General features: G+C 57.0%; 3 protein-coding genes across 3 annotated transcripts; all 3 read right to left on the bottom strand.

The window, feature by feature from the left end:
- Window positions 1-31969: 31969 nt before the first annotated feature.
- ELF3 (E74 like ETS transcription factor 3) lies at window positions 31970-36964 on the bottom strand. The gene is made up of 9 exons (XM_066204032.1): window positions 36716-36964; window positions 35814-35982; window positions 34950-35171; window positions 34639-34722; window positions 34435-34545; window positions 34221-34310; window positions 33548-33664; window positions 33192-33387; window positions 31970-33051 (listed from the first exon to the last, which is right to left on the bottom strand). The coding sequence occupies exons 2-9, from the start codon at window positions 35974-35976 to the stop codon at window positions 32931-32933; spliced, it is 1104 nt and encodes a 367-aa protein (XP_066060129.1). The 5' UTR covers window positions 35977-35982; window positions 36716-36964; the 3' UTR covers window positions 31970-32930.
- Window positions 36965-47609: 10645 nt separating this feature from the next.
- KIF21B (kinesin family member 21B) lies at window positions 47610-86677 on the bottom strand. The gene is made up of 35 exons (XM_066203991.1): window positions 86619-86677; window positions 72935-73157; window positions 72423-72605; window positions 70036-70185; window positions 69675-69809; window positions 69157-69324; window positions 68575-68690; window positions 67792-67987; window positions 66678-66867; window positions 66504-66567; window positions 65469-65693; window positions 65116-65197; window positions 64517-64634; window positions 64043-64234; window positions 63252-63451; window positions 63002-63109; window positions 62570-62638; window positions 61510-61739; window positions 60957-61104; window positions 60664-60858; window positions 59782-59883; window positions 59500-59665; window positions 59182-59242; window positions 58818-58875; window positions 58130-58335; window positions 57638-57712; window positions 57377-57490; window positions 56709-56747; window positions 54460-54596; window positions 54004-54184; window positions 52223-52387; window positions 51513-51630; window positions 50648-50818; window positions 50001-50200; window positions 47610-48741 (listed from the first exon to the last, which is right to left on the bottom strand). The coding sequence occupies exons 1-35, from the start codon at window positions 86654-86656 to the stop codon at window positions 48687-48689; spliced, it is 4878 nt and encodes a 1625-aa protein (XP_066060088.1). The 5' UTR covers window positions 86657-86677; the 3' UTR covers window positions 47610-48686.
- A 3198-nt stretch (window positions 86678-89875) lies between these two features.
- CACNA1S (calcium voltage-gated channel subunit alpha1 S) lies at window positions 89876-137852 on the bottom strand. Its single transcript, XM_066203687.1, has 44 exons — window positions 137574-137852; window positions 133842-133947; window positions 124810-124949; window positions 124167-124300; window positions 123415-123567; window positions 122567-122772; window positions 121455-121558; window positions 119127-119275; window positions 118095-118176; window positions 117424-117584; window positions 116363-116588; window positions 115615-115822; window positions 115201-115321; window positions 114081-114195; window positions 113861-113954; window positions 113067-113136; window positions 112711-112843; window positions 112295-112424; window positions 111513-111572; window positions 110768-110874; window positions 110277-110364; window positions 109950-110057; window positions 109061-109113; window positions 108649-108795; window positions 108189-108390; window positions 106803-106961; window positions 106385-106495; window positions 105839-105922; window positions 102545-102601; window positions 101337-101465; window positions 100674-100739; window positions 100052-100143; window positions 99420-99579; window positions 98845-98972; window positions 97937-98033; window positions 96089-96191; window positions 95169-95270; window positions 94925-95049; window positions 93103-93231; window positions 92239-92438; window positions 91721-91785; window positions 91217-91311; window positions 90580-90696; window positions 89876-90346 (listed from the first exon to the last, which is right to left on the bottom strand). Exons 1-44 carry the CDS (start codon window positions 137732-137734, stop codon window positions 90086-90088), a joined length of 5538 nt encoding a protein of 1845 aa, XP_066059784.1. The 5' UTR covers window positions 137735-137852; the 3' UTR covers window positions 89876-90085.
- Between the last annotated feature and the right edge of the window lie 1475 nt (window positions 137853-139327).

The raw sequence follows: 139327 nt of genomic DNA, 5'->3' as shown, positions 1-139327 counted from the left end.
CCAAAACTGGGCTGTGCACCAGGAAAGCCCTCCAAGGCAGTCCCAATGGGGTGCATGCTGGGGCTTGTACTTCCTCTGGGCCAGGCACATTACAGGATGTAAATTCCTTGGAGAAGGGGATGTTTATTAAAATAAACTGCTTAAGTCACTCACACAGTGTATCTCTCAGTTTCACTCATCCTCACACGCACCTGCACAGGGTCTGACCAGGTGAGCAGGGCAGCACTGGGATGAGGGGTGGTGGTAGGTGAGTCCTTACTGTGGCTCATGGATTCCTCTCTACTGGCTACAGCAAACAGCTCTTTTCACACCCTTTAGGAATTGACCATTTTCACGGAGCCCCTGATCCACCTTCCAAGAGCCTCAGGCTGCATTATTGCCTCTGTCTGGGTTTCCTTGCTGTGGTGCCTTTACAGGTGCTATGATGGTGTCAGGGGAGGAGGATGATGTGAAGAACATGTTTGCATCTTGTTGCCATCCTTCCACTATCAAAGCACGGGTCTCCTGCTGGTGTTACCTACACCCCAGCCCTAATCAAAGTCCAGCCAGCTGGGCTGATGCAAACAACAGGTTGCTCAGCATCTTCCTGCTCTTGACTGTGCCCTGTACAAGCCATGCTCAGAATTTTTCCTTTTAGGGTTCCTTCTGGTACTTTCAAACCCAGCCAGTCACACAGACACTTCCTTCATCCCAGTCTCAGTGTACGTGTTAACATGACTTTACCTGCAGGACAACAAACCCAGGGCAAAATGTTTTACTACTGATGACCACAGAAGATCTCTAGGACAGGAAAACCAGCAGCAGAAAACCAGCAGCAATAGTTATGTGCAAAAAGAAGGACACTACTAAAATTAGAAACTGAAAAAAAAAAAAAGAAGGAAAATAAGAAATTAAAATTAGCAACCAGAAGAGTTCCTGAGCTGGAAGCAGCCTTTGAGTCCAACCACTGGTCCTGCAGAGGAGACCCCAACAATCCCACCCTGTCCCTGAGAGCTGGGACAAAATCCTCCTGGAGCTCTGGCAGCCTTGGGGGGCTGTGACCTGAGGAGCCTGGTCAGTGCCCAATCACCCTCAGGTGGGAAGAACCTTTTCCTAATATCCAATTTAACCCTCCCCTGGCACAGCCCCAGCCCTTCCCTCAGGTCCTGTCACTGTCACAGAGGGCAGAGATGAGAGCTGCCCCTCCTGAGGAGCTGCAGCCCCCAGGGGGGTCTGACCTCAGGCTCCAGGGTGAACAAACCAAGTGCCCTCAGCCACTCCTCGTGTGGCCCCTCCAGACCTTTCACCATCCTCACAGCCCTCCTTTGGCTATCCTCTAACAGCTTTATCTCTTGTCTTTATAACATGCTGGATGTTGTGTAAATATGATCCTGGAGGCTGAAAGCAAATGTGTGTGTGTGTGTGTGTGTGTTCATAGAGGCTGTAGCAGTGTTACAGCGAATGTTTGTGAAAAGCAAGCGTGGGAGTCGGTTGGAAGTAAAGTGATATCTTTGAATAAGCCATAACCGTGTCCAAACACCAAGGAGGGTAAACCTGGGCAGGTGAAATGTGAAACCATGGTCAGGCAAGCCCAAATAGCATAACTTCCAAGTGTTTTTGTGAGTAGACAAAAGGTGGTTGCCTGCCAAAGAGGTTGAAGTCAACAAACAACAGAGTACAACAGGACCACTCATGAAAATGACCTGTAAGGAGAAGTGAGATGAATCCCTCGCATTGCTGTCCCTGCTGAGGCGCTCAGGGGCTTCCCAGGCTGTGCTCATCCTGCACACTAAAGAAGTTCGAGGAGGTCCCTCGGAACACATTCGTTTACATGAATGGAGAGAAAAATGTCAGGATCTTCACATGGAGAAATGTCTCCACGCAGAGATTTGGGAACTCACACGTGGGGCTGCTGCCTAGCAGGGGATCCATGCCATGTGGCCTCGCAGTAAGTTGTGGTTAAGAGTCAGAGTGATTTTGGCAGGGAAGTGCTCCACAAAGACTGAGGTCTCCAGCTGGGTGTCTCGGGAATCCTTTCTGGAGCGGCTGGTGGCATTAAAAGCCCCAGAAGCCCTTATGGTGACACAGGATCAGCAGTTAGGTTGGTGCCTCAGCCAGAGCTCCTCAGGACACCCTGTGTGTGTGATGGAGCAGGAAAGGACTGTTCTGGTGCCACCAAGGGAGGTTCAGGCGCAAGGGGGAAAGAACACGAGCGGTGCCTCACACCCATCTCCCCTGACTTTTCCCGGTGCCTCTGCCTGCCCCATGGATGGAGATGGAGTCCCTCCCTTGCACTATACTCGGAGGGAACTCCAGATATTGTTCAAAGCCCTCAGACTGCAGCCAGGAATCATTTTCCACCTGTAATGTTTTGCTTTCTCAGCCTCTGGGGCTTGTCCCGAGACCACAGACTGGAGCAAGAAAGACTGGGGAAGTGACGCTTAAACCCTGGCCCAGGCCCTTGGTGGCCACCGGTGGCCATTCCCAGCTCTGCCCCTGCAGGTGGGATGTGAGGGCCATGGCTGGGCTCCAGCAGAGCGCGCACTGCTGGGATGAGCCGCGGGAAGGCTCTGCCCCATGGGAGACCCCCAGGGGAGAGGGGACGGGGACGGGGACGGGGACGGGGACGGGGACGGGGACGGGGACGGGGACGGGGACGGGGACGGGGACGGGGACGGGGACGGGGACGGGGACGGGGACGGGGACCACCCTTCTCCCTCACACCGCTGAGCACCAGGGATTGCCCCAGCCACCACTGCAGCGCCCGAGAAGGAGCCAATGAGCCTCCACCCCCGACCCACGCAGCCAATCAGCGCCCGGCGTCCACCAAAAAACCGCTCAGGAGAGGCCCGGTAGCCAATCAGAGCCCTCCTGTCGCTGCCACTGTTGAGGGAGCGGCAGCTGTGCTCTGATTGGCTCTGTGAGCCACCTTGTTCTGCGCTGCAGCCAATCAGGAGCGGCGGCGCTGAGGGGTTACTCGGGGTCAGGATTTCCTGCGCCGCACCAGCCGTGACGTCACCACACCTGAGGCGTCCCCGAGGCCGGAGGGGTCGGGCCGCTCCTCCGCAGCCCCAGCTGGGCCTGGGCACTCTGCGGCCCTGGACACGAGGGGCAGGGGGACACCTGCCCAGAGGATGAGGCTGGAGGAACCTCTCGAGATCAGCTAGTCCGGCAGCCGTGCTCCGAGCAGGGTCAGCCGGAGGAGGCTGCCCAGGGCCACGCCCAGATGGTGCCTCCACAGCTTCCCTGGGTGACCTCTTCCACGGTTCCCTCCGGCTGTGGGCATGGAGGGCTCTGTGACATGCAGTGCCGTGAGCCGCCTCGGAGCAGAGAATCCCTCCCTGCCCCAGGGGTGGGTGATAAGCCCCTGTGCACCCCCGTGCTGAGTTGGCCCACGTAGGTGTGAGGCAGAGCAGCACTGGCTGCCTTCTCCCCGAAGTCATGGGCTCCAGGCAGGAATAGCTCTGTCATGGGTGACAGGGTGAGCAGGGTGCCATCACCTGTCATGGGTGACAGGGTGAGCAGGGTGCCATCACACACCATCGTAGCTTGGAGAAGCACAGGATGGGGCAGAGGCTCTCCCAGTCCAGAGTGGGATTGCCACTGAGAACTAGTGCCACGGCCAGTGGGACTGCCAGTGAGAAGCGCTTACCTGCAGCAAAGAGCTGCTGGGGTGCAGGCTGGGCTGAATGAGGCCACGTCCCTGTCCTGCTCCCCCAGCTGTGAAACTTCAGAATCCCTCTTGGCTTTGTTTTTTTGCAGAGCAGGACAGTATAGCAAAGGCAGAGAAAGCCAGGAAAGAGTGGACTCTGTAGCTGAGGGACCTTGCTTTAATTGTCATGGGGCTCTTCAGGAGGCCATGCTGGCCCCTGTATCCATGAACTGATGTATCACCAGGGTCTGCGATGGAAACTGGCAGAGACAGCACTGTCTCCAAGGAGGTTATTCCTGGTTGCCATAGAAACCAGGGGGTTTTGGTGCCCCCTCTGTCTCTCACTGTTGTAAAGATACAATAATTGGAATGCAACTTTATTTCAGACCCTGAAGATTGCTGGAGGGATCGCAGGAGTGCCATCTCCCAGAGACCACCAAGGGGCTACATAAGTTCCTGTCACATCCACACAGGTGATGAGAGGTGGTCAGGGAAGAGCTGGTCCCAAATGAGGGGCACGGCTAAACAAGGACTAAGAGAAGAAGAGGCTCAGGTGTGTGTCCCAGGGCTGAGGCCCCAACCCCGGCTGCCTGCTCCACAGCACCAGGAGCACAGGGAAGAGGAGCTGTGCCCTCCCCTGCATGCCCTGTGCGTGTCCCAGCCCCGGCACTGCAGGGCAGTGGGGCTGGTGTGTGTGGCAGTCGATGGCCACAGCACTGGACAGCCACACCAGTGCCTGTTCCCGCCCGCCAGCCAAGGGAGAGGCTGCAGACTGCAGTCACATGAGGAGCTGTCGCTTTGTTCCTGATTTACTGCAGGGGTGGCTCCCGAGTGTGCTGAGCAGCACCTTCCCCACCTCCCTGGATACCCTCTGAACCCGGGAATGGGGGCAGGAGTCTGATGTCTGCCAGGCACTGCTGCAGCATGGAAGCTGCAGGTCAGACCCAGAGAGGAAGGGGCTGGGCTGAATGCCCATTTGGGGACCCATTAGAGAATGAGCTGAGGCAAAACGTGCCATGCCCATGAGTGCACATGGCCTGCAGGCAGATATTCCTGGCATTGGGTGGGTGAAGACATTTCTCTTTCATGTGTAGGCCCTGCCCTCTCTGATGTTCCTGCTGTGGAGCTGGGGCAGCAAAGCAGTCAGGGTGAATGCTGGGGCACTGTCAGGGTGGAGCTAGTGCCTGGCAGGAGCCTGGAGGGTAGCGAGGATGGCTGAGGCCTCCCCAGGCAGCCAGAGAGCTGCCAGGCCAAGCCGTGGCACTGCACAGCTGCCTCTCACCATCCATCCCCGCACAGCATGGCAATGCTGCAGGGGCCAGGTCAGCTGCCCACCTTGACCCAGCCACAGCTCCTGCCAAGCTGGGGACACCAGTTTTTGCCTGCGGTGCCAGGCCCTGCCAGCCTGAACCTTGATCAGTAAGCAGGCAGTAAATATCCCAGGGACAATGCAATGACACAGGTTCCTCAGCCGTTGGCACGGGGAACTGCCGTGAATCATGCCATGGAAACGGGCCAGCAGAGAGGCCAGCAGGAGACAAGCCCACACGTGGTTTTCTCTAGAGGGCCCAGCCTTGCCCAGAGCCAAACTAGGTTAACTGGGAATGGTGTTTTGAGGTTAACTGCTGCACACAGGTCATGTGCTCAGCATGACGAAGGGTCCGGGCTGGCCATGTGCCAGCAGGATGCAGCAGGCAATGGCATCACTCTGCAGTGCCCTGTGTCCAGTGTGGCAGGGATCAACATGGGCCTGCTGGAAAGCACCTGAGTTCTCCACTGAAGGCTCCAGGACCTCTTGTCTGGAGTCTTCATGTGCCAGGCGCTCCTGCCCATGACACAGCAGTTGTTTCCAGTTGCAGCAGGAGCACTGATGACCATCGTGCTGAGTGTCCATCCCTGGCAGTGCTGCGACTGCAAAAACCAAGTTAACCTAGAGCAGAAAGCAGGGACATGGGCCTTAAATCCTCCTTCCCAGCCCCCTGTGGAAGGAAATGTCAGTGTTTCTGCTTCTGACCAGCATTTCCCATCTCCAGCTCCACAAGAAGCTAAATTGAAACAAAACACTTTTTGCATCTCTTACCCTTGACTTTCCTCTAGGGAAGTTTCTCAAAACAGCATGTTTAGCTCTAAAACTATCCACATAAAGGGACTTTCCCCTGACTCTCTGTCCTGCCCACACAGGACACGTATCCTGGCAGCTGGCAGAAGGTGGGCAGGTGGCTGGGGTGGCAGTCAGCAAACAGTGTAAGGAATGCAGGGGAATTTCTGTCCCTCTCCCTGGACTGACATCATGTGGATATAACTGTTGTGAAGTGCCACCACCTTCCCATGGTTTGGAACTGTGTTTTTTAGTGCACCCAGCAGTTTTTGGCTGCCCTGGGAGGACACTCAATGACCTCAGTTTGGGTCACTGCTGTCCCCTGGGCAGGGCCAGCAGGCCAGCAGCACTGCTGGAGCAGAGGGCTGGCCAGAGGCTCCCTGCCCAGCTCCCCACCATGAGCCAGGTAGACAGGGGTGGGAACAGGTCACTCCCCAGCTGTGCTGAGCCTGGCAAGCAGGTTCGGGGCTGAGGAGGATGGGCTGCATGTCCTGGAAGGCAGCAGCCACCCAGGTGCTGGTAAACACATTACGAAAGGCTGGGCTGAGCCGCACCCCCCACACATCACAGCTGAGTCATCCAACACTCTGGGCTGCTCCTCTTGCCACCATCCTGCCCTCTCCTCTCCACTGTGCCACCAGTGCGGGTCCCCTCTCCTGCAAGGGGCTGAGGCCCAGATCCTCCTCAGCATGCCTGAAAATGGGAGTAAGTTACAACTTCTGCCTGCTTCAGTTTTCCCACCTGTGGCAGAAAGGCTCCCAGGTGGGAGGCATGGGACTCAGTTTACCAGCAAGAGGCCTGACCCATCAGACCCATCCTCCACAGGGCCAAGCACATCACGCTCTATCCCCACGTGGGGAGGACAGCATGACCAGGACCCCTCGGCTTTCCAAGAGTAGTCTCAGAGCTGGGGGCAATTTCTGCACCCTGCAAAGGTTTGGCAGGGCACCCCTTCCAAGTTCCATCAGGACGTGCAACCACAGCCAGCCACTGCTGCTGGGAGAGGGAAATGACTCGTACTCCGGCACGCTGCAAATGCAGCTTGGAAAAAAAAATGCAGGCGCTCTGCTTGCATGGAGAATTTGATTCTACGTCTCTGAGCCGGCAGGAATCTTCTCTTGGCAGCAGTGCTCAGCTGGTCCCCCACTCCTTCATCACTGGGGCTCAGGCAGGACTGGTGCTGGGAAACTCTCAAGGCGATCTCTGCACCTTGCAGGGCCCCTGAGAAGAGCCACCTGTGCCAATGTTCCATGAGGGAGGACTTCAGCTCCCTTCCACTTGTTTTGAAATAATGAAGTACCCTGGCACAGAAACAAGTCCTTATGGCAGCATGGCAGGATGGTTCTGGCACCCACCTGCTGCAGGGTGACCCAAGAACCTGTGGTACAGGGCACTGGGCTGGGAGTTCCCCAAAACTCCCAGCCTGGGCTGCTCCAGGAGCCCAGCTGTGGCTGTGCTCCCAGCACCCATGGGCGAAAGGAGAGGCACAGGCTGGGGGTTCTGGACTGGTCCCTACTGGGCTGGTGGCTGCAGAGCCTGTGCTGGGGTTCAGCCCTGCCCATGGGCCCTCAGCCCTGGTGCTGCACTGTGCAGGCTGCCCCTGCCAGCTTCACGGGGAAGGTGTGAGCAACCCTCTAAGGTAGTGTTGAGTCTCAGCTCTTGGCTCACCCCAGCACCTGGCAGGGCCAGGGGGACTTGTGCCACGTTAGGGGAGCAGGCTGGTGTGAGTCACCAGCTCATTCCTGTGTTCCTGGAGCTGGTGCAGGCACAGCCCACCAGCTTGGAGGGGTGGAGGTAGTGGGCAGGCTCAGCTCAGCTCCTGGGGCTGCCGGGCATTTCTGTCCCAGGTAGGTGAGCCCCACAGTCACGTGCTCCTCTGCTTTACTGGTTTGCATACCGTAGGGATCTCCCCATCCTTTGGCTCTGCGCATGCTGCTGTGTATCACCTTGGGCACTTCCACCCACTGCTTCCTCCAGCGTGGGGCTGCCCTGTGGCTGTGAGCAGCTTTGCTGAGCATGAGCCATACCACCTAGGACTGAAGACAGTGCCCATCAGCTTGGAAACCTGCTCCAGACTGGCTGCTGGAAGATGCCCTGGAGCAGACTTCCTTCCTTAGCCACAAGATCCAAATCTGCCTCATCACCAAGCTGGGGTTTCCCTGAACTCCTTTCACTCCAGAGCTGGCAATACTGGAACAGCTGTAACACCTGAGGAGATGGAAATGCAGTATATGTGCCAGACCTGTCTGCTCCAAGTGCTCTGAACTCCTTGCTAGGCTTTCCCTGCTCACCTCCATGCCATGTCCCCAGCATTCAGCACTGTAGCCGAGCTCTGTCCCTCAGACCTGCATCCCCTGCTCAGGTCAACTCAGCTTGCCCTCAGGGGCCAGTCACCTGGGTGCTTGCCGTTAGGCACCTGTGAAATACCCACCAGTGACAGCTGTGCTCAGGCTGGCACAGCCTGGACCAGCCACCACCTGGCAGAGCCTCTTGGACTAAGGGCCAGTGGGCAGAACTCACAGCTGAGGAGAGTCCGGGCTAGCAGTCCCACCAGTCTCCTGGGATCCACCTCTCCAGGAAAGAAACAGAAATCTCCTGGCACCCCTGGGCAGCCCAGACTCCATCCTGCCTTTCTAGCTGGCAAAGGACCTGGAGCACGGTGTGTGCTGGGTGCTGCCTGGGTGCAGCCCACCTTTAGTGTGCTCCAGAGGCACCTGCATGATCTCCTGTGATGGTTCATGGTTGGTCTGCCCCTTTCCTTCTTTATGCCCCTTGCAGAGGCTTCAAAATAATGCTGCTTGTGCTGTGGGTGTGACACCCAGCACCCCTGAGAGCCATGCCTTTCCTGGTGTTGGAGCTTTCTCTTCCAAACACAAGCTTTTCCATTCTGAGGCACATCCCACCCGTGGTGTTGCCCTGTCCTGTTTACCTCCTGCTCCACTGCAGTCTGTGCGGGTTTGTGATGAGCTGGAGCTGCAGCAGAGAGACTGAGGGTGTCCAGACCACCCCCACACCCTGTGATGTCAGGGCTTTGGCTAGAGGGCTCTTGGGAGGATGGACCTGGACGGGGTGAGCCTCTGGGTACTGTCAGGATAGGCAGGCTGACTCAGGGGGAAGAATCACTTCAGGCAGTCCCGGATTGTCAGACTGCAGCATGGGCTGCCTGAAGCCAGGCAGACAGCAGGCTGGAGGATGCAGGAGAAGCTTGTAGTGTGGGTGTCTCAGTTTTGAGACAAATTTAAGAGGAGACACTCTGCAGTGAGTAGTCTCCTCTAAAGGGTGTCAACAATCCCCCTCAGTCAAAAAATAAATGCTAATAGAGGAAAGTGGAAAAAAAAAAAAAAACCAACAGTTTATTAACAACAGTGCCCACAAGGCAAGGAAGAAGAGGAAACAACTGCTAAACACTGAACTATCAGAACTTATGCCCTTCTCCCCCTCATCCCCCAACAGGAACAAAGACCTAAAAATGCCACGAGAATGGGGCAAACAGTGAAGAAATAAATACCCCTTCCCAACACCTGATATGAGATGGTGCTGGCTTTTATGCCAAGGGAAATGGAGATTCCACAGAGGAGTTCGAGCAGGAGGCAAAACCCTGGTGCCTCTCTGGTGTCAGCCTCCTCTCCAGGGCAGACAGAGCAGCTGGGCTGGATTCTCTCGTGTGCATTCTCTACCCAGCTCAGCTCCCCAAGGCTTGGAACTGGAACAGGGTGGCCCACTTCTACCAGTCCCACTTCTCCAGCCCCCCAACCAGCAGCTGTTCAGTTCACATCAAGGCAGCTGAAAGATTGCTGCTGCAGCTTCTCCAAGCCAGGAAAGGGAAAAAAGCTTTTTGCCTGGGCCAGAAAAAACCCAAGCAAGTCAAGCAAAACCAAACCACATAGTGCCACGGAAGTGCACCTGGGCAGTGAGGCTTCAAAAATGCCACCAAAAAACCCAAAGCTCCCCCCGCTTTCCCAGCCCTGCACACATCCAGGCCTGAGCCTGAGAGATACAGCAACCGGTTTTGGGCATAAAGCAGAGATTCATGGAATAGACTATTATCATAAATCAGTCCAAGACAGTGGGTCAAGCAAGACCCACTGGCAGAGAGATGAGTGGGATGATCTTGTGGAGTTCTTGCAATGAGAACTGATGGTGGAAGAGTAGATCTTGAACCCCCTGGACAGGCATAATGTGACTCTCTTCTCTGTGCACCCACCCTACAGAGAGCATCCAGAACCAGGAGAACACACAAACACCTGAAAGCAGCCTGGGGACCCAGCTATGTGCAGACTCTCACCTGCTGAGGCATCTACAACAAAGGCACACACATCCACATGCACACTAAAATGGAAACACAGCACTTGCATCACCAGACGTGCATGACGAGCTTCCAGTCTGCTCTGACATGGGCTCAGCTGAATCTCAGATTCCAGCAGAAAAGACACTTTCCTCCTCCAAGGATGTGAAATGTGGGCTGGGAGGTTTGCAGTAAAGCAGAAGAGCCACACAGTTGGGGTTCAGGTTGATTTTTCCCCAGGCTTCCTTCGTGCATGTTCCAGGTTGGGGTGCAGGACGTGTCAGATCACCATGGCCTGAGCATGGGGTGAGTGCTTGCTGGGAGCAGCCAGTGGATAGCTGGCCAGGCTGCATGTGGGAGTGGGAGATGCTGCAGGGAACGTGGTGGACATTTCAGCATCCTGGAGATAAGCAGGCATCCAGTCTGGTCTCCCTGAACATTGTTTAGGGCAGACAAAGAGCTTCTGGGAAGCCCCCACCTGCAGTGAAGTCTATACATCACAACTTGCATCGTGACTTAGGACACAGGAGAAGGAGGAATGGTTCAAACCCTGAGGGCAGAGTTGCATTAGAGATCAGGAAGAAATTCTGCCCTGTGAGCATGGTGAGGGCCTGGCACAGGGTGCCCAGAGAAGCTGTGGCTGCCCCATCCCTGGGAGTGTCCAAGGCCAGGTTGGCCAGGGCTTGGAGCTACCAGGGATAGTAGAAGGCGTCCCTGCCCATGGCAGGGAGGGTGGAATGAGATGATTTGTAAGGTCCCTTCCAACCCAAACCATTCTATGACTTCTGTTCCTCTAAGGCAGCTGGGAGCATCTTTGTCTGAGAGGATGATGAAGGGAGGTGCACAGTTCCAGAGGGGTAGTAGCAGAATACAGGTGACAGTTCAAGGAGGGTGAGCTGCACTTCAGTTTGCTTATGGCTGGAAGGACACATGCAGAGGCAGCAAAGCCAAGTTTTGGCACCATGGAGGCTATTGGCTCCTTGCCTAGGTGGGTGCCAGCACTGCCTACACCATGCTGGATCCTCAGGGCACTGGATCTGGGTTTGGAGGCCAGTGGCACCCTTGGGAGATCAGCACTCAGCCGGCCTTGCTGCCCAGAGAATAGGAAAGGGTTAGCAATGCTGGTGCCTGGTGATGCCTGCATCCAGGTATGTGAGGTATGTGTGGCACCAGCACACCTCGGCAGGGGAGAGACTCTCCTTGCCCTGGCTGGGTTGCCTGGAGACAGCTCTGCTCGAGCATGGTGGGGAGAGGGAGCAGGATGGGGGGTCTGTGCCCCCACATCCCATACCACACTGACAGAGAGGCTGACTGCTGGCTCCAGCTCGGGTCCCTGGGGAATTCATCTGTCAGAAAAGCAGATGTCCACACTCCATTGCTCCTGCACAGCCAGGATTTGCTTTGCAAAACCAGGAGGTGACATGCAGTGCACGGAGAGCACCCAGAGAAACTGCACACTGCTGGCCGTGATCCATGAATCGATCAGCCAGGCTGTTATCATCACCACCACGGATATCCACACCAGCTGCTGCCCCGGATCTGTGCTCTGGCTTCAGAGCCCATCCCACAGTGCCCACCAAGCCTCTGTGGGTACAGGAGAGGGCTGGGCTGGTCTCTGGCACTGGAGCCAGTTGCAGCGGGAACACGGCAGTGGCTAACACTGCTGGCCTCCACATGGACAACTCATTTCATTCCCCAGGCTGGGAACAGCCATGCTCCAACAAGTGCAGAGGGATGAAATAATCACCCAAGCACAGCCCACGGGGGTCAGCCTGGATCCAGTGGGTGCCCCCAGTGCATGTTCCCAGAGGATCCGTGGGGACACCCTGTTCCCCAGCCTTTGGAGCTTATCCAGACAAAATTTTACCTTGTACCCCAGCAAAAACTGTCCCAACCAAGGGAACTGGCAGGACCGGTCCCCACGCCTGCAGCTGCTGCCAAACAGTGCATTGTTTTGACAAAGGAAAAGCAAACCACAGCCTCCAGCAGCCCCAACCAAGCTGGGACCAGAAGAGGATGGGTACAGACTCCCAGGGAGCCTGACAGGAGAGGGAAGGGAGAGGAAGGTGTCACTGCAGATTCCCAGGCTGAGGAAGGCTGTGGAGCTGGATAAGACCCAGGCAGACCACATCATCCAGAAAAATTCTGGGTTTTTTCACATGCTGCTTTTTCAATTCAGACAAAATCCCAAAGTGGGACAAGGGGGTGTTGAGGGGTTTCTCCTCTCCAAGTGCTTCTCTGTCCTTGCCTTATCCCCAGGTGACCTGACCAGCTTCCAGGCTCTGCAGCACGGCTCTCCCCAGCTAAGTCCATGCTGCCCTGAGAAATCCAGGCTTAGAGTTTTCTACTGCTGCCTGGGCACCAGCAGAGCACAGGGCCTGAGTGTGGGGCACTGAGGAGAGCCAGGACAGTGCCTGGGGACCTGCTGTTTTGGGGGCTATGCCAGGAGCCCTCCAAACAGCACACAGGGGAGGTGCCCACCCTGCAGTGCCCTGGCCTGGGGACTGCTCAGGAGCCCTGACATTTCCTGCTCCCTGCCCTGAGGTGTTGGGTCCACTGCACTGGGAGGCACAGCAATGCCCCCCTGCACAAATTCCCTGTGTGACCCATCCCAGAGGCTGGGCTTTGGGTTTGGGGCTGGGGATGTGCAGGACTTTTCCCCAGGGGAGCAGGAAGATTTTGGGTACATCCTGGGGACTAAAGGCTCTCTCACAGGACTGTGCATTGGGTAAATTTAACCTCCTGGCACTAAGAGCCTCCCATTTCTCATTGGTAATGAGGATACTGAGCTGGCTGGGCTCTCCTGCTGCTGCCCCTCACCCACCCAGAGAAGGAGTCGAGGCCAACAGGGCTTGTGCAACAGCACATCCTCCTGCACACCAGCTCATTCCACACAGGGATAGAGCAGCACACAGGGCAGCATAAAGACTTCTTTGTTCCCAGATGGAAATGATCATCCTGGTGACCTGGAAATACAGAGAAGCTCTGTCAGCAAAGCTATAGGGTTTCAAAAGCTGAGATCAAAGGGCCCTCCGGGTCAGACTCTGCAGGCCCTCACAGACACCTGTAATAAAGGCACCCCCTTCTAATTATTCTCATTTTGCCTGCCAGTGTCACCAGGGCCGTGGGGCTCGTCCCTCACTCGTGGAGCAGCAGGGGGGACAGGGACATGACAGGAACAAAGGATTCTTGTGTGGGGATGGGCGGGTGCAGGGAGCTTTGGCGGAGCAGCATTTGCTCCCCTCTGCCTGCTGTGAGCCCCAGCCATGCCTCTTGCCCTCTCCCACCTCACACCACCTTGGCTGGGCAGTTCCTGCTGCTCCAGCACATGCCAGTGATGTCCCCCTGCCCCTCTGCACAGCTGGGCGTACAGGAGGCAGCCAGCCCTGCTCTGGACCGGTGCCACTGGGGACCTGACCTTTCCCAGCACAGCCTGGCAGCACCAGCACTGTGCAGTGGGAACCTGTTCCACACCCTCTGCCAGACCCTGGAATCTCTCCCACAGCAGCTCTGCAGAGTGCTTTCCCCAGCTCCTTATCTCCTGGACTTCAGACCCCACCGTGGGACAGATAATGTATCTGCAGACACACCTCAAGCACACAACGATCAGCCTGTGAATGCTGGATTTCTCTCTCTGCTTTGAACTGGCAGAGGTGGTCCTGGAAATGCCAGGGCATTTTTTTATGCAGTCCTGGCCACATCCCTTTGGCCCAGGTCAGGGTGGCTCCTGGCACAGCAGGAACACTGTGGCCCCTCTGCCAGTATGTGTGGGGTAGATGGGGGAGGTGAGAAGTTATTTTGGGTACCCTTTTTAGAGGTGTAGAAATGGCCCCCAAAGTGCAGGGGCAGGGACCCTCCGGTGCAGGCCCAGAGAGAGCAAAGCCTGCTGTGGCACGTGGGATGAGCGGGCTCTGTTCTCAGCAGGTCAGGCTCAGCAGGTGTTAGGAGGAAAACTAGGACTGTCCCTGACCTCAGATGTCATAGGAGAAAATTAGCACAGCAAATGGCTATGCTAATTAGAGGAGGAGGAGGAGGAGGTGACATACTGTTCAGAGTCTCCTAAGGCCAAGGGTCAGCCAGGTCCTGGCCTGGCATGGGGTCAGCTCTGGCCATGAGCTCCCAAGAAGCCAGATGTGCAAGGTCTCACCATGTCTCTTTTTGGCTCAGATGGGCCCCTTGTCTGCCCCAGGTGCTGCTGGTTTGAACTTGGCTTGTCCTTCCTCAGCGGCACTGGGAAGATGCTTCACCTCCTCCCTTCCCTGCCCTCCACCGGGGCAGCCAAAGGGAGCTGAGAGTGGAGGGGGAAAGGGCTGCAGAAGTGACAGCAGCAGAGGACATGCCTGGGGCTTAGAGAGGAGCAACAGGCGCTGCGTGTGGGGTGGGGGTCACTGCTGATGGTGCACAGGGTCACCAACCAGTCCAGGCTCTGCTTCTCAGGATGGCAACACAACGATGGCAAATTTAGTGTGATGGCATTAACCACCCTCCTGCTGGGCACTGTCTGTCCCCAGGAACCACCGAGCTCTCTGTTCTGGGCAGTTTGGTCTGCCTAGTTCTCGTGGCACAGTTTAAATTTGCACATTGTGAAAGCAGTTTGGGGGGACAGGGGGACAGTGTTGGGGCTGTGGCAGCCAGAACCTCCGGGCAGAGTGTCCCACACCACTGACAGAGGTGAGAGGCTGTTGGGGCCCTGGGGTGCCATCTGGGGCTGTGCCCTGGAAGCCCCCAAACACCCCCCACCGTGGCCAGTGGCTGCAGCCACTCTGTTTGCCTTCGTTTCTGCTCCTCCCAGCACAGCCGTGTTTGCCTTCGCACGGTACCCAGTGCTGAGCAAACAGCACACAGGGACAGCCAGCAGCTGGCAGGGAGGGACAGCCCTGGCTGTGTCCCCAGGCCTGCCTCCCCTGCTCCCCCCACAGCAGGCTTTGCAATAAAAACACAGATCCAGTTTGCGCTGGGGAGCTGCAGGGTGGGGAATACTGGCAAGCCACAACTGCCGGAGCAGAAAGGTTGTTGCAGGCTACAGGAGGGATTCACCAGCTTAAGGGGCGAACAGGCCTGTGTTGTCCTGCAGATGCTGTCATCCCCATACAATGGTCGAAGGGATGACACAGGAATTTCTGCATGGGAAAGACAACTTGCCCTGACTGGGTGGGTGCTGCAGGCAAGGGTAAACCCTGTGTCTGAACAAGTCTAGCCATGACACCTGAACCTGACCCTCCTCTGTGCCATCACTGTCCCATGGTCTCAGCCACGACAGGGCACTGAACTCTGCTTTTTGCTCTTAGGGTTTGTTATCTCATGTTTGGTGGCTGCAGACTCATGGAGCTAATGAGTGGGGAGAGCTCAAGCACCCCAGTGACTTGTCAGGCTTTTCCCAGGCAAGTGGCCACTGGGAAACTGCACTGATTAATCAGATGGGCTGGTTTAAACTGATTTCTCCTTGTTCAGAAGGAGAACACGGAGACATCTACAGACCAGTCTGCTGACAGAGCAAAACCCCTCCAGACTCAGACTGCGATGAATTCAAAGCAGGAAAGTTATACACTGGTTGGTGCAGGTGTCCTTTTTCAGCAGAAATGGAACAGTTGATGTGCTCATTTCTGTCCCTTGTGAGCTCTGATGCCAAACTGGAAGAAAGCCCGTGCTATACAAGCAAAAGAGCAAACAGCCGAGCTCTGTGCTTGGAGAGTGGCCCACAGTGTTATGTGGGCTCACCAGCTCCATGTGGGACAGGTCTCAACTGACAGAGTTTGTTACAAGCACTGTCCAGGTGTCCTGTGTGGTCATTGCCCTCCTGTGGCCATTCCCAGGCCAGCGAAGTGCACCTCTGTGTGTGTGGTGATGGATGGAGGTGGTCCAGGCTGGTCTGGCCGGCCACCCCATCACCAGCATCAGCAGCTGTGCTCAGAGAAGCAGCTGCAATAGGTCATGGTGCTCCGACATCTCCACTCACCCCCAGATTTGCTGGACCTCATCCTAAAGCTGTGCTGGCTTCTCCTGTTGATGAGCTAAAATCCCACCTGCTCCCACTGAACCTGCCCCAGCCTTGCTAGACCTGAGGGCCATGATGGGTCTGCTCTTGGGAGACCACCAGCCAAGCTGCAGCAGGACTGATGGGCATGACCCAGGCACTCACACCATCACTGCTGGTCACCATCCCACAGGATACCGAAGGCTGGAGAGTTGGGTGTCCCCAGAAGTGCACATTCCCCTCTACAAGTCCCCAGCACTGAAGAATGAGCACATGCTGCTAGAACACCTCAGGCTTCCTGAGGTCCTGACCCAGAATTACCATTCCTCCTGGATGGAGTCATCCCTGTGGCCGCAATCACCATGGGGCCAAGGGGGTGAGACTCCAGCAGGAACTGCCCCAAGGATCTGATGATGCTCCTTGATGGAGGAGAGGCAGGACCACTGTGCCATCTCCTCCGATAGGGAAGAGGATGCCCAGGTGTTCCATGGTGGCCAAGGTGGCACTGTGGTTAGTGAGATAACACTGATGGAGGATAAATAGGAACATTTCAGCAGCTTCCCTCCAGCACAGCCCAAGGCTGCCAAGTTCCCTTCAGCACACCTACCCAGCTTCTCACCTGGCCTGCCCCCCAAAACACACAGACACTCCTCTGTGCAGGCAAGTCAGCTGCACCTTGGGAGGGGTTTGGTCAGCTGAGCTCATGGAGAACTCTGCTCTGCCAGGCTGTGGGAGTGAAGCCTCATGGCAGCCACGACCTGCAGTTTGGGTAGACACGAACCTCCTCTGCCCACAAGACAGCCCAAAATTGATCAAGACCGTTCCTTTTCCTAACTGCAACCTCACTAAGTTTGGGCCCTGATCATCCCTGCCCCCCAGTCCCAGGAGCAGAGGGGTTCTGGAGGACACGGTGTCACAGCAGCCATTCTGCAGCAGCCTGGTGGCATCTTCACTATGGTTGTAAGCCAAAGGCAGGGAGGAGCTGCCGCTGTGGGTGCAGCACTCCATGGGCTGCTGCAGGTGTGGGATGAGCTTGTGTCAGGGCTGGAGCAGATCCAGACTAGCCCTGAAGGGCTGGATGTGGTGTTTGCCTCAAGTCCTAGTAACAGCGCAGCGCTGGAAGGATCCTGGAGAAGGCCTTTTGCTGTCCTTTCCTTCCTGCCTCAGTGTCCCCTTTCCCCAAAAGCCTGCAGCAGGGCCGGGGTGGGCTCTGCACTGGCAGAGTGGTACCTGGGTGCTCTGGGCTTTTCCCACCCTCCAGGACACGTGCCCAGCTCTGGGTGCTGGGGCTTGACCGTGGGGAGGCACCTCTGCCTGCACCCCGAGGTGCCGTGTTTTCCTTCCCAACAAGCCGTAAGCATCCACCTCCATAAATAAATAAATCAGTCCCAGGAGCACGGCAGCCGCCTGCTCCCGGCCATGACAAAGAGGCCACTGTGTGCAGGCAGCTCTGCCTGCGGCGCTGTCAGGGCTTGCTCAGCAGGGCTTCTGCAGAGTCAGGCCACGGGCTGCTCTGCAGGCAGCGGCAGGGGGACAGCCCTGGGGCTCTCGGGGCGCTGGGGAGGAGCAGCTCCTGCGCTGCGACGGAGGTGGGGAATTTCCACCGCAGCTGAGCCCAGCCCAGCCCTCGGCAAATCCAGTGACACGGGAGCCACCGTGCCAGCCCGAGGTCGGGCAGCGGGGCAGCGGTGCCCTGGGGACAGCCTGCCCTGGGGACAGCCTGCCCTGGGGACAGCCGTACCCTGGGGACAGCCTCCAGACCCCACGGCGTGTGGGGCAGCACCAGGCAATGCCCCATATGAACTGCCCGGGTACCAGGCAGACAGGAGCGAAGTTCAGAGGGTCCTACAGCCCTTCCCCTCCCTGACAGCTCTTCCTTTCTCCGGGAAAGGGGGACAAAGTGCTGTCTTTATCCCTTTATCCAGGGACTGCAGAGCTTTGTGTCAGAGGGCAGGGACAGAGCAGGACCGCAGGCTGGTGGACAGGAGAGCTTTGAAATTGGGCCTTGCTTTGGGGTCTGCACTGGCACTTTCAATATTGTGTTTTTTTCTGTGAAGATAAGGTTTGAAGGCAAATTAGTTTCAGGACCAGCACATGTCTGAAAAGAGACAGAACTCCCCAGAGTCTGCAGCCCCACAGAGTTCCACCCCTGGGGCACAGAGCCACCCCTGCACCCTAAATGCCATCTGCAGCTGAAGAGACCCACCCGAGGGGCTGAAGAAGCAGAGCTGTGTCAAGGCTTCTGCATCCCTCTCCCGGGAAACCACCAGTTCAGGCTGCTGAGGTGTCCTTGGGTCTCCCCGGGCTGCGCCCTGCTGTCCCTGCCTGCAGGGTGTCTGGGATGGAAGGTGGAATAGCAGCCACCATGGGACTGCAGTGAGAGCAGGGAGGGCGGGGGCAGGAGCACCAGAACATCCAGCCCTGGCTTTGGCCTCTGCACCGAGGAACAGGTAAATGGTGTTGGAGTCACCATGGCTAAACTGAACTAAAAGCCTGGCCACCCTCAGCAGCACTGGGAGACCCAGCAGGATTGCAAGATCCCCAGCTGCCCTGGAGATCTGGGTGGGTGCCAGGACCCGCCCTGGCTTCCCACATCTCCACCGGGAGTCCAGCCAGCTGGTCATGAACCCAGATCCTTGTGCCCAGTGCTGGGGGAGGGGCACAGGAATGCAGCTCCAGCTGTTACAGGCCCACCAGGCACTTGGCCGGGTGAATCCTCAGTCCCTCACCTTGGCTTTGCATGAGTTGGTGCTGTGCTTTATTTGTCCAATAAAGGGCAAAGAGTTTCCTCGCGTCCTTCCATCCACTCCCTGAGCCCCGCTGCACCTCTGCTCTCCCGGGGTGACCTAGATGAGGAGGCACGGCTCAGCATGGGCGCTGGCACTACCTGCACTTGCCCTCGGTGTTGCTCATGACCCCAGGAGTGTTTGCAGGATGAATGTCAGGGTGGTGCCGCACCCCGTCTGCCGTGGCATTCAGGGAGCTCCATGCGCGGGGGCCCTGCCCACACATACACACCTCCCACAACGCAAACACCCCCGGGTTCCACCACACCGGGGGGGGGCCTGCAGGGAGCTTCCCCCACCCACCAGGTCAGGGAGGGACCCAGGGACCCGCTCTGGGGCTGTGTGCACTGGGCACCGTGCAGTTCAGCCGTGCCCCAGGTCTGCAGGTGTCCCAAACCCTCTCTGCTTTGCAGTGCTGACGTGCCCCCTGCATTGCGCTGGTGCCTGGGAGCTCCCTGTATGGGATCATCCCTCCTCAGGGCATCCTTCTGCCTCCATACAGGGCAGGTGTCCTCAGCTCTGCCCTTCCCTCCATCCCCAAATCTTGGGGTGTGCGTGCAGCCCAGCCTGATGGCCTCCAACAAGCCATCAGGAGTGGGGGACAGCTCTTCTGGCCACGCACAAAGGTCACAGAAAGAGAAGTGACTGCACAACAGTGTCTCTTGTCATACCGCAACGCGAAAAAAATCCCAACCATCATCAGGGCAGGGAGGAGCTGCAACCATTTCCCAGGCCAGTGTCTGGAGCAAGGACCAGAGGCACTGCTGGGGCAATGCTTGACCTGTCCCAAGAAGGGGGATTCTGTCCCCAGCCCTTGGGAGCAGAGGTCCCTGCTGGCCCTTGCCCTGGGCTAGGAGTGGAGCCCCACCAGTCTCTTGCCAGTGTCCAGCTGTGTGCTTGGCAGGGGTGGGAGCATCCTCACCTCTCACAGTGCTCCCCCGGCCCCCCCTCTGTTTTCTGGAGACCTTGGCAGCAGCCAGATCTTTGTACAGACCACATGTGGCACCACGTTTACAGCCCTGAGCTTTAAGACAGCCCTCTGTGTCAGCAGCCATGACCCCCTCCAAAACCCCAACCTTCAGTCCAAGGGGTAGAGCAGGGAGAGACATGGATGGGGGAAAGATGGGGCCAAGGATGGTGAGTGTGTGTGTGTGTGCAGGGTTGGGATGTACGTGAGAGGGCGGTCTGTGTGTGTAAGGGGGGGGATATGGTGCAGGGGAAGGGGGCACAGCACTCCAGCCTCCCTAAAGGCATGGGGGATGAGCACATGGGGCTCAGGGGCTCTGGCTGTGGCATCTGCTAGCAGGAAAAGCAGTGGTTGGAGCAGAAGAGAAGGAATAGTGATCTGTGAAACATCACCAGGTCTCCAAGGTGCCCAGAGGGTCCAGTGCCCTGGGATGGCAGAGCAGAAGGGCTGCTTTGCCCGGTCCCTGTGCCTTGCAGGGCTGTGGACTCTCCAAAAGGAGAGTTTTTTTGCCCATTTTGGTGGACAGGTGGCAAAGAAGAGCCTGGAGAGGGCAGAAGGGTGCTCCAGGGCTGTGGAATTGTTCTGGTCCATCTGCGCACACTGAAGCTGCTGGTTCTCAGGCTGGGAATGTGACAGTGGGGGACACACTGACTGTTGAGGAGCCCCAGGCATGGAAGGAGGCTGTCACGCTGGAAAACCCATCACAGGGGCGTTCTGTTGATCCCATGCAGGTCAGATCTCCTGACCTGACCCAAATATGACCCCTCCTGATCCCAACCCACCTGTTCCGGCTTTGATGATAATTATGCCCTGCAGACTGTTCGGTCTCTGTGCCACACCTTGTAGGCGGGGGCAAAGTCTGCTTGCTCCCTCCAGTCGTGCCCTGTGGCTGTGCCGCGGTGCCTGGCGCTGGCTCCCTCCTGAGCCCCCCTTTCCTGGAGCTCCTGTGGAGAGGGGAGGGGGCTGCACCCTGCCTGCCAGCCCAGCTCTCCGACCCCAACCCCTGCCCTCGCCCTGTGCGTGCCCTGAGCCCTGCAGACCTTGAATAACCTGTTCCCCCTCCTCCTCTTGCCTCATGACAAAGCACCTGGCATGCAGTTCGGAGGGTAACCACAGCAGAGTGAGCTCATCGCTGCCCCGGGGGCACTGTGGGACAGTCACAAGGTCATCGGAACTGCAGCCCATGGCCCTTTCCCCATCCAGCTTTCCCTGTGGCACACCCCATGCTAGGTGCCTGTTTCCTCGGGATAAATGGGAATTGCTCACTGTTTGGGGACAAGGTGGGGGGAACCAAGCTAAAGACTGCTGTAGGCTCTGCACTGAGATTCCCAACACACTATTGTAGGGCCAAGAGGAAGAACTGGTCCCCCCAGAGCGCTGTGCACCAGGAGTTCTGCACAGTGCCAAGCCACCCCTTGCTGTGCTGCACCCTGAGCCCTCCTCGCCTCCCTCAGCTGGCAGAAGTTTGCTTTGAACCCTGGCCAGCGTGTCTGCCTCATGGAAAGCCGATTGCTGCTTTCATCCCAGTGAGCTCCATCACCCTACCCCTGTGTTCTGGGAGTCGTGTCATCCACACCCCACGGCCCCAGGGACACTGGGTGGCTTTTTCCTGGGCGAACTGAGATAGATACCAGTCAGCTGGGCAGGTGTGTGTGACCCACTGTGGTTGGCTTGCCAGGGCCCACCTACCTCTGCACCTGGACAGCTGCATGGCACTCTCACCCCTGCCTGAAGGAGAGAGGCACAGCCCAGACCTCAGCTTGGTGTGTGAGGGGGTTGAGATGTCTGCAGCGCCTTTGCAAGACCTCGAGCTGTTTGGCTTGTTTGGAAGTGGCTGGGCAAGATGCTGCTGGTTGTCACTCGGGGCTGGAGTGGCCCAGCCAGATCCAGGAGGATTTGTGTTTGTGACTCTCAGTTAATGCTGGAGGTCTCTGACCCCAGGTGAGCCTGTCCCTGCAGCTCTGAGGCCATCAATCTGTGGGACTGACACTAGGAAAATACACAGGGGGGGGATGTCACACAGCCCTTGGACACTGCCCAGCCGTGCCCCAAAGGGGCCCTCACAGCCCCAGCTGGGGACACACTTGGGAGGGTGGGTGCCAGAGCAGGCGGGGTGCTGGCCGGCAGGTACAAGCCTGTCTTTGCCATCTCCTGATAAAATAACAGGGATGGGCAAGAGTCCACCTGTGATCTGCTTGCACCTTCACCAGGCAAGGCTGGGGGTCAGCTCCGGACACCTGGGGGTTCTGCTGCCACAGAACAGGGAGCACTTACCCTGTGTCATCAGGTGCCCTTCCCTGTTGCCTCCAGCTGGGCTGGATCAGGGCATGACACACCACCATGATTCCTTGGTCCCATCAGCACCCCTCAGGGATTTCTGCCCATCCCAAAGCCCTTCTCCATCCAGGGAACTGGGAGCAAAGAGACAGGCTGGGGTGTGTATGACTGCCTGAGGGTGAGGGGACACCTGGGCATCTTCTGTGGGTGATGGAGATGGGATGTGTGTGTGGCTTGGGCCACCCCCATGTTGGGTGCAGCCTGCCTGAGGGAGCCTGTATGGCGATGGGTGAGTAACTGCGCGTGAGTAACCCTGTGTGTAACTGCTGACACCCCTGAGTACTGCAGTGTGCATCTGTGTGTGTCTGTGAGCACACCTGCACACCCTGCATGTACCCATGTGCGTGGTGTCCGTGTGTGACGTGTCTGTAACTCTCCTGTTCTGCCTGGGTCAGTTGTGTCCCTGTGTTTGGGAGTGTTCCCAGTGTCACACTCTCTGGATGTGCCCATAACTGGGTGTCTGCAGTGTCTGACCCTCCGTAGCTCCCTGTGTGTGGTCACAGTGGGGTGTGTGTGGGCAACAGGACATGGTGCAGGATCACAGAGCAGGCACAGATCGTGGGAAGGCCTGGGCTGGAAAGGGCCTTGAGGGTCATCCTGTCCCACCCCCTGCCATGGCCAGGAACACCTTCCACTATCCCAGGTTGCTTCAAGCCCCGTCCAACCTGGCCTTGGACACTTCCAGGGATGGGGCAGCCACAGCTGCTCTGGGCACCTTGTGCCAGGGCTTCAGCACCCTCACAGGGAAGAATTTCTTCCTGATAGCTAATCTAAGTCTCTCCTTTTTCAGTTTAAAACTCTTCCCCCTTGTCCTGTCACTATCTTCCTGTGTAAAAAATGATCACCCTCTTTGTTTATAAGCCTCTTTTCGGCACTGGAAGGGGCTCTAAGTTCTCCCTGGAGCTTTCTCTTTTCCAGCATGAACAACCTCAACTCTCTTTCTCAGGATACCCTCACCCAGCAGCGCATCACCTCCTGGTTTCCCTCTGTGGTGGGGGCAGAGCTGTCCCTGCAGGGTGGCACTGGGGCTGGGGGCACCACTCCTCCTGCTCCTGCAGCAGGTGATTCCTGGCAGGACCCCGGCAGGCTGGGACAGGCAGCGGGTGCCAGCCACTGCCCCCACCCTTGCTCTACCTGTCAGACAGGTGGAGCTGGCCACCTGCCACCGCCTGCCACCGTCACTTCTGGGAAGGGAGGATGCGGGAGGGATGGGTCTGCACAAAGGCTGAGGAGCTGCCCTCGGATAAAGTGACCCTTGGGACCTGCTCCCTGGGAGGGCTTGGGAAGGGCTCCCAGTACCAGAGGCGGCCTCAGGGCTTCCCTGCATGTGCCCAGGGACAGGGGACAGACAGTCAGCTCCTCCATGTGCCTGTCTCCTCTCCTGCTGTGCTCAAAGAACCCTTGAGGCACATGCCAGGGCACCCTCCCTCTTAGTCCTGTTGTTGGAGAAGGGTTTCCTGCACATGGACTCCACCAGCCTGTTGGGGTGGAGGAGGTGAAGGGCTTCACCTTGGGTAAACCCCGAGGGACTCAGTGTCCATCTGCCCCTGTGCACCCTACACAGGACATCCTGGCTACTGCCAGAAGCAGACCTGGGGCCAGACGCTTTCTGTGCATCCTGGTGGACCTGCTGCCTGCTCTGGCCTCACTCCTGTCAAGGCCAGCGCCTCAGATGCCACCAGCTGGAGCCCAGTGTCAGACAGAGCCAGGTCTTGCTCAGCTGGGTACACTGGGAATGTGCAAGGAAGAAAACTGGGCTAGGCAGCTCCACACCTGGGAGCCTGTGCAGACCTCCCAATGGCACAAGCCACGCTGTGCCCAGTGTGTCAGAAAGAGCCAAGGCTCTCATCCTCCTGGTGCTGGAATAATGCAGATCCCACGGGGAAAACACAACTGTCTCGTCCCTCGGGACCTGGCCCCAAAGTCCCTGGGTTTTGCACCACCCCTGTGGCCCAGGAACTGGGCTTCTTCTCAGTTCACCCTGCTGTGCACCCCCAAGCACGCCTTATGTAATGACACTGGTGTTTGTGGCTCCCACAGAGAGTGCTCTGAAACTCGGCTCGTTTTAGAAAGGCCTGGAGCGATGAGATCTTGTCAGACCCACCCTTTGCCCAAGAGCAGGCTCAGGCCTGGACTTGCTCACCTGCAGTCCTGAAGGCAAAGGCTGGAGGAGCGCCAGCTCTCCAAGGAGCCTGAGGATCACACAGGAACTGCCACACAATGGATCACACCTGGCAGCCACACAATTGCAGCCCCCTCAGCCAGCTGCATACACCCCAGCTGAGGCTGGCATCCATGGCCTGGCCACTGTGGCCACAGGCTCTTTGCCCTGGGGTTTGAGCAGCAGAGACCCCACCACCCCGGAGGTGAGTTGCCTGGATGAGGAAAGCCCAGGCAGGGGGATCTGCCCCCAGCCAGAGCAGTGCGAAGTGATCTCTTCCGAGGTTTTGTGTTGGGATGACCAGGACTAGATGCTCAGCTCTTCACCTCCCTGGCTCACACCGTCCTTTAGAGATGGAGGGGGCTCTGACAGCTCAGCCCCAGGCAGACCTTTGCCCCGGGGCTCTGGCAGGGAGCAGGGCTGACGCAAGAGACACGCAAACCTGTCTTGTGCTCAGCGGGTGTGCCCGCAGCTCTCAGGGCAGCCCTGTCCTGCCCAACGGGCACGCTGGGCAGGATGGAAACCTCTGGTGTTTGTGGAGGGTGACAGGAAAGGCTAAGGGACATGGGATTGCTCAGCCTGGAGAAGAGAAGGCTCTAGGGAGACCTTAAAGCCCCTTCCAGTGCTTAAAGGGGATCCAAGAGAGCTGGAGAGGGATTTTGGACAGGAGCCTGAAGTGCCAGTACAAGGAGAAATGGCTTCCCACTGGCAAAAGGCAGGGATAGATGGGATGTTGGGAAGGAATTCTTGGCTGTGAGGGTGGGGAGGCCCTGGCACAGGTTGCCCAGAGCAGCTGTGGCTGCCCCATCCGTGGAAATGTTCAGTGCCAGGTTGGATGGATCTTTGAGCAACGTGGGATAGTGGAAGGTGCCCCTGCCCATGCCAGGGGGTGGAACAAGATGGTCTCTAAGTTCCCTTCCAACCCAACAGTTCTGTGATTCAGGGGCAGGCAAGCAGGCAGGGAAATACAGCAAACACCACAGCACAACACGGTGCATGGCACAGCAGACCAGATATTTTATTACACCTGTCTCCTATATCCGCTCACTGACCCTTGGAATCCTGCCAGGAGGACACACAGGAGGGCTGTGATGCTCCTGTCCGTGGCCATGGTTGTGCTGAGCCCCCCTGGCCTGCCACAGGGTGGGTGTCACACTGACTGTGTGGTTGTTTCCATTTCCTCCCTGCGTGCCCTTGTAACGTGTCTGGCCATCGGCAGCCTTCATGACATACCCAGTGCTGCAGGTCAGGAACCCCCAAATCCTCTGTGGAGCACCCAGAAGGAGACATTTCCCTTTGTGTTCAGGCTCAGTGGACACAATGAAATGCTCAGCAAGGGGTTCCCCATGTCTCCGGCATTGCTGGCATCACTGCAAAGCAGCAGGGTGGTAGCCCCTGTGTTCCCTCACCATCCTCACCATCTCCTCTCAGCCATTTCAGACACCACTGCTCCTCATCTTCCTTCTCCTCCACCACAGCATTCCACTCTCCTTCCTCTCTGACTGCTCCTGTGCTGGGGAAGCTGTGCAGGTGGGACAGCCTCGCTCACACACCTGAAGCCCAGGCTTCAACATTGTGGCTTTTGAAGAGTAACTCCTGCTACTTAGTGCCCTGCTGAACTGGGGCCAGAATGTACCCAAAATGGTTCAGTGGGCTCAAACACCTTGATTTGCTGTGTAGGTTCTCAGTGAAAACTTACAGATGAGCATGTTGCCACGACTGGGTTGGAAGGTGAGCAGCGAGTGAAGGAGATTGGGGCACCTGGTGACCTCACTCTGAAATGAATCTGCACAGACTGGAGGAAAGAAAACAGCAGCTGGGAGCTGCAGCCCGTGAGTTCACACAGCTCTGTCCCACATCACACAGCCACAGCATCTGCAACTGCCCCCATCGCCATGGGCTCTCATCACCAAGCCCCAGTCCCAAGCCTCTCCAGAACACAGGGCTTTGAGGACCACACATCATGATGGCTTGGCAAAGGCTTCTGGGCTTGTTTGCATGCAGCCTGCTCAGGAGAAATCAGAGAGAAGAGCTGGTGGTGCCTGATTGCCTGTGGGAAGGTAGGAGCTCTCAGGAGGCCCTGGTCAGTTGAAGTGAAATGTCTGTGTGGTGGAAGCTGCAGCAGCCCTTGACAGCCTCTTTGGCATCTGCCAGCCCACCAGGGATGCCACGAGCTGGGCCCTCCAGTTTGTGCTTTCCCATTCCTGGACTCCCCAGCTCATGCTCTGCCCAGTGACTCCATTTCAAGCTGGTGGAGTGCCAGGCTCCGTATCACATTTGGTGGATAACAAAGGGCAGGGCTGGCCAGGAAACAAGAATGCAATGAACATTTCTTTTTCTTCCACAGTGAAACAAGCCTGAGATTCTTGGTGGCAATGAAGGAGAGAGGGGAATGAAGGAAGCTGGGAGACATCCACCCAAGAAGACCCTTTCCAGGATGCCAGAAACCAAGGGCTGAACATGTATCCCAACCTGGGCTGTCTGAGATGTGGTATTTTCTGCAGGAGGGGAAGCTTCTGAGCAGGAACAGGAGATGGGGAGCATGCAGACATGCAGCTTTGTCAAACTTGTGTGAGAATAAACACAGTTTATGGAGTTTGGGCTGGAATCAGGTCATGTAATCAGAGTCCTAGAATGGTTTGTGTTGGAAAGGATCTTAAAGACCATCCAGTTCCAACCCCCTGCCATGGCCAGGGACACCTTCTACTAGACCAGGTTGCTCCAAGCCTCATCCAGCCTGGCCTTGGACACTTCCAGGGATGGGCCAGCCACATTTTTGGGCAAACTTTTCATGAAATCTGTCCCTGAGGAGCAGGATCAGCCGCCATGGTCAGCAGCAGCTGGAGTGCAAGCAGAGCTCTGGTCCCAGAGCGGCATCAAGCACAGCACTGGGCCATGAGGCTGGGACAGTCCCTCCCCATGGTGATAGGGCAGCTTCTGCTTTACTCTCAGGCTGCAGGGAAAATGCCTGGTGCTGAATCACCAAGTGGGAATCCAGGAGCCAAGCATTTGGGAGCTTGGACCCTCCAGTCCCATCCTGCATGTACAAGCAGAGGATATCCTGGTGCAGCCCTGGGAGCTCTGGATGGAAGCAAGGGATGGGTGGGATGCACAAGCTGAAATGCAGTGCTGAGCACAGGGAGAGGAGAAGATGGGCGTGAAGAGGCATGTAGTGTGTCCCAGGGGGGAACCCTCATGCTCTGGGGGTGCTTCCCAATGTCACTGGCTACCTGCTGCCTCTGGTTCCAGGCAACTGCACCAGCTTCCCCATTCCTCCAGTGGGAACAGCCATTCTCTTGTTAAACAACCAAACAGCCCGGGGTTGCCAGACGAGCTCCTGTCAGCAGGCAGCTGCCCTGGCCAAGGAGGCACCTCTGGCAGCTGCTGCTGGAAGTGATTATCAGAGAAACCGTCAGGTGGTGAGGCAGGGGGAGGGTGTTGTGGGGGCCCAGGTAACTGCCCCCAGGTAACTGCCCCTACCCCGGGGAGCAGGGGGCAGCCCAGGGGGCCTGCCCAGCCCTGCCCATGCCAGCCCAGCCCTGAAAGCAGGCTGGGTCGGAGCCTGCCACAGCAGCACCCTGCTGCAAACCCCTGGCAGTGCTGTCCTGCCCAGCTCCTGTGTGATGTGGGTCCCCTGGGTGACAGCTCTGCCCTCCACATCTGATCTGAGCAACAGCCCTCCCCTCTGCAATTCCACTTTGGGAAGTGCAGGTATGTAACAGCCCCATCCCTCACAGCATGACCCACCAAACATTCACCTTCCTGCTCCCAGCACAGCCCCTAACACTCCATCCACAGACCCCTCAGCAGTGGTTCCACCTGCTCCACACCCTTTTCTCCCATGCTGTGCAGCAATTCCCCTCCACGGTCCCCCAAGTGTGCATGGCTCCCATCGTGGCTTCCCTGCTCTGCCATCCCTGAACTCTGCCCTCGGCTGCAAAGGCAGAAGGGTAAGGAAAGCTGAAAGCCAGCAGGGACTGCAGGGAGCTTGAAGGCAGTGGGAGCAGTGGGAACCAGAAAGATGGTCACTGGCTGTCCCCATCCCCACTGCATTCCCATCTACTCTGATCTGCTCAATGGTGGCCACAGTCTGGCTTGGCTGGAAAATCAGGTCATGCTGTTGTGCTCAGGGGCAGTTCATGGTCTGGCATGTGGGATATTGGACACCTTCTTGCTGGTTCAGATGAAACCTCTCCCCTCACCCAATCTCTCTGCTCCCACTCAGCACACAGCCACAGCTCCCAGGAAAGCAGTGGCCAGGGCAAACTGTCCTCTTCCCTAAGTGGCACCAGGGCTGAGCAATGGCCCTTGCGTCCCTTTGGGAAGTCTTGAGGAAGACAAAACACACTGTAATGCTGAGACTTGAAAGGTGCCCAAGATACTTCCATGAGAAGTGTGTGCCAGAAGCATGTTCAGCTTGGGACCACCTGATTGGAAAAGTCTCCCAACAGACCCCAGAGTAAAAGGGTGAAGGGAGGTTGTCTTGGAGGAAAATCCTCTTTTTCTTCAGTTCTTGTCATGGCTTGCCACAGCCATAAAATCCAGGCACCTCCAAAGAGAATAAAAAAATAAACAAATCATCTGTTTTTCCTGCCTGCCAGTGTGCTGGGAGGCTCTGCCAGGGTGGCTCAGTATGGGCTTGGAGGTTGCTGTAGGGGTTACCCCAAGTGTGTGCTGGTTGTGCACATATGTTGGGGGGTGTGTGTGTGTTTCTCTAGCCTTGCGCTTTCTCCTGTCCTTCTTGGCTCTTCATCCCACTGACCCAGACAGATTTCATGAGAGGCTGCAGGATCTGGTCCCCCCATCTGTGCCCACACTCCCCTGCCTCCTCCTTCTCTCTCACAAGGCACCCACACAGCTGGGGGACCTCAAGGGACAAGGGGGAACTGCTTCACACTGACAGGGGGTAGGGTTAGATTATATTTTAGTAGCGCATTCTTCCCTGTGAGGGAGGTGAGCTCCTGGCACAGGTTGCTCAGAGCAGCAGGGCAGCACAGGCTGCCCCATCCCTGGAAATGTTCAGGGCCAGATTGGACAGGGCTTGGAGCAACCTGGGGTAGTGGAAGGTGTCCCTGCCCATGGTAGAGGGGGTGGATTATGGTGGTCTATAAATTCCTTTCCAAACCACTTTCAGACTGTATGACCCACAGACCCTGCCTCTGCCCCAAGCCTCCTGCCTGGTGTGCCACCCGCTCAGCGATGGCAGCGGGGTGGCAGCGGTGGCCGCTGGGGACACCGGGGGCACAGGAGGAGAGGCAGACGGGTTCCCTGCTGCTGTTGGAGCTGGTTAAACATTGTCCCAGGCCAGTTAGGTAACGCAAACTGCAGCGGGAAAGAAATGAAACTGCTTGAGCAAACAAGGCGCACTTGGCAGGGCACCAGCCTGCGTGACAAAGTGCTCCCCTCTCACTGCCAGCCTGCTGGGGTTATCTATTTACGGAGAATAAACACCTCGCCCACAACCCCAAACTTGAGGGACAGCAGCCAGGAGCACAGCCAGCTCCTGTGAGACCCAGCCTGGAGCTGGGCTTGCCCCGCTCCCCGTGTCTGCTCACAAACACCCTGGTGGCCACCGTGCCCTGGCCTGGCCCCCTCCCACCTGTGCCTCTGCCCCTCCTGCCACCCCTCCAGCCTGCTCTCTGTAGGAGCTCCAGGAGGTCAGGGATGGACCTGGAGCACCCTCCACTCACTGAAGCCAGCAGACACCAGCCAGGAAAACCTGTTCCCTGGGGAGGGTTACGCAAGGAACGTGACGGAGGTCTGGCTGCAGCCCAGACCATGGACTGGCTCCAGGTTCACACCCAGGGACTGGGACCTCTTCTTGCACTACAGGGTAGCCCTGATCTCCTCATCCCAGCGTGTATCTGGGAGCAATACAACTTCAGCCCAGCATACTGCAAGGCAAGGAAAAGAGGTTTTCCATATGAGACCAGGCAGCCCAGGTGGACCAGCAGGGCAACTCCAAGTATAAACAGGAGTTGAACCCACAAAAAAGAAGATGGGTCTGGCCCATGCGCATCTTCTGCGCCTGCAAAGCAGGCGGGTCATGCCCTTGATGTTGCTGCAGCATCTCTAGGAGGATGCTCAAGCCACCAACCTCACACCCAAGCTGAGGCCAGGCAGACTGGGAGCAATTCCAGCTGCTTCAGCCAGCACAACTCACGGGGAACAGCCCGGATGGTCTGTTTGAGACCTTACTTTGAAGGGTTTACTGCTCCCTTTTGCAATGTGTCCCACTCCTGCAAGTGCTGGATGGGGGATGTTGAACTGCCATGTCATTGGCAGTAATGAAGGGCAGTAGGGAAACCTGAGCAGATAGGACAGCGAGAAGGGTTTTAAATTAAGAGGAGAGATTTAGATTAGATATTAGGAAAAAAATTTTCCCTGTGGAAGTGGTGAGGCCCTGGCACAGGTTGCCCAGAGAAGCTGTGGCTGCCCCATCTCTGGAAGTGTCCAAGAACAGGCTGGACAGCAGCCTGGCCTAGTGGAACGTGTCCCTGCCCATGGCAGGGGTGTGGAATGAGGTGAGCTTTATGTCCCCTACCAACCCAAACTGTTCTAGGATTCTGTGATTCTATGATAAATGGCTGGATCCCCCTGCCAAAAATGCATCTCAGGCTTTGCAAAGCACCTTTACTGTCTAGGCAGCAAAACCTGCCCTCACCCTCCTGCTGGTGGTCTGGCCTCTTTTCTTAGTCCCTGGCTGAAACCACTCAGAAGGATGTGGAATAGTTTTTGCCTGGGCATCCCAGACCTGGTCCAGCTCCAAGCTCAGAGGACAGGTCCCAGGGCTTTTCCCTTTGGGGATGAGCGGGAACTGAGCAGTGCCCAGTGCCCTTTGTGCCCCTGTTCAGCAGGTCCTGGGCACCAGGAGAAGGTCAGGGTGGCACCAAGACCCTCTGGTGCCCAGCAGTGTTCAGAGAAACTCACTGTGAAATGCAGTGTGTGCCAGCCTGGAGCCACTGCTGCTTGCTGTGTTCATGGCAGAAACATACTGGAGAGCCTGCTTGGCCTCCAACACCCTGAATTCCTTCTTGCCACCCCAAAGACAGATCCTGTGGGTTGGAGAGATCATCTCAACACCCCTGAGACAACCTCCAGGCCTCCTCACAGCTGGGCTGGATGGGGGAGGCAAGACAGCAACTAGGCAAGAAGGGGAACATGATGTGTTTGGGCTGCTCACACTGCCAGGTCACTGCAGTCCCCCCTCCTGAGATGTGGTCCTCGTGGCAGCCAGGTCTTGGAAGAGGTCAGAAAGCAGCCAGGCTGGAGGATGAGCAAGCATTAATCATACTGTGGTGCCTGTGCTGCTGCTTGCTATCCCTTGGTCTCCCTGGGCAGAGAGAGGCTAAAGGTCCTCTCACAGGCTGTGACTGGATATTAATGTGGAGGGTGTTGAGAGATACCCCTCCCCAAATCACCCAGGACTTTGCTTCCCCTCAGCCTGCAGCTGGTGAACTTCGGCTTGGAGCCAGTTCTCCAGGAAAGGTGAGTGCCAGGGCTGGAATTCCAGAGGGTTCTCAGAAGGGCCAAGGTTTGGGAGTGGGTGGAAGATGCCCCTCCATGGGTGGCTTTGAGCCCACCTCACCCTGAGAAGACCCCATGACTCTGTGCCAGGATGACCAGGCAGGACATGGTGGCAGACAAGGTTCATGCCATGGGACATCCCAAGTAACACGTGCCTGGTCCTCAACATGTGCGTAAGAAAAACAAGAAAAATTACAGGTAGGTATAAAAACCCAACAAACCAACAATTTATTCATCTTATATTCCCACTTGAAAAGGAGGAAACCACATGCACCTGGTGGGTGCCTGGCTGGGTTGGCGTCCCCTTCTGTGGCTGGCACAGCACCAGTCTGTGCCCTGTGACATCACTTCAGTCCAGCTGAGCATCACCACCTGCCACCACACACCTGTGTGCCCCACAGCACACACTCTCACACAGGAACATCTTACTCATGAAAAAATATATCTGTACATTCACTCTGTGCTTTTTCTGGGTCTTACATAAATTAGAAGCTACTTTTGGGGAAAAGGCCTGTCTTTTAGACAGAGCCCAGGCTGGAAATGCAGCAAGGCCCTGCTGTCCCACGTCCTCTTCTCACTGAGGGCTTTCTGGGGCCGGGTGAAGCTCCACAGTGTTCCCATCTTCTCTCAGCAGGTGCCACACTGAGAAGCTGCTACACAAAGGGGGTCTCACCCAACCCACACGCAGTGAACAGACAGGGGGCACCTTCAGCACGGTGCAAACGGCGAGAGGGAAGAGCCCCCAGCTGGGACAAGCTCTGCTCAGTCACAGGTGACACAGATGTGCTGCTCCTCTGCCCAGGCAGGAGGTGGCTGACAGCAGCAGACCTGCTGGGCTCTCACAGTGGGGCTTGAACTTCTCTTCCCTTTTGCATCTGTTCAGGCTTCAAAACAGCCACAGTTCCCGCGGCTCCAACTGGAGGTACAAATCCAGCGAGGGAAGTCACAGTTTGCAATAACCTACTGGAGCCAAAATATTGACTCTGAACACCTCAGTGCTGGAAGTCACCCGCACACACGAGCATGCCCATGCGAGGGTTGGAATTCCACACGCTGCATGGGGCAGCAGCTTCCAGATACAACTGCAGGCAAAGTTTCCTGTCAAGAAGCCCAGCACAGGGCTGGCCCTGAGGGTCTTATGAGACCATAGTTCATCCAGGACTCCTACAGCTCCTTGTTCCTGTTGAGCACCTCCTCTTCCTTCCAGCCGCTAGAGTTCTTCCCAAACTTGTACACCAGGCGTCGGCCATCGACTCTCTCCAAGATCTCTCGTTTGTAGTAATATCTGTGGGAGACAGAGGTGGGATCAGGGCTCTGGATGTAGCCCCACACACTGAGGAGCTGCTGGAGGGCTCAGCCTGAGTCCCAGTGGGGCTGAGCCAGCTGTGTGGGGCAGGACTCCCCAGGACAGGGCAGGGCACTTACCGCATGGCTCTGCTCAGCTTCTCGTAGGTCATGCTGCTGTTCTTCTTTTTCTGGCCCCAGAGCTGAGCCACCGCTTCCGAGCGCAGGAACTTGAAGACGCCCTCCCGCCGGTCCTCCCACTTCATCAGCCCCTCGTTCAGCTCAGGGTGGATCAGGATGTCCCGGATGAACTCCCACAGGTGGGTACCTCTTGGGGCTGAAAGAGGAGATGGAGCTTCTTTAGGAGGGAAGCTCCTGCAGGTCCTTGAACCTTTGGATCACCCCAATCCCCCCTGCCAAGGCCCTTCCTCCCATCATTCCCCGTGAAGCCAAGAGGGGGAGGCAGTCCAGGCTGCTGGGCTGAAGGGTTCACCTACAGTGCTTGCTCTTGCGGTTCTCCAGGCAGTCTCTGCTCTCCTTGCTGAGTTTTCGGGGCCGTCCCCGTTTCCGCTTGCCATGTTTGCTCTCCCCTTTTTTGCTGCCTGAAAAGTGGTCTGTGCACACAGAAAGGGACACACGTCAGGCTGGGCAGCACATGCTGGGGCTGCAGCCCGCTCCCTGTCCTCCTGGGGACCAGAAGCCTTTTCAGGCCCTGGTACCAGGGAAATATCCCGAGAACAAGGTCACGCCATTCCCTCCAGCCTCATTCCACCCTCATCCCCGACATTATGCTTAGGGCAGCATGCTGCTCCTGCCCCAGACCCTACTGCTTCCTTGCATTCCTGGTGTTCCCAATATCGTCACCAGCTGGGATCAATACCAAACACTGATTTCTGTGCCCAGGATCCCTGGCTGCAGTCTTCACCCATCTGCCACCACCCACCCCTTCCCACCAGGATCACCACTGCCCAGTTATCCCAGCCCTGCCCATCACCCTGCGCAATGGAGAGAAACAGAAGCAGAGCACTCAGGGAAACAGACCTTTCCCTCCTTCTCAGTGTGAGGATGGGCGTTCAGATGTTGTCCCTAATCATTGTCAGGTTGGAAGTGCAGAACTGCCTGGGAGCCAGCCCTCCCCTCCCAGCTCCTGTCTGGAAGCAAACAACTCACCATCAGGGAAGAGCTTTGATTCTGCAGGGTCGAGGTCGAGGTCACTTCCACCGGAGTCCTGAGAGTTGGGGCTGTGGGACATCACAGGCCCTGAGAGGCAAAGGATCAGGGCTCAGACTACTGAGCATCTGGAGGCTTTCCCCCCTCATTTCCACTGCTTCCCCCACCACCAGACTGCTGCAAGACCCAAACCCATCCGTGTCAAAACACTGACCTGAGACATCAGAGCTGTCTGGGGACATGGCACCTGGCAAGGTGAAGTCTGTGAAAGGATTTGTGGGCTTTAAGTCCTCCAGGGAGTCCTTGGCACAGGGATTTCCCAGCTCTGGAAGAGGCAGAGAAGGGAAGAAGGGGTTAGCCTTGCTGCCATCAGTATGCGATCCCTGGGGAAAAGGCTTGGCCAGGGCCCCTCTCTTACCCAGGTGGCCAGTGTTCAGGAAGGTCTGGGAAGTCGCATCCTCTTTTTCCAGCAAATCTATGATCCAGTTCAGCTCATCAGAGGCTACAGAGGTGAAGGACTGAAATTAGAATGCCTGTTCCATATGAAGGGGAATAGTGCATATTGGGAGCCGAGCCCAGCCATGCTTGGACTCTGGTCTGTGCCCCCACACCCTCCCACACAGCCTCTGCAGTGCCCGGGAAGCAGGGGATCCTGGGCTGGTGGAGGGCTCCCAAAATCATTCCTCAAGCTGCCAGGCCTGCAGGTGAAGGAGACCTTGCTACACTCACTGATCTCGTGCAGGCGGTCGTAGAGCTCATCCCCCAGGGGCCCAAAGATGAGGCGCATCTGGTCCCTGCTGCAGTGGCACAGCGTGTGCCCGTCCATGTTGCAGCAGGAGAAGTCGATGGAGCTGGCATCGTACTTGTTCTTCTCCACGTGGTAGCTGATCCACTCCAGCACCTGCACCTTGGTCCAGAAGTATGGGAGCTCACTGAACCACTCCGGCTTGTCTGCAAGGGATGGAGAGCGGGGCTCAGAGCAGGGCTCAGGGCAGGGTGGCCATGCCAGCACCATGTGCCTCGTGTGGGCTGCTGGTGGCCACTGGAAACCTGGTCTGGCCCAGTGGTGATCCTGCGGGACACAGCAGGCCCTGCACTTGAAGAGCTATGGGACTGAAGTGTCCTTAGCGCCCTGCCCTGCAGACAGCAATGACCCCACACTCCCCCCACTGCTGGTGTTGGTGCCATTTGTCCTGTTTGTGCTGCCATCCACCCTGCTCTGCTGGTGGGTTTCTCACGCCTCCCTGAGCACCATCACACGACAGTCCTTCATCACCAGGACTGTACTTCCAAACTGCTCCTGGTGAGCCCTGGCAGCCTGTCCCCTGTGCTGTGGGAGGAGGACAATGATTTCCCCATCTCCTGTATAGATCAGATGTGTTCCCAGCAGCCATACCTTGTGCTACCCAGGGTGCCCTCCCACGGCCTTCTGGCCTTCCCAAAAAGGGAAACTGTGGCACGGTGGAAGCTGCTCACACGTCCCAGTGGGACAAGGACCTTGCAGTGAGTGCTCTTCCCAGACAGTGGCACTGCCTTACAACACCGCCATGTGCCGGCTCCCCAGTGCCACCACTGCCACTCCCCTGGTCCTACCTGTGCTCTGTGCTGGGGGCTGGCTGGCGGGGAGGCTCAGCCCCAGGTTGCTGTCGTCCCCAAGGTGTCCCAGCATGTCCAAGGTTGGCTGCCCCTCATCCGCCTGGTACATGGCGCTGATGTAGTTCGAGAAGATGTTGCTGATCTCACAAGATCCTGCCATCGAGCTCTGTGCCGAGAGAGGACAGTGAGCCCCGGCCCCGTGGCACCCACAGCACCCCAGAGTCAGGCTGGGTGGGGTCGGGCTGTCCCTCCCTCCCTCCCTCCACCCACTGTCACCTCTCAGGTCACTTCTGCAGAAATATGCACCCAGCACCTGCTGGCTGGGGCTGGGCCTGACTCACCACCTCCTCAGGGGCCAGCAGAGAGGGAGGCTGAGCCGGAGCGAACTGGGGACGTGGCGTCACCCTGCTTGTGAGGAGCCTGTCCCCACCCTGCCGCCAGCCAGCAAGAGGTGACAGCAAGAAGGTGGCTGGCAGAGAACAGTGACCCACAGCCCCGGCGTGGGTGGGGGGCCCGGGCGCTCGGCCGCTCCTGTGCCCCATGGCCGAGTCGAACAGAAGCAGAGCACTCAGGGTCTTACACAGCCTGACAGCCCCACTGCCGTGCCAGCAACTCCAGTCCTCTCAAGCGGTGGCAAAAAGCGCATCCCGATGGGTGCAGCCAGAGGGGCCCACGGCCCTGCCGGGCCCTCGCGAAAGGCCACACGGAGCTGCTGCCCCGCTGGCCCCACAGCGCCGGCCGCTGCGGCCGGACGGCAACGGTGGAGCCAGGAGAGGCCAAAGCGCATCCCCCGGTGAGAGCCAAGGTGCACGGGGAGGACAGCAAAGCAGCTGTCCTGGGCTTGGGGACGTCAGCAGGCCTCGGCAAAAAAAAAACCAAAAAAAAAAAAGCTTTGGTACCTTCTGTGGTGGCAACTCCAGGAGCGGCGGGTAATCCAGAGAGGAGCACGGGGAGACGGAGCCCGGCCTGGCCACTAGGCACAGCTCATGGGCCCCGGGAGGCTGGTGCCGATGGGCAAAGCCCTGCCCGTGTCTCTGCTTTTATAGCTTGGGCGGCGTAACAATCTGGCAGCCCGAGGGGAATTCCAGCCCCAAACGTTCATGCTCCCAGATCCAGGTGATTTGCATAATATGAACCACCGGGTCCCAGCCCTGCGCTGCCTTGCCGGGAAATCTGGGTTGGCCAGTTTAATCATTGTCAGAGCCCGTGCCCCGCCGGTGCCCAGAGTTTCACCCACACCGGCTTCACGGGCTGTTCTCTTGCCAGGCTCATGTTTGTTTGCTCGCAGCAGCAGGTTCACTCAGCTCCTGTAGCCAAAAACACCCATGGGGTCGGGTCGGGCCCCGGGGCCTCTAGATCCCTGCCTGGGGTTTGCTGGGGCAGCGCAGGCAGGACACTGCCCCGGGCACCCACCTGGCCAGGTGGGCAGCCCAGCCCTGGGCTGCGTGTGGGTGCCCCGGCCACGCCTGCAGCACCGGCACGGACAGCACCGGCACGGATTTCCCAGAGCAGGAAGAGGGTCTCAGTGACCAAGCAGGACAAATGCTAGGGACAGGGCACAGGTGGGGACAGGGCACAGGTGAGGACAGGTGGTCTTTGTGGGGGTAGAGCAGAGACCAGGCCAAGTGCCTGAGAATTGCTGCTCTGTCTGGCAGACTGGGTCGATTTCTTGCCTGGGGGACGTCTGGGACAGGCTGCAGAGCTGTGACAGCCCATGCCCTGCCATGTCACACACGCCTGGCACCGGCAGGCATGCACAGTCACTAGGAACATGTGCCGAGGGACGACACAGGGTTGTGGGATGCATCTGGGGAAGTACCTTTGGTGGCTCTGGCCTTAGACAGGGGTACCTGGGGACCCTTTTGAAGCATATTCCTGCTGAGTTTAGCCCCGTGTTGGCAAGGGAGGCCCAGGCCAGTCCCAGCCAAAGCTGGGGCACCCTTTGCCTGGTTCTGGTTCTTTGCCAAGCCAGCCACCTCCATGCCACATGCAGACTGAGGCAATCCCGGGCACCTGGGAGCAGAGCAGACCCTGCCCTCACACAGCTGCCTTCTTGTCACTTCAGGGTCCTTATCACTTCAAAGCTGGCAGTTAACCATCTCCTGTGACACTGTGGTGACAGACTGTTGCAAACATGGATACTCCAGCTTGTTACATGGACCAGCAAGGACACGGTGGCTCGTGTCCTGTCCCCCATGTCACATCCCCCAGGCCCAGGGGCAGGCAGGGCCAGCGTGGCAGCCAGGAGGCACCGGGTCCCACCAGCTGATCACCTACCCCAGCTTCATTCCTCCGCAGCACAGTCACGAGTGCTGGGTGCTGCCAGGCCCTCCTGTTTCCTGGACACAGCATCCCACAGGGACATCCCCATGCCAGGGAGCAGCCACTCCGTCACTGCCACAGGGCAGGCCAGGGCCACCAGGGAAAGCAGACACAGAGCCTGACCATGCATCCAGCCAGGGATGGAGCCCAGTGCCTGGGGACCTGGCTGCCCACTGGGCTGCCAGGGCGTGTGGTTGGAAAGCTGCCCCTGGGGAAGGTTTTTCCATCACCACTACATTGCAGGTGTCCCTGGAGCAGGGTGGGACATGCCAACATTGTGCCATCCCCTGGGCCACCAGCCATGGGGTGATGAGGTGGCCGTGTGGCATTTGGGAGTCTCCTGCCTGAGCCATGTGCAGCCCACCCACAGCTCTTCCCATGGCAGGGAATCTGGTGGCGGCCTGGCAGGGCGGTGTGGCACAGACCACCCTGGGCACCCCCTTTCCAAGTCTCCCTTCCTGCAGACTGACCTCAGAGAGGCACCACAGGCACTCCCTGCACCCAGGCAATGCCACCATGGGAGAAGGGCTCCCGGTGGGTGACACCCTCAGCCTCCAATGGCATAACAGCAGCCCTCCAGGTCCTCCTCTGACTCAGCCTGCCCCTTCCTTCCCCCTGGGTTTGGGTATCAGGAGGCCAGTGGATCTGAACTATCCTCCCCAAGCCCCTGCAGGTACCCTCCAGCTTTCCTGCCTGCAGGAATGCCCTTCCTGCCCCTTTGTCCACTGATGTGCCACAGCCTGGGCCCTGTACTGGGCCCTGGGGAGATCACCATGGGCAACACTCCCTGGAGATGCTGAAACACTGTGCTGGGAGCTTGGGAGGGCATAAGCCTCTTCTCAGGTGTCCCCGTGGCCTCCCTAAAGCCATGGGGCACAGCAAGGTGCAGAATGGTGCCCATGGGACCCTCCCCTGCCCAGAAGGAGCCACAGCCCTGATGGGCTCAGAGCAGCTCCTCGAGCCTGAGGATGGGTGGCACAGGGCTGCCAGCATCTCATCACCAGAGCTGTGTCCCTAGAGTCCCCTTGCCACTAGCCCAGTGCACCTTTAGGCATGCAGGGTGCATGGCACATGGTGCTGCCAGCCCAGGCCTGGCATCTTGCCGCAGCAAGAAAGAGGTGGCCGTGAGTGTGGCATGACATGGTGACATGATGACTGGCAAGAAAAAGTGTCTGTGGTGCCACAAATGGCTGAGGCACCAGGTGGGAGCAGATGCTGTGATGTCACCTGCCCTGCCAGGGGGAGTCGGGCCCATGAGATCCCCACGTTTGTAACCCAAGGCTGCCACTTGCCCTGGCAGCACCACGGTGGCTGTTGGTAGGAGGCTCACGCCAAGGTGACAGCCATGTCACAGGCTGAGGGTGATGCAGGGCATAGTGCTGGGCGCTGGGACACCTCTGGGCACTGCCAGCCCCCAGAGACATCTCAGAGCTGGCCTCGCATTGCCCAGGACCAGCACTACAGGTGTGTTTGGAACCCGGGCTGCAGCCCCAGCTTCTCAGGGCAGGGGGTGGCCGGGCAGGGGGCAGGGACCGTGTCCGGGGGTCGGTGTGGCACAGCCCGAGGCTGGCAGCTCCCGCTGCGCTGCTCTGTCTGACCAGTTCTACCAGTGCTGCCTGGCTGGAAAAGAAAAAATGGGAGCTGCGGGAGCTCAGCCCGGCACTGAGGGGTTGCAGGTCCAGGTCGCTGTCCTCCTCCCCACCCTGGAGGAGGCTGGCTGCCCAGCGCCTTTGGGTTCCAGCATCGGTCACCTCGGGGGGCTCAGCAGGCACCACCCCCTGCCACCGTGTCACACATCCCCCACCGCAACAACCCGCACCGGCAAGGCCCCTGCCGGCCCCACTTCCCAGCATCTCCCCCAAAATCCCCCCCCAGCAGGACCCTGTACTCTCCCAACATCCCCCCATCTCGCGGGACCCCGCACTGCACCCCAGCATCTCCCCCGCCCCGGGCAGGACCCCGGATCCCCCCAGCACCTCCCTTCACCCCCGGCAGGACCCCGGATCCCCCCAGCACCTCCGTTCACCCCGGCAGGACCCCGCAGCCCCCGGGGACCCTCGCCCCGTGTCCCCTCGCCGCGCTCCGGGCGCCGCGGTCCCGCGGCCAGCGCTGCCCCCTGCCGGCGGCCCCGCGCCACTGCCGCCTCCCCTCCCCCAGTTCCCGGGTTCTGCCCGCTCGGGGACCTGCGGACCCCTCGGTGGGGGAACTGATGCCGTGCTGCAGGCTCAGGGATGCTCTGACTCCCGCAGGTTTTGGCATTGCTTGGTGGGAACCCTCCTCCTCCTCCTCCTCGTCAGGACTCAGCCGGGCTGAGGCTGGGCTTCCACCACCTCAGCACCTGAATCTTCCCCCACCAAGATCAGTTCTGCCCCATCTGCCTGAGGACCTGCTGCCTACAGGGGTCCAAGTCATCTTAGAATCATGGAAATGTTAGTTTGGAAAAGGCCTCTAAGATCATCGAGTCCAACAACTCCCCCAGCACTGCCACGTTCACCATGTCCTCAAGTGCCACATCCACATACCTTTTGAACACTTCCAGGGATAGTGACTCCACCACTGCCCTGGACAATCTGTGCCCAGGCCTGACCACCCTTTTGGTGCAGAAATTTCCCCCAATACCCAACCTGAACCTCCCCTGGAACAACTTGAGACTGTTTCCTCTTGCCCAATCTTCTCCCAACCAACAGCAGGGATATATAACAGGATTATAGAATCAGAGAATGGTTTGGGGTGTAAGAGACCTTTAAGGGCCACCACGTCTAATAATCCCGTCATGGGGAGGGACACTTTCCACTCCATCGGGCAGGGACAGAAGGGCTGCAGCCACAGTCCCCCCTCCCCATCTCTCCCCCAGCCCCTGGGCCAGGCACATGGGAACAGGAGGGGATGGGAGGTTCCTCGCTGTGCCCTTCCCCTCCGCAAAGCCACCTCTGTGCTCCATCCCTTCATGTCAAGAACATTTTATTTGCAAAGACAAAAAGGCAAGAAACAAACACAGCCATTGAAAAACGTACAGCAGGAGACCACAGTAACTTACACTATTTACAGGAACACACCAAGGTATAAAACACACGCACACACCTCGTGCTCTGACAAACCCAGACCGGGGCCGGGCTGCACAACCCCCACAGAGACAACAGCAGCCTTCAGAGCAGCTGGCCTCTGGAAAAAGCTCCGAGTGTGAAAAGGCATCTGCTATTGTGCTCCTTGTGCGGAAAGGAGTGATGGAGCAGGTGACACAGTGCTGCAGCTGCCCCAGCCTTGTGTGGGGCTGGACCTGGGGATCCCAGGCCAGGAGGAGCAATTGGTAGGAACCAGGACAGAGCTGTGATGGATGAGGGGACAAGCCCTGGGGCAGGAGGAAGGTGCAGGGCTGTACTTTTCTGGGAGTTGGGTCTGTGCTGGCCTCTGTCCCAGTTACAGCGGGAGCACCTGGGTGGGCTGGGGGTCCTCGTCCCTTCCCAGAAGGGTGAGGGGGGCTCAGGACATGCAGCCTGCAGGAGACAGTGAAGCTCCAGGGAGCCTGTGGAAAGCAAGTTGGAACCCTGGGCTTGGCAGGGATCGTACCTGGACTCTCTTCAGTGTGGGCAGGGGAAGGACTGGTGTGGGGCACTGGGAGAGCACCATGGGAAGCAGGCACTGGTTTTGCAGCACCAAGGCAGGAGGCAGCAACTGAGACCCCAAAAGAGCTGTGCTCAGAGGTGGTGGGGAGGAACACACCTTGGGGGGACAGGATGGGACCCCAGAGCTCCCATTCCTTGCAGTTGGCCAGCCCATCCTGTGTCATTAGAGCTGTAGGTGACAGGGAGGGGACACTGCTCAGGAGGGCTCACAGTGGTTTGGGGATCCAGTGCTTTTAGGCTCTTGACTCTTGTCCACCCCTATTGTGCAAAGCTCAGCTCTGGGGCAGCCCTGCACCCTCTGCACAGGTTGGAGCATGTACACCCCCTGTGTGCTGGGGGTGAGGAGACCTCCAGAGCAAGAGTTAGGCCCTGGGAAAACAAGCATAACTCAGCAGCTTGAGGAAGGACTGCAGGTATGATCACACCCTTGTCACAAATCAAGGCGCCCAAGGGTGAAGAAAAACGAGGTGCATGGTACAAAGGCAACTCCAAATTGTCCCCGCCCTGGAGGGGCTCTCAGAGAGGCTCTGAGACCACCAGAGGGGACTTGGGTTGTGCAGCCAGGCCCCTGAGCTCCAGGCAGCAGCAGTGCAAAGGGATGGAACAGCTCACCCACAGCTACCAGCAGGCAAAGTGCCTTCATCCCAGTCCACCTCCTCCTCGGCTGGCTCAGCTCATGGTCCCATCGGAGCTCTGAAGGGCCAAGGGGCCACCCATCCTAGAGCCACCTGCATGTGGGACCTTGTGCTTTACTGTTTGGGAGGACCTGCACCCCAAACTGACCGTGTGCTCAGAGCTCCCCAAGCTCCCCCTGCCAGGGCAGCTCCCAGCCTCAAGCAGGGGAAGGCTGGGGGCTCCAGGGCTACTCCTGTTTGTGTTCAGTGCCTGCCACTGAATCTAGACACAACTACGGGTTTGGGGAGTGAAAAATCAAACATCACACACCAGAATCAGCTTCTCACAGACCATCCCCAGCTTGAGCAGAGGCTTTTACAGCACCAAGTCTCTGCTGCCCTGCAGCTGCAGCAAAATGGGGGCTAGAACCAGCCCATTCCAGCAATGTGCTTTGCACAGACATTTCCCAGTCGAGAACTTCATCGCATCCACAGAGAGTATCTGTGAGAGCAGAGGAAGAAATACGGGCTGAGCTGGGCCCTTCAGAGTTCCCTTTCCACCCTTCCATGGGAGCCACATCCAGGCTGCCAATCAACCAAATAACCAACGGCAACACCACAGATCCTCAGACCAAGAATCCTACAAGAAATAGGAGCAAACTCTCGGTGCTGCAACTGCACTGGGGGATCCCACTGCAAAGGTGGGAGCTGGCAGTGCAGGGGACTCCAGCCCTGCTGCCCTGCCCAGGAGGAGGCAGGGAGGGGAATGTAGGGGCTGGCTCAGACATGCCGCAAGGCAAGGCGGGAGTGAGGCCACCTGTCCCCAGGACGAATTCAAGTGTCAAAACCGTAACAATAACAATAATTAAGAGAAAAAAAATAAAAGTCTTACACCACAAACTCCCCACCCCATCCCCAATACGAAACCCAATGACGACAGCACCCAGCTTGCACCGTGAGGTAGCTAAACCAGATCAACACCCAAGAAATGCTCTTTTGCATGAGACACATCAACCCACACAGGTACTAAGACCTACACACACACACACACACACACACACACACACACACACACAGAGAGAGAGAGAGAACTATGGGATCACAGTTACCCGTGCCTTGGTTCCAGCCAGGACAGAGTAAATTTTTGCAGTAGCCAGGAGAGGATGTGGCCAGAACCCAGAAGTTCTTCTAAACCACCTCACATCACTGCTGGGCCAGAGGGAAGGGAGTCTTTTCCAGGGAGAAGGGATCTCTTCCAATCAGGGTGGTGTGCACTGCAGTGAGCATTTTGCATGTGATTTGCTCTCTTTTGTACACTTTTGTTATTAATACTGTTGCTGTTGATTTTTCTTATCTCATTGCTGTTTCCAGTCAATTGTTCCTGTCTCAACCTGTGATTTTTTTACCTTTTGTGCCTTCAATTCTCCCCTCCATTCCACCACGGGGAAGGAAGGAGGGGCTGTGGCAGTGCACGGCTGTAGTGGGAACACTAAATTGGGTAATACCATTCCTAAACCACAACAGCTTTTTTTTGGCATTCAAGGTAGGGCTGGAACGGTTGAGATAACAACAGACCTGCCCAGAGTGGGTTGGAAACAAATTTGATCTAAACATTTTCTGTATTAGATACTGTTAGATACTGAGCCACTGGTCAAAACGTTGCTTGGTCTGCTCATGGGTACCTAACCCTGTACTTATTTCTGTATGTTCCCATCACAGTGCTCTTTCCCAGAGCAGGGAGAGGGATCAGGATTGCTCTGTTGATGTACTGTGGGATATCAGTTATGATAGCATCAAGGGCAGTGAGGGTCATTTGGGATGTGTTGCTCTTGTACCCTTACCTCGGGCACTACCTTTAGGACTCCATAAATAACAATCATGACCAACCCATGGGGGGAACAGGGGAGGATGATTTTCCCCAGTCTCTCACCCACTTTTCCCCCTTGAGGCCTGTTAAAACAGCTTCTGAAGTTCTGAATTCCCTTCAGATGTTAAGGAAATCACATTTTTGCCAGGTGGCCTTAGTGCAGTCCATATAATCTTTGGAGTCAAGAAAAGGATTTCTAGGGAGGTTATTCAGAAATCTACCCTGATGGGGAATAGTCATGATTGGCATGGAACATGGGAAAAAATGGGTCACTTTTGGAAGAAATTCTCTCCTGCAATGGTTTGGAAGTGTTCCCCTGAACAAGTACAAGGCGCTGTAAAAGTGACAGAGCATTTGCAAGGAGAATGCTGGGGCAGTTCCAGCGAGGAGAGACACATTGCAGTGTGCTGGGCCCTGGTTAGTACTTTTCAGACACTGCTTTTCACTAGACAGCATCCTCAGGAGAAGGAAAGCAGAGCAACAGGCACTGTGGCCACCCAAACTGCAGCTGAAACACAGGAACAACCCGTGCTGGCAGCAGTTGCCCCTATATAGAAATCCAAGACCAAATCAGTTTGCATAGAGAGGAATAAAGACAAAGCAGGGCTCTCACAACAGGAGCAAGAGGCAGAGCTGGAGATAATCACCCAACCCCGATCCCCAGGTGAGCTGAGATGTGAAGAGTTCAGCTGCCAGTTGGGTTGAGCCCCTGGTGACCCAACTGCTCCAGTGCTGAGAGACTGCAGCCCATGCTATGGAACTGGATGGAAGTGAAGCCAAGCAACTGGGATCCCTGTCCTGGGATGTGGGAATTAACAAGGGGACTGGGAAGAGGACAGAAACTCTCAGCCTCTGGAGGCAATTCCTGTCAAGTGTGAGGGAAAGGTGTTCCCTCAAGGATGATGGAGTAGTGCACCCAAGCAGATGGAACACTATGGAGAAGGCAGCCAGAACCTGAGGGAATTTGCCGTGTTAGAGGGAGTCCCTAGGGATTCAAATAACCAGCAGTCCCCTGTAGAGGCAGATGAGGTCCAGTGTGCACCATCCATGTGGCAGAAGGTTGTACAGAGCACAGACTCATTGGCACTGATGCCAACAGAAGGAGAACAAACTGTTAAAGCTGGCTCCCCAACTCTGATCATAAAGATCATCTTTCTTCCTTCCTACCAACCTGCATCTCAACTGTGTAAAAAGACTAAGACCATGGCCCAGCCCATGGTCTGTGGACTGAGGAAATGTCCCATGTCACACCAGTACAGACCAGAGTCTGCTGTTGGGAGCAACTGCCCCCCTCGAGAGAGAGGGGACACACCACAAGGCAACCTGTGGTTTTACCTGCATGACCACGGCGAGGACAAGAGAAGGTGGGATGGAAAACCCCCCTCTGCCGAGGCAGCACGGGGGTGTGGGTTGAGAGGAAAAAAAACAGCAGCGGGAAATTCTTCAAGGATAAATGCCACTCCAGTTTCCAGTGGGCACGTGCTCAGACAGAATAAAAGGACTAATGAATGTCGCTTCTGATCCTTCTGAACGCACCTTCAGCTCACATCTGCAAGAAGTGAGCAGTGAGTGCCATGACAAGCACTAGAGGGGCCCTGCCTCCAGCCAGGTGGGGAGAGCAGCAAAGGGCTCTGCTGGACTGTGTGGATCCAAGGCTGGCACAGCAGATCCACAAGAGTATAAGGTTTTACACACCATGTACCCTGATGCCCCGAGACACACAGGGGCAGAATCCATTTCTTCTCTTCTGCAGAGGTCTACTCTGGTCAGTAAAACATGGCTGTGGTCAGGTCATGGGCTCCAGGGTGAACATCCTGCATGTGAATTATTCTCTCTTTTGTATACTTTTGCTATTGATATTGTTTTACTGCTGTTTCCAGTAAATTGCTCTAATCTCAACCCGTGATCTTCATCTTTTGTGCCTCCAATTCCCCTCTCCACCCTGCTGGGGATGGAGGTGTGAGTGGCACACAGTTTTAGCGGGAGCACTAAATTGGAAAATACTGTTCCTAAATCAGGACAGCTCTCACTTCAACCCCCCTGCCTCAGGACACCAATGCCCCAGCATCAGCTCCCTCCCTCCACGGGCTGTGAGAGCCTTGAAGCCCCTCAACACACTGCTGGACACAGCAGCAAGAGAGGCTCAGCATCATCCAGGACTGGTCACTCAGCCCTGGAATACTAAACAGGCACTTCTAGCCTGCACACAGGAAGGTAGTGGTGGCAAAAGGCAAGGCAGGTCTGACCCTAGGTGCCCCAGAGCCCCCCTCACCATGGCAGCAGGGAGCAGTGAAGGCTCCAGGGCAGGCACTGGAGATCTCAGAGCAGACAGAGATTCACATGTGACACCAGGCCACAGCCAAACACTCTATCAGAGACACCTCCCCCCAAACACACACACACAGCCCCTCCAGCCAAGCAAAGGATAAACCAGTTGAGGAATGAGTGCAGAAACCCTCTCCAAGACAGGCTTGGGGGGGCAGACACCTCCCCCAGACCCCCATGTCTGTGTGTTGCTGTGATGAGGTCTCTGTGCGTTTTTGGCTGCACCCTCAGGTCCACAGGTCACACAGGATGGATGGGTGCCTCTCCTCAACACAGTCATCAGTCCTGGCTGTGCAGAGCTCAGCCAAATTCAGAGGGGACCAGGGAGTGTCCTGGGCAGGGTTACACACACACACACACACACACACACCCCATTTACCCTCCAACAAGGCAAGCCAGCAGGATGGAATTTTCCCAAAAAAGGCAACCCCCCCCCTCCCCCAACAAATCAATAGAGATACTCCTGTCTTTCAGGATGCAGAGGAATCCCCTCACTCCAGCCAGAATACTTAGAACAAGGGCTGGTGGCACATGACCTGGGGCTGGTCAAGGTATCACCATGGTTGGAGAGAGCAGCGGGGAAATGGTCTGTGCTTTACGGGGCAGGTCCTGGAGCCCCTGGCCTCCAAGATCCCAGTTCAGTGCTGGTGGGATCACACAGAGAAATCCTTAAATTTGAGTTCAAGTGCTGCTTCTTCTGTGACAAAGGGGAAAGGAGAGCGTGTGAGGCAAGAACACCCATCCTGGGGTCTCCTCGGCATCCCACAAGAGCCCTGGGCGGCCCAGGGCAGGACAGAGCAGGGGATGGTCCAATGGGCCACAGGAGAGATGGAGAGAAGCTCCAGTGTGAGAGCAGGGCCTTTACCAGCCCCCCTTGAACAGGAGAGACAGAGCAAAGAGCCTGCAGATTGTGCATCCTTGGGGAAACACTCTTGGGCGGAGCCCCCAGACCCTCAAGGAGATGAGATTGTGCAAGATGATCCACTGCAGGATTGTCCTTGGAGCACAGGAGGAATCAGGGGACTTGTGCGAGATCCATGTGTGCAACCCCCTCCCCTCTGCTCCTGTCAGAGGACTCTGGCTGCTCCGTGCCTGGCTGGGTCCTCTCCATCCTTGGATCCTTGGGCCAGCACGCCCAACCTAAGCAAGCTCCAGTCCAGGCAGAGGTCTGAGGGCAGAACCCAAGGGAAGGACGGACAGAGCCACAGCAGTGGAGTGACAAATCCAGCCTTGGCTTTTTTGCCCTGTAACCTCCACTCTTGCTTCATTTCTCCATCTCAAGGGGGTTAAGTCGCTGCAGGAACCCACCACAAACCCTTGATGGGGGTCACGATGTCCAGAGCAGGGCTGAGCAGCCCTTCTCACTGCAGAGCAGGCTGGGCATGTGGGGAAGAGCCCAGAGCCATGGGGCAGTTGAGTTTACAGCCTGGGTTTGGGGAATGTCAAAGGGAACTGCAGCAGGTCTGTCTGGAAGCTGCCCAGTGGAGATCCTCCCAGGCTTGCTGTGCCCCACGAGATGGGACACGGCAAAGGAGCTTGGAGGTGCACCCCTCTAGCCACTGGAGACAGGTCCACAGAGGATGGGAAAGGCTAGGAGTACCAGGAAATCCTTCTGTAGTTCCCACAGCAGAGGTGTAGCACAAGTAATGGCTCCAGAGAAGCACCCTCTGGGTTGTGGTCCTGGCCAGCAGACACCAAATGTCCTCGTGGAGTGGAGAAAGACTCCTGCAGGAACCAGCCCAGGAGCAGCACAGCACGGCAGAGCCCACAGTGGCAGGGGGGACCTGGGTGTCTCAGGAGGAGTCAGGGATCTCTGACCCCCAGAAGTCCTTACAGCAGGATGGGTGAGAGGAGAGGTGAAACATTTCCTCTTCACTGGAGAACCATCGAGAAGCCTCAGCAGGAGGGCAGGTGGAGCTGCTGGTGCCCCACAGAGCTGCTTCTTCACGGGAGCTGACAGTGCTCAAAGTACCAGATGCAGCATTGTCCACCTCGTTGGGTCAGGCACAAAGAAATCCCTGTCCTGGGCTGAGCTCCTGTAGATGACTGAGTCCTGAGAGCAGGGGGAGGCACCCTGACCTTCACCCTGCCCCCACGCCTTCCAGTCTTTCTGCAGTTCCTAGTTTGACCCCGCAGGCAACCTCCTCCCACTCCAGAGCTTCACTGTCAAGTCGCTGAGGAGCAAAGGTGAGAGGGACAGCATGACCCAGGGGTTGGGGCGGGAGCCCCACAGACCCTGCCCCAGAGGCACCTCCAGGGTGCTCACTCCCTGTCCCCCACCACGGCAGCATGCAGCCCCCCAGACTTCCAGGCCCTTTTCCCTTGGCAGGAGGTTGTCTGATGCACTTTGGGGAGAAGGCAAACCCAATGGGGCTCAGCCTCCAACTCACCCCACTGGCAGCAGTTGGGGACAAAGGGAAACGGTGACCTCCAGGGCTGACCCCACACCAGGACTCCTACCCGCCTTGCATGAGCTCGGCTAGGTCCCAGCAGTGATACCCAGGGAGCTGCTCTGCTCCTGGGGCACGGGCTGATTTGGGGGTGGCTGCTGACTCCCAACCCACTATCCATGCAAAGGCACAGGCAGGCCATGGCTTCCCACAGAGTTGCCAAAGTAGATGTGGGCACTCGGTGAGGAAAAAAACCAAAAAGCACGTGAAACCAAGGCAGGGGTATGACTGGGACAAGGGGGTGAGTCCATTCTAACAAAGACTTATCAAGTGGGGAAAAACGCAGAATAGTTTCATACCGTGAAGAAGCAGCTCAGACCAGAGAAAAAGGGGTGGGGGGGGAAAGAGGGAGAGGAGCAAAAGCAACAGTGAGAGGGACAGAGGGAGGGAGAGATGGAGAGAAGAGGGAAGGAGAGACGGAAGAAGAGCATATGAGCAAGAGAGTCAAAGAGCAGGAGGGTCAAGGCAGACTAGTAGCACGGCCCTTTATGGCAAGGACGCGTCGTGGAAGGCAAGGGGTGAGCCCAGGCACGTAATTCCATAACTTTACCCGGCAGTCGCTGTGGCACAGATGGGAGGTGGGGAGAAGGAGAGGCAGAGAGAGACAGAGAAAAAGGAAGGGAGAAAAGGGACAGGGTCGAAAAGAGGATATCAGAGTCTTGCTGCTGAAGAGCTCCCCGAGAGCAGCAGACAATGCCCAGCCCCGAGGGAGAGGGGTCCCTGCGTGGGGAGTAACCCAGGGCATCACCAGAGCGTGGGCAGGGGACGGCCGGGGACAGCTCTTGGCACTGTGGTGGGCAGGCCCTGCCATGGGCAGGCTACAGTGGGCAAAAGGAGATGAAGGAGTAGAGGGACCAAAAAGCTGCGATTCCCTCCCCGCTCCCTGCTCACCCAGCACACACCCACCCAGGCCCAGGGGGGACGGCTCAAACCCAGGGTCTCCCCCTTCCCACGGCCATGGGGGCAGAACGTCCAAGGCTCACCTGGAGGCAGTGAAGATGTGCTTGGAGTTGGTGCAGATGGCGTTGATGGGGCTGTCGTGCCCCTTGATCTCCCCGACTGGGGTGAAGTTGTCCACGTTCCAGACTTTGATGACGCCTCCTCGGCAGGCGCTCAGCACCATGGGGCGCCCGGGGATGAAGGCCAGGGCACAGACCCAGTCTTTGTGGGCATTGGGGATTTGCTGTAGGCACAGGGCAGAGGTCATGACCAACCTCATCTGCAGCACCACGGGCGGCCTCATGCACCCACCCTGGGTCCTCACTGTCTCAGCGAGCTCAGGTCCTCACTGATGCCCTGGGACTGACTGGGACCATGGAACTGGTGATGCCCAGTTAGGAGCCAAGGCCATGGGCTCAACAGTCATGGCTTGGTTTCTCCCTTGGGCAGGAGACAACAAGCCAGAATTCAGGGTGGAACACAAGCTCCCACACTGCAACTGATGCCACAGCCTGTCTGAAGGAGAGCCAGTGATCCCAAGCACCCTGCTGGACAAATTATGGGGGCACAGCACACCCTCACCCACACACAGCCCAGGACTGGGAGTGCCCCCCTGCTGAGCTCCAGGCAGGACACTGGCACTAGCAGCATCCCCGTCTGCCCTGTGTCACCACAGGACCTGTGCTCTGACCTGGATAAGTTCCTGCTGCTCCAGATCCCACTTCTTTATGCCGTTGTCCCTGGAGCCGCTGAACAGGACATCTCCCTGGATGGCCAGGCACTCAATGCCGTCGTAGTGAGGGGGCTCGAAGTTGTGAGTGGGGCCAATATTGCCTGCCATGCCCTCCGTGATCTCAAACACCTGGGGAAGAGCAGCAGGTGACAGACCACAGATGGCACTGGGGACACAGCTGGCCCTCTCCTGGGGAGTTTGGCCACCACCCTCTGTGTCCTAGGCTCCGGGCACCTAGAGTGATGCTGCAAACAGGCTGAGCGTTGACTGCTGCAGGCTTTTTGAGGGTCCTGCCACAAGCAGAGCAGATGTGCCACCAGGAACAGCCCCACTGCTGCATTTTACTCATGGTGAGCCTTCACACTCCTCAGGAGGCAAGCTGACAGCTGAGTGGGATCCTGTCTCACTCACCATCTCACCACCCCTCCTCACCTCCCTGGTGACAGCTCTAATTCAATCTGCTAAAACCTGAAAGGAAGGGACAGGCTCCTGCTGTGCTGGAGCTGGGACCAAGCAAGCACAAGGTATCTTTATCAGGAGGGGATTATTGAGCAGAACAGGATGAGCTGCTCATCTGGGTCAGCCCTCACATGCAAATCCCACCTGGAGAGTCTGATGCGTGAGAGAAACGCAACTTCTCCAAAGGTGCATTGTGGACCAAGCAAAAGGCAAGGTTTGGGAAGAGGAAATAAGTGAAAACCTCACATACAGAGGTGAAAACAGAATCTGGGCTCAGTTTTCAGGAGGAGAGAAGAGTGAGGAGTTGCCAACATCTGGGCTTCCCTACAGGACTCGGGGTGCTGCTCCCCAAGGAGGAGAGTACCTTGACGTAGTGATCTTTGGAGCCTGTGACCACCAGGTCGTGGTTGCTCGCCGTCTGGTTCACTGTGAGACACATCACAGGCCCGATGTGGCCACTCAGCTTCCCCACGGGCTGCAGCCTGGGTGCAAGGGCACAGGTCAGCCCCTCCTGCGTGCTGGAGCTCATCCAAAGCTCATCCCCCCATGCAGAGCCTCCCCCAGCCCTGGAGTGCCCCAGCAGGGGTTGTTCCCTTTGGGGGAGAGTGGGCAGGAGAACCCCATTCCCTGTGATTCCAAGAGAGGAAAGCAGCCTTGGAGTGTGCCAACATCTGGCTGCACAGCCTGAGTGTGCCAACATCTGGCTGCACAGCCTGAGTGTGCCAACATCTGGCTGCAGAGTCCAGGCCGCAGCACAGGGTTCACAGCCCAGTGCCCACAGGGCAGGCAGGAGGACAAGGGAAAAACAGGGCCCTGCTGCTCATCCCACTTGTCTTTTTCCTTCTGCTAAGCTCTGCCCAGTGCACAGACAAACCCCCCACCCCACACAGCTCCAATGCCGCTCATCACCCCTTGGGTCCCATAGGAAAGAATCCCAAAAATCCTTATTGCATGCAACTTCCATTGCGAAAAAGGCTTTCATTTTCCCCAGGGGGATCATTTCAGGCCGCTCTGAGCTGCCAGTGCCCACCTGGCACCCCCGGGGTGTCCTGGCCAGGCCGGCAGTGCCCTCACCTGCTGAGCTCCCAGACGCGCACGGCGTTGCCGGCAGCAGCGTAGAGCGTGGTGCCCGTGGGGTTCAGAGCAATCTGGTTGATCTGGTGCTCGCCCTGCACGCTGGTGACGGTGCGCGTGGTGGTCCCGGCACACGCGTCCCCAGAGATCACCTGCCCAGAAGACCTAAAGGAAGGAGAGTTCAGAGGAGGAAGATGAGACCAGAGCCACTGAGGAAGCACGGGAGGCTGTTGGCTCCAGGCTGGCACGGCTGGGTCCCACACTGAGGAAAGGCCCTGGAAGTGTCCCTGTCCTTCTGGCCACAATGGGACCAACAAGAGCTTTGTCCTAAAGGCCTGTGCCCAGCCTGCAAAGGCAGCCAAGGGTGCAGGGTGTGTGCATGACTCAGAGCATCCTGCCTCGGTTTCCAGCTGAGGGCCCCTCTGCTCTCCTCCTGTGCCTCTCTGCTTCCCACAGGAAGAGCTGGTGAGTGCTGGCATGCAGCCCAGGGAAGCAGAGGTCTTGGCCTCCATACCAAGGGAGAAGCACCTTTGGGCCAAGGCAGATGAGCTGAGGCTGGAGGGAGGAAGGAGATCTGTGGCAGAACAAGTGGGTAACTCTGACCTACCACACTGTCCTAACCTTTGAGCCCTACTCCAACCTGGCAGCCACAGCTACAGTCTGTTCCACGCTCCTTTCTGGTCCTAAAATTCCTCACAGAGACCCAAGTTTCCCACTGAAGAGCCTGTGATTTACCCAGCCACTGTGCTGTTTGGGGCTGTGCCCCTCTGCTGGAGCTGCCAGCTCTCCTGGCCACCCCCAGAACAGCTGCAAAATCTCTGCAAAGCTCCTGACCCTTAACAAGGGCAAGTGCTGGATTCTGCACCTGGGACACAGCAACCCTGTGTGTATACAGCAGGGAACAGAGGCTGGAGAGCAGCTGTGGGAAGGGACCTGGGGATCCTGGTCAATGGAAAGTTGAATATGAGTCAGCGGCAGCCAGAAGGGACATCCTTGTCCAGGGACATGCCAGGCACAGCACTGCCAGCTGGTCACAGGAAGGGACTGTCCTGCCCTGCTTTGCACTGGGGTAGCCTCACCTCAAGTCCTTGGTGCAGTTTTGAGCACCACAATATAAAAAAAGACATTAAGCCATTGGAGAGCATCCTGAGGAGATGGTGAAGGGTCTGGAGGGGAAGCCTCATGAGGGGCAGCTGGGGTCACTTGGTTTGTTCAGCCTTGAGGAGACTGAGGGGAGACCTCTCTGGGGTCTTCAACATCCTCATGAGGGGCAGCAGAGGGACAGGCACTGATCTGTTCCCTCTCATGACAAGTGACAGGACTCATGGGAATGGCTGGAGCTGAGCTGGGAGACGGTTAGGTTGGGTATCAGGAAAAGGTTCTTCCCCCAGAGAGTGCTGGGGCACTGAACAGGCTCCCCAGGACATGGTCACAGCTCCGAGCCTGTCTGAGTTCAAGAAGTGTTTGAACAACGCTCCCAGGCACAGGGCAGGATTGTTGGTGTGCCCTGTGCGAGGCCAGGAGGTGGGCTTGATGATCCTGATGGGTCCCTTCCAACTCAGCACATTCTATGATTTTATGACCCTGAGCCTTTGCTGCAGGAGGTCCCCATGAGTTCCCTCACCCCAAGCTCTCCCAACCTCCCTGTTCCCTAAGCACCGCAAACTGGCACTAAAGGAGCTGGTATCTGGCCATGTCCCCAGCCCCTGCAGGTTCTGCAAATGGCTCCTGCAAACCCAGAGATGCCCACAGTGTCCCGGGTGCCCCAGAGCTGCACGTACGTGAGGGTGCGGATGCAGCGGGCCGAGTCGCGGATGTCCCACACTTTGATGTACGACGTGGACACGGTGAACACCAGCCCCGTGTGGCTGCAGTACTTGATGGAAACCACGTTGTTTGGGTGACCCTTGAGAGAAGCGATCTCCTGGCCTGTCACCAGGTTCCACATTTTGCAGCTCCGATCTGTGGGAGGAAGAACATGCCCAAGAGTGTTGGGGGTGTCTCCTCCAAGGGCACGGTGGCCTGGGGACAATTATGCCTTCTGAGCATCTCTCCCCACCCACAGGGCCAGAGGAAAGGAGGCAGCCAGCCCCAGCACAGGGCCAGGACTGGGCAGGGCAGGGCTCAACACTGAAGACAGGGGCCATCCCTGTAATGTCCAACACTTCCCACGTTCCCAATGCCAACCTGCTCCCACAGCATCTGCATCCTCCCTGCCCCCTCTGGCCATCACCCACCTTTGGAGCCAGTGAAGAGCAGCTCATCGGTGGCATCCAGGCAGAGCACAGGCTTGGTGTGTCCCTCTGCCACCGAGACACACTGCAGCGGGGCTGTCCGGGCATTCTTGGTGCCACCCACTGGGTTAATGATGCCCCTTCACAGGAGAGAGAGAACAGCTGCACTGCAGGGGTGGAGGGGCACTGTGCCCACAGTCCCAGGGCATGGAAGAACATGAGCTGCCTCACACCGAGCATCTTCCACTGCCCAGCAGCGCGACAGGCTCCTCCACCTGAACGTGGCATGTCTGAGCCGAGGTCTCTGTGGTAACCCCAGGAATCTCCCCATGGGCAGCCCCTGCCTACCTCTGCCCCAGCAACAAGACAGGGAAGGGGGGAGGCTGCCCAGTGATCCCTGCTCTCCCCAAAAGCCTCTCGTGCCTAACCAGCACAGACCCAGGGCCGTTCAGCAGACTCAGCTCATTGGCCCTGAGGTCCATTTTGGGGCAAACTGCCCTCTCCAGCCTGAAGCTGAGGCTCTGCTGGGATAACGTTTCAGAGTACCAGTATCAGTACCCCTGTCCCTTGGAGGCTGTCACCCTTTGGTTGGTGACATCTGGAGACAGGGCCTCGCTCCTTTACACAGATTACAAGGGTGACAAAGTGCAGCACCAGCATCTGCACCCCACATCCCTGTTGCAATGGCTGTTCCTGCACCCACTGCTGGCTCTGGGCAGGAGAGCACCTGCCCCTGCCAAATCTGCTTCCAAGGGACACTTCTTTCTGTCCTGGGGGACACATCATCTGCCAATCCCCTCCACTTCAGACATGCTCAGGGTGCTGAGGACCACCAGCCTGACCCTGCTATGTGTGACCCCGGTGGGCCCCCATGTGCCTGGTCACCAAGCACAGCCACAAGACCCTGAGTTGTGGTAGCTGCTTCTTACAGGCAGGGAAACTGATGCATGGGGCTAGAGAAGGGCAAGGTTTGCATTAGTTGTGAGGACAAGCACAGGCTCATTAATTTGGGTTTGGAAATCACATGAATGTGATGTTCCTCAGCTCTGCACTCACCAATGCCAAGCCAACAGCCTCCCCCTCACCCCCAGTGCTTCCACCAGTCTCAAAGCAACACTGAATCCCAGGGGAAATCCCTGGACTGCAGGGTGAGGCATCTTCCATGGACTTTGAGTGGCTGCCTGACTTCAAACTGCCCAGGGTGACCCAGCTCAGACTGGTCTGGTGTCACTTCCCCAGTGACAGGGGGCCTGCAGGAGCTCAGGGCCCAGGCAGAGCCAGGGGACACCTGGGTGCTGGACGGCTGATCACGGAATCATGGAATGGTTTGGGTTGGAAGGGACTTTAGACACCAACTCATTCCATGCCTGTGCCATGAGCAGGGACACCTTCCACTATCCTAGGTTGCTTCAAGCCCCATCGAACCTGGCGTTGGACATTCCAGGGATGGGGCAACCACAGCTTCTCTGGAAAACCTGTGCCAGGGCCTCACCATTCTCATAGAAGATTTTTTTCCTAACATCTAGTCCAAATCTCTCCTCTTTCAGTTTTAAACTGTTCCCCCTTGTCCTGTCACTATTTGCCCATGTAAAAAGTTGCTCTCCCTCTTTGTTATAAGCCCCTTTAGGCACTGGAAGGCTGCAGTGTTCCTAAAGGATGGGGAAAATGTGGCCCTTGTTTTGGGAAAACTCTGTAGTCAGGTGGATGCAGGGGGAGAAGCCCAGGAGAACCTTAACTGCAAGGCTGAGCTCTGCACCACAATCTGACTTGATTTCTTTAGGGAAGAGACCGACTTTTTCCAACTCAGCACCAGGGAAGCACAACCAGGCATGGAGTGAACCTGAGGTAACTGCCTGGAAGAAGCTTGCACAAAGGATGTACTGCAAGCACCCTTCCCCATCATCTCCCCATCCTGCTGGACAGCTAGGGAAGGGGTGGGACATGGTGGCCTCATGCTGGCAAGAAACCATCAGAGATGGAGGAGAGCATGCTGCCAACCCAAAGCGGCCAGCACCCATTAGTGAGCCCAGCACCATGTACCAAGGGCTAATCCAAGCAGGAACAGGTTGAACTTGCAGTTGAGGGACAGCATCAGGCACCAGAGGTGGCATGCCAGGAGGGGACAGACACACAAGCTGGGAGGGGGTAGAGCAGCAAGCTGCAGGCAGACCATGTGGGGACAGGGAGAGCAGGCATCTGACAGAGAGAAGGAGGAGCGGAGGAAGGGATAATAAATAGAAAGTTGTCTATACCTCAGCACCTCCGAGACAGAGGAATCGCTGTCATCAGACCTAGGGGCAGAAAATTAGCAGGATTACGGGAGAGAAAACCCAGACTAGAGAAGGCAGCGGTGGAGTCAGAGGTGGAAGACTGTTATTGCATCCAAGCCAGTGTAGGACAGAGAGAAGGAGTGGAGGGAGGGAGAAGGAGAAGCACACATGGAGAACCAGGGCAGAGCAGAAGAGCAGGAGGGCATGTGAGGATCAGACAGCAGGTCTCCATCAGGGAACACCAGCACAGCTAGCAAGAGCTGAGCCCAGAGCAGCACCTGACCTGCTGCCGGGAGAGGCTGGAGCAGCATTTGTGGGCGGATCCCAGTCCATCAGCTTCCTTTGAGCCCTCACCTCCTCACCCCATCCTGCTCCCTTGCCTTTCCAGGGGTCCAAGTCTGGCACCACCCTGTCTCCAGGCAGAGGCCAGGACTGTGAGCTCAAAGGGGCCACAGTGGGCAGGAGCACAGCACTGGCACGGCAGCTACTCCAACACAGGGAGAAGCAGCGAGGTAAAGTGGTGACAGGACACTGGCTGGAGCCAGTCCAAGCCCTGGTGCTCCTATATCCCCACAGGACTTGGTATGTGCCATGTGCTACCACAGTCTGGGTCCCCCTCACTCAGACACTGTCACCCCAGCAGGACTTACTTGTCCAAGGCAGATCCCTGGCTCTGGGTGCTCGTGAGACGGGAGAAGACGTTGCGGTCGTTGCGGGGCCGGGTGGGTGGGGATGAGGGTGGTGTGAAGCCAATGTCTGCAGGCCTGAGCCAAAAGGATCAGAGGGACACACAACTTGGGAACGGCTCGCCTGGCACCTGACTGGCACATCAGGGCCCAGAAAGAATCCTTCCACACTGCTCTGGGCCACACAGGCTCCCCTGCCCGTGTCACCATCTCTCCCAAGCTCACCTGGCAGGTTGCCCACGGTCGTAGGATTTTCTCCTTGTCAGGGGTGAAGTGTCCGAGCCCCGGGACTGCCTGGGACTGAAGCAAGAGAACAAAGCAGAGTGGGTGCCTGCCCCTGCACTGGGATCCCTCCACAATGAACATCTGTGTCCTCCCCCAGAAGAGCAAACAAGAGACTGGGCTGGAGTCACAATCTCGAGGCAGCAGAGGCTTCTGGCAACCCAAAGCATCTTCAAAAAGGCCGATAACCCAAAGCAGGGAGCTGGGGACCCTCGCACCCCCCTTCTTTCCCTGCTCTTGAAGTATCCTCCTCTCCATCTGCAAAGAATGCCAACATACTCCTACACACTTTCCAAGCCCCGCTGAGGAAATTCACCACTGCATGCTGTAGGCATGCAGGACTGGGCTCCCCTTCACCCCTCTGCACCTCCACAGGCCAGGCACAGCCTCCCCCAGGCCCAGGCCTCCACGAGCCTCCCAGTGCCCCAAGCTCACAAGGTGCTTCCTCGCGTGGGCAGGCTGATGGTGCGTGACACCTTCTCCTTGTAATAGGGGTCTCGGATGGAGAAGCCAATCCGGTCCTCTTTGATCTCCATGAGGGATGCCAAGGACTTGGTGATGTTCTTGGTGGAGACATCCAGCGTGGGTCCCAGACACTCAGCTGACACTGCCTTCATCTGCCCCGAAAGCTTGGGTTCTCCCTAGAGCAGGGCAGAGGGCTCAGGGGCGGGCAGCACGGGGGCAGTGGGAGCAGCACGGGGGCAGTGGGAGCAGCCACCACCGTGGGCTGGAAGAGTTTGTGCTCTCTGGCCACAAACCAGCTCCCCCACGTCCCAGTGGGATGCCCCCCACAGCCAGCTCTCCACGCAAACGTGACAGCCTGTACAGAACAACGGCTGCTTCCCTCCACCTCTGCCCTGCCCGGGGACATCCTCGGTGCCACTCAGATTTGGGAGGTACTGGCCGGTGTGGTGGGTGTTTCCCAAGTCTCTGGTGCTTCAGGACAGGACTGCTGTACCAGGAGACCTTGGTTCTGCCCATCCAGAGAGCAGCCATACTGCCTTATGCCAAGCCTGGTTCCCCAAGGTCCAGACTGCAGAGCGGAGTCCTGAAGCATCCCTGAATATCCCTCCATCCCTCCTCCCAGTCTCTGTGACCAGGCCACACAAAAAGACCAACTAACCTTGAACTTGAAGTCATCCTGGCTTGCCGAGCCCTTCATGGTGAAAGACTGGGAGATGCTGCAAGAAGAAAGGAGCAAAGATGGATCTTCAGTGCCAAACTCTCTCCAGAAAGCTGGTACCACTGGTCCACCAGACTCCTTGAGTCACCCTCTGCTCCCCAGCACCCTTTCTCCATGGAATGACCAAGCCTTCACTCCCTGCTCATGACCAAGAGACGTCCTGCTCCCCCCAAGTGGTGGGCACCACAGAAAAGCTCAGGTGGGGCTTTGCTCATCCACGCCCCTCTATGAGGTCCCATGAATGACAATCAGGCATTGTGCCCCAGCCACCACCACCTCAGGCAGCGCCAGGCTGGGTGCTCACCTCCCATCTGAGGCCAGGCTGAACTCGGAAACTTCCTCGTCCGTGCTGGTGTAGCCGTTCTCTGTGAGAGGAGACAATGCATCAGCAGAGGGGACCCCACTGTCACCAGCCCCACCCAAACCCTGCAGCAGAGGGGGTGGCCCAGAAAGGTGTGGGGGGTGACCTTGTCCCTGTTAACCCTGGCCAGGACACATGCTCCCATCCAACACGGCTCTTGGGGCAGGGTCCCAGCCACAGCACCTCCAGGTGTTTTCGGGTACAGCATCCACCCCACAGGCAGCACACCTGGCCTGAAGATGCACCTGCCTCAGGCCCCACCTTGCTGGACGTTGTGGATCAGTGCCTGCAGCTCAGGGTGGGACTCTGCCTTCTCCCTCAGGGCGTCCAGCAGGGCGTGGTTCTGCGAGGAGCTGGCCACGTCTGTCTGCCGCAGGCGCCCCTCCAGCAGCCGGATCTGGGCCTCCTTCTGGGCCACCTGCAGCCCCTGGGGAAGGAATGCTGGCACTCAGGCAGGTGCCACAGGTCCTTGCCATCAGGTCCCCACCCTGGCACCCACAAAGAAACCCTGTCACACACCCACACCCCAGCCCAGCTCCACACCTTGTCGATGGAGGCTTTCAGGAAGTTGTCCAGCAGCAGCCGGGCCTCGGCCAGGGAGCAGGAGCTGATCACCACCGAGGTGTCCGTGGAGTCCAGCTCCTCCTGAAACGTGCAGAGACAAGTGCTGGATGCAGCAGGGTAGCTTTGCTGCTGGATGTGGGACGGGTGGAAGGGCCTCCACGGCAAGCGCAGCACTCCCAACGCCCTGCAAGCACTGCCCAGTCCAGTCCTCACCCTCCCCAGTCTGCCCAGTGGCTACTGGGGAGATCCGGCCATGGGACTGTCCAGCATGAAGGGCTCATGCACTGCCACAGAAATTCTGGTTCCAGCACAAAACTAGACACTGAAAAAACACCAGGCTCACCCAAATCCACAGCACAAAGCCTAGTGTGAATTAACAGCAGCCCTTTCTCCCTGCTAATCAAGGTGACAGCTGGGGACAAGCCAGGGACAGCACACAGCCTCCATTTCAGGCTGCAGGCATTGAGAGGAGTTGGGAGCTGCCCAGTATCACAACTGGACACAAAACCTGGATGGTTTCTGCTGGGAAAAAGCCAGTCCTCCTGGGATGTTTCCAGAGCAAGAAGCAAACATGGGGACAGGTGACCACCAGCCCCATGGGCAAATAGGGGCTACAGCTTCCCTACAATTCCAGGGCCACAAGCAGCCTGTCCATGGACATGCAAGGACCTGCCAGAACTCCTCTCTGTAATTAATCACCTAATGAGAAGTGACTGTGGGTGAAGCCCCACCGAGAGCGACAGCTCAGAGGACTCTGGGTCCTCTGACCAGAGCCCAGCCCCAGCTGACTGTGCCCAAGGATGCTCTTTCCTTAGAGCTCTCACTTTCTCGCTGCCAATCAGACCCAGTCCTACTGCCCACCTTGGTCTCCTCAATCTGCATGATGGTGGCCTGGCAGTCTGAAATGCTGTCGTTGATGTAGTCAATGTTGGCCCCCAGCACCTCAATCTCCTCGTTCAGCTCTTGCAGACCCTTCTGCTCCTTGGGGCTCTCTGCCTGCAGCTTTGCCCGCTTGCCCAGCAACGCCTCCTGCAGCAGTGACAGCTCCTCACGTTTCTGGGGGAAAAGGGAAGGGGGATTAGCAGTGTCCACATGGCCATCTCCCTGTCCTGCACCCGCCACCCAGCCCTCTCTGTCCCCAGCGCCACAGCCACCTTGATGAGCCTCTCCATGTCTGCCTCTAGGTTGACAATGGTCATTCTCTGCATGACAATGTCAAAGATGCGCCGCTCCAGTGACTGCCACTTGAGGCGGGCAGCTTTGCTGAAGGTCTGGCTCGTCCCCTTCTTGGGGAACTTCTTCCTACAGCCAAAGGGAAGAAGAGGCATATGGGCAGACGGCCACACCGTGCTGGACAGCCAGGCTTGCCCCCCAGGAAGATATCTGGGATCTGGCCGGCCGGAAACAGAGGATGCATCTGTGCTGTTTCTGCATTGCCCAACTCTTCCATTTCCTCCTAGCAAAGTGGGACAAAAGATGAGTCCAGTAGGGTTTGTGCCACAGCATTTAACCCTCATGGAAGGTAGCTTTGGGCTCAAGACCAGGTGACAGTCACACTCTGCCAGCACAGCTTATCACAGGGTCACTGATTTAATATGGGTCAACTGGACACTAAGAAGCCACCCTTCAACCTCTGCCACCAACCAAAAGCCAGGCAGGGGGGTCCCGGGGATGTCCCACCCCCTACCACCCAGCCCCTGACCTGACCTGGCAGGCCGAGCCCCATTAATGGGGGACGAGGGGTCTCCCAGGAAGTTGTTGATTTTCCTGTTCCACTGGCGCACAATGCTGGAGACGGAGCGAGCGCCGGACTCGGGCTCGGAGGAGGTGGTGCTGGCCGAGACCTCCGCGCCCGAGTCCAGCATGGCCGGCTTCTGGCCCGCCCTGCCGGCCACCCGGTCTGACATGGGCTTGGCCAGGCGGCGCAGTGCTGACACCTGCCCCGAGGAAGGACAGAGACAGGGTGTCAGCTGGGCAGCCCCACGCAGCCTAAACCCATTGGCATCACCCCCAGGTCCCCACGGGTGTGAGAGTGGCAGCTCTGTGGACCAAAGCCCTGGGACATTTGTGCCTCATGGGATTCCCTCTCCTCCCTCATAGCCCACCCCTGCTGATGCCTGAAGTTTTAGCTTTCATGTTTTTCAGACTCTGTGCTGCCTAGGGGTGGAGTTCTGAGCCTCACATTAAGTGTTAGTAAGCTCCCTCCACAGAGTAGGTAGACAAAACAAATCCTTTTCCTGCTGAAGACCAAGGACAACTTTCAGGCCCAAAAGCAAAAACAGTGGAGTGAAGGGAGAAACAAGATGGATAAGACCTCATAATCTGAAGCTGTAATTAGACAATTAGACCCCAACATGCAAATGGACCAAAACATAAAAATGTGAGACCTTGTGACCAGTCATCCATTTTTGTGACCATTTTAAGTCTACCTTGGGTGTAGCCCTGATCAGGCCCTGTCCTATCCAAGGCGTACCCTAAAGGCCTTTCAATAAATACCTTCTTTATTCTCTAGCTCTGTCCAGTCTCTGTTTCAGGTCAGCCTTCCTAAGGCATCAGTTTCTGGCAACTCTGGTTCTGCTGCTTGGGATGGGGAACTCTGCTGCTGCCTACAACCATTTCCCACCCGGTTCCTGCCCTCCCTCCCTTTTTGGGAACCCCACTCCCAAAGCCAGCCCTGTCTGAAGGATGGGATTTCTTTGAGCCAAGCACTGGGGCCCAGACCTCCACGGGAGCTGGGGACTATGAGGAGGAAACCCCCTTTGCTCACCTCCTGTGTTTTCCTCCGCAGCACTATTTCCTGCTGTCGCTTCTGAGACTCCAGAGCCCTGATCTGGAACTGCACAAGTGAGAAAGAAAAAGACACCCCTGAGGTGCAGCCCACACAGCCCAGTGGTGGTCACAGCCCTCTGGCACAGTCTTACTCCCGATTCTAACAACGAGCGGGCTCCCAGCCTTGAGCTGGCTCTGGTTACACGTTCCCCCCTCCCACAGCATCCCCCACAACTACAACAGGAGCTGTGGGAAGCCTTTGGGAGCCGTTCACCCAGCTGTGCTCTGCTAGGACTGCGCGGGCTCCAGTCAGACTTCACTCAGCTTCACTGACTCCAGGCGTCTGTGAGCACCTGGAGTGCCAGAGCAGGACAAACACCACCTCCCCTGCACGGGGCCACTGGCAGCGTGTGGCCAGCCAGGCTCTCACCTCCTGCCGGCGCTGCTCCTTCTTGAGCTGTGCGATCTCCCGGTTCCTCTTGGTCTCCGCCAGCCGCCGCCGCTGCTGCTCCTCCCGCATCTGCTTCATCAGCGCCACCTGCAACGAGGGCCCAAGCGTGGGCACCCACCCACCCAGCACGCAGCTGCTCTGCACTCGCCACCACAGTGGAAAACATTGCTCCAGGCAGGGAGCCAGGCTTGTCCAGGTGATTCCTCCCCACCCCGGCACATCCCGGTACCTTTGCCTTCTTCATCTCGGCCACTTCAGCCTGCAGCTTCCGCAGCTCCCGCTCGTAGCGGGACTGGTTCTTGAGCAGGCGGGCGTGCTCCTTCTGGGCTGCCTGGAGCTTCTGCAGGTCCCGGTTCATCTCCTTCAGCCTCTTCTCATAGTCTGCTTTGATCTTGTTGGCTTTCTCCTCTGTGTAGCACTCCATCGTGCCTGGTGGGTGGAGAGAGGGCTCACAACTGCTGTGCACCTCAGGATCCTCCCGTACCCACACACCCTGCCTGGAGGCACCAAGCACTGTGTCCCTCCCCGTCCCATCAGAGCCCCCCTCACCCCGTAGTGAACTGGATTCTGTCTGGGAATACCTGCTGGAAGAGCTCAGCACAGAGATACAGTGGCTGGACTGAGCAGCGCTGCAGACTCAGACCCACAGCCACACAGACGGGTGACCCTGCCCTATTTAAGCCTAGAAATCAGCCACACCACTGGGTCTTTTGCCCCTCAGCCCTCAGTTTCCCCAGGAGTCCCCACAGCTCATCAAGTGGTGCTCAAGGCTGGAAGAGGCTCTGCCTCGCCATCCTTCTCCAGTGCCAGCAGGTTCAGAGCTGTGCAGCTGACTGATGCTGCTCCCATGGCAAGAGAAGCAGGGCCTTGGGGCTGCCAGGGATGTAGGTAGAGGCAGGGGCATGACAAAGCTCTACCAGAGCAAGGGGTGGATGCTTTGACTTAGAGTTAGCTGGGATTGCATTGAAACTGGGGTCTGAGGCTGTCAGAATGGGATCCCATGGGTGAGGCAGTTCTCACTGAGGTTTTGCAGGACCCGGTCCCGCTCCAACTGCGTGTCCCGAATCTTGTTCTGCAGTAGGATCAGCTTCTCCTCATATTGGTGCTTGAGGGTCTGCAAACGCCGCTGGCTGTTCTCCAGCTCATCAATCAGCTTCTGCTTGATCTCAATCTCACAGGTCAGATCCGCCAGGTCGGCCTGGAAATTCACGGCTGGAGACAGAGGAGAAAGTCAGGCTGGGAGGCATGGGAAGCATCACTTCCATGGCCCCACTGAGTCACAGCACACGGAGAGGACAGAGGACCTGATGGGAACCCACAATGCTGGGAAGCAGCAGCACCCCAAAAAACACTGCAGCAACCCTGGGGCTCTTCCAAGCCCCGCAGAGTGGACATGGTTGGGGTGTCCTGGTGAATTCTGCCTCACCAAGAGCAGAGCTCATTGCCAGCAAGTGCCCCTCCATGCTCATGGCTGCACACAGAACTCCACTTTACCCTTCTCCTCTGCATCCGAGTCTGAGTCCACCAGGCTCTCTTCACTGCCCGAGTCCTCATCTTCATCCTCACGCCCATCCTCTTCCTCACAGCCACTCTCATCCTGTTCTTCCTCCTCCTAAGAGATGAGTGTCTAATCTCAGCCAGCAGGATGGTCTGTCCTTCTCCCCACAGCTTCGCCCTCCTTCAAACCTGAGCTCACCCTACAGCAACGGGCCACAGCCCCCCAAGTGGGACTCAGCCTCCCACACAGGATGCCCACGGGCTGCAGCACCATTTCTGGACCCCCAGCACATACTGTTGAGAGGAACAGCAATTTGACCCATCCATTCTTGCATCCATCCCTTCCCAGCTGAGCAGCCTGACCCCTCTTCATCTATGCTGATTGAAATCAAGCCCCCAAAACTGTGGACTCCTCATTCTGCTGAGGCTGACTGGGGACTATCCAGCTTCCCCCCAGCCCCAGCATGGAGTCCTCAGGAAAACCACCCTTCCAGACTGCTTCAGAGCCAGGCTGAGCTTGGTCCCTGTCTCACGAGTGGCAATTGCAGTGCTCCACACCCAGACACCTCTGCAACGTGAGCACAATGTCCACTCACCTCTTCCACCTCGTTCTCATCCGTCTCCTCCCCATTGTCCTGCTGCATTTTCTGCCGCTTCTTAAACGCCTCCTTCTCCGGGCTGGGGGAACAGAGCGGGGCTGGTGAGTCCCAGCACGAGAGAGGCCAGGAGCAGGTTCTGCTGAGCCCACCCTCCCTCCTGCTTTTGGACTCTTTGGGGAAAACACCCTCCGGAATTACGCGATGGGTGAAAAGAAGACCAAGGGCAGGGCAGGGCTGGGAGGGGAACCCAGGCATGCGGGCTCTGGCTGCAGCAGAGACGGGGGAGGCAGGACAACCAACCCCACAGGGACGGACGCAGCCTCCCCCTTCCCAACAGCAGCTCCCTTCACCTCTTCCTCTGCTGCCGCCGCTCCTTCTTTTTCAGGCGCTCCAGGTCCTGCTTGGCCCGGCGGAGGACGTCGGAGGCCTCCGTGTCCAGCGGCGCCGCGGGGCTGCAGAGCCCGGCCAGCCCCGCGCCCGGCGAGGAGCCCAGCGCGTACGGGGCCCGCGCAGAGGCGCGCGACAGGCTGCGGCGCAGGGACTCGTTCATGGACTCGCTCTCCAGGAGCTTGGTCCTAGGGAGAGGAAACGGGGCACAGTCCGTCCCAGCAGCCCCACGCGGGGGTTTAGAATCACAGAATGGTTTGGGCTGGAAGAGACCTTAAAGCTCATCTCGTTCCACATTCCTGCCGTGGGCAGGGACACCTTCCACCACACCAGGTTGCTCCAAGCTCCGTACACTTGCAGATGTGGGATAACCACAGATGCTTTGGGCAAACTGTGCCACTGCCTCACCACCTTCACAGGGAAGAATTTCTTCCTAACTTCTAATTAAAATATCTCCACTTTTAGTTTAAAGCTATTTTCCCTTGTTCTATCACTATCTGTCCACGTAAAAAAAAAAAATAAAATCCAGCACTCTCCCTCTTTCTTATAAGCCTCCTTTAGGCAGTGGAAGGGGCTCTAAGGCCTCCTCAGAGTCTTCTGCAGTCTGAACTTGAGGTGCTTGGATGAGGTAAGCCAGGGACAGAGTCACTACTAAGCTATGGTGGGTCAGAAAACCACGATGCTGCCAGAGAGCGTACCAGGATCGAGCAAGAAACTGGGATGGACCCACCTTTGGGAGGCAGCAGTCCCTGGAAGACCCCAGGCACTCCAAACAGGACCTCCCCCTCCATCAATGCTACACCAAGGACAACAATAGCCAAAGCACTGCCTGGCACCAAGGCTGGGCCTCCTTCAACCCTGTGTCGCAGCAGTGCCACCAGCTGCTGCTCCACAAGGCTTACAGTTCACCCCAGCAATGCTGGAGGCACTGAGCTGTGTGAGCCACCCAGAGCCTGGCCCTAGGACCCCAGTGCTTCCCCAGCTGTGTGCCCACTCACCTCAGCTCCTCAATCTCCCGGATGTAGTTCTGGATCAGGGTGCCGATGGCTTCGTTACCATCACCTGCAGAGCAGAGGCACAGGTGGAGAGAGGCAGACGCTGGCTCTATCACAGCCCCCGGCCCAGTTGCTGCCTGGGCTGCCCCACCATGCCACCTACCAGCCCAGCCTCACCTGCTTTGGCCAGCATCAGGTTGGCCTCCTGGCTCATGAGGTAGGTGACCCTGCTGTTGATGGCATCGATGGCCTCCTGCATGGCCTTCACCCTCATGCGCAGGGCGCTGTTCTCCTTCTGCAGCATGGCGTTCTCACGGAACAGGTCACTGTAGCCCTCCGCACCATCCTCCCCGATCACACGCTTGCCCTGTGGCACAGGAGGGAAACCCCTGAGTGCACGGCAAGCTGGGACGTGGAGAGACTACTGCACCCCCGGGGGAAACCCCAGACATGAGAGCAGGGATAAACCTAGGGACCAGGAAAGTCTGAGCTGAACATGCAGAGAGATGCTTCAGGGATTCTCTCTGTCTTACTACCCCCAAAACCTGGCCAAGGTCCTGCCTTGACAGGCAGGAGCTGAGACATCATTCCCGAAGCCTCCTGACTCCTCCTAGCAGTTACCCCTATCCACAGGGGCAAGGGATGGGAGGCAGGAGGGTCTGTCCCGTCCCACTAACCCTGCCCCAATTCAAACACAAGGAGGGGGCTTTCTGCATCTGTCCCTGCCTTCTTCACCAGGGTCACTCCAGCAGCTGGGTTTGCCTTTGGTTAAGTTCATTTTCCTCACAGTAGCTTTGTGTGGTGCTGTGTTTGGAACCTGTGCTGAAAACAGCACTGATCCCACAGGGATGATTTAGCTCCTGCTGAGTCAGGAGCTGTTCTGCCCCTCACTCTGACCCACCAGTGTTGGGGCAGGGGTGCACAAGGAGCTGGGGAGGACACATCCAGGACAGCTGTCTCCCACTCACCACAGGGATATCCCAAACCACCTGATGTCATGCTCAGCATATAAAGCTGGGGGAAGGAAGAAGAAACAGGGGATGCCTGGAGTGCTGTCCCAAGTGACTGTTACACTTGACAGAGCCCTGCTGGGCTGGGGATGGCTGAACACCTCCCACGGGGAGTGAGTTCCTTGGTTTGCTTTACTTCCTAAACTGTATCTAAACCACGGAGTTTTCTCACTGTTACTCTTCCAGTTCTCTCCCCCATCCCACTGGGGGGCAGTGAACAACTGGCTGCGTGTGGTTCCCTTGGTGGCCAGGGTCAGAGCAGGACACAGTGGGACACTCACTGCCTTGTACTCCATCAGCTCCATCTGCAGGCGGGCGATCTCCGCCCGCAGGGCGCTGATCTGCTGGCTCGTCTTGTCCTGGTTCACCACCACCTTGTTCTTGATGTTGCGAGCCCGGTTGGCGTACTTGAGCGTGTTCAGGGTCTCCATGAAATCCCGGTCAGAGGGGCTCACACAGGCAATCATGATGGTTTGACTAGGGGATGCAAGGGCAGGGTTAAAGACAGCTCCTGCACAGTTCAGCAACCCAGCAGGTGGAAAGCCAGGACTCAGCACAGACCATGTGCCCCCAGACACCCATCCTGGACAGAAGCCCACCCTGGGCCCTTCTGGGTATTAAAACAAGGTGTGAACTGGGTTCATCCCTCCCAGAGCCAGGGCATCCCTCCCAGAGCACTCACAAGACCCCTCAGGCACATCACACAGCATCGAGCAAAGGCAGCCCTTCCTCAATGCCTCCCTCCCTGGGGAAGAGGCAGGGAATTCAATCCCACGCTGGGCCCCATCACTTGCCAGGTCCCAGACCTGTGCAGACTCAGGAAGGTTTTGCACCAGCTGATTCCGCCAAAGCCGCTAATTGCACCTGAGGCTGATGAGAAGCCACAGTCTTTACAACTGCAAAGTCATGCTGTGCCTGGAAGAAGGCATCTCTTCCTCACCAGGCAGCCACTGGAGTCCTGAGATGGCTCCTACTAAGCCCCAGAGCCCCCTCAGCCCCATCTGCAGGGGGACAGCCCTGGCAGCCCTCACCCCAAGCTCAGCCCCCACCTGGAACCCCCTTACCTGTTGCCCCCGAGGGAATCCTGCAGCAGGCGGGTGAGCTTGGAGTCACGGTAGGGCACATGCACGACCTTCTTGCTCTGGTCTCCAAGGGCACTGATGACATTCCCCAAAGCCAGCTACCAACACAAAGGGAAGACCCCCCGAATTAAGCTTTGGCTGAGGATACAGCTGCCACGTGGCCAGCACGTCAGGCCTGGAGCATGCACTGTAGCACAGCTTAGGGCTGCACAAGAGGCAGGCATGGGGCTTCCCTTAGCCTGGGCTGTGCCTCTCTCCCATGCTACACTGAGAAGCAGCATCAAGCTCCAGAGTGGATTTTTTAGCTCTGATTAGCAGATCCCACCCTTTTGGGACCTACACCCCTCCCCACAGCACAAGCCTCCTTTGGCAGCAGGAGTGCTCTCACCACTGGCACTGTGCATGTTCTTGCCATCAGGCACGGGCAGCACAAACCCCAGCCAAGACAGCAGAACCCCAATAGCTCAGGGTAGCTCCAAGCCAAGACCCAGAAGTGTCACAGGCCTCCCCTGGCAGTCTTTGCCTTGCCACTCCCCCTGCCCAGCAGCCAGCCCATTGCTGTACCAGCCCACAGTTGATGGAGATCCCTTCCTTCGCTCTCTCGCCAGTGGCACCCGTCCGCTTCAGCCGCTCCGAGCCAGCCAGGTCCACAAAGTGAAACTTGGCTGTCAAGGTCTCGTACTCAGCAGCGGGTTGGGATCCATCCAGAAGGCTGCTCACCTCCTCATTCACCTGCAGCCAGGGACACAGGAGGGGTCACCACTCCAGGCTGGAGCAGGCAGAGGCTCCCCTGCCTTCACTCAGACTTCAGCGAGAGTCTGAGCATTCACACTCCATGCCCAGCCCCTCAGAGATGGGGACAGGATCCCAAGAGCAGCTTGCTCTGAGCCATCCTGCCTTGGATCAGCTCACCCTCAGTTCCCATTAAATCCTAATGCTGGCTATGACTGGAAAGAAGCCAGAAAAATCCCTGCTTCTCTCTGCCAGACTTCAAACCCTCTCCCCTTCCCAAGTGAACTTCATGCATCACCTGGGTATGGAACCCAGGAAGAGCCTGGCCATGAGGCAGGACCACATCTCACCAGCTCTGGGCGGGCACACACTCGTGTCTGGCACAGGTGAATGGTGAAGATGGCATGGGACCGGGAACTCTGCACGTTCATCTGGGTGCTGGCGGTGGTGCGGGAAAGAGCTCCTTGTTTTAGGCACTGGATCAGCTACAACGACACCAGGCAGGAAAGAAAACCTTAAAGCACCCTTCTAGGGAGTCAGGACAGGCCCTGTGCAGCTCAGTGGACATACTGACCTTTTCCAGAACACCCCCAGGACTGCACTCCCATCCTGGGCGAGATCCTCCCCCTCCAAGCTGCCCCATGTCCCCACCCCTGACCAGTGGCATCCAGCTGCCACCCCTGCTCTATGTGTGCCCCATCCTGCACCCACCTCATCCTGGGAGCTGATGAGGCGTGATGTGACCCCCGTGGTGTAGATGCTCCCACTGGCATCCTCGTGGATTTTGATGTTGGATTTGCGGTGGCGTGAGTCGGGGTCGCGGGTGCTGTCGAACAGGTCCAGGATCTCCTCGTTGTAGAGCTGTGGGGCAGCAGTGGGCACAGTGGGGAGAGCAGAGGAAGCACGAGGCTGCCCAAGCCTGGCACTGCAGGACTGGCAGGAGCTGCCCTCTGGCACCCTGCTGCCACTCCCCCATAGCTGTGTGTGCTCACACGTGTCTGCGAGGCTGAGCAGGGAGCCGGGGTGTGTGCATGTGCAGGAGAGGAGGCACAGGCATGTGCACGTGGAGAGATGATGCACAGGATCAGGGAATCCTCTAAGATAAACAAGTCCAACCATTTACCCCAGCGCTGCCATGTTCACCACTCAACCATGTCCCCAAATGCACATCCTCCAGCCATGGTGACTCCACTGCTGCCCTGGGCAGCCTGCACCAATGCCAGACCACAACTTCAGGGAAGAAATTTTTTCCTAATATCCGATCTAAACCTCAACTGGCATAAATTGAGGCTGTTTCCTCTTGTCCTGTTCTTGTCCCTGGGAGCAGAGCTTGACCACCATCTGGCCCCACCCTCCCGTCAGGAAGTTGTAGAAAGAAAGGAGGTCCCCCTGAGCCTCCTCTTCTCCAGACTGAGTCCCCCAGTTCCCTCAGCCACTCCTCATCAGACTGGTGCTCCAGAACTTGCCATGCAAAGCTCTGAGCTGCAGTCTGGGTTGATTTCTGCTGCCCAAACCTGTCCAGTTTCTGGCGCACACAAGCAGCTCCACTGAGCAGATGCCCAGGAGCTACACACCCCCCTGACCTTCCCGGCTCACCTGGCCACATGAACCAGGGAAAACCCGCTCTCAACACAGCTCAAGGTCATCTCTGTCAAGTGGAAAGGGGATAAGGGGGACCAGAGAGTGCTGAACAAGCAGGAAAACCCTGCTGCCCCAGAGCTGACTCCATCCATATCTTAACTCTGCAGAGTTCCCTCTCAGCCTGGGGTGGAGGGACAACCCTGCCCATCTGTGCCCCTGCTACCACCATTCAATGTCACCTCTTGCACCCACATCCCAGTGCAGAGTGCTGGGTCACCCAAGGATTGCAGGTTCCTGGCCAGCAGAAGGGATCAGGCTAATCCATCCCTGGCTGCCCCTGGTGCCACCAGGCTCCTCAAAGGTTTAAACCTGCTCCTAGATCCTGCTCCCAGGAGCAAAGTCACAAGACAGGGATCAGCCAGAACAAGTCCTGTGCCCCTGCCAGGATAGCAGGGTTGGTGACCAGTGCCTGATGTGACCATATGCTGCTTTAGCCAGGCAGGACTTCAGGACAGGCAGGAAATTGTCCCCAATTCCATCCCAGCACAAAGGATCCCTAAAGAGAAGCTCCACAAACTGAGCACAACTGGGCAGGCAACCTGGAGCTTGGACAGGCCAAGTGATGGGAATGGGAGGACACAACAGCACCAAAGGAGTTAACAGAGACTCTGCAGATGGAGATGTAAGTGGGAAGGATTTCTCCAGCAAGGGGGTGACTTTGGGCCCTCTCCAAGCCGTCAGCATCTGAAGGCACCCAGATGTGATGGCCAACAAAGCCACCCCGAGGCAAGATCACGGCACAGGGCCCCTCCCTGCCCGTCTCCTCTGGGTGCATCCCTGGTCACAACCTCAACCAGATGAAGCTTGCCTGGGAGCTCAGCTTTGCTCAACACCACCCTGTGCTTTCTCACTGGGCCTTAAAACAGTTCCCAGTTTCAGCCCAGGAGCAACCCCCAGGAAAAACGGTGCCAACACACGAGGTCCATGGGCTTCCCAGGACAAACTTCTCCAGGGAATGAAGCAGTTGAGAGAAGAGGCTTTTGAATAGGAGAAGCCAGGACAGAGAGAGGAGAGGATGCACTCTCAAGGTCAGAGATGCAACAAAGGACATGGAGAATAGCACAGTCCTCCCTCAGCTCCCCCCAAAGAGTGGCACTTTCTTCTCCTGTTTCACTGGGAACTCTGGGCCAAGGCAGCAGGCTATCCCTGACCTCAAACAGGGGTAGGACAGCCCAGAGCCCTGAGCTGCAGGACTGGATCCCCAGGGGGCCAAGCCATAAGACCCTTCCCCATGGTGGGAGCTCCCTCCACCCGGTTTGTAGCCATCATGAGGTCAACAACACGTAGGTGCTTCGAGTCCCCTCTGCACCAGCACACATCCCCAGTGCCAGGCTTGTCACAGGGCCCAGCTCTGCCAGGAGCCAGTCAGCACACAGAGACCTCGAGGAGCCCAAGGCAGGGGAGGGGAGCAAGGACAGGGCAGGGCCATGGTGTCCCCCAGAGCTGCCAGCACCCACCTCCAGGAACTGGGCGCTGACTTTGAACTCGGGCGCTGCCACTCCCTGGCTCTGGGCCGCCCGCTTGCGCTCCTCGATGCCGCTGAACAGGTGGGTGATGGCCCGTGGGATGATGCCCTGCTCCTCCTCTGAGATGCTCATGTCGAAGCCAGTGCCCATGGTGTAGGTCTTCCCTGCTCCAGTCTGTGCAGAGACAGGCATGGGGAGCTGGCTGGGCTCTCCCAGGCTCAGCTCTGCCCAGTGCACCCCACATTTTCCCCCTGCTGCTTTAGAATCCCCAAACACCCTTGCTGAGCCACTGTGACCCCCAGCAACACATCAGCTCCCACACTCCCGGCCCTGCCACCCCCTCTTCCCAGCCAAGGCCACCCCTGCCCCCAGCTCTCACCCAACCAGGGACCAGAGAGAACTCTGTCCTCTCCACACTCAGGATCTCACACACCCTCCACCTGCCTTAACCTCTGCAGGAGCCCTCCCGGTGTCCCCAGCGCTGCTGGAGGCAGAGCCCGTACCTGCCCATAGGCCAGCACGGTGGCATTGTAGCCCTCGAAGCAGCCCTCGATGAGCTTCCCCATGCACGTTGTGTAGATGCGCTCCTGCCACGTGTCCAGGTCAAAGACAAAGTCGTAGGTGAAGGCCTTGTCCTTCCCCAGCAGCACCTGGGGCTCGCCAGGTGTCACCGAGGTACAGATGTGACATCCCTCTATCTTCTCCTTGGGCAGCTGTGGACGGATCCTGTGGGAAGAGAAGCAGGCTGAGGGCAGCCCAGTCTTGGGGGACACCAGTCTGGTCCTGAGGATGCGAGCACAGCCCATCCTGTGATCCACGCCCTAGAGTGTGTCTAGTCCAGCACAGCCAGAGGGAAAAGGCTGTTCCTCACTGCTCTGCACTGGTGCAGCCTCGCCTTGAGTGCTGTGTGCAGTTTTGGGCACAGTGTCAGAAGGACATAAAAGTATTAGGGAGTGTCCAAAGCAGGAACATAAGAATGGTGAAGGGCCTTGGGGACTCAAGGTCACTTGGCTTGCTCAGACTGGACAAAAGCAGCCTGAGGTCAGACCTTACTGAGGTCTGCAGCTTCCCCACAAGCAGCAGCTCTGATCTCTGCCCTCTGTGACCAGTGACAGGACCCAGTGGAACAGCTGGAAGCTGTGCCAGGGGAGGGTCAGGCTGGATATTAGAAAAAGATTCTTCCCCCAGAGGGTGCCGGGCACTGCCCAGGCTCCCCGGGGAATGGTCCCGGCCCCACGGCTGCCAGAGCTTCAGGAGTGTGTTTGGACAACGCTCTCAGGCACAGAACAGGATTGCTGGGGTGTCCTGCACGGGACCAGGAGTTGGAGTCAGTGAACCTTGTGGGTCCCTTCCAGCTCAGGACATTCTACAACCCCTGCTGGAAATGTGGCTCAGGCAGGCCAGGGACGGGCAGCACCTCTGCCTGTAGCACAGAGCATACAGGGCAGGGGATGCTTCAGCTCCTGCAGCCAGCCATAACCCTGACCTGTTTGTAGCTGAGAACAGAGGTTGACACATCCCAGAAATACCACCAGGCACCTCCATGAATGAGGTGACAGGCAGGGCTGGGCACAGAGCTGGTATCAACACACAGCTTGCCCCTAGAACTGCCCCCAGACCACCACCCCGGGCCAGGTAGCCCTCACACTTGGCTCACTCACCCCGACGGCCCTGGCAGGGCTGGGCACACACAGGGGCCGTGGCACCCAAGCAGCCCCAGCAGGGTCTGGGGCAGAGTCAGGCAGCCAGGCCACAGCACAGCCCCGCTCGCTCCCGACGCAGACACATCAAACCACAGCTACAAAGGCTGGAAATGCAAAATGCAAAACCACGACAAGACAGTCCTCACCGTTGGAACCAAAGCACCACCCAGCCCCAAAGCTGTCCCCAGCCTTGGACTCGGCCATGGGACCGGGACAGGCGAGACTGTGCTGGCTCCTGGCTTGGGCAGAGTGTGACCCACCCATCACATCCCACCCACTGCACTCGGTCCCTGCCTGAGGAACGTGGGAGCAGAGCAGCTGGACCTGCTCAGACACTGCTCCTCTGCAGGGCTGCACAGCTCGGGCTGCGGTGGATGCACCGGCTGCAGGAAGCTGGGGGCTCCCAGGGGACTCATGGAGAAAGGAGTTTGGAGCCAAGCGCCATGCAAATAGCTCTCATTAGTGCTAATGACTGCACAGCTCCCGTCCCTGGGTGCTCCATAAACGCAGCTATTAATTCCTTCTAACCACATCCCTGGCAAGCCACAAGACCTGAGCAACCGCTGTGTGTACAGGGACTCAGAACCAGGGAATGTCCCGAGCTGGAAGGGACCCACCAGGATCATCCAGTGCAGCTCCTGGCCCTGCACAGACACCCCAACCATCCCACCCTGTGCATCCCTGAGAGCGCTGTCCAAACACCCCTGGAGCTCTGGCAGCCTCGGGGTCCTGCCCATTCCCTGGGGAGCCTGGGCAGTGCCCAGCACCCTCTGGGGGAAGAAGCTCTCCCTGATATCCAGTAACCCTCCCCTGGCTCAGCTTCATGCATGAGTCTGCTCCTCACCCACCCACCCAGGAGCAAAGCCCGGCAGGGCCAAACCCCTGGGCTGTGCTGGGGGGCACAGGGTGTCCCTGGCAGGGCAGGCAGTGCACAAGCACCCCTGCACCCCTCACCCTGTGCAGCAGACGCATGGGAACCACTCTGTGCCTCCGTGGATATATTTAACTCAGCAGCCACAATAAAAAACAGCTTCTGATGTGCTCAGTCCCAGACTCATTCCTGTCGCCTTCCCAGGGTTCCACCCTCCTCCAGAAAAATTATCCCTGACTTTAATTACTTTTGGAGCAAGATGATGTGCTTCCCCTGTCCCCACCCTAGACAAGAACAGCAACTGCAGCCCCAGGGAATGGGCAGAGGAACCAACAGGAGCCACAATACGTTTGGGATTTTTTTTTTTTCCCTCTCAGGAAAAACCAGAGCAGGTTTTCAACAAAATATTTCCTTGTCTCTGCACCCTCCCCAGGGGGTTAAATACCTGCAAGGGGGGGTTGCAATAGCATGAGCAGCGGCGCTAGAGGGGTGTGCACACATGAATTCTCCACAGGGCATTTAGGAACCCACTTTGAGCCTGGCCATGCTGGGATGTTCCAGTGTCCATACACCAATATCTGCCCCACTCCCCAAACCTCGCAAGCTCCAAGCACCCAAGAGACCCATCCCTCACCCTGGCCCTCCCAGCCAGGGGACCTGTGGGGTTGGGGAGGACCCAGGTGCCAGTCCCCAGTGTGCTCCCCCATGCCATCCTGTCCCATCTCCCCAGGGCAAGAGAGACACAGGAGATGCAGGAATCCCCCAGGAAGGTCCTGCCCTTCAAGCAGTAGGCCAGGTATCACTCAGGGATGTCCCTGGAACCTCCTGCCAGCTGGTGAACAAACACTACAGACCCCACTGTGAGAGTGGGATGAGTGGAGCAAGAGGGCAAGGAGGGACACCAGCTGCCAAAAGTCAGGTGGGAAAGCACAGAGACATCACAAAGTATCATGGGGGTCTTATGTAGCCACCAGGAGACATCTCGGAGGGTTTCTCAGAGGGTCGGCGCAGCTGCTCCTCCTGCTCCCCAGTCCAACTGCCCCGGCTCTCCTGCACCAGTGTAGCACCCCTGCCCTCTCAGGAATCCCACCAGGCTGGGAACTGGCCAACGTGAGACCCCAGATGGGTTAGGGAGGTGTTCACCTGTAGTTCCAAGTCATGCCCAGGTATCATGACACCTCCTCCAAACACAGAATCATTGAATTGTTTAGGTTGAAAACACCCTCTAAGATCACCAAGTCCAACCATTCCCCCAGCCCTGCCATGCTCACCACTAAACCACGTCCCCAAGTGCCACACCCACACATATTCTGAACACTCTCAGGGATCTACCACTGCCCTGGGCAGCCTCTGCCTGACCACCAAGGAGGAAATCTTTCCTAATATCCAACCTAAACCTCCCCCAGACAACTTGAGGCCACTTCCTCTTGTCCTGTCACTTTACCTGCCAGCAGAGCTCAACCCCCCCAGCTCCCCCCTCCTGTCAGGGAGCTGTGCAGAGTCACAAGGTCCCCCCTGAGCCTCCTTTTCTCCAGGCTCAGCCCCTTCCCCAGCTCCCTCAGCCCCTCCGGGTGCTCCAGACTCTTCCCAGCTCCATTCCCTTCTCTGGACACATTCCACAATGTCTTTCTTGTGGGGGTTCCCCAGGACTGGAGGCGCTGTGGTTATGTCACAGTCAGCAACCATGTGACAGCCAAAATTACCCAGCAGCTCACCAGCAGGGTGCTGCCTTCCACCCTCCAGCTCGGGGGAAGTCTGTGCCCAGCCAGCCCCACACTGGCACTGGTGACCACCTCTGCCCAAAGCCAGCCAGGGGAGGACACAGCCTGGCCTGAGGCCAGCAGCTCACCCAGTGCTCACCTTCCTCCCTCCATATGAACACAGCAGCCTCAGCACAGGCAGCCCCCCAGGAAAGGCAGCAGGACCCCACCAAGCACCACCCCCTCAGCTCCCTGCAAAGGGACAGTGACAAGGGACACAGAGCCAGGACAGCCTGCACGGTCCCAGCCAAACCCTCCTGCCAAGAAAACCTTCCCAGGCAGCCAGGACAGCAGGCAGGAGGTGGATGGATGAACACACAGAGGAGCGGGCAGGGGTGCAGAACATCCCTCCCCAGCCGGCAGCTCCCGCTGGGGTGTCCCAGCAGGAGCCTGATCCACCATCAGCATCCAAAGCCACCAGCACGAGCCCGGCGTGCCAGGAGAGCCGCAGCCACGCAGGGACACGGGACACACACAAAGGGGACCTCGGCTGGAGCGTCTCCATCGCTCCCCTTCCCATCCCTGCCGGGCTGGCAGGCTCTGAAAGCTCCGTCTCCATGGCGGAGCTGCCGGGGAGCCCGAGCATCTGGGAAGAGGGCGGGGAGCGGGTCCTGCAGCGAGGGGCAGGAGCTGAGGCGCAGGAGCTCGGGCAGGCACAAAGGGTGAGCTGTTCTGCACTGCTGCCCTATGCCAGGCCTGGGGGAGTGCAGGAGGGGCTGGCAGCCAAGAGCCAGGTGGGCACTGTGCGGCAGCTCCACAGGCAGGGTCAGCCCGGGGGTCCCTGATCCCGGCAGGCACAGCCTCCCGGAGAGGGATCTCCCCATCCCAGCACCTCAAGCCCTACAAGAGGCAAGGGGGTGGGCTGGGCTGGGCACAGCCAGTCAGGGCTGCACACACCCCTGACACGAAGGGAGGCTGTCTCCTTGCACAGGAAGGCACAGCTTGGCTGACACGTGCTGTGTTCACGTCCTCCTCACCCAACTGTCTCCGCTTCCTGCCTCCCAGCCCAGCACCACGGCAGCCCCAAGGGGCTCAGAGCATCCTCCGTCCCCCAGCACTTTGCCAAAGCCACGGCAGCACACTCCCACAGCCGGAGGGCACAGAGCCAGAGCCGGGAGAGCCCCACCCCACCGAACTGCCTGTGGGCACACACCAGGCCACACCACCCTGCTGCACACTGCTGCCCTGGTGCAGGGCAGAGGGACCCAGATCCATCACCCAGCATCACCCATGTCACACAGGGGCTGCTCCACCTCCCAGGGAGCCTGAGCACACGCACCCTCCAACATTCCAACACTTCCCAGCCCTGTCAGGGAGCTGCAGGGCAGCTGCTCACAGACTGGGCAGGGTCACAAAGAGCTCCTGTCCCTCCAAGACCTCTCTGCAAGCTGCCTGCAGACCCTACAAAGAGCTGTTCCTCTTCCCTCCCAAGAAGGCTGCCCAGCCAGGAAGGGCTGGCTGCCCAGGGAGCAGAGCCAGAGGGCTGGAGAGTGATGGGTGGAAGAGCTCCGTGGGATTTTCCACCTCTGTGCCAGGCCCCAGACTCTCACAGCCACTACCTCTTGTCCACCTTGTCTGCAGAGGGGCAAGGCTGCCCGCTGCAATGCTGCTGAGGCGCTGCCCCTCACCCAACCACAGGCATCAGCCACTGTGGGCTGGCAGACCCCAGCAGGGGCACAGCCCAGCTCTGTGAGCCTGTCAGGACAGGTGGGCTGGGCAAGCCCAGGCAGCACCTGCCTCTTCTCCCCACACTGCCTGCACTCATTCTGCTCCTGTCTCTGTTCCCACATCACCTGTGCTCACCCTGCTCCCCACATCATCTGCATTCACCCCATTTCCCCTCCCCACATGGCCTTGCATTCACCCCACTCCCATCCCCATATCCCCTGTGCTTGCCCTGCTGCCATCCCCACTCCTGCCATGGCCCCAGCTCTGCTCCGTGTCACCAGCCGCCTCCAGCCTCCCCTGGAGCACCTGCCCAGAGGCCAGGCGTGCACACACCCCCCTGCCAGCCTCGCTGTCCTCCCTGCTTCGCTCTCCTCTGCCCCAAGCCTGCTGCCCACGCTTTGCTGCTGCCCTGTAATCCCACCCAGCAGCCCAGGCCAGCCAGGAGGAGCAGCTCTCACATCTCCAATGCTCTCCCAGGACATCTCACGGGTCAAGGCCAGCCCGGGCATCACAGACCCAGCAGGCGAGGTGGCAGGATCAGAACAGCTGCTCCCCAGGGTAGGATCAGAACAAAGTGCTCCAGGTTTTCCCACATCTCCAGGCCAACACCTCAAGAGCATGGACGGGGCTGCCCGCCCTCCCCAGGGCTCAGATCCCAGAGGAGAATCTGCCCCCTTGCCTGGGAAAGGATCTCCCAGCTCCATTCTCCCTGAGCATGGGGACCTGGGAGAGGGCTGGCTGCCAAGGGCTTCCTCTCTGCACACAGGTTATATTGGACACAAACCAAGACAAAGTTCAGCATTTAATTACCGCGGCAGGGAAGTGGCTCAGCAATCAGAGACAATTGAATCAGGCTCCCCGGAGACTGCCAGGTCTGCTCAGCTAACAGTCCAATTAAGAGATATAGCCGGGCACCTCCAGCACCTCCAGCAGAAGCGAGCACAGCACAGAGCCCCCCAAGCCACTGTGCCCCTGTCACACCCTGCCAAGGCACCGGGTGCCACAGCCAGCACCACTGGATCAGCACTGAGGCAAGACAGAGCTCCTGGGGACGCCCCACAGAGCTGGGGAGAACCCAGAGGCCCCCTGAGCACAGCCCAAAGGGGAGACATGCCTCTACATCCATGCCCCAAGGAAACCCACCCCAATACCACCCAGCCTGCTCCTCTGCAGGGCAGGCCCCGCTGCCTTGCACCCCACAGCCCCCTGGGCTCCCCCTAATCCCAGCACTCCAGACTTTCCCAGGCTTAGGGAAACCTTTAAATCAGGCCGTGGCAGGCACCATGTGCTGCTCATTAGCTCTGGCAGGAGCACGAGGCTGTGAGCTGCACCATCTGCTCCGTGCTGGGACCATGGCGGGGCAGGGATCCAGGGACACCCAGCCCGCGGCAGCAGCAGAGAGCAGCAGGGCCCAGGGGATGCAGGGGACCCTGCTCTCCTCAGCCTAGAGGGGAGCAGGAGCCAATCCAGTTTGGGAGCTCCCTGGACTCCACCTTCACCCCGTAAGTGACTGGCCCAAGGGGAACACCACGAGGATGTCTGCAAACAACAGACCCAGGACAGTCACCTGCCAAGGCGTGCAAGTGTCACAAAACCCCAGGTGGGGTGGGAAACACACGGGTGACAGCACACACGATGTGACACATGCCCCAGCAGGGCCCCAACTCCCCTCCAGCCGTGCAGGAACAGCCCCAAAAACACTGGCTCAGCAGCAGTATTGGCAATTAATAGGGAGATTAGTAGGGAGTTAGAGGAAACCATCATTCACCAACAGACCCTGGCCCTGACAGGCCATCAGCCTGACCCTGAGAAGCACAGGACTCCCACAGGTTTGATGGAGACAGATGGACACACTTCCCCACCCAACTCTGCAGCATTTCCTCCCAGCTCAGGGAATCACAGCCCCGGGATCTCTCCCTTTCCCAGGTGCCCCTGCAAGGTCCCCATGTCCCACTTCCACCCCAGCACCACTGTGGAGTGCCCATACTGGAAATAAGGCTTCCCTAGGGCCAGCGTGCTGGCAGCCTCCCAGTGCGCTCCAATTGCCACCGGGGAAACAACCACCTGACCCTGGCAGAAGATTCTGCAGCCCCAGAGCCCACCAGGAGCACCAGAGCAAACCTGCCCACAAGACAGGTGGCACAAAAGAGGTCCTCTCCTCAAAATACAAATAAATGCCAAGCCCTTGGCCAGCAGGACAGGGGATGCTGTGAAGCACCCAGGAGCAAACCCAGTCCCTCACCTGGGCAAGGAAGAGGGAACATTTTCACCTAATGTCTCTCAGGCAGGTGCAGACTGGGCTGAGACCCTCCCTCTCCCCCACCTGGAGGGGCTGGGCTGTGCTTTCCAGCCATGCAACACTGGGCCAGGGAAATCAGTGCTTGGAGGCTGGGGGAGCAGGAGGAGGAGCAGGAGTTCAGCTCCCTGCCAGCATCAGCCAGCATCCCAGAGCAGAGCAGGGATGGAGATATCTCACTCTGCCAAAGTCGGGCACGGGCAGGGGGCAGGGAGGTGTCCACAGCCCCACAAAGCCCCACACAGCCCCACAGGGCAGGTGGACCACAGGACAGGGGAGCTTGGCACCAGGCTCCACTAGAGCAAGCTGTGACAAGAAATCTTTACCAGCCATGCCAGGCTCCAAGGAGCTGCAGAGCAGGGAAGGGGATTGCACGGGGATCCCCAAGTCCTCGGGCTCAGCTCTGAACGCCCCCCGGAAATGGGGTAATGACTGTGTGACATCCACGTGGAGAGGGCAGAGGGGCAGACTGTGAGCAGGATGAGGCAGCCTCCACCCCCCAGCAGCGCAGTGCCAAGGGGACACAAGCACCTAGCAGGGCAGCACTGGACTGGCTCCTGCCCTGCCCAGAGAGGGAAGGGGTGTCGGGCAGGGGCCAGTCACTGTCCTTTCCACCAAGCCAAAGTAAAACCCATCAGCACCTGAGCAGGGTGCAGAGGCAGCCCTTACAGACTGATCTCCTGCAGCAGACCCCAGCGGCAGCTGCCCTCACAATCCACCACATCCCAAACCTGCCGGCTGTTTAACCAGCGGCACGGAGTGTTTTGACAGCCTCCAGCAGGAAATGGCCCTGTGGGACCACCGGGGCCAGCCCCCCACCCCCAGCAGGAACAGCAGGACAGCCACCGGCCAGGGCTGGCTCTGCGATTCACACCGGGCTCACAGAGGGTATCACCTTCCCTCCCCTGGGGCCAGGAGCCATGTTTCTGACAGCTTTGTTTGGGCCTTCATCTGCAATTTTCTCCTGCCTCCGATTTCACTGCTGAGGCAGCAGGCTGGCTCCGTCCTCTGGCCGATCCTTGGGAGGCCCTGGCCAGGCTCCCGAGGCTCCGGGGTATTCAGCGAAACCCCCTGCGGTGGGTGCCGTGAACACCAGAGCCCCGCTCAGGCTGCTTCGCTGCGGGCGCTGGCGCATCCGGCGGGGCACAGCCCCGCTCCCCCCTCGCACCGGCTCCATCCATCCCCCTCCCAACATTTCCGCTGTAAAAGCCGACGGAGAGGCTGACTGCAGGCAGGCACAGAGCCCCCCGCACCCACACACCTGGGCTCAGCACCGCGCCGGAGCCCGCCCCGGTCCCCAGCACGTCCCTCCAGGCCGGGGAGCGCTCTCTCCCTGCTCTCTGGAGCAGTCACGGCAGGCTGCGGAGCCCCAAAGCGAAAGCAGAGCAGCGGCGTGTCCGGGTGGGCTCAGCCCAGCAGCAGAACAGTCACAGGACAGGGCAGGGGCCCTCCGCCACGGCTGAGTAGGTGCAGAGGGTGGAGAGAAAGGGGCTGGGGTGCCCACAGCGGTGGTTTGCCAGCCCAGCACCCTGAGGATACACCCGGAGATCTTGCCTTCCGGGGATCAGGGCTGCCCCCTGACCCTGCAGATGGGAGATAGAGCACCCCAGGGCTGTGCCCAACACCAGGATGGGCTGCTCCCCTCCCCCCTTCCCCTCCCCCTCCAGGAGACAGTCACATCCCATGCCTTGGGGTGGAATTGATTGCCTTATCTCCCTCTGCCTGGCCCTGTAACAGCTGAGCAAAGCCAGGCCAATACCAGCCAAAGCTGGCAGGAGACAGTGCCCCCCCCAGAACCACACCGAAGGGCCTCCAAACCACAGCAGCAGCAGCAGGGGAGGGTGGGCAGCAGGTAGCAGGGCTGCACCCTCCCTCTCCCCACTGGAGCCCTCGGGCAGCACAGACAGGGACACAGACTGGGTTCACAGCACCTTTCCAGATGGCGTGGAAGGGCTACACCTTCACTTCCCTGTGACTGACCCCAGCTGGTTCCAGACACTTTGGATTCACAGAAAGCACCCCAGCAGGCAGAGAGCCCCAGCCTGTGGCAGGAGAGATGCCAGGGCCCTGGCAGGGCTGCAGCACAGCTGATCCCACCACCAGGCCTTTGCCAGCTCGGCCACTTGGCCCGAGCGGCCCCAAGGGTGCAGGTGATGAAGGGAGGGAGGAGTTGGGAGTCACTCCCCGAGGCACCGGCCAGCACGGGGCCACTGCTGTGGAGCACAGAGCATCGCAGCAGGAGCGTCCGCGGGAGCAGCAGAGCACTGGAGGTTGCAGAGTTTAAATAAACTTGAAATACGACTCAACTTCCTTCCCCAATTTCACAAGCTCCGTTTCCTGCATCTCCTCAGCAGGCCAGGCATGCTCAGTGCCATGGGCAGCTCTGGCACGGGGGATGCCACTCACTCTCAGACGAGCCAGCCAGTTTGGAGGTGCCCTCAGGGAGCAGCTCTGCAGCCAGCCAGGCTACTCAGGCCTCCAGCCAAGGAGTTTAATGGCTTCGGGGGTCAATACATGCCATCAGCCCTTCCTGACACTGCAGATCTGCTGGGCTGAGCTCTGCTTCCTGCAGCCAGCACAGCGAGTCCCACTCCCGGGCTCACTGTGGCTGCAGGAGCTGGCAGCACCCGTCTGCGATCCTGGAGGGGGCTGTGGGGAGAGGGACTGCTGAGCCGCAAGGCTCAAGCCTCACATTTCTGTCCCAAGGCTCAAATCAAGGCCGTGCTCCTAGACAGAGGGCAGGAGTGGGGAGCTGCTGCGCTGTCTGCACTGCAGCCACCCGTTTGAAGGTCACCTACAAGAAGGAAGCAGCGGCTGCTGTCTGAGGAGGACTGGCCCCCTCAGCAGCGGCAGGAGGCAGCTTCCTGCTGAGACCGCTACCCAGGCACAGCCTGACCCGGCCCTGCCAGTTCCTCCCTGCCCCAGCAAACACAAGTCACACTCGAGGCTAAGGGGCAAGCAAAGGCAGACCCTGCTGGCAGGGAGGATGAGGATCCAGCCCTGCAGACACTGCAGGTCTGAGCTGCAGGTACAAGGTACAGGAACAAATCAGGGCCAGGAGGAGCTGCTGGGCCTGCATTTCCTTCTGCTGACAGCAGCGCTGCCGCAGGTACCAGCCATTTCCCTCCCAGCACGTGGAAAGCCTAAATAATGTCCCCACAGCACAACTGCTGGCTCAGCACCCGGGTTCTTTGGAGGCCAGTGCAAATGGGGCTGATGAGGGTCTCGAGAAGACGGGAGCCTGTGGATCTGACAGTGGAACACCACAGCATCTCTCCTGCCTTCTCCTGCCAGACCAAGACAATCAGCAGGGACTGGGATGCACAGATCCAGCACCTCTGTTCAACTGTCCCTACTCCTCCCATCCCAAGGGCTCTGTGGGACCACAGAGATGGGTCCTGATGGCTGTGGCACCTCTTGACATCAGCTGGATCATCCCCAGCTGTTTGACCCCAGTGCATTCCACCAATACCACCATCACTTCCCAGTATCCTTGGCCCTTCCCCAGGTCCCACCTCCCTCCCACCAGCAGCACAGACACAGAGACCCCAAAGAAAGAAACAGAGACCCCAAAGAAACAGCACAGCTGGCCCATTCATGTTATTATCAAGGGACAAAAAGAGAGCTTTGATCCGTGTCCTGCTGCATCCCAGAAACATTCAATCCCCTCAGTGCTCTGATGAAGGAGAGAGGTGGGATCTGGGGCAGGTTTACTTCAACGGTCTTAAAGAATCCTGCAGCCTGGCTGCTCCACCAGCAGGGAGTCACCAGCACTGACAAAGGAAAACCTCACTCTGCTCCAAGTCCAGGACAGGAGGGGACCCAGCCCCAGCACCCCGGGGCTGCTGTGGCAGAAAAGGTGGGTGGTCTGCAGGGAGAGCAGTTCAGCCCTTGCACACTCAGCTCAGCATCAGAGCCACCTTCCTGCACGGCGCCTCGACCTGACGGCTTTGTTTGGCAGCCTCCTTGCTCCCAGCCCTGCTCCTTTGTCCTCCCGACTCACCTTCAGCACCACATCCCCCCATCTGCCCCGCTCTCACCAGCCGCGCTGAGTGGGATGTCGGCTCACTCCCTCAAGGAAGGGGTGCAGGAGGGTTGGACCTCTCCCCCCTCCCTGGCTCCTCACCATGACCGCTCCAGCCCCCCTGCAATGCTGCACACCCCAGTCACTCCCCGCTGCGATCCCGTACACAGGCACCAGCCAGCCCAGGACCCCGCTGCTGGAAGGGACCCGAGGGATGGATTAGGAGAGCCCAGCAGGAACGCCTCCACAGCCGCCATGCCGCGGGGCACCCACCCCATCGCCAGGATGATGTTAAAAGGCAGCATCTCGAGAGAAATGCAGGATGGAGACGGGAAGAGTCTGGCCAGGAGGAAATCTCCACCCCCGTGGTCGGCATTAACTCGGTTCCCGGGTCAGTGTCCTGGCACAGACGCTGTCTTGGCACAGCCCTCCCTGCCCCTGTGCAGCCACCCCAGCAGCAACCGCAGCAGGGGCTGCCGTCGCTCCTGCAGCTCCCCCATCCTTCACAGCCAAAGCCCGGCCTCGACCCTCGGCCTCTCGAGAGAAGAATGGCAAAAAAACCCCTCCGGCTGCTGCCAGGGCGAGCAGGATGGAGGGGCAGGGGGAGCTGGGAGGTGTCGCGGTGCACACACACGCGTGCACACGCACACAGCCCTGCACATCCGCGTGCACACGCACACACAGCCCCACACCCACCCGCTCTCCCTCCATCACTGCCGCTGCACCAGCAGCATCTTTTGTGCTCCCGCTCCGACCAGGCAGGGCGCGGGCAGTGCCCTCCGAGCCCCGGCACCGTCCCCGCAGCCACCAGCCCGTGCCGGCGGGGGGACAGGGGACAGAGCGGGGGGAGGCACGGCGTGTCCGGCCGGGCGGGACGGGCTGCGGGGCCGGGCTCCCACGGGGTCCGATCCGCTCGCACACCACGGGCCCGGCAGATGCGATCGCCCCGGCACAGGCACGGGGTGAGCGGAGACCGGCCGGTCCCTTCCCCGCGTGACGGCGGCTCCGGCCGCGACACGGCCCCGGGCTGGGCAGGGTCCCGCGTTGCCGCTCCGTGGGATGCAAATCCCCTCTCTCCGCGGGGACTCCTTCCTCCCGAGGGGCAGGGAGCGGCAGAGCCCCGCCGCCGCGCACCGGCCCGGGCACGGCGCTCACAAAGACCAGGGTGACACGGGGGGGGGGGTGTCACCCGTTCCCGCGGGGCTCGGCCTCGCCCGGCCCACGCCCCCCGAGCTCCCGCAGCCCTCCGAGCCCCGGCGGGCTGCGAGCAGCCAGCAGCTCCTGTGTGAGGTGCGGGTCTGCAGGCGCATTGTTCCCAGCACAAAGGACACCGAGATACCGCATCGTTTCCCACCACCCAGCGGGGGGGGCGGGCAGGGAGCCCTCACAATCCCCGGCATCCTGGTGACACTTCGGACGGCCAAACCCACCCGCGCTGCAGCCGCGAACTGCCCGGGCTGGGCGCCCGCCGGCTCTGCAGGTGGAGGAGCCGGGGGTCCCGGCCTCGCCCTCCGCCGGCCACGGGGGGATGGCGGGCGGTGGGGGCGGGTGGAGGGAAGGCAGTGCCGGGCTGCGCGGCGCGGGAGCCGGTAGGGAGAGGAGGGAGACATCCCGAAACGGTGGCGAGCGGGGGGCGGGGAGGAGAGAGGCGGCGGCGTGAGGGGCGCGGCAGAGACCGGCCCGGCGGGATCCCACTGCCCCGGGGGGGGGCCAGAGCCGAGAAGGCACCCACCGACCCCCGCCTCGCACCGGCAGCTGCAGCGCCCGCCCCGCCTTTCGGCATCGGTCCCGGGTGCGGCGAGGCTCCGTGCGGCCCCCGGGACGCAGAGCCCTCCCCCGCGGGCAGCACCGATCCCCGCGCTCACCTCACGGCCACCTTCACGCAGCTGTCCGGGGCCGCCATGGCCCCGCGCGGCACCGCGGCCGCCGCTGCCCCGGAGCATCCGCGGGGCGGGAGGGGCGGGGCCGCGGCCGGGGCGGGGCCGGGCCAGGTGCGGGGCGGGGCCGGGCCGGGCCACGCCCCCAGGGCCGGACCGCGAGCACGCGGCGGAGGGCGCGGGATCCCGCTCGGAGCCGGGCGGCGCGCACACGTACGGACGGACACACGGACACACGGACACACGGGTACACGGAGACATGGATAGGGACACATGGGTACAAGGATACGGACAGGGACACGGACACACGGATACACGGACAGAGACACGCGGACACGCGGGGGCACGGACACACGGACATGGACACACGGGCACACGGACACGGGCACACGGATACATGGACACTGATACACAGGCACGCGGACAAACGAACAGGGACATGGACACTCGGGTACACGGGCACGGACGCACGGACCGGGACACACGGACATGGACAGAGACAGACGGGCGCACTGACACACGGACATGCGGATGCAGACACGCAGACACACGGACAGGAACGCACGGACACACGGACACACTCACTCCCGTTCACACTCACACTCGGCTGCCCCTGCTGCCCCCTGCCGGGTCCGCGGCCCCGCTGCCGCCTGCGCCGCTCCGCGCTGCTCTGGGATTTACCGGGGCCTCTCCGGGCTGTACCGAGGCTGTTCCCGCCTGTACCGCATGGCGTGTTTCCATGGGGTTGGCATTACCCCGACACCTCCTTGGCTCCACTGGATCCCGTCCGCTCTGTGGTGTTGGGGGTGACACCATGGAGCAGCAGGATACAGAGCAGGGCAAGGGCTGCTCCCGACAGAGCCACTGGGACTGGGGTCTGGCAAGCCTTTGGTCTGCCCAGGCTGTGGTGAGAGCCTATCCTAAGAGGACATGGCATGACAGGCTGGTGTCCAGGTGCCAGTACAGCTCCCCAGTGTGCACAGTCCATACTGCAGGGCTGGGGTCTGCACAGCGAGCTGGGCACCCACACATGCAGAGGGCAGTGCCCACACAGCTGTGCCCACAGGGCCACTGGCTCCATCCTAGGAGCTGGTCTTGGGAGCCTGGTGAGGGAGACACACCCAGAGGCCATCAGAGAGCAGGACTGGAGACAGACAGACAAGTGCTGGGGAGCTGAAGGAGCCCCTGCCATGGCTTTCCTGAGTTGCAGTCACGGTGCTGGGGCTGATGGCAGCTGGACACAGACAGGCCCTGGCTCTGCAGAAGAAAGCATCTTCCAGCAGGTGTGGCACCTACAGGAGGCTCCCAGCTCTGCAGGTTGGTGTCAATGTCAGGGCAAATAGCAATGGAGCATGAGGGTGAACTGAGGCACTCGGAGGTTTCTTTTGAGGAGTCCAGGCTGTATCCTGGGAGAAGGATAGCCAGGACAGCACTGGTGGCTAACAGCTGGTGGCTGATAGCCAGTGAGGCAGTAGTGTGCCCAGCACAGAGTCCAGCACCTGTCCTTCACCTCAACAGCACTGTTCCTTCACCCCATCTGCTCGTGTTTGCTCCTCCCAAGGTGCCAGAACCACGGGCCGTGCACACACAGGACTCTGCACCCTGTGGGAGCTCCTCAGCTCTGCTGGGATGGGAAACCCAGGACACCGTATGCTGGTACAAAATCATGGGGATGAGCAGGACACGGCCTATCTTCCTGCAAGGATGTGAGGAGCTGGTATTCCTCTTTCTTTGTCCTGTGTTTGCAAGGACACCTGGTGCATGGTGCAGTTCCCACCTTGAGCTGCTGGTTTTTCTGAGGCTGGACTCTTCCCCACTGAAGCTCCAGGCAGAGGGGCAGGGGCTGTGCCACGATGTTTCTTTCTTCCTACTCCCACCCACATGCCAGATATACCACAAATCACATCTGTCCCCTAGTTCAGCTAGAATCAGCTTCAGAAAGACACATTACACACACCTCAGATGGAGCAAATCATCCCCTGAGCAGCCCCAGAGCACAGGAGAGGGTGCAGAGGCCCCACCATAGTGGTATTGTCCTCACCATAGTGTCATCCTTTATGTTTAGAGTCTCCATGTGTCTTGGCAAGTGATGCATGCAGTCCTGCATCTCCCTAAACCCACCAGAAGACCACGACCACTCACCCCATAACATTTCCTTGACATCCCCTGGCAGGGCAGCTGCCAGAGCTTAGCTGCCAACCCCCGTGCACCTCCATCAACAGCGTGTGTGTGAGGGTGTGAGTGTGAAGGGGTGTAGGTCCTGCCCCAGGGCAAAGAAGCCAGAGGAAGGGATGCAGCAGTTTTCCCCACACCATCCATCTCCGCTGGCTGCACCCTGTGGGGGAAGCTGCACTGCCATGGGCAGGCACCAGACTGGCTCTGGTGCTCAAGCTGCAGCTAGAACTCAGGCAGTTCCCTTGCCTGAGTTAATAAAAGCCATGCTGGGGAGCAGGCTGGCTCATTGATCTGCTCCTCCCCTGGGACCCATCCACTCTCTGCATTTTAATATACATTAGGTGATCAAGAGCCCCCCAGTTCCCAGTTAGGCTGGGCTGGGGCCCTCGGGAGCCAGATCCCAGGGAGGAGCTGGGCTGGGAGATGGAGCTGCCCCAGTGCTCAGCACCCAGATCCCATGGGGGGCTCTGGGCAGCCCAGAGAGGAACAACCTCAGCTGCTGCTCAGCACCAGTGCAGGCAGTGCTGGGACTGCTGCAGGAACAGCTCCACGCTCTCCTGGCCCGTGCCCCACTGATCTGTGGGATGGATGTCATGGGCTGAACAGGACTGGGATGGGTGCCTGACCCCGAGAGCACAGTGTGGAGCTAGTGGAAGGGGCAGAAATGGCATCACAGTGCCCAACTCTCCTCTTGGCCAGCCCCAGGGCTGCTGCCCTGGCCTGAACATGCTTTCACACTTCTGCCCCATCCCCATCGTGGGACAGGGAGCCAAGAAGGCCCCAGGCCCCATTTAGCTGCCCAGCCCCTGGCACATCTCCTCCTCACAGGCCAGACTTGGCTGCAGGCAGGAGGCTGCAGGCTCCAGCAGAGACATGAGGATGCAGGGTCCAGCTGCTGGAATATCAGGAGATCGATCCCCAGAGCTTGACAACCTCAAAATGACTGGACTGGAGGCTGCCACTGGAATCACTGCCAGCTCTGGTTACATGTGGTCTAGCATTCCCAAGCCCCTCCGCTGACTGTGCAGGCAGGGCAGCAGAGGAAGGAGGGGAGGGGCATTCAGAGTCACACAGCAGGAACACTTTAATGACCTGTCCAGCTCTTGCAAGACTCCACTGGAACAGCATCGTCCTGTTCTGCACCAGCATCCCAGAGCCCTGTCCTAAAAGTAATACCACAGCTGGCCAGAGCACCTCAGGACCACAGGCAGAAGCAGGAACAGTGTGGCTGTGATCCAGCACCCCCTGTGACAAGACCCTGGGCTACTGCAGAGGGCAGCTCACAGGCGAGTGGCAGTGATGGTCTCTTGGGAGGGAGCTGCACCGAGCCCTGGGGATCTGCCTGGTGGCACAGCTGAGGTGTCCAGTGGGACAGAGCCAGTTTTTGTGCCCTGTAGTGCTTCTCTTCCCTTTAGCAACTCCACGGCTGCTTTCTCCACTTCATCCATCTCCAGCTGGCTGCTGGCTGCCATCTCATCCCTGGTCACTGCTAGGAATGATGAGTCACGGGCCAGAGCCCCGACGCCTCCAGAGATCAGAGCCTGTGCAGAGGATGAGAGCACAGCCTGGGTGCTCAGCCTGGGGAGCTGCCCTGGCTGCAGGCACGCACCCACCCTCTTCTCCTCCCTCCTGCCCTCTGTGCAGGCACACAGCTGCTGCTTGCCCTTGCAGCTAAGCTTTTCCCCCTAATCTCCCATCATGGCATAAGCATGGTGTCCCTGGAATTTCCTGCCACGGCTGCTGTTCCCTCTGCCAGGCTGCGCCCTTGCCTTACCTCCTGAATGAGGAAGGTGATGGCCGGGGTGGAGGATGTTCCTGGCTCACCAGTCTCTCTCAGCTGGAACCTTGAGCTGGATACTGCTCCTGTCACAGTGCCATCCTCTGTGGGCAGCTGGGTGAGAGTAGCACAGAGCTGCAACATGTGCTGGGACAGTGCCCAGGGAAGACCTCTCCCATGTTAGTGTGGGGGCTGCAGGGTCTGTCCCCTGTCCCTGTCCAGTGCTTGGACAGGCAATGCCAACCTGCTGGAGCTCCTGGGTCCAGGGCACCCCCAAAATGGGACCAGCAGGGCCATGTGAACAGAGAGCTGGGAGCCAGCCCTGGCCCCCTGCCCTGGCACTGTGCCCAGCAAAGGGAGCATGGGGGCAAATCTGACGGCCCCCTTCTGCCTGCCCTGGCTCTGGAGGCAGATGGGGAGCCGGAGGAATGTGCTTCCAGCTGTTCCAGCCTCGAGGAGCTCCCCATGACTGCTGCAGCAGCAGGGTGGGAGCCCAGCTCCATCTCCAGGCTGATCGCACAATGAGCCCTGGAGAGTGGCTCCTTCCCAGCACAGCCTTTCCCAGGATGGGAGGGAGGTTCACCTGTGTCCCCCACATTACATGGCCCCTCTGTACAGGCACTGCCCCTTTTACCTGCTGGGGGAGGAGTGGCTCTGGTGATGAGAGACCCCCAGAGGCGGCCCCTCGCCTCCTGCTCAGCCTCTCCATGGGTATGGGGCGGGCGTGCTCTGTGGGAGGGAAAGGCAGGGACATCAGAGGGGTGCAAGAGCAAGGACACCACTGCCAAACAGGGATAGGAACGGGCTCGCTAGACCGGGGGAAACAAAGGATTTAGGAGTTCAGCTGCACCCAAAGTGCCTGCTTCAGGAAATGGACATGGCCTTGTGGCCCTGCTGCCCTGGGATGGCCAATGCTCCCCCAGCCTGAGGCATGGTCTATGTGTTTCATAACCTCAAAATGTAGAAGGAGGGAGAATGGTCTCCAGAGAGATCCTGCTATTCTCAGTGCTCTCAGCAAGCCTCCAACTTATTGGGGTCTGCATCTCCTCCTTCCACCCACCAACAGCAGACCCTTCCCCCTGCCCTGGCCCCTGGGCTGGTCTCAGTCCCCCAGAAGAACAACAAAGCCCAGACTCACCCCACGCTGGGCGCCTGTGTGCTGCTGGTACCGTCCTCCTCAGCACCTCATCCTCATACTGCACCCTGGCAAAGGCAGGTGGGTCAGCCTGGCTGGGGACCACTCACTGAGCCCAGCCCCACCTGGGGGTGCAGCCCTCCCCACTTTCCCTAGCCCAGGGACACACCTGCAGGGACAACTGGAATGGGTAGACAGGATGGAGACCCCACGGAGCAGTACTGCGTAATTACCTCTTACACCGGTAATTTTGTCACTTCTATCTGTGCCCAGGCACGTGCTGGAGGCCCTAGCCTGGGCCTTGGCCCCCAGAGATTGGCAGGTGAGGGGGAGGGAAGACTCCTGCAACCCCTGGAGCCCTGCTGCCCACCTCCATCCTCATGGCACCGAGCTGAAGGAGTGATGGGATGGGAGCCCAGGGTAGGCCAGGGTGCGGCCAGCTGCCAGGACAGCTCCAGGGCAGACAGTGCCATGGCCAGCACTGCCCTCCTCGCCTGCACACCCAGGCTGGCAGCCCTTACCCCTCCAGCCAGCCGCTGCTGTTGGCGTTGTTGATGTTGGTGTTGCCTTCCTGGGGGAAGTCATCAAGGAACACTGGAGAGTCGAGGTCCTCGCTGCCCACCTCAGTGAACTGCAGGGGCCTCTGGCTGGCCACCTGGGGCTGCAGTGGGCTGCTGGGCTCCATGAAGCTGTCCACCTGGCCAAACAAGCCACCTGTTCTCTGCAAGCAACAGGGAGGGCATCAGGGGAGGCCTGGAGCTCCAGGCTGCTCTGGGGCCACTCCCATGTGGAAAGAGGGATTGCTCTGCTCAGGCCTTGCAGACCACATGGTCCCAAAAGCCTCACTGCCCAGGTGGGGAAACTGAGGCACTGAGGGTTGATGGCCATGCAGCAGCACTGGGATAAGCTAGTTCATGACAAATGCTGTCACCTCTGTGGGACAGCCTGAGGTGGTGGCACTTCTGGACACAGAAGGAGGTGCAACTCTGCAACCCCACAGCTGCCTAGGCTGTCTCTGAGGCTCCCAGGGAGTGGGAAGTGAATCAGTTCCTGTGACACCAGAGCTGTCCTGCCTTAGCCTGACAGAAGGTGTGAGTGGGAACCTCCAAACCAGCAGGTGAATATCCAGCACAGCCCTGCCAGGCACATGGGCTGGGTCCTTTCACAAAGGGGAAACTGAGGCAGAGAGCAGCTTGCCCAAGGTGGCACAACCAGGATGTCCTGATGCTCAAAGAAAGGAAAGAAGTGCTGATCATCCTTGTGGCCCACACCCCGCAGACTGTCCCCCAGTGCCAGCAGCCAAGCTGACCCACCACCACCACCACTCTGAAATCAGGGCTGGGTGGGACCACCAAACCGAGCTGTGCCCTGAGGGCTGAACTCACCCTGTATATCCCTTCCTCCATGGCAGCCTCCACCATGGCTCTTTCCAGCTCCTCCTCTGCAGTCAAGTCCCCAGAAATGGCCCGATGGATTTCAGGACCAGCTTCTTCTTCGATGCTCCTCAGCCCAGCCTGGAGGGGACAGGAAGGCAGGGCTGATGTGGCCGTGCCCCACCACCCCTCACCTTGGTCTTTGGAGAGGGAAACATGATGAGGCACATTCACCCTGCCAGGTGTCCTGCCAAGGACAGGCCACGGGTCACACCCTGCGGCTGGCTGGCTTTGTGACTGGTGACACTGCTCCTGAGCTCCTGCTGTCCCACAGTGTCCCACGGTTTCTGGGCTCATGCTGTGCCACAAAAGGGAATGCCAGGGGCAGCCTGATGGGGGTTTGGGCCGGTGACAGCCAAGGGCAGGCTGGGCCTCTGTCCCTGATCTGGGACATGGCTCTTTACCTTGTTTTGCACCTTTGGGGCCCGGTCTTTTATCTCTACAGGTGATTTCCTCCCTACAGAGTCAGGAGGAGCTAGGGACATCCCAGCCTTCTGGCCAGGCACAGAAATCCTCTGCCAGCACCCCTCGGGCCTGCTGTGCTGGCTTTTCTGACTGCAGTGGCCCCACTCAAAGTCAGCCACATGGATCCCTGTCACGGGTTGCAATGCAAGATGTAACCAGCAGTGTGTATTCTATTGCCATCTATTAAAACCAGCTGGGGAGGTGTTTTTCTTTATCTCTTCCAGGACCCATCCTTCCTCAGGACGATCTCTTCTGTTAATGGGCCATCGAGGCTCACTGCATGGCTGATAAAATTACATCATTCCATTGGGAGATGCTCCACCCAGGGGGAGGAGCCCAGCATTCCTGCCTGGATAAAACCTGAGATCCAGAACACCAGGGCAGCCTGTTTGCGCTGGATTCCCTGAGGAAGAACTGACCCATCTCAGCACCACTAGACCCTTCTACAGGATCATCTCTGCTCCAACAGAACCACATCTGTCACTGCAGGAGGACTTGACTGGACTGCTCCCAACATCCTGCCCAACAGGGTGTCAGGCTGTATTCTGACTCTGTCAGTGGTTTTTTTTGTTTTGTTTTGGTTTGGGTTTTTTTGTTAATTTGCTTTTTCCTACTACTACATTTTAATTTTTAATATTCCTAGTAAAGAACTGTTATCCCTGTTCCCGTATCTTTGCCTGAAAGCCCCTTAATTTCAAAATTATAATAATTCAGAGCAGAGAGAGGGGGTTTACATTCTCCATTCCAAGGGAGGCTCCGGCTCTCCCTGGCAGACACCTATCTTTCCAAACCAAGACAATCCCCCCCTCCACCTGATGCTCTGAAAGGCTGAGAGAACAGAGAGAGCACCAGGCACATGGAGCTATCCAGACACTGCTAAGGGGAGAAGAGGGAGAAGGCCCTGGGGTTAGAGCAGAGCAGGTGGGTAAGGGCTTGGATGAGCAGCATTTGGCACAGACAGTGGTCTGTGGTGGGAGTTTCCAGGTCCTAAAACTACTTGGTGAGGCACCAGATCCTGCCAAGCCCTCTCTACAACTGGAGCCAGTGGAGCAGAGAGTCAAAAGCCTCCTTTGCTTTCTGAGTCACCTGCACCCTGGACACCAAGGTCACACTCAGAGCTGGGGACTCATGGCCAGTTCAGTGCTGGTTTACTTGGGGCACCTCACTTCCAGAGGCCTGAGGCACAGGGGTCCCTGCAGTTCTCTGAGTCACCCTGGACTTCCCCAGGCTGGGGGAATCCTCTTCCCTGACCTGCAGAACCCCCTGTCTGCCTCCAGAATCTCCCCTCCAGCAGCCCCCACACACCAACCTGGATCTCCACAGTGTTTTTCTTGGGCCGGTACCCGTAATATTCCTCCTGGCGCTTCATGAACTTCCTGAAATGTTCTTGGATCAGGAAAGTAGCATAGAATTTGCCCACCGTCACTTCATCATCTGGAGGGAGGAAACCAACATGATGATTCTGCCTGTTACAAGATCCCAAGTGGCTGGAGCAGTGAGACCCTGACCAGGAGTTGCTCTGTCCCTCTGGGAAGTGCCACCTGGTGCCATACCTCCAATAGGTGGGATCACCTGGTCCAAAAGCTTCATACTAGTTCGCTTCCAGATTTTTTTGATAATAGCTCTGAGCTCCTCATTGGCCTGTTCAAAATTACCTGTGAGAAAAGTGAGCAGGACAGAGCAGTTCATTCCCAGGGATGTGAACAGGAGTGAAGATAAAGCATGTCAACACCTGGCCAATCTCCTGGAGGGTGTGACAGCTGCTCTCTGTCTCCCCACCCAACAAAAATGAGCTTAGTAACAGCAAGGCTTTGATTTTAGCCAGAATACTTTACAGATTTTGACATCCCCTTTGGTGCTGCCACAGGGTTCACCATTCCTGAAATCCCAGTCTATCTTCAGGATCTCCTGCTTTTCTCCCAGGCTGCCATGTTCCCACCCCAGCCAGAGGGAAGCACCATGCCACACTGCTGGAAGACACTGATCCCAGGAGCCCACCACTGCCTGGCCTCAGCTCCTGCCACAGCTGGCTGCCCAGCCCAGCCCAGAGCTGCTCACAGCACAGGCACAGAAACAAGCTGTTGGGACACCTTCCCACAGAAGAGCTCAGCAAACTGTGCTGCTGCCAAGGAAAGGGTGAAAGCAGCTCCTCCCCAGCACAGCTAAATTCAAAGGATGGGAGCTCCTAAGCTGTCCAGGGTGGCACTGGTTCACTCCTCAGGGTTGCAACACGTGGGCCATCAGCTCATAACATCCTCCAGGCCAGGCTGAGCAGTGCCATGCAGGCACCCAGGGGCTCTGGTCCAAAGAGGTGAGGAATAAAAACAGAGCTGAGGGTTTGCCCACAAGGTCTGGTGCCACACACAGATGCCCTGAGATCCCTGGCCAGTGGGGGAAGGGTGTGTAACCCACACCCAGCACAACAAGAAAGGTCCCCTGTCAGGCTGTAGAGACAGACAAGACCACTGCTCACCTTCTGTCTTGATCTTGAGGGCTGTCCTCACCAGGGCAAAGAGGGTGGCGTTGAAGGTGACGGTGCCGTCGCTGTTCAGGGGCATGTTCATGCACACCAGGCGCTGCACAGCAAACCAGCACCTGTGAGCCCAGGTGACAGAGCAGACTGGCAGCCCCCAGACTCAGTGCCCGTCCTGGCCACAGGCTCTGCTCAGGGCATGGAGCCCTCCCAGCCCTCCCTGCCCTGCCCAGGCCCAGGGGCTCTGCATCACTCCTGGTACCACAGAGGCAGTGATACCCCTGATCCCAGCCAGCTGAGCCGGAGCAAGTGATGGGCAGAGCTAGGGGGAATAACCTACACAGGCAGGGGTGCCATGGGAAAAAATCATGGAATCACAGAATTGTTTGGGTCAGAAAAGACCTGTAAGATCATCAGGTCTAACTGTTCCCCCAGCACTGCCAAGGTCACCAGAAAAGCCATGTACACAAGCACCACATCCACACGGCTTTTAAATCCCTCCAGGGCAGTAACCCACGACTGCCCTGGACAGCCTGTCCCAGAGCCTAACCAGTCTTTCTGTGAAAAAAGTTTCCCTAACATCCATCCTAAACCTCTCATGGTTCAGCTTGAGACTGTTTCCTCTTGTACTGTCACTTGTGACTCGAGAGAAGAGACCCACTCCCACCTGGCTTCAGCCTCCTGTCAGGGAGTTGTAGAGAGCAAGAAGGTCCCCTCTGAGCCTCCTTTTCCCCAGGCTGAATCCCCCCAGCTGCTTTCAGAGACGGGAGTCATTTTGCATTGCACTCCCCACTCCAAAACCTGTTCCAGGCTGTGTGAGGAATCTGGGCATCAAATCTCCTGATGCATTTGCCCAAAACCCAGGAGGGGTCACACCAGTGCCTGAGCTCCTGCCCAGGCATGTTACACATGAGCCTCACACATGCCCTGGATTTGTTCAGCATGAGCTAAGCCAGGAAAAGTGCATTTCTGCTAAGAAAGTTGGGGTTTCCTTCTCCCTGAGCACTATCAGCTCTTGGAAACAACTTTTACAGCCCAGCTGACATGGCCACATGCTCAGGCCCTGCACTGCCCTCCTGCACCAGCTGCAGTGTGGCCTGGAAGTGTCCTGTAATGAGGGCTCTGGGCAGAGCCAGCCCATCAGTGCCCCACCTGTGAAGCAGGAGGTGAGCACAGGTAAGTCCTGATCTTCAGGAGCCTGAACCACATCAGCTCTGTGCAGGTCAGGAGCACCTCTCCTTACCCCCCAAAGGCACCCCTTCATTAAACAAGAGAGGTCAGAACAGAGTATAAGTGTGGGAAATGGATTTGTAGAGAATTCTCAAAACCCCAGTTTCTCTTTCAACAGTGTCTGTCCCATGAAATAGGACAGACACTGTTGAGAGAGAAATAGAACTAGAAACAAGTTTCAAATGATAACCTTGCAATTTGACTAGATATTTTGGAGAAATAGAACTATGAAAAATGTATTGTAGCAAGACCCACAGGGGGTATTTTAATAAATGATTGGCTTAAAAGCATTAGCAGCATTGTGTGGTAAAAACTGATAGGCAAAAAAATGCTTATAATGGATTGTAATTAGGAAATCGTTTGGCTTTTGATTTTGATGGTGTGAATTGTAACATCTGTACTGTCTCACCCTTCTCATGAGTCTGAAAATAGAATAAAAATCTTTAAGACACCCCTCAGGAGCCCCATCTCTGGGTCAGAAAAAGAGTTTTTCCAGCATGTAAGCCATGGCACTGGAAGCTGGCTGGACTGTCACTCTCAGCCTGCTGGGAGGACACAGTGACAGCTTGGGGAAGGTGTCCCTGTGCTCACACACCTTGTCCCCCCCTTGGCTCTTACCTTACAAGCTACACGGTGTGGGCAGAACTTCCCAAAGCCCAGGGGAGGGTTGATACGCCTCAGCAGAGTCACCACATCCAAGTGTTTGATTCTGCCCCTGCAGAGGAAACACACCAGCTCAGCAGTGAGGCAGCAGACCTGCTTGACGGTGGCTTGGGGAGTGCTCTGGGGGCTGATCCCTGGGATCTGCCCCGTGCTTCCGTGCTGGGCAAATCCCTGCTCTTCCCTCTGCTCCTCCTGGGGAAGGCAGCTGCTCCCTGTGGCACTGGGGAACAGGAAAAGCTGTGGCAGTAGCATGAGAGGAGTTGGCAGCTGAGCCACAGGTGGATGAAGAGGGAACTGAAAGTCTTGTGTTCCCAAATATCCTGATGGCTTTTATCAGACCTGGATCAACTCTGGCAAGTCCACACCTATTGTTGTTAGGGCAGATACGACATATAGAGTGACACAATAGAATCTCTTCAGAAGGTTCTCTATTATGGCCACATGCTGTCTTTTATACAGTTCTTACAAACTTTGAGGGCAACTTCTAATTGGTTAATAGTTTTCTTGTTGATTAATTTATTGGTTAGTAACAGGTATTTTACTTGTCTATCAAATCTATCTATTCTTGAATTGTTTACATATTTTCCTTACTGATTCTCATGGGACAAATCCTTTGTTATTACAGATGCACTTATTTTTCACCCTCAGAATAGATTGTTGTGTTAAAGGAACTTCTCATTCTCAAAATAGCTTCATATGGGAATTTTCAAATTGCTTGTTAGCTGCACATAGAAGAAATGACAGGCCAGCTTTTTATCCTATTCCTAACACATCCACCTCTGAGAGGCTGGAACCTGACTCGTAGGCAGTGCCACAGCTCACCCTGCCATGCCTGTGTCCCCCTCCATGCCCCCCATACTCACTTGGCCTCGGGGTCGTACTCAGCCCAGATCCGTTTGAACTCATCCAGGTGGTGGGGCCCGAGGATGGACCAGTCCCGTGTCAGGTAGTCAAAGTTGTCCATGATTACAGCCACGAAGAGGTTAATGATCTGAGGGCAGAGGAACGGATGGGAAGGACCCAGTTAGGGGAGAGACACCAGCACCACAAAAACATGGGCAGATGTGTTCTGGAGCAGAAGGGGCTTGGGATCTCCTGGAATCAGAGGACGCTGAGTGGGGGTCTTCCCACGCAGAGAAGAACCTCCTGCTCAAGCAGGTCATGTGAAAGGAAAAGCACATCAGCATCTTGTCCCTCTCCACCCTTGCCAAGGCCAACACAAACACATCTGGAAGGCAGCACACAGAGGCTGTGGGAAGAACCTAAAAGGGGATCCTGGGTCCCCCAGAGTGCAGTGTCAGTTTAGAGCATGGCTGGCTAGGTGGGCTGGGGGAGATGTCCCCAGGAAGAGATGCTGTGGGATCACTCCATGAGACACACCACCAACAGCACCGTGGCTGCCCAGGCAGGACAGGGGTGCCAAAGGGAGCCAGCATACCAGGAAGGCACAGAGCATGTAGAAGCTGATGAAATAGAAGTAGGCAAAGCCGGTGCCACAGGTGTACTCCTCTCCCTCAGCATAGTCAGACTCGGGGTCACAGCGCCGGCCGTAGCTGCAGTCCAGCAGGATCTCCTGCCACGCCTCGCCTGTTGCACACCTGGGAAGAGGGGACAGGAGCTGGTCCCTGCCTGTTCTGGACAGGAGCTGGGCATGCAAGGAGGCCTGAGGCCAGTCCAGCCCACAGGGGAATGGGAAGCTGCTGTGGAAGTAGCAGTCAGGATGCTGGGCTGCTGCTACAGGGCCACTGAAAGCTTCAGAAATTGTCTGGAGTCAAGGAAAGCCTTGGGCTGAGCTGCTTCCCCTGAGTTTTCCTCACAATTCACAAATAAAAATCCAGTCTGGGAAGGAAATATTCAGAATAGCAACCCCAAAACACCCCCTTCTCTGGCAGCCTAGCCACACCAAGTAAACCCACAGCCTCTCTTGAAATGCTCCCACTGCTCCAGGAGATCTTTCCGTGGGGCAAAAACAAATCAGCTACTGAAATGTCGGTCCTCCCTCAGTCCAAGCTGGGCATTCCCACAAGCTCAGAGCCCAGCTCCCTGCTTACATGTCAGGACAAGACTGACCTGAAGAGCAGCAGCACAGCCTGTGGAAAGGTCTGGAAGTTGTTGTTTCGGTTGATCTGGGTCCCATCCACCATGGCAATCTTCCCAAACATCTGTAAATCACAGTGGGAGGTCTCCAGTGTGCCATCCTTTCTTTGGCACCAACCACCCTCCAGAGCACCTCTGGTGCCTGAGATCCACTTCTTCTTGTTTATTTGGCTTTGGGCATCCCCAAAGGAGATTGAGATTGGGGTGTGGGTGCTCTGGGGCTTAGAAGCTACTGAGATTTTCCTGCCAGTGCTGAAAACACCCCTGACTACAACTGCACTTCCTCTGGGCCAAGGAGACAAGGTCCCCTGAACCAGCACAAGCACTGGTGCCTGTGTGTCTAAGTTGTGTCATTGGCTCCCAAAGTGCTCTTGGCCATGTGCCTCAGCTGCCCGGGCTGAAGCCCAGGGATGGGAGGCTGCTGGGGTGGCAAACATCCTTGCAGACCAGGGTGAACAGGTCCCATCATGTGCAAAGTCCCAGAGAGGGCCTAACAGAGGAACCAGTCCCTCCCTGTCCCACGTCCCCAGGTGCCATTAGGCTCAGGGCATCTGATGAAGACCAATCCCCACCCCCCTGCCCCTGTGCTCCTCACCTGCATCCCAATCACAGCATAGATGAAGAAAAGCATCACAATCAGCAGGGCCACGTATGGCAGAGCCTATGGCAAAAGGACCACGGCTTGTGTGAGACACAACCCAGGGACAGGGCATCAGCTCTGGAGGAGCTGCAGGGGGACCCTGGTGTCTGCTCCTTGCGTGGGGAGGGGACAGCTGGGGAGGGGACAGCTCATCTGCTCCTCTCACCACCCTCCTGCTGGCCCCTTCTCTGTGGTTCTCACACGTGGGAGGCTGATGTCAGCCCCCACGGGAGCACTGTTCTCTGTGGCCAGGACAGAGGCTCAGCACACCCCAGGGCTGCCCAGGGCCGAGGGAACTGCCCAGCTCAGGGCTGTGAGCTGATGCTGCAGCACACCCTGAGGCACCCACCTGGTGCAGATCCCAGCCAACCACGACCAGAACAAACAGGGCCAGGAGGGTACTGCCAGCACCTGGCCCAGCTCTGACCCTCAGTGCTGTCAGCCAGGGAGTCCCACACACCTTCCCACCCGCTTGGGGAATGTTTTACACACCACAAGCCCCTGACCCAACCTGAGGTCAGCAGCTCATGCTGCTCATGCTACCAGCCTGAGGATCAGCCACTGCCGCCAGCCCTGGGCATGCGTGTGTTTGGGAGGGGAGCACTGCTCCTGACAGACCTGAAAGGACTTGATGAAGGTCCACAGGAGGGTCCTGACACCTTCACCCCGGCTCAGCAGCTTCACCAGACGCATCACCCGGAACAGCCGGAAAAAAGTGATGGAGACGCGGGAGTTGTCATCGGGGTCCTGCAGGCAGAGCACAACAGCTGCAGGACACAGAGTGCTGAAGCCTCCAGGCTTGCAAGGCAGGGGGGTCCAGGTCCTGGTGTGAGGAAGGGTGATGAGATCCCACCCTCACACACCAGTCATGGTGCCCTTGCCTGCTCACAGGGTCAGACTGCAAAGATGTGCTGGCACTTTTCCCCCTGGCACTTCTCCCCCCAGCCTTCCCAGGGATCTCATCTCTCCAGGCCCCCATGCCCACACTTTTGCCACTGGGATAATGCAGGAAGGAAGGCATGCTGCCACACGCACTGGGAGAGCTCTGAGGGTCACAGGACCACCACAGACAGGCTTAGTCCCACCAGGGTATTTGTAGGGTGAGGTGTAGGGTGGGCACCAGGCACAGGAAAGGCTACTGACAGCTGTTTAGGCAGAGAAGGGCTGTTTTGAGAGGGTTACAGCAGGGCTTTAACCAAAGGAGGGACTGCAGAGAGGCGTCTCTGCTGGGTGCTGCCCAGTGTCACCTGGCCATACAGTGATGCTTCTCTCTGCAGGTATTCCCCCAGAAGGGGTGAACAGCCAGGAGTTCAGGGCAGAGTGGGCAGGCAGGAGGTGAGGCAAGAGGCACAGCTCCTGGCCTGAAAGGACAGGGTTTTGTCTGGAAGCACCTAACAGCAGTGGTTGGAGATGCTGAGGGCTTGGTCACCTGTGCCCTTGATAGCCCCAGCATGGCACAGCCTCAGCTGCCATCGCTGCCCCCGGAAGCCATGAACAGACCCTCCTGGCACTGCTTACCTGGACTCCATCACTGCTAGGGATGCTTGTCCTACAGCTGGAAAGGCCCTCTGATATGGCAGTTCCAGGGGATGGGATGGTGAAGGGCAGGGCTGGGCCTGGGAGGGCTGGGGAACAGCCTTGCACCTCTCAGGGTGGGAAGGGGTGTCTGTGTGAGTAGTGTGTCACCCCAAATCCCTCTCAGCGAGGGCAGAGCTACACCCCAGAGAGAACACCGCGTGTGGAATGCCTCAGTGACATGCAGGGCACAAGCAAACACAGCACAGGCAGTGAGGGAGGCAGGGCAGGCACGTGCAGCTGATATTTACAGTGCCATCACAGCCCCCGCCCAGGCAGTACAATCCACCGCTGGGTGCAAGAATGGTCTGTCAAGAGAACAAGAGAGTCAGCAGAAGTGGGGCAGGAACGACAGGGAGGGAGGGAGGGAGGGGTGGTGACACAAGAAGATAGCACAGACACGGAAGGAAGAGTAAGATGGAAACCGGGGAGCAGAGGAGGGACACAGGGAAGGGCAGGCAGAGCCCCACCATCCCCTAGGCTCAGGGACAAGGTGATGAGTGTTGATAGGCAGGGGCAGCATCTGGGTGAGTGAGGAACCACACAGACCACGAGGGACTCACCCACCTCTGTGCCCTGCTGTGACACCCTCAGAGGGGCACGGCTGTGCCCAGGAAAGCTGGACCAAACCTCAGAGATGCTGCTGCCCTCCCTGGTCAGGGATCTGGAGGTGAGCTGAGCTCCTCAGCCAACACAGGACTCCTCTGCAGCAAGCTGGGCTGCTCCCAGCATGGCAGTTCGGGCACCAAGGCTCAACTGGTGCAGGTTTGCTTGGAGTGAGCACAGAGACTGGCAGCCCCAGGGGTGGGCAGGGGACAAACCCCCTGGGGCTCCTCAAAGCCAGCCAGAGACACTCCTGCTGTCTGCAGAGAGCCTGGGACACTCTGGGGCAGAGGCACTCAGCATTAACCCCTGACTCTTGGTGGGGTGCTCCAGCCCCTGTGCCCCCCTGCACAGCCCAGGCTCGTTCCTGGGGTCCCAGCCAGCAACTGTGGGGGGTGGGAGGTTGCAGGGGTTGGGCCTTGCCAAGGGGCTGAGCTCCCAGGGCAGTGACAGGAGCAACACAGCAGCAGGAGCACTCCAGCCTCCTACATTCCAGAGCCTGGGGTAGCACTGCCAGTGGAGCCCCCATCCCTGCTTCCCTCAGACCCCTCAATGCCCCCCGGGATCTGGGGGAACCCAGACAGGGACTGGAGAGCCATGGGAGAGGAGAGGAGAGGAGAGGAGAGGAGAGGAGAGGAGAGGAGAGGAGAGGAGAGGAGAGGAGAGGAGAGGAGAGGAGAGGAGAGGAGAGGAGAGGAGAGGAGAGGAGAGGAGAGGAGAGGAGAGGAGAGGAGAGGAGAGGAGAGGAGAGGAGAGGAGAGGAGAGGAGAGGAGAGGAGAGGAGAGGAGAGGAGAGGAGAGGAGAGGAGAGGAGAGGAGAGGAGAGGAGAGGAGAGGAGAGGAGAGGAGAGGAGAGGAGAGGAGAGGAGAGGAGAGGAGAGGAGAGGAGAGGAGAGGAGAGGAGAGGAGAGGAGAGGAGAGGAGAGGAGAGGAGAGGAGAGGAGAGATCATGTGTCTGGGTGCCACCAGGAATGGCTGGGCTGGTGCAGGGTATCACCTGCCAGCCCCACACTGCAGCCCCAGGGAAGCTGAGATGGGTGCAATGGCTGCAAACAGCTCCTGGGGACAAGGGCTGACAGAACCACCTTGTGCTGACCTCTTAGCAGGAAGGAGACTTATCAGAAAGGAAGGTGAGGTTGCTCCCACCCCCTCCCCTCTCTCCATGCCTCCTAATCCTAAGCCCAATGCCCTGCACATCACCAGATGGCTGGGAGAGATGTGGGCTGGATGGAAAAAACAGCACGTTGGGAAAGGTAAGACAGCCCTGATGTGGCCACTGCCAGAGCAGGACTGGCTGTGACAGAGGTCCCTGAAGATCTTGGGAGGTTGGGGAAGGAAACCAGTGCTCTTAGTGCTCCTGCACACAGACATGGGGGAAAGGACCTCGGGGAAAGCACGAGCTAGGAAGCTCAGGCCACATAAAACATTCCCCAGATTCTGCCTGGCTTTCTGCACAGTCCTGCTGCCGTCAACAGCACTGCAGCACACAGAGCACAGTACCTGGGTCAGTGCCTGCCAGTCCAGTCAGGGCACCAGACTCCTCCTGGTGCCTGTGGTGTGTCCTGGGCATCCCCACAGACCCTCAGCAAGGGCAGCAGGATTTTGGTGTGTGTGCCAAGTGGTCTCCTGCTCCAGAGGGACTGAAAACCACTGCCCAGTCCAGGGCCTTGAGCACCCCTTGAACTTCAGTTCTCAGTGACAGCAGGCTGGGGAAGTATACCTGACAGGGAGTGGGAAACCAAGTCACAGGTGCAGAGAGCTGGTGGGCAAAGGAGGAGGAGGAGCTGCTGAGAGACAAAAGCTGTTGGCACTGGCAGGAAATCTGGGAGCTCCTGAAGGCTGAGAAGCCCAGAAGATGGCTGTAGTGATGGGCAGGACTGTGCAGAGAGGGACAGAGGGCTCTCACAGGAGAGGAAGATGGATGGGTTTTGCTCATCCCAGCTCTGCGAGGCCTGGAATACCCTATAGAGAAGAAGGTGACTGCTCTCGAGGGTCTCTGAAAATCTCACCTTCCTGCACAGAGAACACCTGGAGGTGACCCTGTGCAGGGGTGGCAGAGGCAGCAGCAGTGCCAGGAGCTGGCAGGTCCTGCCCCTTTGAGGAGACAGTGCCAAGTCACTGGAGAGGATTAATCTATCATCTTCCCCCATTCCACAGCTGCTTCTGGAGCCACCATCAGGTCTGCTGAACAAGCACACACCTCCCACAGCAGGGGGGCATTTTCAGGGCCAGGCACAGGTGTGGGTGTCCCATTGCTAGGGAAGGCAGTCTGGCTTCCTAGCACTGCTGTGAAACTGCTCCCAGCAGAGCACTCACCAAACAGGCACTGCCTGAGGCACCAGCCCCACAGCTCACACAGTGCAGAGCTCCTGCAGTGGTGTCTGGAGCTCACACAGGCACACACACACCACCAGGGTGTGTACGTGCATAGGCTGCTGTGTGAAGGGACACACACAAAGCAAATGTCTTGAAATCTGACGTGCGTGATCGTTCCCCTGGGTCAGCAGAGTCCTGAGGGGACAGGGAGCTTGGGAACCCTTTTACTCCCACCTGCACTGATCTGAGGCTGGATGTGTGGATGCCTGTCCAGGCAGGCACAGGGGGAGTGGGCAGGGGCTGGCACACAGCCTGCTGCTTATGGGCTAGTCCAGAGTGACTGTTTTCCACAGGATTCCGGTGCCTACAGATTCAGGAGACCAGAGAGGGGACACAACGTGCCACGCTGGGCACTTGGAGATGTTTAAATTGTGCTCTAATACTGAAAGGTCCACAGCTGTGTTCTCCATGCCATGTGCTCATCCTGCCTCCTCCCTCCTCAGAACCAAGCAGAGCAGGGAGAGAGGAGAAGACACCATTCCCCTGCAGAGCTGCAGAGCTGGACACCATCCCAGCACTCCTGCCTGGCCCCGTGCTGCAGGGCATCCTTGGGTGGGGACACTTACATCAATCTCGCTGAGGATGACATCAATGATGCTGCCAATCACTATCAGGAAGTCAAAGACATTCCAGGGGTCTCCGAAATAGCCCTGTCAGGGAGGAGCCAAAGAAGAGTGAACATGCAAGGGTGTAAGCCAAAGAGGAGACAGAGGCTGGAGCCCAGAGGAAGAGGTACCAGAAGGTTCTCCAGTGACTCTGACCCCCAGAAGAAGGGATTCTCTGCACCCTCTGCTTGGTTATTTGGTCCCGTCTTGCAATGCAGTGAAATGAGGAGGGTGGATCAGGATGGGGCTGACCCCACTCTGGATATGACACTGAAGATGGGAATAATGGCCAACTGCACTGGGTGGGATTTGGCTAGCAAGGGTAGCCCTGACAAATTCCTCCAGGAACTCCAAGGTCCTGCACATGGGGCTCCCTAAGGGTCTTGCAGGGAGAAGTTCTCTGGAGCTGCAGGGCAAGGGGTGCTTGTACTTAAGAGATGCCAAATACGGGATAAATGGACCCCCTGGCCTGGCCTGCTTGCCATGCTGATCACGCCCTTCTCTCACCTTGACTTTAAAGGCCATGAGCTTGAGGACCATCTCCAGGGTGAAGAGGATGGTGAAGGCCACGTTGAGGATGTCTGAGATGTGGTTCATTTCTGCAGACTGGTTGTAATGCTGAGGATAAGGCAGAAGGAGCCATTAGCTGACGGCAGATCCAGCCTCCATTGTGAGCTCAGAGGTGTGTGCTGGATGCAGAGCTCCCTCCCACAGCCAGGCCTGCGGCTCAGCAAAAAAGGAAATTTCCCCCCTGCAGCCCTTTCTCTGGGCTCCCCACATCCCATTCTGGGTATGGGGCAAAAGTCCCATTTACCCCATCATACCATAAGCAAATAGCCCCTACCCAGAGCCTTTCTTGGGGCTCACAGGGCTGAGCCAGCCTGTGCCCTCCCACAGACACCCTCCACCACTCCTGTGCCCTTACCTGCATGCCCAGGCAGATGGTGTTCAGCAGGATCAGGAAGAACATGAGGTACTCGAAGTAGGAGGAGGTGACCACGTACCAGATCTGGTACTGGTAGGGGTTCTTGGGGATGTAGCGGCGCAGCGGGCGAGCCTTCAGCGCGTACTGCACGCACTGGCGCTGGGGAGGGAGGCAGGGCAGGTGAGATCCCACTGCAGGGCACACACTCAGCACCACCAGCAACGCTGCATATCCCCACAGAGCCAATCTGGAGCACCCTTCTGTCCCAGCCCAGCCACACAGGCCAGGCACAGCAGTGGGTCAGGAAAGCACTGTGCTTCCTGCAAAAACACCCCAGAGCACCCACATGGGACAAGCTCCCAAAGCCATCTTTTGCCTCCAAAGATGGCCATGCTGCCCTTGGCCTGACCCCTCCAGCCCAGAGCCTGCCTGCTTGTGCCAGCATTTCCCCAGGGTCTCTCAGGACCAGCTCAGAGCACCCTGAAGACACCTCATGAGCCAGGGGTGAAGGAGGCACTGAGATGGCTGCACAGGCCTGTCCCTCCCCAGCAGCCCAGGGCCATCTCTGCTGGGTTTCTGTGTGGTTCACATCACCCTGGCACCCCCAGCTCAAGCTGCCCATGCTGCCTCAGTGCAGGAGCATGACAGCACTCCAGCTGCCCCTGTCCAATGTCCTCCTCAGCATGTCCCACATCCTCTGCCTATGCCTCTGCCTCTTTCAGCCTTGCTGTCCCCAGCCAGAATGACAGCATGACTGCACCACAGAAGGGCTGGCAGCAGAAAGTACCTCTGGAGATGGTCTAGTCACAGTTCCCTGCCCAAAGCAGGGCCAACTGGAGCATGCTGCCCAGGACAATTGGCTTTTGAATAGCTCCAAAGATGGAGGCTTCACAGCCTCTCTGGGCAACCTGTTCCAGTGCTTGACCACCATCATTATTTAAAAGAAAAAAAAAAAAAAAAAAAAAGCTTTTTAATGTTTAAATGGAATTTCTTGTTTTCTTCAGTTTGTGTCCACTGCATTTTTTCCTGTCACTGGGCACAACTGAAAAGAGCCTGGCTCAGTCTCCTCTGTGCCTTCCCATAAGTGTTTATACTCACAGGTCAGATTCCTATGAACCTTTAGTTCTCAGCACCAGACTTGACTCCCAGACCCTCCTCAGATGCTCCAGACCCTACATCACCTCAGTGCCCTTTGCTGGACTCACTCCAGTACATCCATGTTGCTTTTGTACTGGGGAGCCCAGAACTGGGCACAACCCTCTGCTCCAGCTCACTCTGGGCACCCTACCTGTCCAAGGAGGCCCACTCCCTGATCCAAACCAGCCAGCCCCAGCAGTGCCCGATCCAGGGCTGGTCCTCCTAGCCCTGCTCCAGCAGTGCCATTACCTGATTCTTGTCCAGCTCACAGTTCTTGTACTCATTCTCCCCTTGCTCCTGGAAGGTGACGATGACAAAGCCCACAAAGATGTTCATCATGAAGAAGGCAATGAGGATGATGTAGATGATGAAGAACATTGCAATCTCCACCCGGTAGTTGTAGATAGGGCCTGCATCCTCAGCGTTGGTGTCAATGGCCATGTACAGCAGCCTGCAGGAGGGAAATCAAGGCAACAGAAATCCTAATTGGGTGGGGAAGACCATGTCTCCTCTTGAAAGTTGCAGAGAGCTTTGGGGACATCCAACAATGGTGGGACAGGGCTCCTTGGGTAACCTTGCCAACTCCACAGCCACTGCCAGGGTGACTGGTCCTACTTCTCAACATCGATAGCTCTTCTTTGTTTACCCTGGCCAAGGCCCATGGCAGTGCCCTGCTCCCAGCACAGACCTTCCCTCAGCACGGACTCACTCTGGCCAGCCCTCAAAGGTGGAGACAGTGAAAAGCGACATCATGGCTGAGAAGACGTTGTTGAAGTGGAAGTCGCTGTGCAGCCAGACCCGCTCCTGGACCTCAATCTGCGTGGGGTCTGCGTCCACATAGTTGATGAACTGACCCCTGCGGCAGAGGGGACACAGAGCTCACTGGCAGGGCCCCCTCAGCCCAGGCTGCAGCACTGGCCTGGCCTCCTTGGTCCCTGGGAGGGGAGGACAGCCCTGTGCTTGTTCCTGATTGACCCCAGGGAGAGGGAGATCAGGACGACACCCCAGATCCACTTTCTGGATGCAACATTCCCACGCAGGAACACAAACATTCCCCACATCATCCCCCCCAGCTCCCATCCCTGGCCACTGCCCTCCTGGGAGTTGCAGAGAGCTCTTACCTGCACTCCTTCTCCGTCAGCTTGGATGGGTCTGTGCACCTGTAGAACTTGCCCTGCATTCAACAGAGATCAGAAGTGGCCATGGCGTTGCCCTGGGGAGTTTTGACTTTTTCCCAGCCCTCAGATCCCATCTCACCACCTCCATGCAGACTCTGGCCCTGACCTCCCACCACCACTGGCCTCCCCAGTGTGCCTGCCAACACAACCCGGTTCACAAGGCGCTTCCAGAGTCGTGGTACACCTTGGGTCAGTCCCAGGCTGAGATCAAGAAACACTGCCTGGCGATGGGAACAAACCTTCCACGGCCCTGAGCTGAGGCCTACCTAGCTCACCCTCTCTGGGAGACAACTATTTGGAAAACAGGGAAGAAAGCAGTAACCAGAGAATTTACTAAAAGCTAAGGTATGCTTAGCTTTTTTTTAGTCAGGTCCGCTCAGTCTGCTGGGTGTCCTGAAAGCTCTTCCCACTTCAGCTCGGAATTTAAGCTCAGTAATTAGAACAAAAGTGAGCTCAGCCAGGCCCAGCTCTGCCTTAGAGCAGCCAAGGCCCAGCAAGCAGGAGCAGTGCTGTGAGAAAGGAAACCCTCCCCAGTCAAAGCACACAGGAAACGAGTCAGAAGTCCTGCTGCCATAGATAGAGGAAACTGAGGCATGAAGGGAGATGAGGCAGTCAGATCCTTTACAGGTGCTGTCTGGACCCGACAGTACCTGTGGTGCTTCCTGCCCTCCTCTCACTGCAGGCTCTTCCGTGGGTCCTCTCACAGACCACAGAGAGCACAGCCTGTGCTGACCCCAGCACTGGCAGGCACCACCCCCAAGGTGATGTCCAGGAGAGCCTGGCCAGGATGAGCTCAAGCAGGTCCCTCCTGCCCTCCTGAGACCCCGCTCACCTTGAAGAGCTGAACTCCAATGCAGGCAAACATGAACTGCAGCAAGGTTGTGACAACCACGATGTTGCCGATAGTCTTGATGGCCACAAACACACACTGGACCACGTGCTGCAGAGGTGGAGGACAGTGCAGATGTGACCACAGCTGGGGCAAGCCCCTGCTCTGTGTCCCACACCCTCCCACTCCAGGAAGAGTGGGAGCCTGTTGACAGCAGAGGGATTGGGCAGACCCCTCCCACAGATGGGCAGTGGGAATTGGGAATAGGGCACTGCCACGCTGGCAGGACTGCCATGGGAGGAGGTCCCCTCGTGCCAGCCTCTCGTTTACCTTCAGCCCCTTCGCCCTGTTAATGGCTCGCAGAGGCCTCAGTACCCTCAGCACCCGCAGGATCTTCACCACAGAGATGGTACTGGACCTGGGGAGGAAGGTATAGCTGAGGTGGGACCGCTTCCCTGCCCAGGCTAGGCTGGCACAACCCCACCAAGCAGCCAAGGAGGGCAGGCTGGGGCCAGGGATAAGGGATGGCCAAGACATGCAGATGTCACTGGCCATCACCCCACATAAGGCCAAGTGACACTGGCAGCTGGAGAAAGCAGATCCAAACTGAATTTCTACCCACAGACATTTGACACTCAAGGAGTGCCCTTTGACCTCCTTGACCAGTTTGTGGGCCTGCCTCCCACTCGTCCATGTCCCCTGAACGTGACATAATGGATACATGGGCAGCCACTGGCTTCTCCTTCCCCACCCACCATCCCCAGCTGCCCCACCAGCCTGAACAGCCTAGTGCCCACTCTGCGGCACAGGGAGGTGCTTACTCAAATCCCATGGAGATGAGGGAGACAGCGACCACCAGTAAGTCAAGGATATTGAAGGAGTTCCTGCAGAAGGAGCCTTTGTGCAGGAAAGCACCGTAGGTTGTCATCTGGGGAGCAGAAGGAGTTAGGAAAAAGGCTGGGCAGGGCTCAGGTTCCTCCATACAGAGAAGGGTAGACAAGGCACAAGGTTCCTCCATACAGGGAAGGGTAGACAAGGCACAAGGGACTTCTCACAGCTCCATGGCCTGGGGACCCTGTCCTGCTCAGACCTCTGCAGCCAGGGAGGAAGCTGACTTCAGGTGGAAATCCTCTGTGCAGCACTGGCTGGAGACAAAACTCTCCCAGTCAGTCAGCAAATTAAAGGGGAGACTAGTAAAGACCCTTGGAGTGGAACAACATGTGGCAGCAGCTTGGATTGTGACTTTTGTCCACAGATTGTGACTGCTTTTTCTTTCTTTTTCTTAATGGCATGTCAGAAAAAAAATGCTGGTGCCATGGCTGATGTGTCCCCGTGTCACAGCACAGCTGACTTAGCTGCCTGACCTCACTGGAGAGGACACATGGCCCCTGGGACAGACCACACACCACCCAGACTGCATGAATGAACTCTCCAGGAGGATCAGCTGGAAGTTTCTCCTCACTGAGACCTTCAGGAGCATGAATGCCTCCAGAGTGTGAGTGTCCATGGCCACAACAGTCCAGACCTATGTGCTAGGCCACACTCACGGCAGGACCATGGACTCACCTTCAAGACGATTTCAACTGTGAAGACAGAGGTGAAACCGATGTCAAAGTATCCAAGAATCTGGGGACAGAGACACCAGTACTGGATGAGACTTGGGTGACATGGGAAAGCTTCAGTGTGTTTAAACACCCTGGAGTTCCACTCTGTGGATTGGGGAGGCCATCTAGCTCAACAGAGTCTCTAAACCCAGCATCAAGAAGACTCCTGAACTTTCCCCAGCTTAGCTGATTTTCTCCAATGAATGATCCAACCTGCAGCTGGGACAAAGCTCTCCCTTTCCAGGTGAGTTCTGCCTGATTCACCTGAAAGCATCTGATCCCCCAAAACCCCAAGTGCCCTGGGAAGCTGTCTCATGTGAGATTCCCCCAGTCCCTGCCAGATCCACTGGTACCTTGAAGGACAGGAGCTGTGGCTCCCACGGCTGCATGCCAGCAGCATTCGAGGGCACTGCACATGCCAGAGGTCCAGTTTGCTGCCTCACAGGATGTCTCCCCAATAAGCCACCACAATTTCAAACCAAAATAATCTTGCACACCTGGCCAGGTGGATCTTTTCACCCAGAAGTAAACTGAGACATGGAGCAATAAAACCTTTTCCCAGCTGCACCTTGAATGGAAAGCATGTCCATCCTCCCCTGCCAGAGTGCACTGCCCTCCCAGAGGCAGGGATGGAATCCCAGCCTAGGAAAAGTATCTGGCAAGTAAATCCCTGCTTACTGGGGAGCTGGGAGTCTCCATGAGGTCTCCCCCACCCATCCCAAACCTCTCCATCTCTGTGGGCACCTTGTTGCGGAAGGACTCGGCTCGGATGGGATCCTCAGCTGCCAGGGAAATGCTGCTGAGCAGGATGAAGAGCAGGATGAAGTTGGTGAACCAGGTGGCATTAACAGTTCTGTGGCACAGGACCCGAAACCTGCCAGGGACAGAAATGCCATGGGATGCTGCAAGGGGCCAGAGGGGCACCAGACAGGGTCGTGGCAGTCTGGCAGAGGGTTATGGCTAAACCCTGAGGGCAGGAAGGCCCTAGGCATGGAAGGATGTCTGTACCAGTCCTTCCACACAGAAGGCTTTTCCCCATGAGCTGGTTCCTTTCAGAACTGGCTGTCATGCACAAACAGGACCCTGCTGTGAACAGCTGGTGCCAGAGGCACCTGGGCCATGCCTGGTCCTACAGAGCAGGGAGAAGAGGCAGTGCCTACTTGTTGGTTGGGCTGAAGATGAAGAACGAGCTGGCTTCAGGCATAGGCACAGCCTTCTCCTTCAGCTGCAGCTCTGCAAGGGGACGTGGCCGAGGACTCAGAGGGATTTCAGGCTCATCTTCCTCATCATCACCTGTAGGGAGACCATGAGAAGGGAAAAGAAAAGAATCATCCAAAGAGAGAATATGACCCTATGGACAATCTTCTGATCCCATGGTCCTGATTTGGCATGCAAGCCAGAAGGACCTCAGCACCCCAAGGCTGGTGAAAGTTCACTGCATCCTTCGCTCCTCACACACCATCCCTCTGCAGTGACTCCTCAGCCTTCCTGCTGCCCTGCCTGGGACAAGTCTTACCTGGGAAGTCTGCAGAAGGGTAGGGGTCCTTGATCTCATTGACATTGGATTCAAATTCGTCCACTTTCAACTGAAACGAGGGAGAGACAGAGAGGAGGATGTGCAGCTGCATGTGTCAGTTGGCCAGACCCTCTCATCTTGAAAGCCACGTGGGACAAGCAGCATCTCTGCATTTGGCCCATACAGCACCAAGCACATGGAGTGCTGGCCCAGGTTGGAACCTGGTGAGGGGATGCTGCAATCGAAGCAAAGAGGATGGGAAATAGGAATGTGTGCTGGGCAAGAGCCTGGAGCCATGCAAATATGCCAGGGGGTGAATAAGATAGGGAGCAACTCCTGGGTGAGTTTCTAAGGGCACCTCTGGAAAATGGATAGGAAAGCAGCTGCTGGCCAGATGCTTCTCAGAGGCAGCTCAGCACAGTCAGCACAGCTGAACAGAGGGGCTTGCATATGGGGGTGCTGGTATGGACATAAGGGAGATCTGGGATGCTGCTGACTTGCTTTGCTCCACTCCACACTGGTGTGCACCAGACCATCTCAGCCACTGACAGCTGGCTGTGGCCAAGGAAATGAATTGGAGAAAGGAGCCCCAGCAATGAAGCTGTTTCACCAGGCAACATGTCCTGCCTGGCCCCAGAGAGCCCCCATCACCAGTGGATGCTATGGTGAGGAGTGATCCTGGTCAAGAGGCCAGACCCAGGCTGGCTCCAAGCCCTTGTATATCCTAGCTGGTGGGAGGAGGAGCCAGGGCCGCCACCAGGAGCTCTCCAAGGCTCACCTCCACCAGAACTGACCTTGGCTGTTGTGGGAATCCCTTCTCCCTTTGCTTTCTGCTCCAGTTTCTTTGCCAGCATCTGCTTCTCCTCTTCAGACTTCTCTGGGTAACCTCTAAGCAGAGAGGAGGGCAGAGCAAGAACTGAAGTCTGGGCAGGGGCCATGGGAAAGGTCACGGTGTCCCCTCACACCCAAACACCTTGCTTGGGAGCTCCCATGGGCAGGGCTGGCAGCCCTCACCTAGACATCTTGCGCCGTTTGCGCTCCTCTGCTTTGGCCTTCTGGGCTAAGGTCAGGCTCTCGGCCTCAGCCAGGTTATCCACCGCGATGGCCAGGAAAACATTCAGGAGGATATCTGCAAGAACAGTGCTAAGGACATTGTGGAGTGCCTCAGTCCTCTTGGGGGAACTCCCAGGGTCCTGCCTTGGAGGGATGGACCATGGAGTCTTCCCTGTCTAGGCTGAAAGGAAGTTCTTCCTCACGGCGCTGTGCACACTGCAGTCTGCCCTGGTCTCTCCTCTCCCCATGCCCCTGGGTCTCGTGGTTTCTCCTTTCCCCATTTCCCCATTGATTGTGGCATCCTGGGTGGCCGGCCCCATTTTCCCTGTAGGTCACCGACCTTTTCCTGCCCCTTGTACTGCCCCTGTGCCCTCAGACCATTGGTCCCTGACCCTTATTTAGGCCTGTGCACAGCACATGGCCTGGTCTTTGTCCCTGATTTCCCTTCTTTGCCCGAGATAAACCTTGCTGGAGCTGATTTCATACAAAGGCCCTTCTTGCCTCTCCTTGCTGAGCTTAGCCATGGCGTGTGGGATGTGTGAGCTTGAGTGCTTTGCCTGAATCCACCCAGCTGGCTTTTCCACAGGAGATCCTTATTGGGATATAGGTAGCAGCTCCACCATCTAAAAACCGCACTGCTACAGGACATGGACTTGGTTCCTGTCTGGAGGATGTGGCCAGAGCCATCTATGGTCTCCAGAAACCTTAGAAACCTTCCTTTGCCCTTAGAAACCTTCCTGGAGCTTAGCCCTCGTGATAACCCTGGCTGCTGAGCCCTAACCAGCACCCATCCCTTGTGAGCACTGAGCTCTGAGCTGCCTGCCCTCTCTGGCTGAATCTCTGCCTGCCAGACACCCAGACCTGCTCCAGATGTGCTTTCCTCCAGTCCTCAGCCTTCAGCCACCACCAGTGCAAGCCCTGAAGCTTGTGGTTTATTCCACTGCTCTTCAGAAGCAAAAAGCTTAAGGCAAGCACTGAAACACTGAGGGAAGGCCCTACTTCCCCCCTCCCCAGTCCTGTGCAGTTGATGCTATGGGGTGGGGTGCAGGGGGCTGGGCCTGGCTTTGCAGGCAGAGGATACAGTTCCCACAAACAAAGAGGATGATGAAGTAGATGCAGACCAGCATGCCAGGAAAGGATGGGCCCCCGTAGGCCATGATCCCATCATACATGATTGAATTCCAGTCCTCTCCAGTCAGAATCTGGGAGCAGAGCAGGAATAAAGGCTTAAGAGCATCCACAGCAGAGCATGACAGAACCCCACAGACTGATCCTACCCTTCTGGCTCCAGCCCCATGGTCAAATCCTCCTTTCTGCTCAGCCCTGAACCTGAGCTGACTCCAGTTGCATTTCCCTGATCCTGTCTCAAAGCCACACCACTCCCCACAAACCCACATCCCCCTGAGACCTAACTCCTGCCTGGAGACCCACAGCCCAGGTGAGACCCCCAGCCCCCACCCTCCAGCCCCCCCCTGTCCTTCCCACAGCCCCAAACCTGGAAGACACTGATGAGGGCCTGGGGAAAGTTATCAAACGTGCTGCGCCGCACTTTCATGTCCTCGAAATCAAACTTGCCCCCAAAGAGCTGCATGCCCAGCAGGGCAAAAACTATGATGAAGAGGAAGAGGAGGAGGAGCAGAGAGGCAATGGAGCGGACCGAGTTGAGCAGAGAGGCCACCAGGTTGCTCAAAGATGTCCAGTACCTGGGAAGAGGAGAGACAGAGGCATGTGGGAGGTGAAAGAGTGGGGAAGGCTGTGGGCAGGACCAGGCAGGCACAGGCAACCTAGTCAAACAGACCAGTGATGTGCCAGCAGCCCAAAAAAGGGGACTCTGGACCCAGGCTGGGCTCTGGGACTGCTCCAGGCAGGCTCCAGGAGGAAGAAAAGAAGCTGCAGACCCATGTGACAAGCAAGAGCACCAGCAAGAAAAATGGGGAAGAAGGGTGAACACACAGTGGGTTGGGGCCACTAAGAAGAGCTAGGAATCCTGGCCCACAGCAGCCCCATTCACAACATCCTAGAACCCAGAGCTAAAGTGGGGCTTCAGCTCTGTCCCACTCCCCACTCTCAGTCAAACCGTGTCCTGGAGACAAACCCCCAGCTTGGCCTTGTTCCTCCGCCCAGCAGCTCCCAGCTCTGCTCACACTGTAGCCAGGGAGGGGACAGGGCCAGTGCTGTCCCAGAACTGTGAGTGATGCCCAGGCACTGTGAGCTGCCAGTGCCCACACAGCTCCCTCCCCAACCTGGTGATCTTGAAGATGCGGAGGAGCCGGATGCAGCGCAGCACGGAGATGCCCAGGGGGGACAGGGTGCCCAGCTCCACGAGGATGGTCTCCAGGATCCCTGAGCACACCACGAAGCAGTCGAAGCGATTGAAGAGCGACATGAAGTACTGGCGCAGCCCCAGCGCGTACATCTTCAGCAGCATCTCGGCCACAAAGAGGGCAAGCAGCAACCGGTTGGCATTGTCTGGGGTGGGAGATGCAGCCTGTCAGGCAGGGAAGAAGGGCAGTGCTGCTCACCCTCCTCTGGCCCACCAAGCCCTGAGCTGCTGTTTTTTGGGGACTACACAGGGAAGGAACATGAGAGGGTGATGTGCAGCTGCATGCTTGTGTGTGTGAGCACACATCTGTACAGCGCACAGGAGTCCGTGCAGGGTGGGCACGTGGGCTGAGCGCGGGTACGTGGGGCTGAGCTCTGTGTGTGTGCACACCTGTGCTCCGTGTGCCTCTGGGTGTGATCTGTGTGTGTGTGCACACCCGTGCTTCATGTGCCTCTGGGGGTTTGTGTGGGTCTGTGTGTGTGCACACCTGTGCTCCGTGTGCCTCTGGGTGTGAGCTCTGTGTGTGTGCACACCTGTGCTCCGTGTGCCTCTGTGTGTGAGCTCTGTGTGTGTGCACACCTGTGCTCCATGTGCCTCTCGGTGTGAACTCTGTATGTGTAGGGCAGAGCTCTGTGTATGTGCACACCTGTGCTCTGGGTGTGTGGGTAGGTGGAGGTGCACTCAGTGGGGCTGCATGCACAAATGCGTGTGTCTGCACAGCTTGAGTGCCTGCCACGTGTGCAGTGGTGCCAATGGACACACTCTCTGTGTGTGTGTGTGTGTGTTTCCCATGCAGGATGGTGTCTGTAAGAGTACAGAGGCTGTGCATGGTCAGTGTGAGGATCTTGCACACACACTGAGTGTAGGCTCTGTGAGTGTCTCTACGAGCCTCTGTGCTCTTACTGAACTCTCAGTAGGAGTTCACACAGGTCTCTGGGGCAGCAGGGTGTCCTGGGCCCTCCTCTCAGGCTCTTGGCTCACCTTGCACCCGTGTCAGCCATTCTGGCTGGAAGTGGTGCTCAGAGGCGATGGAGAGGGTGTTCAGTGCCACCATCAGGATGACAAGCCAGTAGAAGAACTTGGACTTCACCACATCCCTGCACTTCCTACGAAACATTCGGTTCCAACGCCTCCACTGACGGCTGGAGAGACGGCAAAGGATCAGCAGAGATGGCCAGTGGGCCAGACCCAGGTCCTTGGGCTGTGCCTGCAGGGAAAAGCCACCCCTGCTCCCTCCCTGAAAAGGGATGAGGACAATAATCTGCCCCTGGAACTCGGTGCATTCACTCAGGCACTGCAGTTCATTCACCCTCCCGGCCTAATTTTGGCCTCCAGCACCTCTTATGGGGGGCTTGCAGGCACAGGTCCTAAATTACACACCGAGCTGCACAGACCACAGGAGGATGCTTGGAGCCTGGTCCAGGATGTTGGAGCAAGGATGAGCTTTTTTTTTCACCTTGAAGAGCTTTTTGCCAGTACCATAGCCAAATTCCCTCTTTGTTGCCCCAATGTTTGCATCTTCCCCCAAGTACCAATCCCTGTCTCTGCCAGAAACTGGGGGCTGACCAGGAAAGCCTGGCCCATTTGGGCCAGCAAGGGAGAGACAGTAGAAACCCACATGCAAGCAGATGGTTCAGTCAGAGCATACTTACAAGAAGAGAATCCACTTGTTCATACCCTCAATTTCATATAAGCTCTCTGTCTCTGACCCTCCTTCATCTGACGGCATCATACCTGCAAGGAATGACATTACAGGCTTTTCTTAGAGCCCTCGGGAAGAACATGTAGGAGGGAACCTCTTCCAGGAGTACAGCAGGAAGAGCTTCCTCATCAGAAGTGAATAATCCCCACCAAACAATGCCATCCCAGGGAGTCAGCAACGCAAAGTTTGGGCAGAAGGCTTTGAGGGTCAGGTGCAAACCAAGCACGAGGCATGAGAAACTCCTGCCCTGGAGGAAGAGCAGCAGCAGCCCAGAGAGGGACAGCAGCATATACCCCAGCATGGAGAAAACTGGGGCTAATTAGGATCTGAGCAAAGGCTGAACAGAACACCGGCCACAGCTCTGGAAGAAGTGTTTTGTCTGTCCCAGTTTCCCAAGGCTCTTTGCACACATGCATCACTTAGCTTGAGGCATCAAAAGTGCTTTCACCAGGCAGGGTGGCACTGTGGCTCTGTGGTAGAGCCCCCCAGGCTTTGCTGAGCTTTTGGCTAGACCCCTGTATATCCACCTCCTTCCCTGAGCCACTTCTAATCCCTTGAAATTGTCAAGTGATGGCAAGAAATTAATGCATCTGCTAGCATGAGAGGTTGTGGCCCTGCACTATATCCCTGCACATCAAGGGCACACGCTCCTCATGGCCACTTTAAGTGCCTCTTGCCAAAGGAGAATCAGGCCTTGCTTGTGGTATGCAAATATTAAATACTGTGGTTGAAGTGGAGGTTTATCATCAGGGATAAATAATTGCTAGTTTGGGTCAGATTCAACCAAATTATTTAGGAAATATAAAAAAAAAGAGGAAAGAAACTGTCCTGCAGAAGTTAAAGCATTTCGTTTCATGGGTTTTCGGGCAAAACGAGTCTTTGTGACTTCTTCAAAGAAGTCACAAAGACTTGCCTCTCTAGGTGGTCAGCATTAGGACCCCAACCCTCACACTGAGGGTCTGGGACCAAGCAGAGCTGGTACCTTCTCCCCTGGCCCGGTCACTGTCCATGACCTCTGCATGGGTGATCCAGTCCATGTAGCCCTTCAGGTCCTCCTCCAGCTGCTGCTTCTCCCGCAGCTTCTGGAACGTGCCCCGCGACTTGGCCTTCTCGCGCTCCTTGGTGAACTCCCTGGGACAAGGCAAGCAGCAGAGACTCAGGGTGTTGATTTCTCATCTTCTTTTCTTTGTGTTAGAGCTGGGATTAATACACAGGGGTCACAGTTTTGTGTTTGGACTCAGTGTTTATGAATTCTTACCTATACTACAGTCTCACAAGTCATGAGCTCTAACTAGTAAGTTAGAAAATGGAGGTGCCTCTAACTCCTTCCAAGGTCATTTAAGTGCTAATCACTCAATAACAAGATGACACCTATATTATTTATACTTTTAAACCAATAATTGACCACACAAGGTCCACAATGTGGACCTTTTTCACCCAATTAGAAAAGAACACCTGAAACCAGGAAGAAGACGGTGAAGAAGGACTTAGACAATGCCTTAAATCCTCCACATTGCCCCATATACATTACTATATACTAAACCCCGAAATTCTAAGTTTTTCACCCTGTGAAAATTCAAATTACACACCCACAATCCCAGAGATATCACTCAATTTCAGAAGCCTGCTCCACAGCTTCAGGTCAAATGTAGTGCTCGCTTGAGGGTCAGTGCCTTTTGGAACAGAAAGCCTGAAATCCTCAGCCTCCAGAGTTCCAACATCAAGGGATGGTGTGGAGGTCAGGAACCACTGCTCGGTGCCAGCCCAGGCCTTGTAGGAAAGTCCTGAGACACCCTGCCACCAGCACTGCCACTACACTACTCCAGTGACTTTGCTCCTTCTTGGCCCACCAGGCAAGGTCATGGGGGCCCATCCCCTCATGCCCGATGGCAGGCAGGGCTCCTTCCCCACCACTGCTGCTCTTTGGGAGCTTCTTACTGCAGGGTGCTGCAGCTGGACAGGCCAACTAACACCTGGCCAGGGCAGTTCCCCAGCCCTGCTAAGCATCAGAGTGGGATCTCACCCACCTGGGGGGCAAAAAACCTGCCCCAAGCTCCCCATGTGGGGAAGGCGAGCTTATCACATGGCAGGTAAACAGGACACTCTTTTCATGGTGGCATGGAAAGGACAGGTCTGCCAATGTCCTTGACCTCTCTTCCTGCTCTCTTTCAATCAATATCTTTTCTCCTCTGCTGTCTGGCAGGACTGTAGATCTGCTGCCCAGCCATGCTGGGGTTGCCATGTGTTAGTGATAGGTCTCAGACTCTATGACAATAATTTTCCTGATCTCAAACATAATTTGGCTGTATTTGCAAAAATATTTCAGAACCCTTATCGTGCCAGCAACTTACTCCAGGATCAGATGACTATAGTCCAGCTTGTCCAGCAGTTACAGTCAAGCATCAGGTTCCTGTGCTTTATCTTGTGCTTTTAAAGTTGTTTCAGTTATAGTAAGACTCAATTTGTTTTAATGCTGCAGTGACATGGTTCTTGTCATAAAGGAGGCCTAACAAATCCAAGTAATTAGGGTATAACTAACCCTGTGAACTAATAGAGGTGATGAATGTGATAAAATTGCATAAACAAGGATTGAAACATATAAAAAAGACCCTGACACAGACCTGAGGAGAAAAGTCCCCCCCACTTCCCAGGACAACATATATTTCCCAGCAGCAAAACTGGGATGGTAGCAGTTCCACAGCAATGCATGGTAGATTGAGTGTAGCATCTCAGGTCTTAACTGTACTACTGGGGGAATTAACACTAATTTAATTTGGCCTAGATTGTCGTAACAGACTGATGACAGCTCATTGGTGTACTTGGACGACACTGCTGAAGCAGTAATTAGACTAACAATCCTTCCCTTGGATGCCTTGCATTCATCAAAAATGCTCTCCTTAGGCTGGCCATGAGAAAACTGTGTGTGCTCACAGCAGGAGGGCAGCTGGAGGTAGCAGTGAGGAGTGTCCAGACCCACAGCCCCGGAGCGACTGCTCCCTGCTCAGCTCCATTTGCTGGGAGTGCTGGCAGAACACACCACACCCCACATGCTCCAGGGCTGGGCTTGCTGACAGCTGCTTGTGCCACCGGGAAAAGGTTTCTGTGTTGAGAGTTGAGCTAAAACCTCAGAAAGCTATGGACACTAACACAAAAAGTAACTCGCAGATCAGTGTTTCTAAGTGTGCAAAACAACAACAAAAAAGGGTGAGAAATGAGGAGGGAAAGAACAGAATTTTTCCAGGCTTTTTTCTTGTATAGCTGAAACCAGTTAAAACTCCTCTGCTGGCAGAAAGAGTAGGGTGGCACTTACCCACTGAGCACCCCCAGCACCAGGTTGAGCACGAAGAAGGAACCAAGCAAGATAAGGCTGACAAAGTAGATCCAGGGCCATTCATTCCCCATGGCATCATTTACCTGGCAAGGAAAGATGCACGTGAAATATTCTGAAGGCTCTGTCCTCCGTCTGTTTCCTCTTAGAGCCCCTCAACAGCCTCTGGGATCTTTTCCCCCTGCAAAAGGAGTGCTTGGGATGGTGGCACATAAACCTGGCTCCAAGTCCTGGCTGCCTAGAACTCTCTGTCTGGTTTACATCCAGACCCAAACATTTTGGGAGCAGATTTAAACATCAGCCCCAAGCCTAAGCTTCAGCACGACTGTCTCTCCAGGACTGCAAAACATGGGCTTTGCTGGAGGAGCATCCACCAGTCACTGCTGTGCCTGGCCCATAGCCCTCCATGAAGGTGGGAGCTGGAGCAATCTCCTGTTTACCTGGAGAGCAAGGACAGCTTAGGCAGCGCTTGCAGGGATGCGGAGACATGACTGGTGTGCGATGGGATGTGCATCACGGTAAGAAGGTTGATGGGGGCAGGATGGCAAAGACTGAGCCCTACCATGGAGTCCCCTCTCTAGAAGGGCATTCCCTGCCCTGAGCATCACCTGCACCAAGCTGTGCACAATGCACTGCCGCCTACCCCATGCCTTAGGATTTTAGCTTTCATATTTTTCATATATTTGTAATCCTGCAATTCTTTAGTGCAGAACTCTAAACTCCACACACAGCGTGAGCTGCTGTTCTCCTGTTTTGGTCAGACACAACAATTCCTCTCCAGGCCTGGGGATCAAGGACACCTCACTGCCTCAGGCCCTGAGAAATGTAAACAAAAGTGAGTTGAGCAGAGCAAACTTGGGGTAAATTACTTCATTACCTGAAGCCGTAATTGGAAGGTTAACCCCAAAGATGCAAATGGACCAAACTTATAAAAGTGTGAAAACCCCTGACCCATCATCCATTTTTGGGTGTAGCCGCTGAGGGGCTTTGTCTGCCCCAAATGTACCTGAAGGCCTTCCAATAAACAGAACTGCTTTTTATCCCCTTAATTTTGTCTGCCCTCTGTTTTCAGGTAGCCGCACAAGACATCCTACCCAGTAGAGAACTTCAGTCCAGCCCTCCATGGTGATGCACTGGTAGACGGTGAGCATGGCGAAGCCGAAGTTGTCGAAGTGTGTGATGCCGTTGTTGGGCCCGGGCCAGCCGCCGCGGCACTCGGTGCCGTTGATGCTGCAGTGCCGCCCGTGGCCAGAGCTGGTGCACGGGGCTGGCTTCTCTGAGCCCACTGTGGCAATCACATCTGAGGAGCAAAGCCACGGTGTGAGCAGCAGGTCGGGCCAAACAAAGCAGCCCGCACTTCCTCCCTGGAGCAATGTATCTGCGTAACTTAGGCCATGATGTGTACCAGCCAAACTGTTTGTAGGTATTCTTATCAAACCCTCAGGAATTCATCAAGGTTACTCAGACATAAACAGGGCTAAAATAACAAAAGAAGAGCCTGAGAAACAGAACACCAAGAATGCAAGAACTAGATAAAGGAGGCCCGGCACGATGATGGATGGTGACCGATGAGGTGTGTGAAGGGTGCGTGCTGGACACATGGACAATATAGAGCCTCCAATCAAAAAACGCGTGACCACGTGAACAGTAGAAATAGAATATAAAAAAATAGCTTCATGTAAACAATAAATGGCTTCTGCTCAATCATATTGGTTGTGTGTTCAGAGGTCCCGAAGTCCGGCACCTCCCCCTCCAAGTGGGGCCCCTTTCAGCACCCCTCCCACCCAGCTGGGTGCTGTTTCAAACATCCCTCAGTCCTGCCACACTCCCAGATGTGCCTGATGCTGGCAAGACCACACTTTCTACTAAACACAGACTCCCTGCAGTAGCACAGCAGCCACACAGAGACGACTCTGCTGCATCCCCCCCACTACAGCTGCACCTGTCCCAAGGTAGTAGCAGGTCTTGTGCATCCTGCCCTTGAAGAGCTCCTGCCCAACGATGGCGTAGATGATGATCATGAAGAGCACCAGCAGGGCGATGTGGAGCAGGGGCACCATGGCCTTGATGATGGAGTTCAGGACCACCTGAAGGCCTGCACAAAGATGAAGGGAGAGGAGGTCAGCAACTTCCTAAACAGCTTTGGGTGCGCTTTGTATCCCTGCCACCCCACCAACAAGCAACCTTTGAAATGCCCATTGCCAAGGGAAGAGGGGCATGGGTGGGGCAGGACTGAAATCTCTGAAGAAAGAAATCCTTTCTTCTACCCACCATGAAAGCATGTGGAAGAGCACAACAGAGCCAGGCAGGGCTGAAGGCTGCTTCATGCCCCTCCCTTTGCTCTGGTGCTCTCATCCCGGCTGTATTCACATGAGTTATGGAAGAAGATGATCTCTGCTCTGAGAAACCAGAGCAAGATCCTGGCCCCCTTCACACTGGCCACCCAAAGGTACTGCCACTGAGCCACGGAGGCAGCCAACCTGCAGGAGGTGTGTGCCGACCTGCAGATCCCCAGGGCTGACAACCACCAGCTGGAGGAACAAGCACCAACCCGTGCCTCCTCTACACCTACTTCGTGGCTGGGCTTGATCCAGCAACAACAGGAAACCTGTCCCATGGCTCCCCACCCTGGCCAGGCCCAGAGGCTCTGTCCAGCCACCAGCCCTTGCTGCCAGCAGGGCACCCAGCACCCACTCGGCACTCCGGACACCAGGCGCAGGGGTCTCAGCACACGGAACGCTCGCAGCGCCTTCACGTCAAAGCCGCCTTTTCCCCCCGAAGGCCCTGCCTGCTTCACATTCACCTGCTCCAGGGTCATGGTGATGAGCCTGAAAGAGCCAGGAGACAGGGAAGGAAGGAAGGAGGAGAAGCAGAAGGAAGGACAAGAAAAAAGAAAAGGGTGTGAGGATGGAGAGTGAAAAATCAGCTAAGGATTCAGAGCTCTGCAGGCAGAAAAGTCAGGTCAGGACTGCCAGCCATGCTCAGCCTCACCCAGGGGGCGGCTCTTGGCAAGTCCAGCTCCTGGGCACAGCCCCACTGCTGACAGCCAGGGACCTCCCACCCCATGTGCAAACCCTGGAGGACCCCATGCCACCCCCTTTCTCCAGGGCAAGGAGACCTACGAGGCATGAAGGAGTCAAGACAGGAAGAAATAAGAGTTAGAGAGGATCCCAGTGGATGTCAGAGTAGGAACAGGGGGCCCAAGGGAGAAGGCCATGAACTTAGTTGAGGAGTTGTCCCCAAACACATTGCAATCACCAGAAAAACTAGTCCCTGACTGGCTGTGGAAGAGGCCTGGCACAAGCTGAACAGCAGCAGCCTTCCCACTTTTCCTTACCCTAGAGTCACAATGGAAAAGTCGAGCACATTCCAGCCGTTTCGGAGATAGGCATCCGTGTGGAAAAGAAAGCCATAGGCAATTATCTTCAGCATGGCCTCAATGGCAAAGAAGATGAGGAAGGCGTATTCAATCTTCTCCTGGGGATTGCAAAGGCAAGCAGGAGAGAATGCTTCATTAGAACAGACTGTCACCCCCCCTGGTATCCTCACCAGGGACTCTGGGTCAGGCCCTGCTGCCATCCATCAGTACCCCCCACACACCCCAAGCAGCACTCTGGGGACAAGGGCTGGCATGCTGAGCCACCAGGTGCCACTCTCTGCCTGCAGCATGATCCCCCCAACCCTGTAATGGCCCCTGCCAGGACCCTGCCCTGAGGCTATGGTTCCTACAAACTGCTCCAGCAAAGCCACCTAAAGGTGCCTGGCCCAGGGCACTGCTCCTCTCTGGCTCTCCTCCCTGCTGCTCACCTCCCATTCCCCCCACAGCCTTCCTCCTACAGGCAGCACTGATACCTTCCCATCCTCTCCAGCTGAGGGCTTGCTGGGTCTGTCCTGGGGTCCCCACGCAGTCACTATGAGACAAGCCAACTGTAACACGGCTTCCCTTTTGCCTGGGATGACAAGAAATCTCCCAGGGAAGGGAGGCCTTGGGCTCAAGACATCCTGCTTAATGCCAGCCATTTGCCAGGCAAAGTGACCAGCTAGAAATGGGCCTGGGACTGACTGGGCAGAGGTGCTGCACCCCCTCCCAGGCAGGACATGGCACCCCACTGCAGGGGCTTGGCACTGCCCTGCAGCTGCTGGGCCAGGGGAGCTCATCTGTCCCAGGAGTGCAGCCAAGAGCTGCCTGTGCCCAGCTGGCTCTGCCTGTCACTGCCATCGCTACCCTTGCTGCCTATGTCCCTTCCAGACTGGGATTAGAAGCCTGGAAGCAGCCAGGTGGATGGGGCTATTTCTATTTCTGGTGTTCCCTGGTCTCTCTCCTCAGCCTATATCCCCTGAAGGACAAGGAGCATCCCTGCTCAGGATCTCCAGGGAATTGCCCTCAGAAAGGCAGAAACCTCTCTCTGAGACCAAACTGGGTGTGGATCTTCACTGGGGAATGCTGTAATGCTGTGAGCACACCTCTCGGGGTCACCATGCCCTGCCAAATGGAAAATCCTCTCTTTTTACCAGGCCAGGGCTAGAGTTCAAGAGACAAGCACTGCTCACTCAATTAACATGTCCAAAAGCAGTGACTGAGCTGAGTGTCCCCACGTGACTGTCACCCACACAATGCCATTTCTTGTTAGATCTGAGGGCAGCTAGGGTAAGAGCAGAGATCCTGGCATTGCCTCTGTCTTCAAGGTTTTAGCTACAGCAACTCAACGCTGCTCACCTTTAGGGGACAAATGCCCCCTAGACTGTCCCCCAAAGCCTGTCCTTGCAATCCCATGCAAACACTACTGTAGCCACTGGTGTGGTGGGTGTCTCCCCAGCTGCAGAGGAAAAACAAGAGAGCCCACTGCAAGCTACAGTGTTGGAACCCTGGAGGCTGAGAATTTCAGGCTTTCTGTTCTAAAAGGTACAGACCCTCAAGCAATCACTGCATTTCACTTGAGGCCATGGAACAGACTTTCAGAACTGAGTGATAGCACTGGAGTTGTGGGTGTGTAGTTTGAATAGTATTGCATGATCTCACAGGGTGAAAAACTTAGATTTAGGATTTTAGTATATAGTAATATATGAAGAAAGATGGAGGATTTTGGGTACTGTCTAAGTCCTTCTTCTTCATCTTCTTCTTCCTTCTTCTTCATGGAATTGGGTGGTTTTGTGTTAATAAAGTCCGCATTGTGGACTTCAAGTGGTTAGTTATTGGGTTTAAAGTAAAAATAATTTAGGTGGCATTTCACAATTGCACGGATTGTCCTAGAAATGACCTTGTAGAGATAGAGAAGTACTCCATTTTACCTTAATTTTCTAACTTGCTAGTCACAGCTCACGACTCATGAGGCTGTAATATAGAGGAGTTAATAAATACCGAGTCCGAACATGAAACTATGACTCCCGTATATTAATCCCAGCTCTAACACAAAGAAGAAAAGAAGATTAAAACCTCACACTACAGCAGCCCTGCAGCTGCTGGGGGTGGTGAGTGTCAGGATCCAACCTGGAGTGGGATGCAGCTGCTGAGGCTGATGTCAGGATCCAGCACTGCAAAAGTCAATTCCATGCCCTGATTTTCCAGCAGAACAGACTCAGGCTCCAGGGTCTCTCATTAGAAAGGATTTTCCTCTGAAAACCCTATGCCCAGAATCAAAAGGTGACTTGCTATTCCTCAGAGGTCCCATTGAGAAACCCACAGTGGATGAACAGTGCTTTGGACAGCTTCAAGGGTATTTGCCCACAGGTCCAGCCAGTGAGCAGCAAGGTTCAAACCTGGGCCAAGGAAGAGGCAACAGAGCTGGCTCCTCACTGTGGGATGCTCAGAGCAGGGCATGGAGCTGTCTGGCACAGCTGGGATGGGGGGTACAAAGAGTCAAAAAGCCACTAGGAAAAGGTCTGTGCAGCACATGGGGCTCCACATCTGCTCCACCTATGTCTGGAACCCAGACACAGGTGCTGGATGAGCCATGGGGCAGCAGGGTGACAGCGTGCACCACGCTGAGGTGACACAGCCCCAGCCTGCCCAGCATCTTCAGCTTCCAGTGCCAGCAGCCACACGGGTCTTTCTGGAACGAGCCCCACCCTTATGTCCCTGGTGCCCTCCCCCAGGGAGGAGGCCAAGCAGGGTTTGAATGAAGTCTCCCAGCTGGGCAAAGTGGGGGATAGGTGGTGAGGGCACAGCATGGCCACAACACAGATGGAGAGCTACCCCTGCTACATCCACCTGCAACAAGACCCCACAACCCTCACAATCCCCCGTGACCCCTCCAAACTGTCGCCAGCCTTCTGCCCCTCTCCTGCCTTTTGCTCCTGTACCATCAGCCTTGCACCTTCTCCTGAGCCTCCCAGTCCCAGCTGGACCCTGCTCCCCTTTTCCCCTGCAGCTCCAGCCCACCCTAATAAAAACATTTTGTGTCGGTGCACCAGGACACACGCACGGACTGGCAGCACCAGCACGTGCAGGACAGGGAGCTGTGCTGCTGAAGTCTTTCTAAGCCCTTTGTAAACATAAAACACCCATAAAGGTGTTCCCCAGAGGCTTGCAGCGACCATCCTCTGCAAAACAGAGCAGCTCAGTGTCCTTCTCCTATTGCCCTGAGTGGAGGTGAATGAAATCCTACAGCTGAGGCAGAGAAGGGGACAGGAGAGGTAATGTATGGGAATACATTTACAGCAATCTCATAGGATCCCCTTCCTTTGGAAAACAAAATGAAAATGAGGGCTGCAGCCAAGGAAGTTTCCCCTGAGTGGTGGGATACCCTGGAATTCAGCTTGGGAAGGGCACAGTGGGAGGCAGGCAGGGTTTGGGACTGCTGCAGACAACATCCAGAAAGAGACATCAAGAGAAACATTTCTGCTCTCCACAACGGCCTCTGTCATAGCACAGGAAGTACCTGGGATGGGAAGACATGCAGGAAAGAATTCGGGAGAGTTTTTGAATTGTTTGCACGGATTTTTTAAAGAAGGTAGTTGGAGTAGATCACCTCCAGAGGTCACTCCAACCCTAACTACTCTGCAATGCTGAGATTTTCCTGTCACATTCTCCAGCCACAGCTCCTCCTTTCCCGCAAACAAGAGACACTCCAGGGCTGCAGAGACAGGAACCAGAAAAGCCATAACCCCCCTACAGCAGCCATGAGAGCACAGAGTGGCCAGGTCCTCCAAGTTGTTCTCCATTGCATCTCCCTCGCTGGCTAACCAGAGCTCCTCACTGCTTCACGTCACACCAGCTGTCCCACACCTGTTCCAATGTCTGTGAGACACCTTGGTGGCGTTCCTGAGGGTTCTCCTTGGACTAGATGTCTTAGGTCTGCTTGGTTTGAAAAGGCTTTGGTGGGTCCTACCAGCTCAGTCACCAAAAGCAGAAGGATTTGACCACAGCAGGAACAAGGGCTCAGTGATGCCGATCAGACCCTGGGGTCTGGAGAGCCCAGCTGGAAGAACAGAAATCTCAAGAAGCTGCAGACTGTTGCTATTATCTTCTTTTTGCCAGAGTCGGGATTAAATGCACCAGACAGTATTTCTTGTTCGTACTCAGATGTTTATTAATCCTTATCTACACTACAGTCTCACAAACCATGAGTTCTACAGCACTTCTAGTTAACAAACTAAAAATGGCCCCTATCTCTCTCTCTCTACAAGGCCTTTTAAGGATAAACTGTCCAATTAAGAAATGACACCTAAATTATTTTTACTTTTAACCCAATAACCAACCACCCAGGGCCCGCAATGTGGACTGTTCTATCCAATTACAAAATTTCACCCTGACCCACTAAGGAGAAGGTGAAAAAGAAGAACTCAGCCTCCACCCTAAAACTTCCATCTTGCTTTATATATATTACTACATTCTAAAACCTTAAACTCTAAGTTTTCCACCACGTGATATTACACACTTCCATTCAAACTCCACACCCATAATCCCAGTGCTATCATTCAATTTTGGAAAGCTTTTCCACAGCCTCAGGTCAAATGCAGTGTTTCCTTGGGGGTCAGTGCCTGTCAGCACAGAAAGTCTAAAATTCTCAGTGAGCAGGGTTCCAACAGCAGCCAACCCAGCCTTCTCCAGGGCTGGGAGCAGAGGGGCAGCAAGGCCCCTTCCAAGGAAGCCTTGCCATGGAGCTGGGGACCAGAGGGCATGAGGACCCAATTGCGTGATGGAGCAGGGTAAGGAGGCTGCAGGGCTGTTAGTGGCATTGAGGATGAGAGAGGGGTGAGCTCTGCTGGCCCACCTGGAGGGGGAGATGAGAGGGGCCTGGCTCACCTGCCCACCCAAAACCCCAGGGTGACCACAGAGGTGGCTGAGCCACAAGCTGGGCAGGGTGCCAGCCCTTGCCAGCGGCCCCAGGCCAGCGTGAGGGTAAGGGGGAAGCAGGGGTAGCTCACACAGCTGCGTGTGCACCCCTCCAGGGGCCAGTCCCAGAACAGCAGCAGTTTCTGCAGTTTTATCAAGCCTGTGCATGCAGACATGCAGGAGTGTTGCCCATTGTCACAGCTGTTGGAAGACTCCAGGAGATCCAGGGTGACCCCCAAGCTCTAGGAAAGCCACATACAATCACAACTCTCCTGCAGCAAGTAACCCATTCCAAGCTCCAGGCACAGGGCCCAACAGCTCTTCAAAACCAGCAATGGACAGCAAACTCCGCTGAGGGGCTGTGGGACACAAGTCAGCTGCCCTAAAGCAGTGCTCCAGTGTTCCTCAGATGCCCATGAAACAGCCCTGGGGTAACAGACATTATGCAGGACTCACAAGTAATTACAGCTGCCCAGAGCCGATGAAAGGCTGGGACTCCTGCAACTGCATCACACACCCATATTCCTGTCACTGAATTGTACCTGAGGCTTTGTTCAGGCTTTGAAAACACAGGAATTGCCTAACCCCAGGGCTGAGATACAACCCAAAATGGTGGGATTTTCAGAAGCATACTCCTTGACATCAAACATTCATGCCACCTAAAATACTTAAAGCCATTATCTGTGACAACAGCAGCGTGCCTGCACATTACCGGTGCTATTGAAATTGTCTTCTTGACAGTGTGAGCTCCAGCTCTGTCCCCCACACCCTAGACCTCAGGTCCTACCTGACACTCCTACAAAGCCCACAGGACTCAGCTGCTTTTCGGTGGTCTGAAAGGGTGGCCTCCCTCCAAGCAGTCACCCTTGAGTCCCACTGATGGGGAAAAGCTTTAAACTGAGAAGAGAGTCGGCTTTAAATTGACAGACAGTACATCTAAATACTGGGAAAAAACTCTTCCCTGTGAGGGTGGGAAGAGGCTCCCCAGAGAAGCTGTGGCTGTCCCACCCCTGGAAGTGTCCAAGGCCAGGGTGGACAGGGCTTGGAGCAATCTGGGATAGTGGAAGGTGTCCCTGCCCATGGCAGGGGGTAGAATGAACCTCCTGACCCAAGCCATACTACAGTTCTGTGGTTCTGTGAAAAGCAGGTTTTTCAGTGTGTGCAGCATGTCAAACACCACCCACTAGGGCTGCAGAAATGGCTCAACTGCCCTGGGAGGTGAACTGTACTCTAAATTTGACTTTACATCTTCACTGCTTGTAAACAGAGGTCAGGCAGCAGGGTCACATACAGCCATCTGTATTTTCTTGGGTGAATCCCTGGGAATAACCTGCCTTGCTAAACACACTGTGAAGCTGCTTGCTCCTGGAGTATGGTTTCCAGTGAAAAACAGTGGGATTTGAAACTCTGGAAACACAAGTGAGAGTGAAAATAAATGCTGTGAATTATTGAACAAGTTGAAAAGTCAAAATAATTTCATCAGGGTTGAACAAAATATTTTGATTCCATTAGAAAAAGGCAAAATCAGATACAAACAACATTTAAAAACCCTTCTGGATCAAAAGAAATCTAATATAGAAAGAACAATAATGGAATGTGTTGAAATTAAACAACTGTACTCCCTCCAGGATAAAGCAAAATGGATTCTTAGAAAATTTATGGTTATGGTTATTTCATTTCGTTATTTTCATTTTTATGGTATTTCATTTTTTCACCCCCCAAAAATGAATTCTGATTAACCAGGAGAAACTAATTCATGAGACTAATTCTAAACCTAGTGTAAACTGACTGCAGCTCTTCCCTGGCTGGTCCTGGAAACACAAAGTGTGGCTGCTCTGCAGATTTTCCAATCTTGCAGGAAGGCAGTGGCAGCAGAGGTCTCAGGAATCCTCTCTTCCTGAGACTCTCCTCACGATGCCTTAGGATTTTAGCTTTTCTATTTTCCATATATTTGTAATGCTGCAATTCTTTAGTGTAGAACTCTATTAAACTCCATACACAGTGTGAGCTGCTGCTTTCCCATTTTGGTCAGACAAAGCAATTCCTCTCCAGGCCTGGGGATCAAGGACACCTCACTGTCTCAGGCCCTAAGAAATGTAAACAAAAGTGAGTTGGGGGAGAGCAAACTTGGGGTAAATTACTTCATTACCTGAAGCTGTAATTGGAAGATTAACCCCAAACATGCAAATGGACCAAACATAAAGGTGTGAAAACCTGTGACCTGTCATCCATCTTTGGGTGTAGCCCCTGGGGGACTTCCTCTGCCCTAAATGTACCTGAAGGCCCTTCAGTAAATATTTTTCTTTCTGCCGAATGCTTTTCATTCCCCTAATTTTGTCTGCCCTCTGTTTTCAGGTAGCCCATCAAGGCATCACTTGCTGGAGCCTCTCAGCTTTAAAGCAGAGTGGCTCTCACTGCCCTGAGGGCCTGGGCTGCAGGAGGCTTCCCTGACGGGACCTGGGGCTGAGACACCCCTCAGCAGTGAGCTCAGATGAGAGGGAACCTCAGTCCTGCCTCCACAACAACATGGGGCAATGTCCTCACTGCCCTGGCTCTGTTTCCCCTCCTACATTTTGCCTTCTCAATAATTTCACCGTCATTTTATAAACTCAACCTTCTCCAGAAAGGATTGAGCAATGAAGAGACACAAAAGGGACAGGGAGAGATCAAACACATCCCAGCACCTCTCTGCTGCAGGAAAATGCCTCAACAAGCCTCTCTTCCTTACCTGCAGGCGGTGCTAAGCACAGCCTGATGCCCCAGGTGATGGGTGCCTAGCTAAACTCTCAGCTGGGTTAGCTCCTGCAAAGCCACCAGAACACGGTGACAAAGGGACAGCAGCCTGCGGCTACCTGGCTCTTGATACCTACTGGTGTGGCAACCTGCTGAAACATCCCCCAGTAGGGCGTAGCACAAGTAATCTAATACACAGGAAACAAAAATAGATGGAATTTCATTTCTGCAATAGATTTACATCGCTTGGTCCTTGCCCATGTGCCTCTTGCTCATGGAAAAGGCTCTGGGGCAGCATCAGCCCCTCTGGGAGCCCTGTGGGGCCAGTGCCACTTCATCCCCTTATCCCCACACACACCTGGGCTTCCCCCAGCTCTACCCTCACAGGTCTCAGACACATCCCAAGCCCTCTCCCAGAGGGAAAGCCCCATCCCCACCGTCCCCATCTCCTGCTTCCCATCGTCAGCCTGCCTAGCTTTGCTTTGCCTCTTTAACCTCTCCCCCAAGATAACTGCACCTACCAAAGCCCCTGGCCAGGGAAAAAACCAAAACCAGTCTGAGGGCTTGGGGAAACTGGTCGGATGAGCCAGGAGGCTGAAGGAACACCCCAGGAACTAACCCTCCATGGGCATTTACCCTGAGGAGTCCCAAAACCAGCAGGAGAAAACATTTCACTAAATGGGGGATTTAGATGTTTAGATGTCATACTCAGTCCCTCAATGGAAAGCAATGTGGACTGAACCTCAGTGGGGAACTGAAGAGTAGAAAGGAGTGGCAAACTAAAAATAGTGCAAACTGTTGATCTGGGTCACATCAAAACATCCTGTTCCAGGAAAACAGGAACAACAGTGGAAGAATATGGAATAATGATTGGAAAGGAGCAAACATTCTGCCTAACAGAAACAGGTTTTTTCCCCCTCTTAAAAAAAAAGTAACAAAATTAAAATACAGTTTTGAAAGGAAAGGTCAGAAAAATGTATTCAAAAATGCTGAAATAAACCATTTGAGCCTTTCTGGAACAGGACGTTTCCTTTTGAAAGTGAGATTTAAAAATCAGATGACATTTTTTTCTCTAATTGCCATCAGTTCTTCATTCATGTATACTCCACACACAACCTGCTGCCTTTGATCTCAACCCAGAGATGGTTGCAGCCCCTCTCAAAACCCATTTTGCAGCCACTCCTTCCCACCCCTGCCTCCCATTGTGTACAGCAGCTTTGGCTGGACTAACACTGCCTGGACCTCCCCTGGGGCAGCAGATGGCCCCAGCACAGCTCTTGCCACCTTGCAGCCGTGTCACACCAAGCCACCAGCTCCACAGGGCCCTCGGGGCTGCGGGAAGGGCTCCAAGTGGTCCTTACCAGGCTGGAGTTGGCAATGTTGGTGTCATCCTCAGGCATGGGCAGGTAGATGGCCAGAGCAACACAGTTGGCAAAGATGGTGAGGAGGATGATGATCTCGAAGGGTCTAAGAGGGAGTGTTAAGGAGTGCAGACAGGAATGAAAAAGCAGGAATAACTCCACCCCTGCCCTGCCCTGCCCTGCCCTGCCCTGCCCTGCCCTGCCCTGCCCTGCCTGGGTGGGTGTGGAGAATGAACCCCCACAGGGGCAGAGCACAGAGAGAGCAGCCGGATCTCAGCCTCAGCGCAGCATCAGGTGCTGCCCACGTGCTCCAGGGCCAGGACACTCAGCACATGGCCACTGGAGAGGGTCAGCTTGGACACAGGACAAAGGGAGGGCAGAGCTGGCAGTTTCCCCCTCTTCACCCTTCAGTGAATCACTCTGAAGGCTCAGGACCCTTTTGCGGAATGTAGGCACTGAAATTTTGCAGAATGTAGGCACTGAACCCCCAGAGCAGGCAGGCCCCAGCTCCATCTGCACTGAGTGAGACTCCTGCTGCTCCTGCTGTATGGCCCCAGTGAAGGTTTGCGGGGCAAGGCAGCTCACCCAGGGGCTCCTCTGGCAGCAGAGCCTTGGTGGCCCAGTACACGCAGCACTCCTGTGACTGTCCCCAGGACTGCCAGGGGCCGGGAGTGAACACAGAGCTCAGCCTGAGGACTGTCCCACCCCCTTCAAGGTAGAAACTGTTCTGTTTGGGCCCTGTGACATCTCAGAATTAAAGAGGTGGCTTTACTATTTCCCCATAAAGACCCTGGGACGGGCACTTGGTCCGTCTCAGGCTCCTGCTGCTGTCACCTTTTTCTTTGGGCCTTGAAACCTCTTGAACAAGCTTCAGCTCTGACCTTCCTGAAGCCTCCAAAGAGCTCAAACGCTGTCTCCAGGGCCTCATTTGCAGCCAGGCTCTCCCTCCAGAGATCCCCACTCTCTGTTTCCCCCAGCATTCTCCCTCCCTTGAGGGCTGCCTTGGGCTCTGGTGGCCCCACCACTGTCCAGTCCAGTATGACAGAGCAAGGGGCACCTGGGGAGCATGCTATCCACACCAGCCTGAGTGCTGGCCGAGTGCTGTCAGGTGTGTCCTGGGCTCTCTACAGGCTTTTTTTTCCTTTTCTGAACCTTTCTATCCATCAGCCTGATGACACTTTAAAAACTGAAATCGTCTGGAAAAGCTGGTCCCCTTTGTGTCCAGGTAATGAGGCAGAGCCCAGGGGTTGGAGCCTCCCTGCCTGCTTCGACAGGGTAAGACAAGCCCTCCTTGAAGGGTGACCTCGACTGGAGCTCCTGTAACTGGAGCTGGAATCCACTTGCTGCCTGTGATTCTACGAGTCTGGCACAGTTATAAGGTAGAAATGCAGTGAGAGAGATTGAACCACAAACCAGACATGTAGATAACTGGGTACAGTGTCTCTGCCTCCTGCCACTGACGCAGAGCCCCAGCATCTTCCCCATCTCCTTGCCTCACTATCTAACTTCTTTCTGTCCAGCAAGCTCCACCACACAGCACCCAAGGATCCCCACACCTGCCTTGCAGCAGGAATTAGGCCTCTGCGTCTTGCAGCTCTGTGGTCCTCCAGGGTCCCTAGAATCCTCACTCATTGAATTTCTCCTGGCTACAAAATGACCTGAAATACCAGAGTGGTGCAGCAAAGCAAGACATGTCCCAACAGCTATCAGGCTGTTGGACTTCCTTCCACACAACACCCAGTGAGCTGCAGAACGTTCAGATTTCCTTGTTCTAATGAACATACTTTTTGAGATGTGTGCAAATTTCAGCACAAAATGCCCTCTGCCTCAAGTCAGCCTTTCACCCACGCTGGGCTGAGTGGAGTGATGGTCCCCACCCTTCAACTGCTTGAAAAAGACCCTGGCCCACTCCTGTGGCTCAGCTTTGTGCTCTGACAGCAGCAGCTGTACAGCAGGGATGGGGCCAAGGAACAGGAATACATACTGCACACAGACCCTACAGCCCAGGTACCCCCACAGAGGAGGGTCACAGCTAATCTCCCCTTGGCAGCCTGCATGTCCCTACAGACCATAATAACCACAGGAACTGGAACGACCCAACCCTGTCACATACCCTGATCCCTGAGTGAGGGCAGCCAGGTGCATCTGGATATAAATACAGCCAGGCACTGGAGAAACCTGACTCCCTGGATCATTTGTCCTGCACAGGTCAGAACCACCTGCACATGCCACCTTTCTGGTGGGAAACCCACTTGTCCCCTTCCTGAGCACTGATGTAGGGAAGACCCTCTCTGTGCTTGCTCTGGCATGTGCTGGCCCAGCAGGAAGAATGTGTTTGAGCATGCTGCAAGATGTAAGTCCTATTTCCAGCTCTTCCGCTGCCTCTCAAGATACACACAAGTTTCTTTCTTACTCAGTGCCCATTTAAGACACAGGCACAGTTCCCTTCTGTGTCCCTAGAACCATCGTTTCTCTTGCCAGAGACACAGAAAATGAGAACTCCCCAATTTTGGCTCTGCTCCCACTCCCTGGAGGACAGAGTCCCCTTGCAGTGAAGGAATGGGGTCTCAGACTCCAGCACCACCAGAGCTGTGAGCATGCCCTCGTGCCTGCCAACAGGCTCCCTGGGCTTTGGACAAAGCAGCATCTCTGGGCATGGTTTTGGTATTCCCACAGCAACATAGCTAGCCTAAGGTGACCAAGACACCTCCTAGAGTAAAGCCTGGCCAGGGGTAGGATCATCCTGCCAAGGCCAGGAACACACAGATAAGGTTCAGCAACTGAAATCAGACAAGTTGTGGTGGAAGAACTTGATTCTGTTCCCCAGTCCATTGATTTTGCTACAGCCCAAAGGTTTTGCTGAAATCAGAGTGAAATATTTAATCTCCCGTGCTCTTCCTTTACATAAAATATAGGTGAACAAAGTGATAGTTCCTGGATGCATGGCAGAAACATGACATTTTGATATTACTGAGCTACAATGCCCCAGCGAAAAGGTCAAAAAAGCAACACCCAAACTACAACACTAAGCCAAAGGCACAAAGAAAGACTATCCCTCTGAACAGTATCACCCACAAAAAGCCTTCATCCACATCAGCCTACTACTGCTGACAGCAGTACCAGGGAGGGACGGGAAAGGGAGCTGAGAGGACAATGGTGTCAGCAAGGATTTGGGGGAGGCCCCCAACAGGGCAGAGCACAACTGTGGGATCAGGCAAATGCTGATACACACAAAGAGCCATCCCAAGCAACTCACCACGGTCCTGCTAGCCACCCCCAAACCTCTCTCTCTAGAGTACCACACTGTCCCCAGCCTGACCCCATCCCCACCCCAGGATGGGCACTGTGCCCCCTTCTGACACACCAAACCCCCTCCCCTCTCAACAATCTGTTCCCCATTTCTCCCCAGCACACAACACACACAACACATTCACTCCCACAAGTCCCTTGTCCCCAGGCTGTCCCTGCCTGTCCCTGTCCCACCCCACCAAAGGCCCCATGGCCAGACCCACTCCTCAGCCCCAACTTTCTCCACCAGCCTATTCATGCCCCAGCTAGCACAGCCATTGTCTTTGCCAATGATCATCCTACCAGGGCTCCATGAGTGCCTCAACTGCCTTTTACAGGCCTGATGAGACAGCACAAGCCTGAAACAGCTCTCGTGCCCCCAGCACCCCTGCCGTGCTCACAGACACACACACACTGCTCCCCAGCCCTGCAGCCAGAGGATACTTCCACTCCACGATGCTGATGCACGCCTTCCGCAGAGGGTTTTCCAGGGTTAGGCAGAACAGAGCCCGGGGTGGACGAGGAGCTATTGGTGGTACCGGCTTCTTGGACTTCTCCTTCTGTTGCCTCTTCTTCACGTCACCCTGGGGAGAAGCGGGCTCCATGGTGTTGCTCCCCTAGCTGTGTCTTCCCCTCGTGCCCTGCAGTGGAGCCCCCCTTCCCCAGGTCCCAGCCAGCTGGAGCTCCTCTGGGCCTCGGTCCCCTCCGTGCAGCAGGGGAGGTGGTGGGGGAGTGGGGGCTGGAGCCTGCACTCGCATGTCCAAACACACAAAGCATGAGTTTAAATTTAGATCCCGGCCTGACTCTGGGTGCTGTCCCAGCTCCTGAGGCAGCAGAAGGGCCCCTGCAGCTGTTCCCTCTTTACCCAGCACATGGGGAGTTGGGCGAGTGCTTGGCGTGCCACTGGCTGGGCTGGGGGTGGGACAGGCTGCCCGGGCTGGGCACTGTCTGTGACAGAGGAGCGCCTGTGTCCCAGGTCAGCTCTGTCCCCAGCTTCCCCCCCTGCACTGGGGGACAACGGGGCTGCCCGGGACAATGTGCATTTGCTGAATCACATCATGCAGGGTCAGATGGAGAAGCCAGCTCTGGCCAGTTCCCAAAGGACAGTTTCCCCCTTCATCCCATCCTCTGCAGGATTTCACCTGCAGCTGGTGCACACTGCTCACCTGTGCCCTGGACCGTGTGATACTGGGGCTGTGGGGTCTTCAAGGCTGGGTCCATTTCACTGGCTGGAGACCCCAGTCTCAGAGCTCCAGGGAATCATGGTGAGCCCACAAAGTGCTCAGGCTTGCTTTTCTGGAGGCACAGAAGAAATTCATGGCTGGCACCGCTCACTTAAACAGCCACTTGCTCAGCCTTACAGAGGTACGTTCTGCATGCAGGGTATGGAGGATGTCTGGGGATGCAGGAGCCCAACAAGCCTAGGCTGGGTTGTGTCCTGCCAAGCCCTGCTGGGCCTGGGAAAGCCTGACTGGACGAATGGTATGGTAACCCCTGAGGTGAGGTAAGGAGAGAGGCAGGTTGTCAGCACCTTCCACAGCAGGGAACTGAGCCATCAGAAGTGTTATTCATGGGGGTTTTCCTGCTGTTTTCCAGACTGTCGGCAAATTAACTGCAGCGATCTAATTCCTTGCACTAATGTCGCACAGCAAATGGTATCCCTGTCCTACAGATGTTACAGCTGGTGGGACAGCCCAGCTGTGCCCCACTCCTCCTCGGGCATCCCAGGGTGCTGCTCCCCCCACGGTAGTGTGCTGCCTTGCTCACAGCTTCCTCTCCTCGCCTTTGTGGGGTCATTCTACCAGGGAGGGAAATGCTTGCCAGGTGTGCAGCCAGCTGTGCTCTGGGCCAGAAAGGAGTGATCAGGGAGCCCACAGAAGGGAGAGCAACTCCTGAAGCTGCTCCAGCCAGTTTTGATGTACTTTGGAGGAGGATGCCCTCGGTTGTAAAGGCGTTCATAGAATCATGGAATGGCTTAGGCTGGAAGGGATCTTATAGATTGTCTCAACCCAACGCCCCTGCCGTGGCCAAGACACCTTTCACTAGGGTTAAATTAGCAATCTGCCCCCTTCTGCACCACTCTGTTGTGTAAATCAGAGTCAAATCATCTCTCTGCGGGGTCCAGCCCCGTTTCCGTGTGAGGCAGATCCCTCTCCTCACTCAGCTGTCATTTGACTCCTAAACCCTTAGTGCAAGCC

The sequence above is a fragment of the Chamaea fasciata genome, unplaced genomic scaffold, assembly GCF_029207755.1.
Source record: "Chamaea fasciata isolate MVZ Bird 193981 ecotype frontalis unplaced genomic scaffold, bChaFas1.0.hap1 SCAF_25, whole genome shotgun sequence".
In the NCBI taxonomy this organism is placed as follows: domain Eukaryota; kingdom Metazoa; phylum Chordata; class Aves; order Passeriformes; family Sylviidae; genus Chamaea; species Chamaea fasciata.
The sequence above is the reverse complement of the archived record's forward strand: the minus strand, read 5'-3'. Positions and strand labels throughout refer to the sequence as shown.

Bases quoted from the DNA above. Each gene is read 5' to 3' on its own strand.
- CACNA1S (XM_066203687.1), bottom strand. From the start codon at position 137,734: ATGGAGCCCGCTTCTCCCCAGGGTGACGTGAAGAAGAGGCAACAGAAG. The intron at 95,050-95,168 runs GTATGGCACCAG...TCCTCCCTCCAG, and splicing joins GGTGATCCCACCTATTGGAG to ATGATGAAGTGACGGTGGGC. The intron at 90,697-91,216 runs GTAAAAGGGGCA...ACTCTCACCCAG, and splicing joins AGCCACTCCTCCCCCAGCAG to CTGCCCACAGAGGATGGCAC.
- KIF21B (XM_066203991.1), bottom strand. From the start codon at position 86,656: ATGGCGGCCCCGGACAGCTGCGTGAAGGTGGCCGTGAG. The intron at 66,868-67,791 runs GTGAGTGTCCCA...CCTGTGCCACAG, and splicing joins AGCTGATGGAGTACAAGGCA to GGCAAGCGTGTGATCGGGGA. The intron at 57,491-57,637 runs GTGAGCTTGGGA...CTTTTGGCTCAG, and splicing joins GACCGTGGGCAACCTGCCAG to GCCTGCAGACATTGGCTTCA.
- ELF3 (XM_066204032.1), bottom strand. From the start codon at position 35,976: ATGGCAGGATCTTGTGAGATCAGCAACATCTTCTCGAACTACATCAGC. The intron at 34,546-34,638 runs GTAAGAGAGGGG...TGCCTCTTCCAG, and splicing joins CCTGAACACTGGCCACCTGG to AGCTGGGAAATCCCTGTGCC. The intron at 34,311-34,434 runs GTCAGTGTTTTG...TTTGCCTCTCAG, and splicing joins AGACAGCTCTGATGTCTCAG to GGCCTGTGATGTCCCACAGC.